Genomic DNA, 105,485 nt, shown 5'->3' with positions numbered 1-105,485 from the left:
CTCAGGACTCTGAATTAGATGTTTTCAAACTGCTCCAAGGGGCCTTAGATGTACCATGGATTGGGAGAGAAAACCTAATCAAATGACCCACCACCCACTTCTTCCTTTAGTCTCTATGACTAAAGGAAGACATCCACATCATTATGTCTCCTCTCTGGCTGGGTCACAGCCTGGTCAACTCCTCCATCAGCCTCACCCCTCTGTCCCTGCCACTGCCGCTCCCTATTCCAGTCCTGCCAGCACTGCTGACTTCCTTCTGGCTCCTCTGGACTCAAGACTGTTACCAGCTCTCATGGCCAGTGATGAACTCCCAGCTTCTCATTTCAGCATCTAAGGCCTTCTCAAATCTGCCAGCCTACCCTAGTGATCCCCACACCCCGAACCCCAATTATTTCTTGACTTCTGACTCCAAGTCTTTGCTTTTGCCATATCCTCTAGTTTGGAAAGTGCCCCCTACCCAATGCCTTGTTTCTCCTCTAACCATCTTCCAATACTCCACTTCTCCAGGCAATGCCTCTTACCTGTATTAGTGTCCACACTGCCCTCTCAGCACACTGAAGACACCCTGAATTTGGTCACTCACTCAAGTTGTATCTCCCTAGCTAAACAGAGAGAGAGAGAGAGAGAGAGAGAGAGAGAGAGAGAGAGAGAGAGAGAGAAAGTCCCCTTTATACCTCTCTGCTCCCACAGGGTCTTTGGCTCAAACAATATTTGCTGCTGGCCCTTAAGAGCTTAAGATAAAAAGCCAACCAGTTCAGCTCCAGGTTTGTGTCACTGAAGCTTAGAGGCAGGCCTGAGAGCATGGCTTGCTGGAAAGGCCCATGCAGGACCAGAGGAACTTACCTCTGGTTCCAAACCCAGCAGCTTGCTCAGCTTCTGTCTCTCTTTACTATTTTTTTTTTTTTTTTTTTTTTTTTACTGATTTGAGAGAGAGAAGAAGGGAGGGAGAAAGGGAGAGAGGGAAAGAGAGAGAAAAGTGATTATATTAACTAGATAAAATTCTCTTTCCTACATATACATTTGTACACATGCCCTTATTGATGTAAATTGTTTTATTTTTATTAAAAAAGCAAACTTTTTTCTTTACTGATTTTTTTAGAGAGAGAGGAAGGGAGAGGGAGTGAGAGATAGAAACATCAATGAGAGAGAACATCCACCGGCTGCCTCTTGCATGCCCCACACTGGGGATTTGGCCCACAACCTGGGCATGTGCCCTGACCGGATATGGAACTGGCGACCTCTTGGTGCATGGGTTGATGCTCAACCACTGAGCCACACTGGCCAGGCAATGTGAATTGTTTTAAATGTCTGTGTAACCAACCCTTAGTGGATTTAAAATATTTATTTTTTCCATATAAATACTCAGAAAAATTGGAAAATCCAAGAAATTAGAAGATCAAAAACTTGCTCATAGTGTTAACTTCAAAAGATAATAATAACATTTTGATAAACTTTCTTCCATTCTTTTCTTGTATGTGTATTTTTGAAATAGTTTTGTGATCATGTTGTATATACAATTTTGTATTTTTTCATTTAAAATTTTAACAATGTTTTTTATCTATGTAATTATAAACTCCGATGAGAGACTGTAACCATAGTGTATGTTTGCTTACTATTTCACACTGATCATAATTTCTTCACCTAGATCCCCACTGGGGGACATTTAGGCTGTTTAACATTTTTTTTCTATTATAAATAAGACGGCATCAACAGTTGATTATTTTTTCTACCATTGGTTGGTGACCACCTACAGAAAACTTTACTGTCTTTGGCTTACAGACTGGGCCCCGATACAACCCCACGTTGCTCTTGAGGAAGCTTGGGTTTCGGTGTATATGTGACTTGGTGGGGAGAGGCTCTTTCTACAGAAGCGTTATTAGCAGATTGTAGGTGTTCAAGAAATACTAAATGATGGCAAGGTGTATATACCTTATATATTTGTGTTCATGTACATTTCTCCGTGTCCCGGTTTTTGCACTTGTGTATTTAAAGTGGGTGTTGTCTTTGTTCAAAACTCTGAATAATTCCATATCCCTGCAAGTCTGTATATCTATATATGTAAATGTGGGTGTCTATCTTTATACAAGATGGGTATAGTTCTGTGTGTGTGTGTGTGTGTGTATATCAGATTTCTGCCCCTAGGAGTATGTATTTTACATAATTCTATGTGTGTGTCTGGGTGTGTGTTAGTCTCTGTGTGTGCACATCTAGGCTGAGCCTAGTTTCTTGGGGGCTGTGTGGCTCGTCTGTGTCTGCCTAGGCTCAGTTCTTTGCGGATGTCTTTCTTTATGTGAGTGTTCTGCTGGGTGTGTGTGCGGGGCCTGGGCTGGTGTGTGAGTGTGCTTACCTGAAGGAGCTGTGCCTTGCTTGCTTTCCCCCGGGAGCAGAACGGTGCCCAGGGCAGAGGTGACACACCCTCCCTGAGTTCCCCATTCTCCTGGGAACCAGCTTGGGAGAGTGAGTGAGACCAAGAGCTGACTGCGTCAGGAGCACCAGCCCCTTTTGCAACCAGCCCAGGCCCCAGGCAGTAACTGTGGCTCTCACAGGTCAGACCTGCCCACTGTACCTGGCTGCCAGGAATCCCAGCTCCCAGCAGGGCTATGCTGTCAGCGCCCTCCTTGGGCCTGGGCCAGAACCTCATGAGCAGAACTCAGCCAGCTGAAGGGCCACATTAGTCACCCTGTGGCAACAGCAGGGAGTGACTTCCTGGGCCTGGGCAGTGCTGGCTGTCCCAGGGAATCATTGCTTTCTGTCCCTGTATGCAGCAATGCTTAGGTAGCCTTATCTCCTCCATTATCATCTTCCATTCTGACAACTGAACTTCAAGATGGGCCAGATGGCTGGCTTGCTTATTTATTTATTTATTTATTTGATGAGAGAGAGAGAAACATTGATTTGTTGTTCCACTTATTTATGTATTCATGGGTTTATTCTTTTTTAAATCCTCACCCAAGGATATTTTGACATTTATCTTCAGACAGAGTGGGAGGGAGAGAGAGAGAAACATCAATGTGAAAGAGACACATCAATTGGTTGCCACCCACACGACCCCAACCAGGGCCAGGACTAACGGAGGTATGTACCCTTGGCCGGAATCAAACCTGGGACTCTGGTCCACAGGCTGAAGCTCTAACTGCTGAGCCAAACTGGCCAGGGCTGGGTTGATGCTTATATGTATCCTGACCAGCGACTGAACCCACAACCTTGGCATATCGCCACAACAGTTTAATCAAGTGAGTTGCCCAGCCAGGGCTCAGATGGCTCTTATTAGCTCCAATTTTTAGATGAGGAGACCGAAGCACAGAGCTGCACCACCAAAGTAAAGGCAGAACTGGGCCTCGGACCTGAGTTTCCTGACCCTAGGTTCAGGCCTCTTTCTGGTGTGCCAACTGGGGGAGGGGGGTCTGCCCCCCTGGAAATGGTTCTCTTAAAGGGCAGGGCTGGGAAGCATGGTTTATGAGACAGACCAGGTTGCTGTAGGCCGGGGAGTGAGGCCGAGGGAGACAGTACTGGAGGTGAGATGTGAGGAGAGATGTCAGCACTGAATCAGACCTGCCTGCCTGGTGGAATGTTCTCCAGCCTTTCTCCACTGAACACAGGATTTGTCCCATAACTGAGATGACCATAGAATTCATTGTTAGGCTCAGGATCTTTTGAAATTGAATGGGAGCCCTGGCCAGTTTGGCTCAGTGGTAGAACATTGGCCCATAGACCAATGAATCCTGGGTTCGATTCCAGCCAAGGGCACATACCTCAGTTACCGTTCGTCCCTGGCCCTGGTCATGGTGCGGGAGGCAGCCAGTCGGTGTGTCCCTCTCACATCGATTCTCTCTCTCTCTTTCTCCCCCCCCCTCCCATTCCATCTGAAGATAGATGGAAAAATATCCTCCGGTAAAGATTTTTAAAAAAATGAAATTGAATGGGAGCTCTATTAATAACTTGGGCTTATGGTCACCTTTGGAAGGCAGAGCCAGTTATTATCACCAGTTAATGGTCTCCTTGACCGTCACCTGAGCCAATCTGCTACTGTTCCCAGGTGTCCAGGTGACTCCCTAGCCCCTTGGTAATGAGGGGCAGCAGGGCACCGTTGGGTCTAGTTTGGGCCTAGGGGTTCCTGGGGCCACTTGAAGCTGGAAGAAAAGCAGGCAGCACAGAGCTCACTCAAGGATGCCTGACCTATGACGGCTTCCTCCCTCAGACCTGTACTCTGTGGCCACGTTCTGCAGCCACTGCCCGTCTTCTCTCCCTGCCTAGTACCCTGCACCAGTTGGGAAGCAAGCAAACCTGTCCCCAGAGGTCCCCTCCAGGGATAGCAAGATCACTCTCCTGGTGAAGACAAGGGACCCTTGATTCCTGGGGCTGTGTGCATTTTTCTACCTATGGCATCTCCCCACCCCTACCCAATAGGCCATGTGCTCTGCTGACCACTCCATCTCCCCCGGGCCTCCTGGTCCAGCCCCATCTCTGACTTGCTGGGAAACTTTGGGTAAATTACTGCCTTCCTCCTTGTCTGAGTTTCTCCCAGTTATGAAGTGGGGTTAATACTCTCTGCCCCTCCCTGGCTCCCAGGGGACCTACAGGAATAAGCAAGATAATAGCGAGGAACTGATTTAGAGGGAACTATCAAGAGCCAAATAAGAAGTATCAGTGCTGGCCTGTGTTTACATGGGTGTGGACCTTGGGTTCCCAGCCTCCTAGGGCTTAGGACCAGCCCTGACAGCTTCTTGGCCTGGCTTCTGGCTCCTTTGTCCCATTTCCAGAGAAAGGACAGAAACCAAAGCCAGCAGTCTGGTTGTCTGGAGATGAGACATCAGAGCAAAATGTTTGGGGCTCAGAAACTCTGGCCTCTTGGCCAGGCTCAGTTCCCAACCACTGGCCGTGTGACCTTGTGCCAGTCACTGCCCCTCTCTGGGCCTCAATGACTCAGCTCTGATAACCTCCCCCAGCTATACACTCAAAGGGGATCATGCAAGAAAGGGTCAGTGGGTCAGGAAAAACCATTGGGAAGACAACTCCAAGTGAGTTAGTGGGTCAACAAGAAGAGGCTCTGTCCTCACTCTCTGTTCTCCTCTCTAGCTCTGCTCTGCTTCTCTCTCACAGCAATCTCGCCCCCTCAGGCTCACCTTTATATGGCTTATACTCAAACCCAGGAGCTTGATCCTCTCTGCCAAGCCCAGATCCTCTCGCCTTTAGTGTCCGAGCCTCACCAGGATGCACCACAACTGAAACACTCAGAGCTAACTGTGTGGCCCAAAGACTACAAGATTTGTGTTTCGGCTTTGTTCCTAGCCCTATTTTATGTTCCTTTTTGCTCTTTTTACTCTTGGTCCTACTTTATACTCATGTCATAATTTATAGCCCCCTTTAAGCTTCCCTTAAATCCCTCCTCCGTAAGGCAAGGCATACAAACAAAAAATAAGATACCAACAATAAAATCAATATAACGAGTCTTTTTTGTGTTGTTGTTAATCCTCATCTGAGGATATTTTTTTTCATTAATTTTGAGAGAGAGAGTGAGAGAGAGAGAGAGAGAGAGAGAGGTGTGTGAGAGAAACACATCAATCGGTGTGCACCCCAGCTGGGACTGGGGATCAAACCTGCCGCACAGGCCACCACTCTAACCATGGAACCATACCAGCCAGGGCAATATAACCAGTCTTCATCTGGTACCTGGTGGCCCCTCACCTTCTGCCTGTTCTCTGGAATCTGCCCCTCTTTTTATTTATTTATTTATTTATTTATTTATTTATTTAAATTCTCACCCAAGAACATTATCTTCAGATAGAGCAGGAAGGAGAGAGGGAGGAAGAGAGAGAGAAAAACGTCGATCTGAGAGAGATACATCGAGTGGCTGCCACCCACACAACCCCACTGGGGCCGGGGACAAACTGCAACTGAAGTACAAGCCCTTAGCGGGAACCAAACCTGGGTCTCTCTGCTCCGCGGGTAGACTCTCTAACCGCTGAGCCAAACTGGCCAGGGCTGGAAGCTGCCCTCTTTCTCTTGGCCCTATTACTGTTGGTGTCACTGCCACCCACCCAGACTCCAGGACCAAAAACCTGGAGGCTCCACTGACCCAGGCTCTCCCTCTTCACAATCCAGTTACCAAGTCTTGAAGTTTCTCCCTTCCCCAGATCTCTCTCGTCTTTTCCAGCCCCACTGTTTCTATCCTGTCTCAGAGTTTCATGGACTGATGATTTATTTATTTCTAAAATATATCTGAATACTTGTTTAAAAAACAACTTTTTATTACAAAAGTAATAGATATTCATTGTAGAAAATTTAGAAAATGCAGGTTGACAAAAAGAAGGAAATGAAAACCACCTGTCATTTTATTATGAGAGATAACACTGTGGACATTTGGGTAAATATTTCTCAAGTTTTGTGTGTTTTTTTTGTCTTTTTTAAACATATGGCCTTTTTCTTTTTTCTTTTTTTGTAGCTCCATAACAAGAGGCTTCTAGTTTATTTTTTGCTCTTTCTAGTTTGGGCTCCGCCGATAGAATCCCCAGGAACCACGAGTGGGAGGACAGGCAGGCTCTCTCAGAGAGCCTGTAGGAGAGTTTGGGCCACCCCCTGGGCTGAAGCTGAGCTTCCGGGTTTGGGGCTTCCAGGTGGCACTATTGATGACAGCCCCGCCCAGAGGGACCGAACAGTGCTTTCCCAGGCTTTAGTGTAGCTGTGGTTGGGTGGGGAAGGGAGTGGTCTTGTGCAAGAGGGCAAACCAGTCCTCATTCAGGGCTGTTTGTTTAAGTGAGCAGGGATAGGTTTGGGAGAAACAATTCGGTTTTGTTAGTGTTTATTTGAACTGTTGGGACAAATACGTTTTGGTGAAAACTCTCCCATATGGGGAAGGCAGGATGGGTTAAAAGGAATAAGATGATGGGAATCCCAAGGTTGAATGCCTGGGAGCAGCAGGCTGGGTTGGGGCTGTGGACAGGTTAGCGCCTGCCCAGCTCAAGAGGACCTGAATTTGGCACCTGTATTACTGCAGAAATGTGGGTTCTGGATTGCCAGTCCCCCAAGTTTTCATAAGATGCTAGAAATACATTAGTTATCTATTTTTAATATTTTTTTCTTTATTGATTTTAGAGAGAGGGAGAAAAGGAGAGAAAGAGAGAGATAGAAACATCGATGAGAGAGAACATCGACCGGCTGCCTCCTGCATGTCCCCGACTGAGGATCGGGCCCACAACCTGGGCATGTGCCCTGACCGGGAATCAAACCAGCAACTTCTTGGTGCATGGGTCCACGTTCAACCAGTGAGCCACACCAGATGGGCTAAAAATACATTTTTTATTTATTTTTATCCTCACCCGAGGACATTTTTTCTTTTCTTTTCTTTTTTTCTTTTTTTCGTTCAGATAGAGTGGGAAGGAGAGAGAGAGAGAGAAACATCAACGTGCAAGGAACACATCAAGTAGTTGCCACCCGCACGACCCAACCAGGGCCGGGAACAAACTGCAACCAAGGTACATGCCTTTAGTGGTAACCAAACCTGGGTCTCTCTGGACCACAGACCGATGCTCTAACCACTGAGAAAACCGGCCAGAGCTAGAAATACATTTTCTAAAATGAAGTTTCCTAACTCTTTAAATGTTGGTAACTAACTAAAGAAAGCACTGTTTGGGTCAAAGTGTGATTACAGGCTGCCAGATGCAACCTTTCAGCTAGTCTTTACTGTATATCCACTATGTACTTCACAAAGGTTACCCTGCCTTCTTTACTGGGTGTGGTTACCTCCCTCTCCCTGTGGATCGACCTCTAGTGATATGACCTGCTTACCTGTCCATTTCTTTTTCTTTTTATTTATTGTTAAACTTTAAAAAAATATTTATTTATTTTAGAGACAAGGAAGAGAGAAACATCAATTTGTTCCATTTATTTATGCATTAATTGGTTGCTTCTTATATGTGTCCTGACCAGGGATTGAACCTGCAACCTTGGTATATCAGGACAATGCTCTTACCAACTGAGCTACCTGGCCAGGGCCTGTCCATTTCTTAAAGCTGAGTTTCGATCATCACTTCACCTGCTCAAATCCCCAAGTGCCCATCAATGTGGCCTCCACCCACCAACCTCCCAGCTTTCCCTCTCAGTGCTTGAGCCAAGTTGAGCAGCTTGCTGGTTCCCAAACAAAACAAGATTCATAATCACCACTGCCTAGCTTTTGCTCACTGTGATTTTGTTACGCCTGGCACACCCATACCCACCTGCTTATTTTGATTATTTTCAGAGAGAGGAAGGAGGAGAGAGAGATGGAGGGAGGGATAGAGAGAGAGAAAGAAGCATCAATGTGAGAGAGAAACACTGATCAGTTGCCTCCCACATGCTCCCCGACAGATGATCGAACCCAAAACCTGGGACGATGCTCCAACCAACTAAGCCACATCAGCCAGCCTGATTTTATATCTCCTCCATGAAGCCCCAACCTCCTTCTTTTTATTTATTTATTTATTGAATTTATTGTGGTGATATTGGTTAATAAAACTTATAGGTTTTAAGTATATAATTCTACAATACATTATCTGTATATCATATTGTGTGTTTACCACCCCAAGTCAAGTTAACCTCCTTCTCCTCTTCCTCTTCCTCCTCCTCCTCCTCCTCTTTTTTCTTCTTCTTCTTCTTCTTCTTCTTCTTCTTCTTCTTCTTCTTCTTCTTCTTCTTCTTCTTCTTCTTCTTCTTCTTCGTTAATCTTTACCCTAGTCTATTTTCCCATTGATTTTATTTTAGATAGAGTGGAAGGGAAGGAGGGAGAGAGCGAAACATTGATTTCAGAGAGAAACACGGATTGGTTGCCTCTCGCACGACCCTGACTGGGAGCTGAGCATCCAAGGGCCAATGTTCTAACCGCTCAGGCAAACCGGCCAGGGAAAGTCAACCTTCTTCATTTTTATGTTTTAATTTTAGAGAGAGAAAGGGAGAGGGAGAGAGAGAGACATTGATGAGAGAGAACATTGATGGGCCGCCTCCTGCATGCCCCCCACTGGGGACTGGGCCCATAACTTGAGCATGTTCCCTAATTGGAAATTGAACTGGCAATCTCTTGGTGCATGGGTTGACGCTCAACCACTGAGCCACACAAGCTGGGCTCAACCTTCTTCTTAATCTCCATGGCTTAACCAGCTTCTGCTCTCTTCCACAGCTATTTGCCAGATAGCTCATATCCATAAGCATGGGGGATACTGAGATAAATACGACCCCATTCCTGCCCTGAGAAGTCTGGCCCACATAAGGCAGACATACACTAGATGGTGGGGTGTACTCAGCAGAGCATGACAGAATGGAGGGCAGGGGTGAATTCTGCCTGGGGAAACAGGGAAGGCTTTTTGAGTTGGATAACAGGGTAAGTAGGAGCTTTCCAGAGACAAAGAGGCATTTGCAAAGAAATGGAGGCATGAAATTCTGCGCAAAGAAATGGAGGAATGAGATTCTGAGACAGGCCCTGGCCAGTATGGCTCAGCAGTTTGAGCATTGGCCTGCGGACTGGAGAGTCCCGGGTTCGGTTCCCACTGGGGGCATGTGCCTCGATTGGAGTTTGTCCCCTGCATGTGGGTGGCAACCACCCACTGTGTCTCTCTCATGTCGATGTTTCTCTCTCTCTCTCTCTCTCCCTCCCGCTCTGTCTGAAGGTAAATGCAAAAAAAAAAAAAATGTCCTCAGGTGAGGATTAAAAAAAAAAAAGATTCTGAGAAAGGAGTCATTTGGGTGGGGATGGACAAAGGACAGCTGGAAAAGTCACAGAGTCAAGGAACAATTTGGGAACCAAATTGTTGCATTACAGTGTTTGCATCTCTTCTGCCTGTACTCCAGAGTGTAACTCCAGGAGAGCAAGGAGGGCATCCCAGTTTTCATAGCTTCACACCTGACCCCTGCCTGGGACTGTGTTCTCTGCACAAATCCTTGCAGCAAAAAGTGCCCAGCAGCGGCAAGCGCGCCCCCTAGTGGCCCCTGCGTGATCTCACCTCCTGCCGCCTGGCTGACCCAGGCGTGCCCTCCCTCCATCCCAGTGGTTCTTACTAGGATGGTGCTTTGCCTGGCATGGCCTCACTTCATCTCTACCCTTCCCTGAGAGGAGGATGTTCCCTTCGGTCCAACAAACTTATTAAACATATATTCTGTATTGATCACTGTTCTAGGCATTGGGATACAGACTTTAATAAGTCATTAATCACCTCAGCACAGAGAACCAATGGATGATGGGAGTTGACTAATGCTGGGGGCACCAGAAAAGGGAGCAAGCCCATTTTAAGCCTTAAAGGATGGATGAGTGGCTGGCAAATTAGGAAGCAAAAATTCGGTGCCCCATGAATGGGAAGAGCCAAAGCAGGGTAATGAGCCCAACTCCCTGCCATCTATTGAACACTTAGGGGAACCACTACATTTACTAAGGTCTTGGAGTATGGGGAAACTCAGAGATGAATAAGATGCCATCTGTCTCCAGTTCAACCCTGCAGGAAGAGAGGTAAGTAACCGAAAGGAAAAGAGGGTGCTCTGTGCTCAGGGTCCTGTTAGCAAACACAGGGGTGTGAAGTAGGGAGTACCACCCACTTGGGTGTGTGTAGGAGGATTTCAGGAATAAGAACTTGAGTTTAGGCTGAAAGTTGAGAAGTGGGGAGGTGGTCCAGGCTGAGAACAATAGGCACAAAAACATAGAGGTATGAAAGTTACCCATCAAAAGGCCCATCCTGGGGTGCTAGGACCCTCTGCTTCTTTTTTTAAAAAAATTTCTTTTTCTTTATTGATTTTAGAGAGAGAGGCAGGGAGGAGAGATGGAAACATCAATGAGAGAGAACATCAATTGGTCGCCTCCAGCATGCCCCCATTGGGGATTTGGCTCACAACTTGGGCGTGTGTCCTGACCGGGAATCTAACCAGTGACCTCTTGGTACATGGGTCAACACTCAACCACTGAGCCACACCAGCCAGGCAACCCTCTGCTTCTTGATCTGGGTGTTTGTCTTCTGGGTGTGTGCAGTTTTGGAAATTCATTGAGCTGTACACTTATGACTTATGCATATTCACCTGAGTTACACTCCAGTTGTTTAAAATTAGCCCCTAACCTCTCACATTGACATTTTTTTCCTGTACAGCACTTATCACAATCCAAGTCTCTCTTTTGTAAGACTAGACTCTGGAGTTGTAGTTAGGGTTAAGTCCAGTCTCCCTGTACCAGCTCTAAGACTTTGAGAAATTTGTTGTCAGTTTCCTCATCTGTAAAATGGGGATTATAGGACCTTCATCACAGGGTTGTGTGCCAAGACAATAACTTGAGATATGTAAAGCATTTACATAGCTTTGTATGTGCTTTTATCTTTTTTTTTTTTAATCCTCACCCGAGGACATTTTTCCATATTTTGTTCAGATGGAGTGCAAGGGAGAGAGAGAATGAAACATCGACGTGAAAGGGACACATCGAGTGGTTGCCACCCGCACCACCCAACCAGGACCGGGGACAAACTGTGACCAAGGCACATGCCCTTAGCAGGAACTGAACCCGGGTCTCTCTGGACCGCAGGCCGACGCTCTAACCGCTGAGCAAAACCGGCCAGGGCTGTGCTTTTATCTTGACAAGACTGAATTCCTTTTTTTGTTTTTAAAATTTTTTTTCTTTATTGATTTTAGAGAGAGAGTAGGGAGAGAGAGCTAGAAACATTGATGAGAGAGAACATCGATTGGCCGCCTCCTGCATGCCCCCCACTGGGGATCGGGCCCACAACCTGGGCATGTGCCCTAATCAGGAATTGAACTGGTGACCTCTTGGTGCATGGGCTGATGCTCAACCAGAGCCACAGCGGCCGGGCAAGACTGAATTTCTACTGATTGGCAGTATCCAGCACATAGCTCAATAATTTGTTGAATAAATGAAGAAATAAAAGCATGATTTTTTTTTTTTTTTTCACCAAGATGTGGCTCAAACAAAGGGATGGGTGTGGGTGGGAATGGAGTACCTCAACTAAAGGCTCCTGTAGGAGTTCAGAGTCTGGGGATTCGCTACACTCCTGTGAAACCGGGGCTTCTGTGGGAGGGGAGGGAGACAGTGGTGATCTGGGTGGGCCAGAAGGGACCCCTGTGCCTAGTCCCCACACCAAAGGGAGTGAAGATAAGAACCAGGGCTCAAATCTGTGTGCCCCCCTCCCTGTCTTCAACTACATGCTGCAGTGAAGACTTGCCCCAACTATGAAACAGGCTTGTTGCCAGGATCAAACCAGGAAGAAATACTACACAGCCGCATTGCAGCTTCCCTGGGCCCCCTACTCCCATGCTTTCCCACCCCTCCCTTCTGGTGGTCAAACTTGGCACTTCTCTCCACCCTCAGGGGCTGGGGCAGTTTCGGGAAGGGTGGGAAAACCTGCTAAACAGGGTGGCCAGAGCCTGAACCGGTTGGACTGGGCGGTCACCTCTCCCCCCAGCAGCCCTTTCCCTCTCCTGGCCCACAGAGCAGAGGCAGAACCCTCAGAACAAACCATTTTATTACACTGTGGGTGGACTGGGGCCTGTGGGAAGTGGGGGAGCAGAGGGGAGAGGGTGGTGCTGGAGGGCCCTGGGGGGTGCAGAGAGGATGGAAGCTCTGGCTCCATGTGTGAGGTCAGGCCAAGTTGGGGCTCACTCTTGGGGGAAAAGACAGCAGAGGCCAGATAGCCACTTTCCACTCCTCTCATCCACATCCATGGCATTAAATAAACAAAAAGCAACTCTGTACAGCACAACATACATAGAGAGGTCCGTATCCCCGCTCTGGACTGTGCAGAGTGGGAGGGGAGCTCTGGAGGACAGGGCTGGGGCCTCCAGCTTCGGACACTGCCCAGGCCCCTTCCCAACACCATGGTATGGGGCAGGCAGCTTTGAATAGGACACAAACCTCCGGCTTCCTCTGAAATCCAAGGCAAGCAGGCTCGTCTCTGTGTGGGACTCCTGGCCCAAAAGCTTTCTTTCCCCCAGACACTGGAGGTTTCTCAGGAACAAGTGGCCTGAGCTGAGCTAAGACATCTCTGACGGGGGCTGGAGCCCTGGCCTCTGGGGCAGAGGGGCCTGAGAACCAGGCAGGAAGGGTCTGGTCCCAAAGTCTTTCCCCGCCCAGGCCTCCTTCTTGGCAAGGAGGAAGCAGGACCTGGCGAAAGTTGGAGGAGAGCTGGAGAGAGCCTGTGAGAGGCCCAGGCCAAAAGGCCAAGGCAGCCCCAGGCTCAGAGGGGTTGGGTGGTGTGGTTATAGACCAGGTGCTCTGTGTCGTCGGTGGTGGAGACGGTGGAGCTGGCGGGGGTAGGAGGTGGAGGGTGCTCGTGGCTGTGGTGGTATCTGTGGAAGCCCTTTCTCTGGTTCTTGAAGAAGCAGTACCCCAGGATGCTTACCACCACCACGATACAGGCGACCAGGAACACTGCAATGGTCACCTCTGCGGAGCCTGGGGGAAGAAAGGGTAGAATGAAGAGCTGCTGGGGCCTTCTCGGTTCTGCTGTCCACACCCCACTCTGTGTCAAAGGGAAGGTCAAATGGATGCCAGATGTGGAAGGACCTCCTGCACATGAGCAACTGAATGGCTCTGTTGGGAGCTCAGCGGGACAGATCCCAGTGGGCCTTGGGTCTCAGCTCCAGGTGGCTCTACTTGCAGGTAGCTTGGACAAAGGCCTGAGACTGACAGCAAACATCAAGCATGCACTTTACTGTGCTTCCCTCCCCTGCTGTGGTAGGTATCACTGCTGCTTGTGACACTGTCCCTCCAGCCAACCTCAGGATCCTTCTCAACACAAGTTTAAGCAGTCACAACCAATCGTGTGGAGTTGGTCCTTGAGTTGATACTCCTCATTGGTAACAGGGCAGACCGGGGCTTACCTACGTTGGAAATGGGGCTTTCCCGCCGCAGACCAAACACATCCTTCTCTACAAAATGAAGGGAGAGAGACAAGACAATATTAAGGGTTGACACTCAGTTGCTCCCCAGTGCCCTGGACTCCCCACTGCCATCCTCTCCCACCCCCATTTCAGGTGAGGACTCGGTGTGACCAGCCCAGGCTTTGAGACAGAGCAGAATGCTCCAGCTAAGCCTTTCCCCTCCCCATCTTCCATCCCCCCATGGCCCTGCTCACTGGAGATGCCACGACAGGACTCAAGACACTGCTGCTCCTCCTCAAAGTTGTTCTTGTTGCCATAACAACCACCATAGGTAAAGCGGGCGCAGTGTTCGCTGAAGGGGTTATAGTACCAGCGTGGGATGTTCTCCTTGCAGAGGCCCGTGTCTGGCAGGTCCACGCAGTGCCCTGGGGGGTGAGGAGCAGTCAAAGGGGTGAGCAAATCCACGGGGCCTCCCTGCTACCATCTATCAGGCTCCACGTGACTGCTGTCTGCCACCTCTCAACCTACAGCACACTGAGGAAGGCTGTGGTTCAGTGAAGACCTCAAGGGCCCCAGAAACATGTGGCCCATTCTCAGTACTGCCAGAAGCAAGAAAGACAAATACTGGACAATAATCTTAGGCACAGAAGTAAACTACCCTGACTCACACAACTATTTCTTTTTTAAATCCTCACCCCAGCCCTGGCTGGTTTGGTTCAGTGGTTAGAGCGTCGGCCTGCGGTCCAGAGAGACCCAGGTTCGGCTCCCGCTAAGGGCACGTACCTTGGTTGCGGTTTGTCCCCGGCCCTGGTTGGGTTGTGTGGGTGGCAGCCACTCGACGTGTACCTTTCACGTCGATGTTTCTCTCTCTCTCTCCCTCTCTATCTGAACAAAAAATGGGAAAATGTCCTTGGGTGAGGATAAAAGAAAAATCCTCACCCCAGGATATTTTTTCATTTTATCTCAGATAGAGTGGGAGGGAGGGAGAGAGAAACATCGACCTGAGAGAGACACATCAACTGGTTGCCTTCCACAGGACCTGACCAGGGCTGGGGACGAACCGCAACTGAGGTACGTGCCCTTGACTGGAGTCAAACCCGAGACTCTGGTCTGCGAGCCGACACTCTAATCACTTAGCCAAACCGGCCAGGACGCAACTATTTATTTTTCTATATTCTTTCAGCTTTTCTGATTGTGTCACGGTCCTGGTTTTCTTTTTGTTTTTTTTTGTTTTGTTTTTTTGTTTTTATCTTCACCCGAGGATATTTTTCCATTTTTTTTTGTACAGATAGAGTGGGAGGGAGAGAGAGGAAGGGAGAGAGAGAGAAACATCGATGTGAAGGGACACATCGAGTGGCTGCCACCCGCACGACCAACCAGGGCCAGGGACAAACTGCAACCGAAGTACGTGCGCTTAGCGGGAACCGAACCCGGGTCTCTCCGGACCGCAGGCCGACGCTCTAACCGCTGAGCCAAACTGGCCAGGGCAAGGTCCTGGTTTTCTTTCTAGCACTGATGGTCCACCTTTTAACAACAGCGGTCAGGGTCTAAGCCTTGGCAGGCACCCCTGTCCAGCGAAAATTTATTAACGTTGTTTTATATAGCTCAAGTTGTGGCGTGCAATAGTGAATTTCCATTTATGGTAGTGAGGTGAAATTTCCTTTTGAATATATTAAATTAAAAGAGTAATCGATTAATAAAAAAAATATTAAGTAAATACCATCTCAGTACTTCGTGGGCATGGCTACATTTCTGAAGGTGGTAAGAGGCTGACTGTGCGGGACACAGAGCCGGAGAAGAGGCTGGGAGCGCGGCCTTTCCAGCCGCAGCTGGGCGCACACAGCAGACCCTGCAGCACGGTGGCAGGATGAGTGAGGCTGGCAGTGCCAGCACCCGCCCTCACCCAGAGGTGGGGATCTCACCTTTGTCACTGGGGAAGTGGAAGTTCTGGAGCTCCTCGAAGCCTCTGGTGTCTGCAAAGATGCAAGATCAGAGGCCCAGGCCCACAGCGGTTCCCTAGGGGTGCAGGGTGAATGGGCAGGCCCTCCCCCTCTGCTGCCCACCACCCCTCCACCTCCCAGGCCTCACATTTGTCACAGATGGCCTCATCGGAGGCATCGGGGCAGTCAGGGGTGCCGTCACACTCCAAAAAGCTGTCGATGCAGCAGCCGTCACTGCACTGGAACTCGGTGGAGTGACAGGTGCCAGAGCACACTGAGTGGGGGTGAAATGGGGGGAGGGGGGAGGTCATGCTCCAGCGGAGGCCAGCAAGTACCAGGGTCCATCATCTACCTGGCCCTGTCTACCCCAGCTCATCTTGACACGTCCCCTACTTCCCCATCTGTCCCCCATGAACCCTTCTACACACAAACTGGGCAGATCCTGACAGGAGGATGCTAGGCTGCACGGGGTGGGGTGCTTGTGGTCTGTCCACATACTATGAGGGCAGGAATGGGTTGGGCAAAGGCAACTTGGTCCAGGGCATGGGCATGATATGGCTGGAGATACGGCAGGGATGAGGGGAACAGGGAAAGGAACAAAGCCCACCTGGATCATGCCTTTCCTTGGAGGGACCTGGGAAAAAGAAAACAGAAAAATCAGAGGAGACAGGGCCAGGCCCCAGCAGGGATGAGCTAATGAGGGGCCTGGGGATGCAGGGCTCTCATGCCCACCTCCCTGACTGGTGAAGAAAGACTACCCACCTTGAGGGAAAATCACCTGATTCCCAAAGCTGCTGTGCAAAGGCCCACCTTGTACATCGCGGCAGGCTAGCTTGCACTCTTCCTCCCGAAGGTAATTGTTCTTGTTGCCCAAGCAACCTCCATAAACGAAGCTCTTGCAGATCTGTTCTTTGGGGTCGTAGTACCAGCGGGGGAAGGAACCACGGCAGCGACCCACCTTTTTGGTCACAAGGCAATATTCTGGGGGGAGAAAAGCTTGTGAGGGGAGCCTGCAGGGCCAATCCACAGAGGGGGGTGTCTCCATGCTGTCTCTCCACCCCCTCCCTCACCTTCTGTCTGCTTGGAGGAGAGAACGGTGACTGTGATGTTGGCCATGCTCTCTGGCTGGTCTGAGCTGTCCAATGTCAGCTGGAACGGGTAGGTTCCTTCCTTGAGTCCCCATAGCTCCACCTGGTCCGGACCATTCCTCTATACGGAGGAGTGGTCATTAGGCTGGGACCCCCTGATGCCCTTGGGCTAATTCAGGCCCTCCCAGCCACACAACCCCCCAGAGAGAACAGAGGGACTTGCCATTAAATGTGTCCTCAGCTTCTATCCACCTTGGCCTATGGCCCCAGAAAGAAAGGGGGCCCTGGAGAGCTGAGATGGAATCAGGGAACCAGATACCAGTGTCTCACCTCTACCCTGACATCCGGGTCATCCCGCAGTAGGTGCCAATTTGTGTTCTCCACACCCGTCAGTACCAGGGGTTCCTGAGGCTGTATCTTCAAGTCTATGCCTGCCCAGATCTTGGGAATCCGGGACCCTGGGGGAAAGGTGAGGCAAGGTCAGCTCTCACTGAAAGGACCAGATCTCTCCTGGGGGTGGGGAGCTAAATGGGCTGCACTAGACCAACCTGGAACTCAGCAGCCAGCATGGGGCGTAGGTAGGAACACACAGCTAAACGATTTTCTTGCTCTCTATTTATATATATGTTATATCTTGATATTAAAGACATTTTTATGTTGTGAGACTCACTTTCTGAAACAAATTACTATATAGCATGTGCCATCTGATCCCATTTAGAAAAAATATATATTTTAGGGCAGGCTTATTCCTCTCTTCTACAGTAAGTAAGCCTTGTGCTAATTGCTTAAAAAAAGGTAAACATATTTCTGAAAAGCCACATAAGTAAATATGAAATTAACACCCATCACCCCTCTCTGCTCTCTGCTGCTGACAGAAACGTGGTAAGTCTTGGTGTCCCAGGGAGAGGGACCACAGGAAGAGGGTGCCTTTGCCACCCCTGACAGACCCTGCTTCCAGTTGTGAGAGGGCCGAAGGGAACCACGCCCCCCCTCAACCTGACAGTGTCTGCCTGAGGCTTCTCCAGTCTCTGGTTAGAGGGGCTGGAGAGAGAAACAAGCACAAAGCAGGATCCTGCCAGTGGTTTGAATGTTGGTCTCCCAAATTATACGTTCATGTCTAACCTCCAGAACTCATGAATGTGAACTTATTTGGAAAAAGGGTCTTTGCAGAAGTAATCAAGTTAAGATCAAGTTAAGCATTTCCACGTGAGATCATCCTGGATTAGCTGGGTAGGTGCTAAAGCCAATGATGAGTGTCTTTTTAAAATTATTATTATTAAATATGTTTTAATTGATTTTAGAGAGAGAGGAAGGGAGAGAAAGATAGAAACATCAATGTTAAAAACATGGATTGGCTGCTTTCTGCACGCCCCCTACTGGCCATGTGCAACGGGGCATGTGCCCTGACCAGGAATCAAACCAGGACCCCCCAGTCCACAGGAGGACTGAGCCACACCAGCTAGGCGACAGATATCTTTATAAAAGATAGGATAGTCTGGCCAGTCTGGCCCAGTGGTTGAGTGTCAACCCATGCACCAAAAGGTCGCCGGTTCGATTCCTGGTCAGGGCACATGCCCAGGTTGTGGGCCCGATCCCCAGTGGGGGGCATGCAGGAGGCGGCCAATCGATGTTCTCTCTCATCAATGTTTCTAGCTCTCTCTCCCTTTCACTTCCTCTCTCTCTAAAATCAATAAAGAAAAATAATAATAATAAAAATAGAAGGATAGACTAAAGGAAGAAAAGACTGAAGACAGGAGCAGAGATTAGAGTTATCCAGCCACAAGCCAAGGAAGCCCTGGAGCCACCAGGAACTGGAAGAGGCAAAGATGGATTCTCTTCTAGGGTTGTCAGAGAGCGCAGAGCCCTGCCAACACCTTGATCTCGCATTTCCAGCCTCCAGAACTGAGAGACAAGAATTTTCTGTGTTTTAAGTCACCCAGTTTGTAATATTTTGTTACAGCGGTCACAGAAAATTAGTACTGTCCTTGAGGGGATTATAGCCCAGTTAGGCAGATGTGTCCCAACAACATGCAGCAATGTGGGAGAAAAGACCCAACAAGATGAAGCGATAGGCGGTGCGTGTTCAGGACAAGAAAGTGGATGGGCGTTTACAAGGCTGGTATGGAGACATTAAGAAGACCAACTGCCTGGACAGAACTGAAAGGGCAATGAATGCTGGGCCAGGGCACGTGGACACATGAGGAGTGACATTCGAATGTTTAACAACCGGTGGTACAGGAAGGGGACACTGGCCGTGATAAGTGGTGCAAAGTTCTAGAAAGCTTGGCTGCAGGAGACAATGACCTTCTAGATGCATGATGGAGGTTCAGGAGCACTAAGGCAGGGACTGAGGGGCTGGGGAGCAGGGGCTCTGTATACCACCGGTCTGTAATTATTTCTATGGAACCAAGGAGGCTGGAGAGCGGATCTGTGCAGTGGGTCAGGGCAGATGCAATGAGAGGGGTCTGAATTAAAGGACAGCTGAGGGAATGGAAAAGAGGATATCAGTCACGACGCTGGGCAGATGCTTCAGGCTTGCGTGTCTGACAAATGCTGGGAACTGGGGAGGAAGAGGCAGGGCACAGGCAGAAGGGAAACCAGATCTAAAGGAAATGTGTGAGTTCAGTCACAGAATTTAAATTCGAGAAAGGTAAGAACATCCAGAGGGGAGGTACACATTGGGAGCTCCAGAGAGGCCAGGGTTGGAAACATCTGGAGTCATTATTGTTTACAAAGCTGCCATTTGTTGGATGTGTACTTGGCACAACACTGGGTACTTTACCTGCATCATCTGCAACAGGGGGCAAATGAGGTCTGCAGACCAAATCCAGCCCATCACCTAGTATATTTTCAAATGGTTGAAAAAAATCAAAAGAACCCTGGCAGGTGTGGCTCCGCAGTTAGAGCATCAGTCCACGGACTGAAGAGTCAAGGGTTCGATGTACTTCAGTTGCAGGTTCAATCCCCAGCCTGTTGGGGTCATGCGGGAGGCAACCAATCAATGTGTCTGTCTCTCTCACACAGGTGCTTCCCTTTCTCTCTCTCTCTTTCTCCCTCCCACTCTATCTAAAAATCAATGGAAAAATACCCTCTGGTGAGGATTTTTTTAAAAATCAAAAGGATAACATTTTGTGACATGTGAAAAGTACATCAAATTCAAATTTGTGTCAGAACCCACCTCACCTATTCAGTTACAGAGTGTGGATGGCTGCTTTTGCCTCAAACAGCAGAACTGAGTGGTTGCCACAGAGCCTATGGTCCACAAAGCCTAAAATATTTACGATTTGAAGCGTTATAGAAAGTTTGTTCACCCCGGATCTGTATCCCCTGCCTTCCTAAATACCTGCCACAACTGCATTCTCATCTCTCCTTCCAAAGGAGAAAATTTGCACCAGAGAGGTCACATGAGTTGTCCAGGGTCACTCAGTTTCTAGATGGCAGAGCTGGGATTTGAACCCTGCTCTGTCTGACACCATAGCCCATTCTCTCTCCAAAATACCATGCTGCAGGCCTCCACTTGCTTAGAGGTATATTTTTGATGGCTTTTATAATCTTGGGGGTTTTTGTTTGTTTGTTTAGATAACACATGTACATGATATAAAATTCAAAAAGTACAAAAGGGTAGTGAGAATTAAGTTCCCTCTTCTCCTTAACCCCCAAGTTCCTCTTTCCAGAGTCATCTACTCTTTGTTTATGTGTGTGTGACTACCAACAGAGATAGTATTGAACTCATAAGCATGCAACATAGAGTGTCTTTTCTTTTTCTTTCTTTGTTTTTTTGTTGCACAGTACTTGTTGTATAAATACACCATAATTTACAACTTATTTAACCAGTCTACCAATCTCCTCTTGATTTAGTTTTCTCTCCCTCCCTCATTCCCTTCCTTTGTTCTTTACTAACAATGAAACCATGCTTCCTCGGGGTTTATTATTATGTTAAAATATCACCACATCAGACATCAGACATCAGTGATCTTTCCCATTCCTTGCTAAGTGATACTCCGGTGAAGAACTGCCTGGTAAGTGGTGCTACACATGCATAAGTATAGCTACAAAATGAATTCCTACCAGTGGAATTGTGTTGCAGGTAATATGCATTTACAGCTTTGATGGATATTGCCACACTACCCCCCACAGAGGCTCTAAAGAGGGCATGTCCAATGTAAGAGGGAGTTCAAAGGAAGAAAAGAAGGTTAAGAAATGAGAACAGGTGGTGGCTGGAGGCTGAGTCACAGGGATTCCTCTTTGATGAGGCAGAGAAAGCAGAGGCAATGGGGGACTCACAGAGGGTGGTTACAGACAGAGGTGAGAAGACCAGGACACCGGGGACAGCAAAGAGATGGGAGGGGAGAGCTTCCATAGAGAAACATGTCAAATGGTGCTGAGGCCTATAAGAATGAGAAAAGGCAATGTGGGTTCCAGGAGTTGGGAAATAAAACCAGGAGAGCAGGAAAGGAAAGTATTTGTCTGGAACCACCCCCCTCCTCCCCACTGCCTCTCCAGCCCAGTAGCTTGGCTGGAAATCAGAAGCCCGACCAACAGGGGCCAGCCCTGAGGTAACAACATCTGAGAGACAAAGTGAAGCGGGCAATGACTGGGAGGAGCCTGGTCTTCCCTCCTTGCATTTTTCTGAAAGTAATCAGCTATCTGAAAGGGGAAAAAGACAGACTACTTGGCAGTCTACCTAGCAGACAGACAGGCTAGCCCCATCGGCACCCAAGGTGGAAGTGGCAGGCAGAGTGTGATGTGTCAGACTTTGGGCCGAATCAGCAGTGTCCACCCCCACACAGCTGGTTGTCTCCAAGCCCCAGTGCCCAGGAGCAAGGGACAGGTGACCTGCCCTACCACTCCCTTCTTCTCATCCCCAAGAGAGCAAAGGGCCAGAGTGGTAATAAAGCCAACCCCTCCTCCAGCTGTCAGCCCCAGGACACCTCCAGGCAGACACTGACTCCACCTCCTGAGCCACTCCTCCAGCGGAAAGGGGGAGAGGGCAGAAGAAGAAGAAGGAACAGGGTGCTCAGGAGGCCACAGGAATCTGGACTGGACTAGCCTGGCCACAGGCAGGGAAAGAGGAACAAACAAACCCACCCTGGGGAGGATTTCTCTACCTAATATAAAAATCAAAGGATTAGAAGTCCTAAGCACCTGCCCTGCCCACTTTGCCTGACATAATGGCTTTATCCTGCTCTTATCCACCTCCAAACTCTCTAGCTGAACTCAGCTGAGAATGGGTTCCTTGACTTCATACAGCTTCCCCCACTCCTCACAGCGCTACAGCACTCTGAAAATGGCCTGGAGCTCACACTCAGTCCAAGCCCTACCCAGTTCCCTAAGTGCCCAGGAAATCCCCACTCCATCCTGTCTTGTGCTAAACAGGCCAGTCTGGGGGTGGGCAGGTTTCCAGATGAGGAAGGCTGGTTCCAAGATCATGTCATCCCATCCAGTTCAGCTCCTTGACCAGACCCCAGAGTTTCAGGCACTGGCCTGGGAGTGGGAATCCCAAGGGGCCACTGTCAGTGCAGGAAGGGCACAGGCAATTAGAGTCATCACCACCTACACTCTCTGCTACTTCCTTGTGGAACAGGCTCAGGCCCTGGCCCAGTGGGATTCGGTAGCCCAGCCTGGCCCAGAGATGGTGCTCACTCCTGGAATCCTCATCCCAGAGACCAGGAGAGCTCCTTGAAGGATAGGGAGAAGAGTGGGCCCTTAACCTGGGAGAGAGAGTAGCCAGAAAAGGGCTGAAGAGGACTGTCCCTCTCTACTTTCCAGAATTGAGACCACCCCCAGACTCAGCCCCAGCCCAGTCCTGGTCATTGGGTTCTGGCTCTGTTACTGGCTGGGCTGTCTTGGATCAGAGACAAGCTTCTTCCAGCAAGGTGGTCTTATGTGAAAAACAGCACAGGACTTTTGGAGGTCCTGTCTAGGGTTAAGTTCCAGGTCTACCATTTATGGACAAATTCTTTACATGGGAGTCAGTTTCCCAATCTGAAAAGTGGAATGACTACTAATAGCACCCTTTTTAAAGGTGGTTGTCATGAGGCCTCAGTGAGAGGTTGAATGGTACAGCAATCAGAAAACTGTAATATGCTAACAGAGGTTATCAGCTGTGACCCATCCCAGCCCTGGAGCCCCACCTGGCCAGAACAGCAGGTAGAGAGAATGGGGAACGAAGGTCTCTGGAGGAGCCCTGATCCTAGCTAATTGCTCAGTCCCAGGAGGAAAGAGGAGGAGCCCTGGCCCCCACTTTGCCCTCATCCCTGGAAGTAAACAAAGTGAGCAGACAGGTTGGCTACCAGATTCTAAGGCAGGGAGAGAGAGCCCTGCCTGGCTCACGCACACACACACACCTGCCTGAACAGCTGACATCCCTCCCTAACCAAGTATACATACTGGTGAACTGACTCACCCACAACCCTTCTCACCCCCACCCCAGAGCCTCTGACTACTGTGCCCACAACACGACCCCCTCCCCTTTAGGGTCAACCCCAGACTAGACTTGTTCTTTAGTGTCTGAGGTCTGGCAGTTTTCCCCAGGCCACCAAAGGCCAATAGGTGGGGGGAGGGGTGCAGAGGTGCTAATCAACCCCAATCCCTTAAGTGGAGGAAGCTCCTTCACCAGGCTCACTTGACAGAGAGCCTCAAAGTGCCTTGGACTGTGCTTGGCCAGGGGGTGTCTGGCCCAGGGAGTGCCAGTCACCAGTCGACCTCCAGACAGCTCACTCCCTTGACTCAGCAGCATATCAGGGCCGGAAGTCCAGAATCCTGAGGAGCTGCCTCCTCCACCACAGACACACATCCCAGGGCACCAGCCCACTGAACAACACCCTGAGTTCAGGAGTGAGTGTGGGCTTTAGGATGTCACCCCTCCTCACTCACCTGGCCTGTCCTTTGTTTACTGTTTATACTGACTACTTCTAAAGGAGGAGTTGGGGTAGAATGGGACTCTTCTCATTAACCCCTTTCTGAAACATGACTCTTCCGGGCCTCCATAACCTACCCCTTTTCTGAGTCCCCCAAATCCATCTATCCCCGCACCCCCGTCTTACCTCCAAAGCCCTGGGTCCGCAGCTCGCGGTAGGAGCGGTAAACCTCCCTTGTGAGGTAGTTGACGAAGCCCTCCCTGGGCGCGAACTTGCACACAAAGTTCTGCTCATAGAGGCAGTTGATGAGAAAACAGGCGGCGACGGCATCCTCCCCGCCGTCGGGCTGCAGCTCCACCAGCGCCAGGTTGCAGTTCTGGGTGGTGCAGCAGGCGCGCACGCAGTCCCGGCCGCGGCGCACGGCGGGGGAGCCCAGGAAGGTGGCCCCGTTGCTGACCGAGGCGTCGGTGTCCAGCACGAAAGCGGGCACCCCCGAGGTGAAGCGGTCCAGGCAGGCGGCTCCAGCCGGCAGCGCGGGGGGCGTGGGCGGCAGCCCGGCGTAGGTGCCCCGGAGGCCGAGCGCATACAGGAGCCACAGGGCGACCGCTGGGATGCGAGTCTGGGAGAGGGGGCTGCCAGCCATCGTCCTCCCAGGGGCCGTCGCCCTCCTGCCCGCGGGGGTCACCTTCACAGTGCTGGCCTCTGGGCTCCAAGGGTGCCGGCGACCTGAGAGAGGGGAGGAGACGGAGGTGAGGGCCCCCTGGATCAGCGGGGAACCGGATCCGCCGGGGAGACCCGAAGGGAGGCGGTCTGGCCGGAGGAAGTGAAAGGGAGGGCTGGGAAGCACGGAGCACCCCGGGACACCCGGCCGCCAGACCCACGGCCGGATGACGGCTCAGGAGGTCACGTACCCGGACACACGCACGAGCGCGGAACAAAGGGCCAAACATGCTCCGAACCCGCTCCACCTCCGGGGCCCCGGTTACCTGCGCAGGTGAGTGGGGTGGGGCTGGGGCTGCAGAGGTTCCGGTCCCGGCTTCCGGCGCGGCTCCGGCCGCCGCTTCCGCCCAGCTGCGGGGTGCTCTGGAGTTCGGCCATCTCCTCCCCCTAGTTTCTGGTGAAACTGAGTCAGCGCTGCTGGGGCGGGGTGGACATTAACCCCAGCGCCGCCGGCCCAGCCCACGCCCAAGCGCCTTAGACGGCGCTTCCCAGCCCAGCTTCCGGGGCACCTGTCCTGCGGCCCTTCCTCCGCAGCCTGGTCCCCAGAGAGGATGAGGCCCAAGAGCACCCTGCCCCCAGCCACACCCCTGGAGGCTGCTCTACGCCGTCTCCACCGAGTCCAGCTCGCGGGGGCGCCCGCGCTCCAGAACAGCACCCCGATCCCCGAAGGTCCAGACACTCCAGGACTCTCCTGTGAAGTCGGGCACGCAAGGGTCGGGCGCTCTGGGTCGGGCGGCTGCCTCCGGCTTCCCTTTCGGGTCCGGACCAGCATTCCCAGCCGCAGGCCTGAGCGGCTTGTAAAGGGGCCAGAGGTGGAGAAAGCCCGATGCAAATAACTTTACTGTAGTCGTCAGCCCTCGAGAAATCATTTCCATCTCCTGGCGGTAAGAGATCCCAGAAGATGGGTGACTGCGCTTTTGATGAATGGAATCCAGGTGCCTGCACCTTCGTCACTACCCTTGCCAGTCCCGGGAAGCCCTCCTTTCTGCCAGAGTGAGAAACAGGCCATTTCCTGCTGCCAGGTTTCCCTGCTTGACCGCAGTGGTACCCATTTGTTTGAGGCCCTTTCTCGTCGTGTAGTCAGGTTTACACATATGTTTACTTTGGAGCCTCTGTCAGAGCTGAGTCCCTGTTAGCGCTCATAGGTCTGCTGCTCCCTCCGCTGGAGCGCAGATTCTTTCTCCTCTACCACTAAGGGAGTGCTCCTGGTCTAGAGTTGGCCAGTCTCTTCCAGTGAAGTGCCATCCTTGGAAGCTATAGGTTCCAGCTCACCAAAGTAGTTGAGTTAATCATCTTCACAGAACCGTGGATTCCTTGAATCTCTGCTCATTGTTTTTTCTGAGTGAAGAACTCCTCTTAAAGACCATCTTAAAATTTTATGTCTTTTATTGATTTTAGAGAGAGAGATAGAAACGTCAATGAGAGAGAACATCGATTGGCCACCTCCTGCATAGGCCAACAACCTGGGCATGTAGCCTGACCGGGAATCGAACTGTGATCTCTTGGTGCATGGGTTGATGCTCAACCACTGAACCACACCAGTCGGGCTTAAAGACTATTCTTCTTTTTTTTTTTTTTATCCTCACTCCAGGACACTTTTGCATTTATCTTCAGATAGAGCAGGAGGGAGAGAGGGAAGAGAGAGAGAGAAACATCTACTGGATGCCACCCACACGACCCCAACTGGGGCCGAGGACAAACTACATCCGAGGTACATGCCCTTAGCGGGAACCGAACCCAGGACTCTCCGGTCCTCAGGCCAATGCTCCAATCGCTGAGCCAAACGGGCCAGGGCAACCATTCTTTCTTTCTTTCTTTTTTTTTTATCCTCACCTGAGGACATTTTCCCATTTTGTTCAGATAGAGTGGAAGGGAAAGAGAGGAAAAGAGAGAGAAACATCGAGTGGCTGCCACCCGCACAACCAACCAGGGCAACGGGGACAAACTGCACCCTTAGTGGGAACCAAACCCGGGTCTCTCTGGACCGCAGACCGGTGCTCTAACCACTGAGCCAAACTAGCCAGGGCTCAATGTGTCCCATTCACATCAATGTCTCTCTCTCTCTCTCTCTTCCTCTCCTTCCCTTCCACTCTGTCTGAACAAAAAATGGAAAAATGTCCTAGGGTGAGAATTAAAAAAAAAAAAATCCTCACACAGGAGACTATTACCTTATGGTAAAATTATATTACCACAGATTTATCATTACATCCATTATATACATTATTACAAAAACCTGCTTATATCAATCACTGATAGTGCCCAAACCCTGTTCCTCAACACTTCCCACATATTGTCCCATATACTCACACCAAGAAAATAGGTACTATTTTTATCCCCATTTTACAGATGAGCAAACAGGCTCAGACAGGTTAACTAACTTGTCAAGTCATGTGGCAGAGTGGGGATTGGAATCCTTGCAAGCCAATTCCTTTGCTTCAGTGGGTTCAAGATGGACTTCCAGCCACCCTGAACATTGCAGAAGATTCACTCCTACAGCCCTGCCTTCATCTGCCCTTCACTTGTTCAGGACCTCAGTGACCCCCAAAAGCCTCTCTGGCAGTGTGTATAGAGCCAACTTTTACTTGGATGGATTCATGAAGTACCATTTGGAGAGGCAGAGAGTGTCAGCTGTTGGGGGCCTTAGTTAAAGGCCTCCCCCTTACACATAGGAAACTGAGGCCCAGAGATTTGTCCGTGATTTTTTCATAATACAGCTATTATGTGGCAGAGGCCAGCCCAGACTTAAGGTCTCTTGATTCACCAGTCGGGCCCTTTCCATGATTATAACCTGCCTTTCTACAAAGCATTTCAAGGTGATATTGTTTTCTAATTCCATATTGCAGGCCCAGGGGCAGGTGTCTGGATGAATTCATTCTTTTTTGTTGTTGTTGTTAATCCTTACCTGAGGATATATTTTCCATTGCTGTTTTAGAGAGAGTAGAAGGGAAGGAGAGGGAGAGGGAAAGAGAGAGAGAGAAAGAAACATCACACATTAGTTGGTTGCCTCCCCCATGACCCTCAGGAGCTGGGGATCAAACCTGCAACCCAGGTATGTGCCCTTAACTGTGAATGAACCTGCGACCATTCAGTGAATGGGCCGATGCTCTAACCACTGAACAACACAGGCCAGTGCTGAATTAGCTTTATTAGACCATGTGGTTCACTCTCCCTCTGTGAACTTGGAAAAGAGAAGGAAGGCCTGGGTTTATGCTATACCTTTCGTTCCCTTTGAGATCAAACAAGTATGCCCTGGCAGGTGTGGCTCAGTTCATTGGAGCAGCGACCTCTACACTAAAATGTTGTGGGTTTGATTCCTGGTCAGGGAGCATACTCGATGTTTTTCTCTGTCCCCATTCCCCTCTCTCTAAAATCAATAAAAACATATCCTTGGGTGAGGATTTTAAAAAAAGGTAGACCAGACCTCACCTGCAGGCTGCTGCTTCCACCAAGAGGGAACATCTCTCTTTTCCTTGCCCTTGAATCTGTAATTTGCTTTGACCAGAAGTGGTATCACATGACTTTTAGGCGTCAGCCTTGTGACTTCCATTTTTCCCTCTTAGAACCATTTGTGATGTAAAGAAGTTTGACTACCTTGTAGGAGAGACTATGGGGGGTACCTATCTCACAGCCAACCCCAGCTGAGGAGCCGCAGTAAGCATTCTTAGCCCCAATCTAGTCACCCCAGTAGAGATTAGCTGAACATGCCAAGCTCTGCCCAAGTTGCTGATTCGTGAGCAAATAAATGGCTGTTTGTTTTAGCTTTTAAATTTTGGGGTGGTTTGTTATGTGGCAGTAATTACTGAAACAGAGGGATAATATATTTACAGAATAAAGTTTAGTTTTAATAATCTAAGTAAAAGCCCACTAATTGCCTTAATAATGCAGAACCAAGAATATTTTATAAGGAATAAGGGGAAAGTATGCAATAGTTTTCTTTATGTTTTTCCATTATGCATGCAAGTTTTTTCTTTCTTTCTTTCTTTCTTTTGGTATGTGCCCCTAGCGGGAACCGAACCCAGGACTCTCTGGTACGCAGGCCAATGCTCCAACCGCTGAGCCAAACTGGCCAGAGCTATGCAAGTTTTTTCAAGGTGAGTTCACTCTCATGGGTTTAATCTTTATTTAAAGGAGACAGGTCCTGCTGCAACTCTAAAAGGGGGATTTTTGAAGAATTATTATTTTTTTTAAATTAATTTTTAGAGAGAGAGGAAGGGAGAAAGAGAGAGACATCGATGTGAGAGTGCAACATCAATTGACTGCCTCTTACACACCCGTCACTGGGGCTCAAGCCCGAAACCCTGACCAGGAATTGAGCTGGCAACCTTTTGGTGCTTGGGATGACATTCAACCAACTGAGCCACACCAGCCAGGGCAAGAATTTTTTTTTTAATCATATAAAATGATTAATTTAGCAGCAATTTTATTTGCAGAATCTTCAAAGATAATTACAAACACAAAGCACCCTTTTAAAAGTGTCCCAAATTAGCCCTGGCCAGTTTGGCTCAGCGGTTAGAGCGTCGGCCTGCGGTCCGGAGAGACCCGGGTTCGGTTCCCGCTAAGGGCAGGTACCTCGGTTGCAGTTTGTCCCTGGCCCTGGTTGGGTTGTGCCAGTGGCAGCCACTCTCTGTGTCCCTCTCACATCGATGTTTCCCTCTCTCCCTCCCTTGGATATCCTCGGATGATGGACAAAAAAATGGAAAAATGTCCTTGGATGAGGATTAAAAAAAAAAAAGAAGGCCCAGTCATTTACTATGCAGCTACTCAACTTTTAAAACTGCATGGAAGCCCTGGCTGGTTTGGCTGAGTGGTTAGAGTGTTGGTCCGTGGACCAGAGAGTCCTGGGTTTGGTTCCTGCTAGGGGCATGTACCTCAGTTGTGGTTTGTCCCCAGCCCCGGTTGGGGTCGTGTGGGTGGCAACCACTTGATGTGTCTCTCTCACATTGATGTTTCGCTCTCTCTTTCTCTCTTCCTCCCTCTCTACCTCTATCTGAAGATAAATGCAAAAGGTCCTCTGGTGAAGATTTAAAAAGAAAAAACAACTGCATGGAAGCCCAGCCGTGTGGCTCAGTGGCTCAGTGGTTGAGCGTTGACCCATGCACCAAGAGGTCCCTGGTTGGATTCTCAGTCAGGGGGGCATGCAGGAGGTGGCCAATTGATGTTCTCTGTCATTGATGTTTCTATCTCTCTCTCCCTGTCCCTTCCTCTCGCTCTAAAAATCAATAAAGAAAAAATTTAAATACTATGCTCATCATTAAAAAAAAAAAACTTCATGGAATCTGCTACAAATTTGAGTCCTTCAATATTTTGTGTGGAACAATGCTAAATCTATGTTCAAGGTTGGCTTAATCAACCTCTCCAGTGGTGGGCCCAGAGGAAGCACCACCGGAGGGAGGGGCTCTACCAGCACAGGAGCCCCAGGCATTCCTCCGGGCATGCCTCCTGCACTGTGGTGCAGCCTGGTAATGATGGGGTTGCACTTTTTCCAATTTTTTCTGCTGACATTCAAATTTTTCCTTTTCTGCCATCTGAGAAGAGGATAACAAAATATTGACTATCAGAATTCAAGCAAAGGAAGCTTCATGCCTGATGCAATCTGATAAGACCTAGACACAGAAGTTCACTGTCAATATTATTTTGTATTAGTTTCAGGTGTACAGCGTAGTAGTTAGATAATCATATACTTTACAAAGTGGCCACCCCCCCCCCGCCCCGGTATTTCCAGTACCCACTTGGCACCATCCATAGTTATTACAATATTATTGACTATATCCCCTATTCTGTGCTTTACAGCTTCATGATTATTTTGTAACTACCAATTCAAACTTCTTAATTCCTTCACCTTTTTTACCCAGACTTCTAACCCCTCTCTCCTCTGGCAACCCTCAGTCTGTTCTCTGTAGTTATGAGTCTATTTCTATTGTTTGTTTGTTTTTATTCTCACTGGAGGACACCCTTGCATCCATCCTCAGATAGAGTGGGAGGAAGAGAGGGATGAAGAGAGAGAAAGAAACATCAATGCGAGAGATACACACTGAGTGGTTGCCAACCACATGACCCCAACTGGGGCTGGGGACAAACTGCAACCAAGGTACGTGCCTCCAGTGGGAACCAAACCCGGGACTTTCTGGTTTGTGGACCGATGCTCTAACAGCTGAGCCAAACAGGCCAGGGCTATTAGTTTATTTTTAATAATATATTTTTATTAACTTTTTAGAGAGAGACAAAGGGGGAGAGAGAGAGAGAGAGAGAGAGAGAGAGAGAGAGAGAGAAACACTGATGTGAGAGAGATACATCAATCAGCTGCCTCCTGTACACCCCTTACTGGAGATCAAGCCCAAAACCTGGGCATATGCCCTGACTGGGAATTGAACTGGGACCTCTCAATCCATGGAACAATGCTCAATCCACCGAGCCATACCAGCTGGGCTATTTGTTTATTTTGTTCTTTGGATTCCACATATGTATAAGTGAAATCATGTGGTATTTGTCTTTCTCTGTCTGACTTATTTCACTTAGCATAATATCCTCTAGGTCCATTCATGCTGTCACAAATGGTAAGATTTCATTCTTTTTTATGGCCGAGTAATATTCCATTGTATACATGTACCACCCCTTTTTTTATCCACTCATTTATTGTTGGGCACTTGGGTTGCTTCCATGTCTTGACTATTGCAAATAATGCTGCAATGAACACAGGAGTGCATATATTCTTTCAAATTAGTGTTTTGGGTTTCTTCAGATATATACCCAGAAGTGGAATCACTGGGTCAAAAGGCAGTCCCATTTTTAATTTTTTGAGGAACCTCCATACTGTTTTCCATAGTGGTTGCACCAATTTGCATTCCCACTAATAGTGCACTAGGATTCTCTTTTCTCCACATCCTTGCCAACACTTGTTGTTTGTTTGTTTGTTTGTTTACTTATTCTTTATTGATTTTAGAGAGAGAGGAAGGGAGAGGAAGAGAGAGATAGAAACATCAATGAGAGAGAACATCGATTGGAAGACTCCTGCATGCCCCACACTGGGGATTTGGCCCACAACCTGGGCATGTGCCCTGACCAGGAATCGAACAGGCGACCTCTTGGTGTATGAGTCGATGCTCAACCACTGAGCCACACTGGCCGGGCTTGTTTGTTGATGTATTGATGATGGCCATTCTGAAAGGTGTGAGGTGACCTCTCATTGTGGTTTTAATTTGCCTTTCTCCGATGATTAGTGATGTGGAGCATCTTTTCATATGTCTGTTGGGTGGAGAAGTGTCTATTCAGGTCCTCTGCCCACTTTTTCATTGGATTGTTTTTTTAGTGTTGAGTTGTATGAGTTCTATAGTAACCCCTTATCAGATGTATCATTGGTGAGTACCTTAAGGAGACTCACATTATAAATAACGGGCATAACTCATTTATATGCCCTTGCATTTCACCAGGTCCATACTGCATGCTGATGCAGAATCCCAGCAACCTCCAGTTTACAGATGAGGAAACAGGCTCAGACAGGCTTCATGACCTGACCGGTGTGGCTCAGTGGTTGGGCATTGACCCATGCACCAAGTGGTCGCCAGTTTGATTCCTGATCAGGGCACATGCCCAGGTTGTGGGGGGCATGCAGGAGGCAGCCAATTGATGTTCTCTCTCATCAATGTTTCTCTCTCTCTCAGATCAATAAAGAAAAAATTTTTTTTAATTAAAAAAAGTCTCCATGCATGAACCTATATCCCAATGTAGGCATCCATGAAGTTTGCATATTTATGTGTTCTCAATTCATCACCAAGTTCTGTCAAATATTACCCCTTAAGTATCTCTCCAATCTGTTCCCTTCTGACTATCAACGACACTACCTCTCCTAGGCAAGTCCTATAGTGATGGCCTCTTAATTGGTCTTCTCTGGCCCTCTGCATCCTCTGATCCTCTCTCTATTCAACTACCAGGGTGATCTTTAAATCTGAACAAGTCAGCCTGCCCAACAACCATTGCTTAAGATTTTGTAGTGATTCCCAGTGCTCTTAGGATACTGACGCAAAACTCCTTAATATGATTCACTGGGCCCTATTAAGACGAGTCCACACCTTCTGCTCTTGGCTCCCCTCCTCTCTGTTCCAAGCCCTTAGACTCTCTTAGTCTTTGTACTCATCATCTCCTTCCTGCCACAGGGGCTTTGCATATGCTCTGCCTTCTGCCAGATCCACTCCTGCTGGCCCCTGTGCCTGGTTAACTCCTACTCATCCTACAGATTTAAGTTCAAATGTTATTACTCACTAGGTCATATCCTTACTAAACATTCTTATAGCACTTCTGACTTTTTCATTAGGTCACTAAATATAGTTGCAGTTTTACATTTATTTGATTAACTGATTAATGTTTGTTTATTTTCACACTAGATGGTAAGTTCTATGAAGTTAGGGACTGTGTCTCTTTTGGATCAGCAGTCCCTGGTTCTGAGCATAATATTTGGCCTACTAGAGGAACTCATAAAATTTTTGTTAAATGAATGAGTTAATGAGTGACAAAAACTACTGACTCTTCTGACCTGGTTTCTTTTCCTGAAAGGGCTCTCAAATCCTTCAGCAGACAAGAAACAGAAGAGGGAAGGGACTATCATAATAATGTCTGCCCATCACAGAGTGTCAAAGTAACAGGAGAGTTTACAGGATCCATTTTGCAAACCTCCCTACCCCTGCTAATTTTCACCCTCTTCCAAAGAGGGCCAGGAAGAAGTCACGGCGAGGTCCCAGGGCCAGCCTTTCCCGGACAGAGCCTCACCAGGAAGGCAGGGAGAATGGAAAGTGAAGGAAGGAAGGGAATGGATGTCTACTAAGAAAGGACTCTGTTTTGGACACCATGCTAAATGTTTACATCCATCATCTCATTTAATCCTCCCCAATCCCACTTTGCAGATGAGAAAACAGACTTAAAAAGCTTGTGAAACCAATGCAGGGCAAAGCTGAGTTTGAACTCAGATCTGTCAGTCTTTCTCCAGAGCCTTGGCTTTTCCAGGCTACCAACCTGGCTTCCAGCCCTCGAACACCTGCCACCCTGTTAACTTAAGGCCCTGTTGGCCTTTGTCTAAAGCTGTGGGTTTTTTTTGGTACGTGCCCCTGGCGGGAACCGAACCCGGGACTCTCTGGTCCGCAGGCCGACGCTCAACCGCTGAGCCAAATGGGCCAGGGCTAAAGCTGTTTTTTAGGAGTCAGTGTGTATGATGGTTGAAGTCAATACATTGGAAACAGAAATTCAACATAAAGGCAACTGATACCAGACCTACAAGGAAATATATAAACAAAAATTGAAATGTGGAAAGTAAAGGAGATGGAGTTAGTGTGAGAGAGTTCATTTCTCATCCTTCATATTGAGGCGATAAGAGATACTGTCTAAAATACATTTATGAGCCCTGGGCGGTTTGGCTCAGCGATTAGAGTGTCAGCCTGCGGTCCGTAGAGACCGGGGTTTGGTTCCCGCTAAGGGCATGTACCTTGGCTGCAGTTTGTCCCTGGCCCTGGTTGGGTCGTGCGGGTGGTGGCCACTCGATGTGTCCCTTTCATGTTGATGTTTCTCTCTCTTCCTCTCTCTCTCTCCCGTTCTATCTGAATAAAATATGGAAAAATGTCCTCAGGTGAGGATAAAAAAAATATAATAAAATACATTAATACATTTATGATATTACATACAAGGATATTGGTGATCACAGGAGAACTAAAAACAAGCTGTTGGTGGGGGTTGCCTCTGGGGAATGGAGCTGGGGAAAGAAGAGAAACTTTCATTTTCATTTGTTTGTCCTTTTTTAAAATATATATTTTTTCTTTATTGATACAGAGAGAGAGGAAGGGAGATGAAGAGAGAGATAGAAACATTGATAAGAGGGAACATCGATTGGCCGCCTCCTGCATGCTCCCCACTGGGGATTTGGCCCACAACCTGGGCATGTGCCCTGACTGGGAATCAAACCAGCAACCTCTTGGTGCATGGGTCAATGCTCAACCAGTGAGCCAAACCAGCTGGGCCATTTGTTTGTCATTCTGAGCTATTCACTTAAAAAAAAAAAATAGCCCTTACCGGGTAGCTCAGTTGGTTAGAACACTGACTCTATATGCTAAGGTTGTGAGTTCGATCCCCAGTCAGGGCACATATAAGAATCAACCAATGAATACATAAATAAGCAGAACAACAAATCAATGTTTTTCTCTCCCTTCCTCTCTCTAAAAAGCAATTTAAAAAAATTAGAGGTCTGTAACTTTTCTAAAAAGTTTAGAAATGTTTGTTACAAAGGACTAAACAAACAAAAATACCATTCCTTAAGAATGTAAGCATGTCTTGCCCTGGCCGGTTTGGCTCAGCAGTTAGAGTGTCAGCCTGTGGTCCACAGAGACCAGAGTTCGGTTCCCGCTAAGGGCATGTACCTTGGCTGAGGTTTGTCCCCGGCCCTGGTTGGGTCGTGTGGGTGGCAGCCACTCGATGTGTCGATATTTCTCTCTCTCTCTTCCTCTCTCTCCCTCCTGCTCTGTCTGAATAAAAAATAAAAAATGTCCTAGGATGAGGATAAAAAAATAATAATAAAATAAAATAAAAAAGAATGTAAGCATGTCTAGAAGTAATAGTCCTTGGCACCTGGGTAAAAATTAGTCTGCAGGTTTCCTTTGTGTCAGCAAGAACCTGAGTGGGGAGAGTCATGTGATGAAAAACATGGCTTCCTAAGCAGTTGCTTCTGGGGAAAGGAAATTGGAGACGAGTTTGATAAACTTGCCTTTCCAAGCACATAGGGCCAGGCTAATGCAGGAGCACCCTTTCCCTCACGTATTCCTAAAGGGAGCTCACATTCAGACACAACCAGATACAAGAGGGCACTGACACCATGAGGACCACAGATAACTACCCCTCTAACTATCCCTGGCCAGACTGCTCCCAGCACTGCCACACTCTGAGCAGCCAGGGACACTGCTCCTGCAGGATCCGTCTGACTTCAGGTAGATCTAGTCACAGGGAGGTGGAATGCAGAGGACTCTCTGACGACTGTTACTCTGGTCCTGTTCAGAGCTGGTCATAGAACCCAGATCATAGCCCTGCACCCTCAGCACCCAAGGGCCCCTTCCTCCTCCCGAGGCATGGCACCCTCTTGACCTTTGCTCATTTGCAGTTTATGTCACTTTGGCCCTCAAGAGCTGCCAAAAGGCAGGCTGGGGCACCATTCAGCTCAGGAGTGCCACTCACTGGCAGCCGGGAACCAAGAGCCTGACATTTCTAGTACCAGACAAAGGACTGTTGATCTTTGACCCCTGCCCCTCCCAGAGCCTTGGCCCTCCCTCCCTCTCACCTTTCTTCCCTGCTGGCCTCTCCTGTTTTCTCTCTGCTCACTTCCCTGGTACCTTTGCTCTGAGTAGCAGTTTATCCCAGCTCCTTGGCCAGGCCAATTCTTCCATGCTGTCTTCAAGCCCTGCTTCCTGCACCTCTCCCAAGCCTGACAGGGAGAGCCCAAGTAAGAGGGTCCAATGGGCTTCTGGGAGAAGAAGGACGTCATCCACAGATTCAGAGTCCAAGTCCCACCCTGACCCCTCCAAAGTGTCCAGGTCCCGGAGACCAAGCCGGCTGACAGTGAAGTATGACCGGGGGCAGCTCCAGCGCTGGCTGGAGATGGAGCAGTGGGTGGATGCGAAGCTTCAGGAGCTCTTCCAGGTGGGTATCACGGGGGAGGGTGGGGAGACGTGGGGGCCTGAGGCCTGGCCAGGGGGCTAAGAGCCTGCTCTGAAACCTCAGGAGGAGCTGGAGGGCGGATGTGAGATGCTCTCATGAAGAGGAAGCATTTCCCAACAGGTGAAGCATGGGTTTGTAGCCCAGAAATCTGACCCCTCCGGTCTGGGCTCTGCCTCTAACTCCCTTCATAATTTGGGGCATCTGTTTTACCATCTCTGAGACTTGGTTTCCTAATCTAAAAACAGGGCTATACTGGCCGGTTTGGCTCAGCGGTTAGAGCGTCGGCCTGCGGTCCGGAGAGACCCGGGTTCGGTTCCCGCTAAGGGCACGTGCTTCGGTTGCAGTTTATCCCCGGCCCTGGTTGGTCGTGCGGGTGGCAGCCGCTCGATGTGTCCCTTCACGTCGATGTTTCTCTCTCTCTCTCCCTTCCTCTCTCTCCCTCCCTCTCTATCTGAACAAAAAAAAAAAATAAATAAATAAAATAAAAATAAATAAAAACAGGGCTATAAATGCCTATCAATAGCTCCTTTTGAGATTTTTTGATTCTCAAACGATATACTAGAATGGCTATTTTTCTTTCTTTTTTGTCTTTCTTTATCTTATCCTCAACACATACACATCTAAAGCTACACTGTCCAATGTAGATATCAGCCATGTGTATCTATTTAACAAATGAATGAAAATTAAATAAAATTTAAAGTTGAGTTTCTCAGTTACACTAGCCACATCTCAACTACCTAATAGCCCCATGTGGCCAGGAGCTACCATATTATCAACAGAGATATAGAACATTTTCATTGTTTCAGAATGGACAGAACGGGACCAAAACATCAGAGCAACCAGCACTAACAGCAGCAGCTGATCTAGCCTTGGCCCTGGCTCTAACTGATTACCCTCAATTTCACCCCGGGAAAAGGAGGGGTCTTGGCCCCTTTGTCATGGGAAATACTCAGATATCTCCAAACTGGGATCTTAGAGTGGTAGCAACCGCTGCTTTAACAAGAATAACATTTTGAGCACTTAAGCATGTGCTAGGCACAGTGCCAGCCTTTGACATGCATTATTTTATTCGGCCTCCCCACAACTCCGTAAGGTGGGTCCTGTTTCGCCATGGAGAAAATGGAGGCTTAGAGATGTTGAGTAACTAGCCCAAGGTCACACAACTAGGAAGCTGCGGTACCTGAGTGGTTCTCCACACACCTGAAGTGCTTCAGGAAAAAACCAATGCCCTGGCTGCTCATCAACAGACTTTAATGTAAATCTACTAGGGTGGGGCCCAGGGACTGTCTTTTTTATAAGCTCCACAGTTGACTCTAGTGTGAGGCCAGCAGAGAACCACTGCACAAGGAACTAGAAGTCCTCCTTGTCCACATACCATGGTCCTTGTTTCTCCTTTCTCTCAGGTCCTTTTTTTTTCTTCTCTTGAGGGCAGTAAGGGCCTGTGATTCTTTCAGGAAAGGGCTGTGCCAGCAGCCCCGTGGTTGGGGTGGGGATGAGTCATCCATGCGATCCAGGCTGTCTTATGAGGCTCATGTATCCGTTCGGTCCAGGTGTTAACTATGTCCCCTGCTGCGTCCTGGGGTCGGTGGGAGGTGTCCTGAAGCTGGGAGTGGGAGAGGCAGACTTTTTTGGCCTGTGTCTGCTCTGACCTTGCAGGACACCTCTACTGCCTGTCAGCACTGCCAGCACCTTCCCTCTCTGGGTCAGTTTTGATTTCAGATTGTTGTGCACTTACATGAAAAGTCTCATATTTCGGACACCGCAGGGGCAGTCCTTCCAGGCATTAAAGAAAGACACTAGCCAAATCTTGTGCAAGATTAAGGGAAGGGGGAAAGCTGTACAATAATGAGCTCGTAACATTTCAAACAGGACATGTTCGAGGACTGCTCCCAGGCAATGACCAAAATAAAACACCTGGCCTGCAGTTGCCATGGCAATTGTCCAAAGGTGCCAGGTGGCAGTTCCTCTCCCAATCCCTACTATTTTCAGCAGGAAGCTGCCAAGTGACTGGGGAAGCCCCAAGTGACTGATTACCTTGGGCAGAGACTGAAGCAACAGAGGCTCCAGGCTTACCCTACCCCAGTTCTAACTTCACGGAGCCCCTCACCCCCACGAGGGCTCTCCCCTGCATGTCCTTAAATGGCACGACTGGAAATCGTTCCAGGGATGCATCACTACTTGTTTAGTTTTTTTAATAGGACCCAAACTTTCTTTGTTGGAGGTCCCACCTCTTCCCACTGGGTGTACAGCCTGCTTTGGGGTCTTCAGAGGAAGCAGATTTTGGTCCCTAGAGTTTCTGTTGTCCAGAGGGGCAATGTGGATTTGGCTACTAAGCAGGGACTTAAACATTCATAAATTTCTCCTATTTTAAAAAGACTCTTGCTGCTCGGCCAGTGTGGCTCAGTGGTTGAGCATCAAGTCATGCACCAAGAGGTCGCTGGTTCAATTCCGAGTCAGGGCACATGCCCAGGTTGTGGGCCTGATCCCAGTGGGGAACATGCAGGAGGTGGCCAATTGATGTTCTCTCTAATCGATGTTTCTCTCCCTCTCCCTTCCTCTCTCTCTAAAATCAATAAAGAAAAAAATTAAAAATAAATAAAAATAAAAAGACTCTTGCTTGTTCTGGCCAGTCTGGCTCAGTGATAGAGCATTGGCCCAATGAGTCGTGGATTTGATTCTGGTCAAGAGCACATACCTTGGTTGTGGTTCGTCCCCAGCCCTGGTTGGGTCATGTGGGAGGCAACCAGTCCATGTGGTTCTATCACATCAATGTTTCTCTCTGTCTCTCTCTCTCCTTCCCTCCCACTCTGTCTGATGATAAATAGAAAAATATCCTCCCGTGAGGAATAAAAAAGATAAAATAAAATAAAGACTCTCGCTCAACAATGTGCCTCCCTCTAAATACCATCCCATATTTCATGTCTCCTTTACAATAAGACTACTTAAAGGATTTCTCCACACTCACATCTTTTATTTATCTTTCTGCTTCCTATCACCATTCAAACCGTCAAATTCTGGCTTCTGTTCCTAACGCTCGATTGAGAGCTCTTGCCAAGGTCACCAATCACTGCCTTGGACTAAATCTAATGTACACAGCAGGGGTCACTGTTGACCACCCCAGATTTTCGAAACATTCTTTTCCCGTGGATTTCATGACACTATCTTTTCCTGGTTTCAGCTAGTATTTTGATGCAGCCCTTTTAACGTCGTGAGATTTGAAAAAACAATCTATTTACCTTTCAACTTAAAAAAAGTATTGTCAATGAATTTGTGAAACAAACATTGTTAGCTCATCTCTGAGCCTTACTCCATTGCTGGTCCCATGGGCGAGAGATCAGGAGTAAGGGGGACTGAGCGGAGATGGAGGTGAGAAATGGGTCAAATACGGCAGCATCTGGCAGGATACCACTACACATAATATAAAGTCACAAGAGTACCACATTTGTTCATCTCAGCAGGAATTGTTTGATATATCTGCTCATTTTCTGAGAATTCAAAACACACACATACACACAAAAAACAGAAAGAATGTCTGCATTTTGATAGCAGCCCATTTCTCAACTCCAGACTGCAGTGGCAGTCTGACCCTAGGTAATGTACGTACCTTATATTCAATATGTATATAGCTAACATCACAAGTTATATAAAAATGTTTTGCGGGGGGGGGGGGGGGGCTAGCCAGGAGGCTGTTTGTTGGAGCATCATCCCCTACACCAAAGAGCTGTAGGTTCGATTCCCAGTCAGGGCACATACCTAGGATGCAGGTTCTATCCCTGATCAGGGCAGTTACATGTGTTTCTCTCTCACACAGATGTTCCTCTCTTTCTCTCCCTTCCTCCCTCTCTAAAATAATAAACATATCCTCAGGTGAGGATTTTTTTAAAATGGTGTCTTTTGGCTGCACTAATACTTTTTAGAGGCAGAATTCTAATCAGTAGAATATATCTTTTTTTTTATCCTCATTCGAGGACATTTTTACATTTTTTGTACAGACAGAGTGGGAGGGAGAGAGAGGAAGAGAGAGAGAGGGAAACATCGATGTGAAAGGGACACATCAAGTGGCTGCCACCCGCACGACTAACCAGGACCGGGGACAAACTGCAACCAGGGTACGTGCCCTTAGCGGGAACCGAACCCGGGTCTCTCCGGACCGCAGGTGGACACTCTAACCGCAGTGCCAAACCGGCCAGGGCTAATCAGTAGAATATATCTTTATTCTATATAATAATATCACCCTCCAACTTCTGGGATTTCAATTACATGTATGTACACCACTTAATATCATTCCACAGGTCACCAAAGCTCTGTTCTGTACCCTTTCCCCTCCATCCAGGTTTCTTTCTTTCTGTGCTTCATTTTGACTAGTTTCTTTTGCTATATTTTCCAGTTCAATTGATCCTTTTTTTTCTGCAAGTATGCTGTTAATTCCATCCAGTGAAATTTTCATCTAAAATATTGTAATTTTCTTCTCTAGAAGTTTGGTTCTTTCTCTTATCTTCCATTTTCATCATTACTATGTTTATGTTTCCCTTGTCTGCTTGTTCCATCACCTCTGTCATTTCTGGGTCTGATTATATTAATTGATTTTTCTCCTAGTTTTATAGGTTATCCTTTCTTTCTTTCTTCCTTTCTTTCTTTCTCCTCACTTGAGGATATTTTTTATTTATTTATTTATTTATTTATCTTTTCTTTTCTTTTCTTTTTTTTTTTATCCTCAACCTGAGGACATTTTTTTATTTTTTGTTCAGATAGAGTGGGAAGGCGGGGGGGGGAGAGAGAGAGAGATTGACGTGAAAGGGACACATGGAGTAGCTGCCTCCTGCATGACCCAACCAGGGCCAGGGACAAACTGCAACCGAGGTACGTGCCCTCAACAGGAACCGAACCCGGGTCTCTCTGGACCGCAGGCCGAGGCTCTAACCGCTGAGCCAAACCGGCCGGGGCTTGAGGATATTTTTCCATTGATTTTTAGATAGAGTGGAAGGGAGGGAAGGAGGGAAGAAGGGAGGAAGGGAGGGAGGAAGGGAGAGAGACAGAGACAGAGACAGAGACATTGATGTGAGGTGAGAGAGACACATTGATTGGTTGCCTCCTGTACAACTCTAACTGGGGCCAGGGATCAAACCTGCAATCCAGGTATATGCCCTTGACCAGGAATCGAACCTGAGACCCTTTGGTCTGCAGGCTGACACTCTAACCGTTGAGCCAAACTGGCCAGGGCTAGAGTTTACTTCTTTTATTTCCCTTGTCTCAGGTATTTCTGAGCTACCTCTTGTCCAGTATTTAAAAATATTGTTCATATATTTTTGTCTAGTTTTCTAGTTACTTATGTTGGGAGAATAAATCTCATCCCTGTTACTCCATCATGAACAGAAGATAAATACCTGGCTAACTCGTACTCAGACTTCTGGTCTCAGATTAGAGGTCACTTCCTTCCAGGAAGCCTTCCTGACCCACAGGCCTGGTTAGGTTCCCCTTCCATACTCTCCCAGAGTATCTCATAAGAGTGCCTATCACTCTGTATTGCAACTGCCTTTTCACTTGTCTGTGTCCCCCAAAGGACTAGAAGTTTTTTAAGGACAGAATCATGTCTGTCTGTCTTGCTTTTATGGCCCCAATACTCATCACAATGCTTAGTGCATAGCATTCTCTCAATAAATATGCATTAAATGAATAAATGGTGAATCAGAAAAGCTAGAAGCCAAGGAAGCAAAGGGGAAAGTCTAGAGCTCAAGGTGAAAGAGCTAACTTAGAACCCTGTTTATTTTGAAAAAGGTATAGAAGAAACAAAACTGTTAATAGGGGTTACCCATTGGTAGTGGGAAGAGTGAGAGGGTAGATGAGACTTCTTTTTCTTTCCTTTTAAAAAAAATCAATTTATGCCCTGGCTGTTTTGCTCAGTGGTTAGAGCGTTGGCCTGCGGACTGGAGACTCCGGGGTTCAGTTCCTGCTAAGGGCACATACCTCGGTTGCAGTTTATCCCCGCCCCAGTTGGGGTCAAGTGGGTGTCTCTGTCACGTAGATGTTTCTCTCCCCCCCTTCCTCCCTCTCTATCTGAAGATAAATACAAAAAAAAAAATGTCTTTGGGTGAGGATAAAAATAAAAAAATAAAAATAAATTTATAGAAGTGTAACTGACAAAAATTAAATTTTCCCTAATGAAGTCTACATTTAAATGCACTTTTTATATTTTTCCACTACCCCAATCAAGATATGGGACATTTTCATCATCCAAAAAGTTCCTCCACTAGCCCTTACCTTTAATCAAATAACACAATTTAATTACTTAGTATATCTCTCTCTCTCTCTTTTTTTTTTTTATCCTCACCCGAGGACATTTTTTCATTTTTTGTTCAGACAGAGCAGGAGGGAGAGAGAGAAACATCGATGTGAAAGGGACACATCGAATGGCTGTCACCCGCATGACCCAACCAGGGCTGGGGACAAACTGCCACTGAGGTACGCGCCCTTAGCGGGGACCGAATTCGGGCCTCTGGACCGCAGGCCAATGCTCTAACCGCTGAGCCAAACCGGCCAGGGTAAATATATCTTTTTATTATGTCTACTCAACTGTCCCTGACATATAAGCTCTTTGGGGGCAGGTTCTTTGTTTTGTCCACTGAAGTTCCCAAGTTCACAGCGCCAGGTTAATAGTAGCCACTTGACAAGTATTTGTTGAATAGATTCCAAAGGATTAAATAATCACGTGAAAATGATGAAGTTATTAGATCTCTAGAAAAATGTAAAGGTGAATATCAAGTATTTATCCAAGTCAGTGTGGAAAGAACTTGTTAAGCATTTTTTTAAAAAAGGAAGCAAAACCTAAACTGGAAAAGACCATTAGATTTAACTATATAAACACATATACCTATTTCCCGAACTCCTCACCCAAACAAATATTTCTATCATCTGTGGAATGCTAGGGCTAATCCAAAATTTTTTTTTTTATCAGTAAGAAAAACTGAACAAATCAATAGAAAAATGGATAAGGCAGTAGTTCTTGAAGTGTGTTATGGTGACTCCAGGGGTTCCCAAGACCATTTCAGGGGGCCTGTGATTATTTTCACAATATTAGTAAGATGTTGCTTGCCTTGTACTGATGATGCAACAGCAATGATAGTTATAGCATTCGCCCTTGGACTGAAGGGTCAAAGTTTTGATTCTGGGCAAAAGCATGTACTTGGGTTGTGGGTTCGATTCCTGACCATGGTTGGGGTCATATGGTAGGCAACAAGTCGATGTGTCTCTCTCACATCAATGTTTCTCTCTTTCTCTCTCTTTCCCTCCCTCCCTTCCACTCTGTCTAAACATCAGTGGACAAATATCCTCAGGTGAGGATTAACAACAAAAAAAAGTGACACCATGCACCCCTATGTTCATTGCAGCACTGTTTACAATAGCCAAGATCTGGAAGCACCCCAAGTGTCCATTAGTAGGTGAGTGTATCAAAAAGCTGAGGTACATTTACACAATGGAGTACTACTTGGTTGTAAAAAGAAGGAAATCTCGCCTGACTAGTGTGGCTCAGTGGATTGAGCATCGTCCCATGGACTGATGGGTCCTAGTTCAATTCCCGGTCCAGGGCACATCCCCGGGTTGTGGGCTCCATCCCCGATGGAGGGTGTGCAGGAGGAAGCTGGTTGATGTATCTCTCTCTTATCGATGTTTCTATCTCTCTCTAAAAAAAATAATAATAAAAACATATTTAAAAAAATAAGGAAATCTTACCTTTTGTGACAGCATGGATGGACTTAGAGAGTATTATGCTCATGAAATAAGCCAGTTAGAGAAAGATAAGTACCACATGATTTCATTCATATATGGAATCTAGTGAACAAAATAAACTAACGGACAAAATAGAAATAGACTCATAGATACAGAGAACAGACTGGCAGCTGTCAGAGGGGAGGGAGTTGGGGGTCTGGGTGAAAAAGGTGAAGGGATTAAGGCAAAAAAGCAAAAAAAGAAAAAGAAAAAAGACTCATAGACACAGACAACAGTATGGTAATTACCAGAGGGAAAAGGGTTTGGGAGGAGGTAGAAGAGGGTACAGAGGAGATAAATGGTGATAGAAGGAGATTTGACTTGGGGTGGGGAACACACAATACAATACACAGATGATGTATTATAGAACTGTACACCTGAAATTTATATAATTTTATTAACCAATGTCACCTCAGTAAAGTTTTAAAAAATAGTGACACCAATCTGTACTAGTAATCATGTTCTTTACTACCATGCCACTTTCACTTAAGAAAGTCCTTGATGAAGCAGTAAAAAATTATTTAGTTTATTAAATCTTGGCCTTTGGGAGGGAAGAGATAAACCACAGAACTTATATGCATGTATGCATAACCAATGGACATGGACAACAAAGCCGGGGACGGGATGGGGGGGATAGGGAGGAGGGTGTCAGTGGGGTAAAAAAGGAGAAATATCTGTAACAAAAATAAAATTAAAAATAAAATAAATAAATAAAATAAATCTTGGCCCTTAAGTTCTTATTTATTTATTTATTTATTTATTTATTTATTTATTATTAATACTCATCTGAGGATATTTTTCTATTGATTTTTTAGAGTGAAAGGGAGGGAGAAAGAGAGAGAGAGAGAAACATCGATGTGAGAGAGACACATCAATTGGTTGCCTCCTGCATGACCCCCCACCAGAGCTGGGGATCAAACCTGCAACTGAGGTATGTGCCCCTAACTGGGAATCAAACCTGTAACCCTTTGGTCCATGGGCCGATGCTCTAACCGCTGAGCCAAACTGGCCAGGATGAGTTCACTTTTTTTTTTTTTTTTTTTAATGGATTGTAATTTTTAGATTTACAGGAGAAGTGAGCAGAATGTACAGAGAGTTTCATTATTTTCCCTGTTCCCACACATCATTGTCTCCTTTACTATCAATGTCCCTCACTAGAGCAGTGCATTTGTTACAGCTGATGAACTTACATCAATACATCCCAATCACCCCAAGTCCATATTTTATATTCAGACTCACTCTTGGTATTATGGATTCTATGGGTTTTGACAAATGTATATTGACATGTATCCACCATTATAATATTACACAGAGTAGTTTGACTGCCCTAAAAATTCTGTGTACTACCTATTCATCCCAGCCTCCCCCCGACCCCTGGTAACCACTGATCTTTTCACTGTCTCTATAGTTTTGCCTTTTCCAGAATGTCATATATTTAGAATTATACAACTTGTAGGCTTTTTAGATTGGCTGCTTTCACTTAGTAATATGCATTTAAGGTTCTGCCACATCTTTTCATGGCTTGACAGCTCATTTTGTTTGGTGCTGAATAATATTCCACTGTCTGGTGGTACCACAGTTTACTATCCATTTACCTAATGAAGGACATCTTTGTTGCATCCAAGTTTTGGCAATTATGAATAAAGCTTCTATAAACATCTGTGTGCAGGTTTTTGTGTGGAAATGTTTTCAAGTCATTTGGGTAAATACCAAGGAACACAATTGCTGGATTGTATGATAAGACTGTGTTTAGTTTTTTTGTTTTGTTTTGTTTTTTAATTTTCTTTTTCCTTAATTGATTTTAGAGAGAGAGGAAGTGAGAGGGAGAGAGAGACAGAAACATTGATGAGAGAGAACATCGATTGGCTGCCTCCTGCATGCCCCCTCCTGGGCATATGTCCTGACTGGGAATTGAACCAGCAACCTCTTAGTGAATGGGTCAATGCTCAACCACTGAGCCACACCAGCCAGACCTGTGTTTAGTTTTGTAAGAAACTGTTAGGCTGTCTTCCAAAGTGACTGTACCACTTTGCATTCCCACCAGCAATGAATGAAAGTTCCTATTGCCCTGTGTCCTCACCAGCATTTGGTGTTGTCAGTGTTTTAGATTCTTGCCATATTAATAGGTGTGTAGAGGTATCTAATTGTTAGTTTAATTTGCTATTCCTTAATGACATATGATATTGAATATCTTCTCAGATGCTATGTGCCATCGGCATATCTTCTTTGGTGAGGCATCTATACAGATCTTTTGCCCATTTTTTAATTGTTCTTTCCTTATTTAGGAGTTTCAAGAGTTCTTTGTATATTTTGTTTGTTGTTTTTTTTTTTTTATCCTCACCCGAGGATATTTTTCCATTTTTTGTACAGATAGAGTGGGAGGGAGAGAGAGGAAGGGAGAGAGAGAGAAACATCGACGTGAAGGGACACATCGAGTGGCTGCCACCCGCACGACCAACCAGGGCCGGGGACAAACTGCAACCGAGGTACGTGCCCTTAGCGGGAACCGAACCCGGGTCTCTCCGGACCGCAGGCCGACGCTCTAACCGCTGAGCCAAACTGGCCAGGGCAGTTCTTTGTATATTTTGGATAACAGTCCTTAATCAGATATATCTCTTGCAAATATTTTCTCCCACTCTGTGGCTTGTCTTATTCTCTTGAGCTTCTTTCATTTTTAATTTTATAACTTTTATAGTTAAAATTTTTTTCAATGACTGTAATAACTTTTAAAGATAGATTTATTTCACATACCAAATGATTCACCCACTCAAAGTGGGAAATTCCATAGTTTTAAGTATGTCCACATGGTTGTACAACCATCACAATCTAGTTTTAGGCCTTTTTATCACTCCTAAAAGAAACCTCTACTCATTAGCAGTCATACCTCATTCCCTACCACCACCATTCCCAGCCAGATTTACCTATTCGGACATTTCATACAAATTGAATCATATAATATGTAGCCTTTTTTTTAAACTGGTTTATTTCACTAACATTGTTTCCAATCTATGTTGTAACATGAATTAGTGTTTTATTCCTTTGATGAATAACATACGGCTACATCATATTTTATTCATCTATTCATCAATTGATGGACACTTGGGTTGTTTTCAACTTTTTGGTTAGTATGAATGATGCTACTATGAACATTCATGTGCAAATTTTTGTGTGGACCTATGTTTTCATTTATCTTGGGAATAGACCTAGGAGTGAAATTGCTGGGTTAGATGATAACTGCGTATTTAACATTTCAAGGAACGGCCAAACTGTTTTCCAAAGCAGCTGCACCATTTTACAACAATGTATATAACTTTTGAAATTAAGCAGATCCTGTTTTTAAAGAATTGTAGTGCTGTTCGGGTAGAACATAGTAGGTATTCAGTAACTGGTATGGAAGAATGAACGCATGTTTTGAATAAGATGAGGAAAGAGACTGAACATGGAAAGTATAGTAGAGGATGGGTGAGCCCTGGCAGTAACTTTCACTCCAGCACCAGCTGGCCAGGCCTCTCTGAGCCCCCTGTGATTCCCAAACAGGATCAACCAACCCCTTCTGAGCTTGAGATTGACCTGGAGGCTCTCATGGAACTATCCACAGAGGAGCAGAAAACGCAGCTGGAGGTAGAATGGAGGGGGGGAGGGGTTGAGCCCTAGGCCCAGGCGTTGGGGTTGGAAGCTGGGCTTGGATTAAGGGAAACCCAGGAACCCAGGCTTTGCCTCCTTGGGTGAAATGGGGAGAACCACATCAGAGGGAATAATTCCTGGAATGAGTGGGGCTTGTGGGAAAGTACTGTGGCTCAGGGACTCACTGTTTGCTCTTTTCTACCCAGACTCTTCTCCAAGACTGTCCCCACCCCACAGAGGTAAGGATGCCTTGCTGTTCTGGGGGTAAGAGGAGGCCCACTGGGGAGGCAGCTAATGAAAGGAAAGCTTAGTACTGCATCTTTTCCCCCTTCCCTGGCTCTAGGGAGATGGGGTCAGGGAGAGATCAGGGGACAGTATGGTGGATGGGTGTGACTCCATGCCTTAATCTTACCCATTCTTCCTCAGCCTTTTATCTCTGAACTACTCAGTCAACTCAAGAAACTCCGGAGACTCAGTCGGCCTCAGAAATAAGACTTGTGAGACTACGCTCAGCAACCTCAGCACTGTCAGGCCTGCCCTGAGCCTCTGGATCCTGGGCTGAGAGGGAACTGGCTCCCTGGGACACGGACAAGGAATATTGGAAGGAGGGACATTTCAACACCTCTATTGTATGTGCAGTCACAGCTAGTTCTTGTCAGCTGGGCTTTCTGGGAGCCAGTCATGGCTATTGCCTGGTGCTTTCCTTGGCAGCCAAGTGGATAAAACCTGTAGGAGTCCCAGCTGAATGGAGTGCGGAGCATATCTGTGCTGAGGGTTGGGGTGGGGTGAAGTGATATACCAGAAGGTTAGCAGCCTAAGTCACTACACTCTATCCACACACCTCATCCATCCATCCATCCATCCATCCATCCATCCCTTCCTTCCTTCTTCCCTCCCTCCCAACAGTCCTTAAGAATTTAAAGATGAAGGTCACAGTTCCGCTTCAGAAATCAGTCAAACAAGGCCCAGAGGCTAAGACACAAAGCATCTTGCCATCAACAACAGAAACCCAGTGGCAAAGACTAGTTTTTAGTTTTTTTTAATCCTCACCCGAGGACATTTTTCCATTTTTTTTTCAGGTAGAGTGGGAGGGAGAGAGAGGAACAGAGAGAGAGAGAGAAACATTGATGTGAAGGGACACATCGAGCGGCTGCCACCTGCACAACCGACCAGGGCCGGGGACAAACTGCAACCAAAGTACGCGCCCTTAGCGGGAACCGAACCCGGGTCTCTCAGGACCACAGGCTGAGCCAAACCGGCCAGGGCGGCAAAGACTAGTTTTAAATCTCGGAGAGGGAACAGGAAAAAGCTAGCTGGGTCAGGGGCATGAGGGAAGGCTAAACCCTGCTCCCCGCTAAATGGTGCAGGAGGCCTCAGGCTGAGGATTCTTTCTTGAGCTGGTTCCAGCCAGAGGAAGAGAAAAAGCAAGGGCTAAGCAGAGAGGTGCAAAGGGTACAGGGTACGAGGCCAGGGGTCAGGTCAGGAGGGAGTTGCCAGAAACAGACACTGAGTCAGAAAGGCAGGCAGGTTGGGACAGGAGCCCTGGAAGGTGGTGTCCTTTGGGAGTAAGGTAGGAAGCAGGGCATACACCCAGTTTATGCGCAGTGTCTGAGTACTAGAGAGACAGAACCCATGATGGCGGGGCCTGGGGCTAAGTTGGGCTGCCCAGAGCAGGACACATAGTTCAGTTCCGTTGAACAAATATTCATGCCTACTGCCTTTGAGGCCTCCAAGATGAGTGGTACTGTTCCTGACTGAAGAATCTTACATGAGGGCTCGATCCTTTCCCTCACTCCATTGGACTGGACTCCTACTCTGCCTTTGCTACCTCTCCAAGGGCCCAGGCTCAGTACCCACAGTGTTCTAGAGGTAAAAGATGCTGGGCCCAAGGAATCAACATACTTTATTTGATACACTAAGTGCTAGGGCCCTTGAGCAGGTTTCAAGGCTCATCCTTAGATTCAATCTTGGTCTTGCCAGTCCAGGCTGTGCTGACGGAGGGCTCCCAACTTCTGTCTTCCTTCTGGCTCTTCCATTCATCATCTTCAAAAGAGAATCTTTCCTTCTTCCAGGGACACCGAGGCTTAGGAAAGGGTACACCCACGAGCAGTCTAGCTTGACATGCTCGCCCATCAGATGCCTGGAGGCTGGGCCCAGAGGTAGGTGCCCCAGCCTATGTGACTGCCTGTAGGGCTGCATTCCCGGGAGGACCAGGTTTTCCTCAGTGCTCTTGGTCTGCATGTGGGGGGCAGTAAGCAGATGTCTGATGCTCTTTAAGTTCAAAGGCATCATGGCCTTCCCTGTGGAACAAAGAGACACAGGTCAGGAATCACAAGTAGCCTTTGGACACTCCCAGTTTCATAGCACATTCTACCTGCACCCACCGGAAGCAGCGGACACAGTAGAGGTCTCCATCACAGCCAGCGCAGCGCAGGGCGGCATCCTCATTGCAGATGCAGCACCAGGGGAGCTCCTTTTCTTCAGCTTCTGGCCTGGGGGCCATAGCCTGGGCCTTCAGGGAGCAGAGAACAATGGGGGAAGCAAGGTACCTCCTGGGGTATGGGTGAGAAGGCTGCTGCTGGAGCAGGGGGCCAGTCAGGAGGGAGGCTGTGGAGGCTGCCCAGGGGTCTGCGTCTGGGGCTTTTCTCACCTTAGGCTCTGCCCTGCAGGATTTGGCCCGGGGCTGGAGCATTGGCTCTGCAGGGATGTTAAAGCCACTTGCCTCATCCAGGGCAGCTTCTTCAGTGAGCTGTGGACAGGGCAAAAAGGTACAGCACCCTGCTTATGGCCCAGGTCCTCTCCTAAAAGCTCTGTGACTTTAGTTTCTCAACCCATATTCCTTTATCTGTTGCCTATGGTTGCTGACACCCCACTCAAGGGGCAGGGGCAGGGGCAGGGGCAGGGGCAGGGGCAGGGGCAGGGGCAGGGGCAGGGGCAGGTCTGGGTCATAGTGACAGAGGGGCCCCAGCTAGAGTAGCTGCAGAGTGACTGGCCATATAGTCCCAGAGTGGAAGTAGGGTGATTGGGGCCAGGTGGGGTGGGACAGTGAGGTAGGAACAGGACAAAGGGTGGTCAGGTGGGTAAGGTGGCTCACCTGTTGCAGGACTCTCTGGATGGCTGTCTCCTCATCCTCCTCATCATCACTGTTTGGAAGGTGATAGTCCTGAAGGGTCACTTGAAGAGGAGAGAGGTAGGAGCAGGGGGGGAGTGAGGTTGAGAGCGCTCACCTGAGTAGCTGTACTCTTGCCCTCAGTAGCTGGTTTGGTTTCTAGTGGCACTTGGTCCAGAGCTCTGCCGTCTCTGCAGCCATTCTGATCAGGCCCACCCCCTCCCTGCTCCACCCTGCAGGGCTGGGGGGAAGGAACAGAAGGCTCTGTGTCTGAAGGGACCGAGGGTCCCTTGCCCCTCGTCTCCCTTATTCCTCATCCACTGCTTTGCTCCAGCACTTTCCTTGTGGCTCTGGGCAGAGCTTGACAGACTCCTGGGCATAGAGACCCCCAGCACCTGACTGAGCCTGGCAGCCATTTTGCAGAGCTTGGTCTGGGGATGGGGGGCTTACCCAATGGACATGAGTAAGTGGCTGCTGCCCAGCCTCTACCTCTGTCAGGGTCCTGTCCCCGAAGCACGGCCAGGCGCTTGGCAAGGGCCAGGATCCGCTCCTGCCTTGTGTTCTCCTCCCGCAGCTCGACTGCTGCTTCAGCCAGCAGCCTGCTCTTCTCTCCATCCAGGGACCAGGTGGTCCGCCCCTTGGAATTAGCACTCTGGCCCCCTGGTCCACCCTGGTTCAGGTCATTCTGGATAGAGGCAGCTGGAAGGAGCGATGCAGTCAGGGAGGCAGAGACATTCCAGATCTCTCACTAGAAGCTACTGAGCCCATTTCTCGACTTTTTATAAAAGCCCACATATCATCAGCTTTTTGTTCAGCACTAGCTCCTGGGGTTTTATTACAAATGAGTATTTCCCCCATTTTTTCCCATGTAAAATCTGGTAATCTCTTTTTTTTTATCCTCACCGAAAGACTCTTTTCCATTTTTGTTCGGTGAGAGAGAGAGAGAGAGAGAGAGAGAGAGAGAGAGAAAGAGAAACATCGATGTTAAAGGGTCACATCAAGTGGCCGCCTCCCGTACGACCTCAACCAGGGCTGGTAACAAACCGCAACCAAGTTACATGCCCCTGGCGGGAACTGAACCCAGGTCTCCCTGAACCACAGGCCAATGCTCTCACCACTGAGCCAAACTGGCCAGGGCTGGTAATCTTTTTATTTTTTATTAATTTAGTTTTGTTACAGATGTTCTCCGTTTTCCCCCATTGACAACCTCTTCTTGACTCCCCGCCATGGCATAGTTGTCTATGTCCACTGGTTACGCACACATGCATATAAGTTCTTTGGTTTATCTCTTCCCTCCCCCCCAGTCCCCCTCTTCTGAAGTTTGTCAGTCTGTACCCTACTTCTATGTCTCTGGGTCTATTTTGTTCATCAGTTTATTTTGTTCATTATATTCCACAAATAAGTGAGATCATGTGATATATGTCATTCTCTGACTGGCTTATTTTGCTTAGCATAATACTCTCCAGGTCCCTCCATGTCATCTCAAAGGATCAGAGATCTTTCTTTCTTCCAGCCACATAGTATTCCATTGTGTATTATATACCACAGCTTTTTTATCCACTCATCTATTGATGGACATATTGATGGGACAAAACACTGGAAATCTTAGAAGTTTTTTTCAACCACTTCCATCTTCACTCACCTGATATTTTAACATGCTGTCCTTAGGGTGGGCGTCTCATGGTATGAGAATCACTGCCCAAAAGGATTAGGCTATGGGAAGGCCAAGGCTCAGCCAGTGTCTCTGCCTTACAGGCTGAATTAGCATTTCCAGGGAGCAGCACAGTAAGGACATGACAGAATCTGAGGTCTTACATGTTACTAGGCTGGAAGAATTTTGCCAGAGTGGGTGTGGCTTTGACATGTTCCCTTTAGCTCAGTTTCAGACCAAGAAGTTTGAAAGTAGAGAGCTTTGAGTTCAAGTCCTAGCTTTGTTACTTAATAGCTGTGTGATCTTGATCAAGTTCCTTAAGCTCACTAGGCCTTAGTTTCCTCATTTATAAAATACAGATACTAATAGTATGTATCTCATAAAATTACTGAGGATATTCAATGAGGTTGTGTCTCTAAAGCAGGGTTTCTCAGTGTTGGTCAGTTGACATTTTGGGCAGAATATTTCTTTGTTGTGGGGCTGTCCTTTATATGATGTTTTAGCAGCATCCCTGGCTTCTGCTCACTATGTTCTGGTTGTGACAACCAAAAAGTCTCCAGACACTGTCAAATGGGCCTTGGAGGGGAAATCATCCTTGGTTGAGAACCACTACTCTGAAGCCTTTGAATAGCATAGTTCAATAGAATTTTTTAAAATCCTCACCCGAGGATATTTTTCCATTTATCTTCAGATAGAGTGAGAGGAGGAGAAGGAGAGAGAGGGAGGGAGGAAAGGAGAGACAGACACAGAGACAGAGAAACATCAATGTGAGAGAGACACATCGACTAGTTGCCTCCCGACCTCGACTATGGCCAAGGACCAAACCACAACCAAGGTACATGCCCTTGACCAGAATTGAACCTGCGACTGGTCCATGGGTCAACACTCTAGACACTGAGCCAAGCTGGCCAGAGCTTCAATATACTTTTTTATGATGACGGAAACATTCCATAATATGGTTCATATCTGTGCCATCTAAGATGGTAGCCATGAGCCACATGTGGCTATTGAGCACTTGAAATGTGGCTAGTACCACTGAGGGAACTGAATTTTAAATTTTATTTAATTTTAATTAAATTTAAACAGCTTCTAACTCCTCCTTATCATCATTATTGCAAAGAACATTTACTGAGGACTTACTATGAGCCAGGCATGGTCCTAAGAGCTTAATGGATTATCTCATTTACTCCTCACAACTTCCTCACAAGGCAGGTTTTACTCCACACTCCTCCATTTTACAGACGAGGAAAGTGAGACTTTCCCAGGGTCACACAGCTAGTAAGTGGTAGGAGAGAATCACTAACTGATTCTAAAGTCCTTGCACTATCTACTAGGCTCACACTGGCTCCTATTGAAGTAAACACTCAATAAGTGGTAGTTCTTATTATGTTGTTTGTTCTCTGATTTACATATATTCACCTCCCACCTGGGGACAAAGGAAGGCAGGTCCCTAGGGGCCCAAATGGAGAAGTTACCTGGGCTTCCTTGTTCCAGGTTCTCATCTATAGCTGCTTCCGCTGTGAGCTGTGCCAGCAGATCCTGTACCTGCTGGGTCTGGGTCTTGGTACCTGATGGCTGATGCACCTGTTTGGAGGGAACCTCAGTGGGGTCAGGATGGGGGAGCCACACCATAAAGTCCAGAGCAGTCTATGGCAGGGCTGAATGCTGAGGAGTTCCTAGAGTTCAGGGAAGGTGGACTAATCCAGGGCCTACATAATCAAGTAGGTCTGACAGTCCCCAACAAGACAGAGGGGCCACTTTTTCCTGCCCCATCCAATCCTGCTTGTCCCTGGTTCCTTGCTTGGCCTGGCAGCAGACCTGAGGATTAGGAGGTGGGAGTCAGGGGCTTGCCAACTCCAACAGAGTACATAAGCATATACATACTAGGACCCCTCTCCCTCTCAAGCCATAGCACTCACCAGCTGGGGGGTCTGAGAAGGCAGAACTCTGCCCTGCAGTGCAGCAAGCCGTGCCTCTATCTCCTGGGTGGAAGGGATGGAACCCTGGGGTTCAGCCCTCAGTGCGGCTAGCCTGGCTTCTATCTCTGCCTGTGAGGGCACTGCCTCTGCAATTAGCATGGGGAAACCTTGTAAGATCCAGAGGAATCCCAGTCCCAGGAGTCCCATATAGTGTCCTTCAGGCCACCCTGCCTGCCCCTACTCACTGGGCTTGTTCTCCTGGCGGAGCCGTGCTAGGCGCTCAGCGATGACTTGGTCTTGTTGGGTCAGTCCCTGGTTCTGGGGGGCACTGGGCTTCTTCTTGGCTTCCAAGGCTGCCACACGCCTGGCAGGATATGAGATAGATGCTCTTGAAGAAGGCAGAAGAGAGGGGTGAAGGCACCCACCCACTCTCTTTTTCCCATTCGAATCATTTCTAGGCATCTAGGGAGGCCTCCAGTGGACACTTGTCTGTGGCCCTCATGCATGTTGTCCTGCAGCTCAACCCAGCTGCCCAGCTGGAGAGTCCAACTGAAAGGGCAATGTCCATCAAGAACTTTTTTTGGGGAGATGGCTAATCAGTTGCTTTCTGATCCCAAGAGGGCAGTCAGGTGCCTGAGAGGTTGATATTCTCTTGACCCTATGTTCATCTGATCTAGAGGCTGGGAAGAAAGTACTGCCCTAGGGCTCCCTTGTCCTTTTCCCCATCCACATTTGTCTCTCTTCCTTCAGTACTTACTTTTTTTTTTTTTTATCCTCACCCGAGGAAATTTTTCCATTTTTGTTTAGATAGAGTGGGGGGGGGGGAGGAGAGAGAGAGAGAGGAACATTGACATGAAAGGGACACATCGAGTGGCTGCCTCCCGCATGACCCCAACCAGGGCTGGGGATAAATTGCAACCCAGGTACGTTCCCTTGACCAGAATCGAATCCGCGACTCATTGGTCTGAGGGCCGATGCTCTAACTGCTGAGCCAAACCGGCCAGGGCAAGTACTTACTTTTTATAGTTCTGAGGTGGTGACCACTTGGAGGCGTTGGCAGGAGCAGGCCCTCTGTAGAAAGGAAATCTGGTTTCAGAAAACCTGCCAACTGTTAGTCAGTGCCCCCTGAGCCCAAACGCTTCCTGGGCTGGCCTCTGGCTACAGAGCACAGGCTGCAAGGGTTAGCCAGCTGCCTGCTGCCATGGTTGGCTGAATCCTCACCCATGTCGGCTTCTCACCTGGTCAGGACCTCGTGGCACTGCTTGCAGACTTTCTGTTGGGTGTTCCCAGCCCGAGGCACTGCTGCACTGAAGTTAAGGCAGCTGGAACAGAAGGCCCGGCCACAATTCTTACAGCCATTCTACAAGAAACATGAAGCAGGGTTATCTACCTCTCAGCTGCACCCTTGCAGACTCCCGCCTGGGACTCTCTGGGCACACACACAGAGAAGACATTGAACTTGTGGCCGGATGCTGAAAACAGGATGAGGAGTGGGGCCCCTAAGGCCTGGGGAGACACAGGGTGGAGTAAAGTGATTCTTCAGTCTCCAGTCTTTTATTCAAATTAAGTAAAGCTTCATGCAAAATTTCCAGGCTTTCTTTCTACCTTGTCTTTAATTCCCTGACACGGGGGTGTAGAAGACAAATAGGCAAAGCCCTTGGTTACTGACTCTTTAACTAAGGAGAATCGGAGAGTGCAGAGCTCATGCCTTCTTTGATCTAGCAGAGATGGAGGGAGGCTTAGCTCAGGATGGGATAACAATAGCCTCCATTTATTAAGTACTTATGGTGTATCAGGCACTAAGCTCAGTATTTAACATTCATCAACTGATATAATCCTCACAATTTCTACACATTATTTTACTTAATCCTGATGCCCACCAGTATCGTTCCTATTTTAGGTGGGGTCAGAGAAGTTACATGACTTGCCCAAACAAAGATCACCCTGTGACTAAGACAACAGAGCTTAACTTTGAATCCTGACCACTCTGTCTTCCAAACCCAGGTTTCTAAGCGCTACATGGATCTGTCTCCCTACTGCTCTTTACCCTATGTGGTTCCTATCTCCTGGTCGCAGCTGCAAAGAAAGCCTGCAGTTTACCAGGGAAAATTGGCAGGTCTGTGCTGAAGACAAGAGAGGCTCCGCAATGGTGCCCTGCGGGCAGGAGAAACGGCTAACCTTACTCAAGGGAAGGGCAGACGGCGTGATGGTGAAGGTTTCAGAGCTGAGAGAGTAATGGGACATGAGGTGAAGCTGAGTGGTCGGTCACAGGGCTGAGGAGAGGCTGGATTGAGGCGGGGGGAAACAGCCGGACCCCACAGTTTTCAGACAGAAAAGTCTAGCTTTCCAAAAAGGACATGAGCACGCTTTACAGTTTATAGAGGACTTTTCTCTCCAGCACTTCACTGGACCCACACACCAACCCCGCAAGAAAGGGAATGCTAGCCCCATTTTACAGAAATGGAAACTAAGGCTCAGTGACTTAATCAAAACCATACTGCTGGAAAGGGGCCGTAAATCCAGTCTACCGGCTACAAGACCAATGTTTTTCCCTCCAGCCTTTGGCCCTCTAGCCCACGGGGAAAGATTCACCTCCTTCTTGAAGAGGGTGAACTTGACAGCGCAGCCGTAGCACCTACTCTCCATCCCGGTTCCCCGCCTAGCGCCGCACGGTCTGCAGAGCTGAGGTCACGCCCACCAGGTCAGGGGTTCCTTGGACCTTCACCCAGCTCCACCTCGGTCCCCCACGCCCACTCGCGCGGGCCAGCTACGGTCTCCCGCAGGAAAATCGCGACGGACCATCTTCCTAGGAGAACAACAGCGGCGAGCGCTGGGGCTGCTGGGAGTCGTAGTTCATTCACGACGGCCCGCTTCCCGCAGAGGCACTTAAGTTTGACCCAGAACACGACATTTCCCAGGGGGCTAAGCGCCATTTAGCCGGCTCCGACCGACAGTCCCGGGAATCCCCGCGCACGCTTAGACTCTCGGGAGTTGTAGTAGGAATCCAGTCAGAGTTGGAATCATGTCGGTGACCAAGGAGCTCTTACAGATGGACCTGTACAAGCTACTAGGTATTGAGGAGAAAGCGGCAGACAAAGAGGTGAGAATGGGGGTGAGAAGGGCCCGAGAAGTCCGGCGGCCTTTTCCGTCTTGGCGCCTAGGCTGGCACCGGCTTTCCAGGTTCGGCCGGGCCATGGGCCGTAGCGAGGGGCGGCCTGACGGCCTCGGAAGGTGGGCTCTCAGACCTTCTGTCGCTTCATGAGGAAGAGGGGATCCCAGAAGGGAGGCTCCTGCTGCGGGGTACTCTGCTCTCCCTCCGGCCCTTGTCTAGGAGAGGCGGCGGGGTGAGCCTGGGAGGGAACTCTCGCCTCCTCCGTGCGCCTGCGCAGGGTCAGCCTGTAATTTCGCTTGTGTCCTGACTGTGGCTGGAGGTATTTCAGTGTCTCCTGAAGGCTGATTTAACTCCACTTAGAGCCTAGGATGAAAGAAAGACCAGGTCTCAAGGCTCCTCCACTCCCACTGCACCCCCTCCTTGACATTGAGGCCCATGGCTGCCGTCTCTGTTTTCTTTTCTACCCCAGCCCACTGACTCTTTTCAAGTAGCAGACGCTCAGGTGTCCTTTCAACATGTGCTAGTGGGCCAAAAGCAGGAGGATCACAAGGGTAAGGCAGATGGCTTGAAGTTCCACAGGAAAGTGTTGATAAAGGTGCCAGGGAGTGGGACACTGTGCTGTAGTTAAGATTTTTGTTATCTAAACTTGGATTGTGAGCGGTCGGCCTGTTGGCTCAACCAGCTGGGGCGTAGCATTAATAAACTTGGATTGTGGTTGGTAGTTGCAGCAATGTAGGAAGGGGAGGCAGATAATTCATCATAAGAAAATTAATGCTTGCCCTGGCTGGGTAGCTCAGTTGGTTAGAGTGTTACCCCAATATGCCAAGGTTGTGGGTTGATCCCTGATCAGAGCACATACAAGAATCAACAAATCAGTGCTTCTCTCTCCCTCCCTCCCCCCGCTCTTTCTAAAAACCAATAAATTTAAAAAATGAATAAAAAGAAGAATATTAATGCTTGTGCATGTCCCTGTACTTCCAGACTGCCCTGCTCATTAACTGAGTGAGTTTATAAGAGGAAGCTCTGGGGCAGAAAAGCAGGGAGACCCATAGGTACTTTGAGGAGAGATGCTGTCAATCTGCACAGAACTGTCCCCTGCAATCAGAAGTGGGCTATGGGGATGTGTAACATCTGCTACACCTGTTTGATAAGTCTTAAAATGTCTGTATTAGTAATGCCTAATACCTATATTACTGTGTACTGGGCACTATTCTAAGTGCTCTGCATTTGTAAATTGTTTAACTTGTACTTTGTTAATAGTGAGAAACTACTTTGGACATTTCACACCAGATCTAGCCAGTGTGTTGGAACTCTGAAGTTGAGAACTTTTGAAGAAGACAATTGAGAACTCTTGATGTATATATTACTCAGAGAAGTGACATAATCAGATTTTAAAATATCAAACATTAGTGTGTAGAATGGACACAAGTCAGGGATAGGGGCTGTTGTCTAGCCAAAAACCAAGGTCTAAGCAGACCAGTGTGGTTGGGATCCAGTTTTCACTCAGATGAGATAAAGAATATATGAGAATGCTCTTTTAAAGGGTAACAGGTGCTGCTCCTGCCTTTTAGTAGGGGAGGCACAACAGTAATACAAGGGAGAACACAGTCAGTTACTTAAGGGGGACACAGACAAAATACTGAGTAGGCTGAGGTTGCTTTTAGTTTGGGAGAAGGGGTGGGGGGAAATAGAGAAGGTATTTGAATCCTTGAAGAACAGGCAGAGTTTGGGTGTGTGGAGATATGGAGGAAAGATATTCCATGAAAGGGGAGAATGTGTGTAGTCCAATTTGTCTGGAGCATAGGCTAAGAAGAAAAGAAGGGTAGCCCTGGCCGGTTTGGCACAGTGGTTAGAGTGTCGGCCTGCAGACCAGAGAGTCCCGGGTTTGGTTCCTAATAAGGGCACGTACCTCAGTTGCAGTTTGTCCCTGGCCTGGTTGGGGTCGTGTGGGTGGCAACCAGTCTATGTGTCTTTCTCACATCGATGTTTCTCTCTCTCTCTCTTCCTCCCTCTCTCCCTCCCGCTGTATCTAAGAAAAGTGCAAAAATGTTCTCAGGTGAGGATAAGAAGAAAAAAAAAATCCAACTCTTGGTTTCATTGATCTTTTACATTATTTTTTAGACTCTGTTTTGTTTATTTCTGCTCTGATCTTTATTATTTTCTTTCTTCTCACTTTGGGCTTTGTTTGCTGTTCTTTTCCAAGTTTTTTTATTTATTTATTTATTAAATTTTTTATTTATTAATCTGTTTTTATTACAGATGTTTCTCATTTTTCCCCCATTGACATCCTCCTCCCCTTCCCCCCTGCCCCATCCCCAGCTTTGTTGTCTATGCTCATTGGTCATGCATACATGCATTTAAGTTCTGTGGTTTATTCCCCCCCCCCCCCGCACCCCGCCTGAGGTTTGTCAGTCTGTACCCCACCTCCATGTCTCTGGGTTAATTTTGTTCAGCAGTTTGTTTAGTTCATTATATTCCACAAATAAGTGAGATCATGTGATATTTGTCTTTCTCTGCTTGGCTTGTTTTGCTTAGCATAATACTCTCCAGGTCCTTCCATGCCATCTCAAAGGATAAGCGATCTTTCTTTCTTACAGCTGCATAGTATTCCACTGTGTACATGTACCACAGTTTTTTAATCCACTCATCTACTGATCGACACTTGGGTTGTTTCCAGATCTTAGCTATTGTATATAGTGCTGCTATGAACATAGGGGTACATATATTCTTTCTGATTGGTGTTTCAGGCTTCTTTTTTTTTTAATCCTCACCCGAGGACATTTTTCGATATTTTGTTTAGCTAGAATGGGAGGGGGAGAGAGAGAGAGAAACATCGATGTAAAAGGGACACATTGACTGGTTGCCACCTGCACAACCCAATCAGGGCCGGGGACAAACTGCAACTGAGATACGTACCCTTAGTGGGAACCGAACCCAGGTCTCTCTGGACCACAGGCCAACACTAACCGCTGAGCCAGACTGGCCAGAGCACCTCCAAAATTTTTGAAGCCACTGCAGTCACCACCACTGGATCTTGTCATAGGACCTCTTTCATCAGGACCTCTTTCATCCTTGTCATATCTCCCACACCCTCTGCCTCCTCCCAGTGACCCACTATATATTCTATTATTTTCTCCATACATACTCACATCACAACAGTCATCTTGTGTGTGGTGGCTGTAATTTTTCCTTTGTGAATAGTAAGACTGCTAGTTTTGATGATAGGAATCATGCTGCTGATCGTAATTAGACTGTTGAGCAAATATTTAATCTCTGTGTGCCTTGGCTTCCCCATCTGCAATATAGGAATGATGGCTGTTCCTCCTTGCCCCCATTGTTGTGAAACTTGTTCCAGGTAAAGCACTTAGCACAGGGCCTGCTACAGCGTATGTGCCTGCTAGCTCTTGCTGTTATCATTGTTTTTCTACCTTCCTTACACTGTGAGTCCTAAAGTCAAATACGTGTCACCTACAACTTGAGTCTGAGTCTATCCCTCACCCCTCTCACTCATTCCAGTCCTGACAGACCAGTGCTGAATCACCCAACACTACATCAGTAATTCTCTACTGAGGCAGCGGTCAGGGTAGAAAGGAGGTGGGGAATCAGATAGAACAAAGCTGAGGATCAGCAGAGTTCATCGTTCAGTTCGAATCTACAAATAAATGGAGTGTGTCACCATGGACAAGTGTGGTTCTTGTAGAGTTGAATAAGACATCACTTCTGCTTTCAGACTGTTCACACAGTATAGTAGACAGGAGGTTCAAAGTATATAAGGAAAATGTTGTAGGAATAAAGAAGACACGATTCATATGATTGGCAGGATCAGGGAAGACATTCCTCAAGGAAGTTTTTGAGCAAGGCCTTGAGGGGAGAAAAGAATATATCGCAGCAGTGTTAAAAGGAATCTTCGTGGTCCTCTACTCTTCATTTTATAGACATGAGGAGTGAAGTCCAGAGAGGTTATGGAACTTGCCAGAGATCACCCAGTGAGTGAGCATCAAGCCAGACTGAAGCCCCAGTTGAATACTCTCTCCACTCCTCTGCAGCTGACATGTGAATTTCTCTTGTCTATAGCAGCCTTGCCTTTCATTTAAAGCCCTTTGAAGGCCCTTGCTGATTTGGCTCAGCGGCCCTTGCTGGTTTGGCTCAGTGGTTACAGCATCGGCCTGCAGTCCAGAGAGACCCCGTTCGGTTCCCACTAAGGGCATGTACTTCTGTTGCAGTTTTTCTCCAGCCCTGGTTGGGTTGTGCGGGTGTAGCCACTCAATGTGTCCCTTTCACGTCAATGTTACTCTCTCTCTCTCTTCCTCTCTCTCTCCCTCCCGCTCTATCTGAATAAAAAAAATGGAAAATGTCTTCGGGTGAGGATAAAAGATAAATAAATAAATAAATAAATAAATAAATAAAGCCCTTTGAAGGCTTCAAACTCACTTTATCTTGGCAGGTATTACTTGATGAAGCCAGGTGCTTGAAATGCATTTTGATCAACTTTTTGAAGATGCATATTTTAAGTGGATTTACCAGGAAAACGACCAGAAAAACTTAATATTGACATTTTTTGGGGTGGTTATATATTATTATTGCTTTAAGTAAAAGGCTATTGCTCTGGCCAATTTGACTCAGCAGTTGAGCATCAGCCTGCGGACCAGAGTCCCGGGTTTGGTTCCCGTTAGGGGCACGTACCACAAAAAACAAAACAAAGAAAAGAAAAGAAAAAGTCCGTTTCACCTGTATGCTATCTAATACCTTTCATAAAACCATTTCTTTTTGTTGTATCCTAGAATATGAGGCACTGACATTGTTTCTTACAGATTTAAGAAGAGTTAAATTTTTTAGGACAGATGGGTTTGAAGGAACAGAATGAACATGAAGATGTAAAGTAAAAGTGCTAGCATGGGGCATTGCTTAGGGTTTATTGAGGATGTGGCAGGAGATGAGTCTGAAAAATGTGGTGTCTCTGGACCTGTAGGCCCTAGGTTCGTTGGACTTGATTCTATGTGCAGCTGGGGGCCATTTCTGGATTTGAGGTGTACCTGACTTGGTTCACTATCTCCAATTGGAGCCTTTCCAGAGTCTCTTACCAGACCAGGCGCTAAGTCCTCGAGTTTGGGCACTGAGCCTGGTTTCATCTGATGACGGTCGTTTGTTCACCAAGGGCCTGACCAGCACTGGGCAGGACTGGGAGCCAGGCCTCCAAGTCTTGGTATCTCTGATGGTTAACTCACTCCTGGGTTTTGTTTTCTGGCTGCAGTTCTGGATTTTTTAAAGTTCCTTTTAAGTTAAGTCAAATGGAATGATTCATTTGTGTTTGTAAACTATTCATTAGCAGTCAAGATAATACCTCACATTTATATGACACCAAAATGCTTTCACATAAATTATCTCATTTGATGTGATCTTCAAAACAAGCCTGTGAGGTAGGCAAGGACCATTTGCTCCAATTTATAGATGAGAAGATGAAGAATTTAATTGATTTGCCCAGCGTAGGGTGGCTAGTAAATGCAGAGGACCTGCCCAAACCCGAATTTTCTCCTCCTCTCTCAGAGCTTTTTTCCATGACCCATACTTCAGAAGCAGTTAGGGCAATAAGAGACAGGTCTTGGGGCCCCAGAGAAACTCAGGACTCCCAACTGTGACACAGAGAGAGATTTGACTGAGTAAAGCTGCCCAAACTGGCTGAACCCAGTAGGTATTGAGCTGATCTGGTAAGTCTGAGGCATTGTGTGTCAAAATTTTCATTAAAGCCCTGGCTGGTTTGGCTCAGCATTGGCCTGCGGTCCAAAGAGACCCGGGTTCCTTCCCGCTAAGGTCACATACCTCAGTTGCAGTTTGTCTCTGGCCCTGGTTGGGGTCGTGCAGGAGGCAACCAGTCAATGTGTCTTTCTCACATCGTTGTTTCTCTCTCTCTCTCCCCCTCCCACTCTATTTGAAGATGAATGGAAAAATATCAAGTGAGGATTAAAAAAATTTTTTTGTTTTCATTAAGCCCTGGCCAGTTTGGTTCAGAGGTTACACTAAGCATCAGCCCATTGACCAAAGGGTCTTGGGGTTTGATTCCCAGTCAAGAGCACGTATCTGGGTTGCAGGTTCGATCCCTAGCCATTGTCAGGGTCGTGTGGGAGGCAATCAATTGATGTGTCTCTCTCACATGGATGTTTCTCTCTCTCTTTCCCTCCCTCCCTTCCATTCTAAGAATCAGTGGAAAAATATCCTTGGGTGAGGATTAACCAAAAAAGAAAAAAAAATTGCATTAAAACTACTGCAGCAGTCCTGGTTGCTTTGGCTCAGTGGTTGGAGCGTCGGCCCATGGACCAGAGAGTCCTGGGTTCGGTTCCCATTAAGGGCACATACCTCGGTTGCAGTTCGTCCCCTCCCCGGTTGGGGTCGTGTGAGTGGCAACCACTTGATGTGTCTCTCTCACATTGATGTCTCTCTCTCTCTCTCTCTCTTTCTCCCTCTCTCCCTCACGCTCTATCTGAAGAAAAATACAAAAATGTCCTCGGTGAGGATAAAAAAAACAATACAAAATAAAACTACTGCAGCAGACCTTGGACAGTTGCTCAGTGGTTAGAGCATCAGCCTCTGCAGACCAAAGAGTGTCAGGTTCCATTTGGGTCCAGGACACATACCTCTCTCTCTCTCTCCCCCCTCCTACTCTATCTGAATATAAATGGAAAAATATCCTCAGATGAGGATTAAAACAAAAAACTACCATTTCTAATTCAACTGACGCAGTATTCAAAATATTCTTTTTGCCCTGGCCGGTTTGGCTCAGCAGTTAGAGCATCCACCTGCAGTCCAGAGAGACCCAGGTTCGGTTCCCACTAAGGGCACGTACCTCGGTTGCCATTTGTCCCCGACCCTGGTTGGGTTGTGCGGGTGGCAACCACTCAATGTGTCCCTTTCACGTCGATATTTCTCTCTCTCTCTCCCTCCCACTCTATCTGAACAATATATGGAAAAATGTCCTTGGGTGAGGATTGGAAACAAACAAACAAAAATATTCTTTTCTTTTTTTTTTTTTTTTTTTGTGGTACGTGCCCCTAGCGGGACCCAAACCCGGGACTCTCTGGTCCGCCGGTTGACGCTCAACCGCTGAATCAAATTGGCCAGGGCGCAAAATATTCTTCATCTACCTAGCTGCTTCCCTGTTTTTGCTGTACTATTACTTAGTTAATATTATTTTTCTTTAAATTGGCTCACTTCTTTTTACTAATATAAATTTGTTTATTAAAGGAAACTAGTGCATTAAGGGAAAAAAGAAATGAATAAGATATAGGAAGTACCAGGGCTCAGAGAGGGCAGAGAGAGTGGCTCTGAGGTTGGAGAATCAGGTTTCCAGGAGTTGAGGGTGACAGCAAGCAAGGGGAGAGGCAAGGGACAGCCAGACCCAGGGTCTCTGACAGACCTTGGCGGGGGGGGGGGGGGGGGAGGGCTGAAATAAGAAAGTGGACAAGGAATTTGGAGTCTGAGCCTGATTTAGGGGTACTTAGGGTAAGGGTGGGAGGGTAGAGGCAGGGCCTGAGAGAAGGGGGCATCCGAGGAGGAAGAGGGGGAAGAGGAAGAGGAAGGCAGTAGACTGGGCTCCAGGTGAGTTGCTGATTTGGGGAAGTGGCCTGAGAAGGAGTGCAGGGTAGAGGTTGAGTCCAGAAGGAGTGCTGGGAGGGCTAATGAAAGGGGAAACCCAGAAGTGAGAGCCTGAGGGCTGGGAGGAGCTGAAGAGTGACCTTAGAGATGGGCTGAGGATCCAGAACCCAAAGGGTGCATAGGGGTGATATGTGGGGAGAAGCAAGCCAGGCCTTCTACATGGTCCAAGTTGGTCCAGGTTGCACAGGTTACTACCCTGAGTCTGGACCATGGGCATGGTTAACAGCGTGAGAGAGATACTGGTGTGAGGTCCAGGTCCCCCTCAGAATCATCTTGATACCGCCAGTAGGCCCACATTTTGGGAGCGCTAAGCTGAGGGTGCTGGTCTGGGGGATCGCTGGCACCCTGCTTGTACTGAGGCTTAGGAGCAGTCCATAGTTTCTGTAGTGACCACGCATTTAGGAATTTCTCTATAGTGTTGTCGCATTATGGGTCACAAGCTGTCAGGAGTGAAAGTGATCAATCTTTTAAGCAGAGCAGACTTCTAGAAAAGTGCCCAGAGCTCTGTGGTTCACTTCTTGCCTGTGACATCAGGTAGTCACATCTTAAGGTGTTCCTGGGGGAAATGTCTGCCTCCCCGAAGCGTAGAGAGAAATTACTGCTGGGTGGTGATTACTGGGTCCCATTCCTGGAACCCAGCCTTTCTAGCTGATTCACTGGGGTGGTTTGTTCATTCAGTACCTGTGGTCAGACTGAGCGGCCTCCCTGTGTGTCGTTCACATCTGAGTCCTATCTATGAGTCTCCATATCTGAATCCCATTTATAAGTCTGGCCTTTGAGAACTGGGCCTAATTACTTCTACCACTTACTTACCTGGCTCCAAGTTTTATTATAAGAAAGGACTGTAGCCTTTTAAAAAATAATGATCTCTTCTTTGTAGGGCACCTTTCTTTTAAGTTAATTATGGCTATTTTATGTTTATTGGACTCCTCAGTGTCTTGATTTTTTTGGGTAAATCAGAAGTTCATTCCCCTCAAGAGGTGAAATCGGAGTCAGGCGGATTGTCAGAGGCCCTGCTCTGTGCCTGGTGCAAAGCCCATTGGAGATGCAGGAGACCCAACTCCCTGTCCCCTCTCCTGCTCTGGGCTCAGGTTGCTGCAAGTGGTGGAACCAGTTATGAAGACTCCAGGAAGGGCTGGGTGGCTGTTAATTCATGACTCATTCTTCTCTTCTATGATGTGAGCTCTGGGGAGATGACATTTAGTTCCCACAGTGGTTCTCCTGGCAGTCTGATATAGTGATTTCTTTCCTTTTCCAGACTTAATTTCCCAAGAGGAGGTATTAGGTAGAAGGGGAAATTGTGAAATAGTGGTAAGGTCTCCTGGAGTCCAGACAGCACCTACTTCCTTCTACTCCTCAGTGGGCCTGAACTAATTGACATAGTTGAGGCTTTCTAATTGTGTTTTGGTTGAGAACAAATGAACCTTTGCCCCTTTCATTCAATAGGTATTTATTGTGTGCCTACTAAGTGCCAGGTGCTCTTTAGTGCACTGTTCTGGGCCCTGGGGATAAGCAAAACTCCCTGATCCCTAAAGTGCATTCTCTTTATTTATAAGGGGAACCCTCATAATTTCTTATACCTGTATGCTCTCATTTGAGGTACAGTTATAACCAAGTTATATGTTTTTCCCAACCATACCAGAAAAGAAACGGCAGATTCCAGGGAAGTGCTGGCATCTGTCACAGTCTAGTAGATGAAGAGATAGAAAAACTATGAAAAAAGTAGAATTTAAGATCATCACCACCTAAGCATAGGAAAAGCCTGACTCTGCCCTCAGTAGCATCTGAACGTGCTGTACTGTTCAGTAGTTTATGTTCTGGATGATGATCCTGAGACATGGAAGACAGATTAAACTCAATTATGTCCTAGGATGGATAAGGGGAGGGATAGGCAGTAACATTTTAGAAAGACATAAGGGAAAAGACCACACTTCTGCAACTGGAAGTTAAAGTCCTCATAGAACTTAGGCTCATCTGAGATCTTTGTTGTTCTGGGGCTGGGCCTTAGAGACAGCCTGATTCTCTGAAAAACCTTGGTCTGGGCTGGGGGCTTTGGGTGGGAAGTCTTTCAACTGTCACCTAGATTCTCTCTGTGAAGTCTTAGGAAATGCAAATAAATGTTTCAAAGTGTTAAGGAAACCAGAGGACTTAGGGGAAACCTAGAGGTAAAGAAGGAAACTGCAAATGTTAAGACAATGTAGTAGCCTTTGGCAACTTCCTGTGGCTACTTGAACCTTGGTGGAGCGATCCCAGCACCTGCATACCCCGTTTCATAGAGAAGCTGCTAAACCCTGATGCCTGGAGAAGGTAGTCCTATCTTTATCCCACATCGGGTCCCTCTATTTCTTTGTTCTTCTGAAATTTCCTCTTCCCAACTTTATCAGAGTTAAGAAAAATATTGTTGCATCCTTTTGCCCTGAATCTAGCTAGCTTCTTGAGCTGCTCATAAGGTAGGCTTATTTCATAATAAACAATATTGACACTGGAAGCTTTTTCAAAGGCCTGCTTTAGGAGAGTTGTGTTTACATGATGAGAAATTCTTCAAGCAGCAGTCACTCCAGGAGGGCTGGACAAAGCTGGGAATCCAGTTTGTAACACAAAACACCAAACTCCAGGCCAAACTGGTTCAGAGTCAAAACTGGCCTTCCAGGCTAAACCCCAGGAATGGGCCCCACCTAGAGCAGGCTTCACAGCTAAAGATAGTAATAACTAGTTAATGAGGACAGACACACTTAGCCAGCATGCTTAGGCCAGCTGGGTTTTGGTTCACGATCTCTCTGGAAGATCTCTGCCCTTTGAGGATATTTCAGAGCTCCTGGGGGCTAACCAAAGATTGAATTTTAGAAGTTCCCTCCAGCAGACTTGAAACCAGCCCTGTTCACCTCAAGAATACAAATTGGGCTGACCTGAGCCCACCCACTGTGGATCCACATCCATCTTCAGAGTTACTGTCAAATTGGCATCTTACTGGGCTGGTGTTACAATTTATCTCCCAGGAATGGATAAGTGAGAGTTTTAGAATTTATATTGAGTGCCTAGTTTTTGTCAGATACTTCACGTGGATTATTTAATCCTCACAACAGTCCTATGAGTAGGGGACATTTTCCTCACTTTGTAGTTGAAGAACCTAAGGATAAGTGAGATTTAGTAATTTGCCCAAGGTCATATTAGTTGTATGTGGAAGATTCAAAATTTGAAAATACATCTGTTAGACTCCAGAACCGTCTTTCTTTCAGTGAAACATGCTGCCTCCTAACTTGGAACAGTAGAAAGAAGATAAGCATTCCCAATTTGTTTTTTTATTAAGTCATAATTGACATATGCTATTATATTAGTTTCAGGTGTACAACATGACTTAATATATGTATTACTACAGAATGATCATCACAATAAGTATAGTTAATGTCCATCACTAACATAGTTACAAATATTTTTTTCTTATGATGAGAACTTTTTTTTTTTTTAATCCTCACCCAAGGACATTTTTTTTGTTCAGATAGAGAGGGAGGGAGAGAGAGAAACATCGACATGAAAGGGACACATCGAGTGGCTGCCACCTGCACGACCAACCAGGGCCGGGGACAAACTGCAACCGAGGTACATGTCCTTAGCGGGAACTGAACCCGGGTCTCTCTGGACCACAGGCCAACGCTCTAACCGCTGAGCAAAACCAGCCAGGGCTTGTGATGAGAACTTTTGTAAAGATCTACTTTCTTAGCAACTTTCAAATATACAGTATAGTATTTTTTGAAAATATGTTTTTATTGATTTTTAGAGAGGAAGCGAGAGAGAGAGATAGAAACATTGATGTGAGAGAGACACATTTGACTGGTTGCCTCACGCAAGACCCCAACTGGGGCTGGAGATGAACCGTAAGTGAGGTATGTGCCCTTGACCGGAATTGAACCTGTGACCCTTTGGTCTGCGGGCCAACACTCCAACCACTGAGACAAACTGGCCAGGGCTATACCACATTTTCTTTATCCGTTCATCCATCAGTGGGCACTTAGGTTATTTCTGTGTCTTGGCTGCAGTGAACATGGGGGTGTATATATTTTTTGAGTTAGTGTTTTTATTTTTTTCAGATGAACACCCAGAAGTGGAATTGCTGGATTGTATGGTAGCTCTATTTCTAATTTTTTAAGAAACCTCCATACTGTTTTCTATCATGGATACACCAATTCGCATTTCTACCAACAGTATACAAGGATTCCCTTTTCTCTGTATCCTTGCCAACACTTGTTATTATTTGTCTTTTTTTGTAACAGCCATTCCAATGTGGTGATATTTTATTGTGGTTTTAATTGACATTTCCCTGTTGATTAGTGATATTGAACACTTTTTTTTTTTTTTTATAATTTCTCTTTTTTTATCCTCATTCGAGGACTTTTTTTTTTATCCTCACCCGAGGACATTTTTCCAGTTTTTGTTCAGATAGAGTGGGAGGGGGAGAGAGAGAGAGAAACATCGACGTGAAAGGGACACATCAAGTGGTTGCCACCCACACGACCCAAACAGAGCCAGGGACAAACTGCAACCGAGGTACATGCCCTTAGCGGGAACCGAACCCGGGTCTCTCTGGGCTGCAGGCTGACACTCTAACTGCTGAGCCAAACCAGCCAGGGCTGAACACTTTTTCATGTACCTGTTGGCCATCTGTTTGTCTTCTTTAGATTCTCTGCCCATTTTTTAATCAGGTTGTTTGTTTAGCTATTGAATTGTATGAGTTCTTTATGTATTTTGAATATTAACCTTTATCAGATATATATGATTTGCAAATATTTTCTCTCATTCTGTAGACTGATTTCATTTTTATGGTTTCCTTTGCTGTGCAGAAGCTTTTTAGTTCTTTTTAGTCCCACTTGTTTATTTTTTTAATGTTTTTATTGATTTTTTTTTTTTAAGAAAGAGGAAGGGAGAGGGAGAGAGAGATAGAAACATCAATGAGAGAGAAACATCAATAGTCTGCCTTCTGTAGGCACCCTACCTGGGATCGAGCCTGCAACCCAGGCATGTGCCCTGACCGGGAATTGATCCAGTTACCTTTTGGTGCATGGATGATGCTCAACCAACTGAGCTCCACCAGCCAGGCCCATTTGTTTATTTTTGCTTTTGTCCTTTGCTTTTGGTGTTAAATCCAAAAAACTATTGCCAAGACTGATGACAAGAAGCTTACCACCTGTTTTCCTCTAGGAATTTATGTTTTTTTTTTTTTTTTAATGACAAATGAGCTTTTAGTGAAGTTCTAACCTTGTCAATTACACTATTATTTTGTTTGGATCCTGGTGTGCAAGTAATTTGGGCCCCAGCAAGTTAATAATTAGAGCTCCATTTGGAGCTATGATCAAGATGGCTAAAAATGCTATAGTCATCACATCCTTCGAATATGGTTCCAAGCTGGGTGCACTGGTTCTTGCTGTTTCTAGAGCTAGAGGACCTAATACAGCCTGGACTGTAGCTTTGGGTATCCATGACAGAGCAATAAATATTTTCTCCTTAAAATTAAAACCAGCACAAGATGTCAAAATAAAAGTAAAACAAATTCGAATCAATAATGCCGAAATGGTAGCAACAGAAATGCCTATAGCATTTGATTTAAGGGATGCAACAGATACTTCCAATCCAACCAAACCAAAAAGAAGGGGCTGAAAAATATCCTATGCAATTGAAATAACTTTTTGGACTCCAATCTTATCTTTGGACCAACTCAGTCCTCCAATGAAAGTCAGCATTAGTGTGCATAATCCTCCAGCTCCATGTATACCAAAATGACTGCTGACTAAGACAGTAGAAACACACATACTCAAAACAAGGAATGCTCTCTTCAGTGAAAGATTTGTCTGATCTTCACTTGGAAAATAGTGAACAAAAATTCCCAAAACCAATCCTAGCAGGATACCAGCACGTATATTCCGAAAAGAGTGTAGGAGATTAGAAAATACATTACCTGTGGAGAAGGCTATGCCCATGCGTGTACTGAATCCAGTGATAGCTATGATGTCATCCAAACTGCTAGCAGCTATCAGTAAGGTTGGAATGATTTTCTCAGTACCATATCCATGTTCTTGCAAAAGTAGCATGGAAAGGACAACAATGGCAGGAGATACAGCACCTACTACAAAACTACAGGTCACTTGACAGATGGAGTCTTATTGGCTTGAACACAGAATCTCCCTCAAATCATTAGGTGACAAATGGGAAACAGTTAGGAAGACAGGCTGAGAAGTTATAGATGATTGGATGTTTTTATCCTCCAGATGTTCAATATTTGGTCCTGTGGTGTACATGCTGTACAATTCAGAAGTAATCATGGTAATCCAGGAATTTAAGGGTTACAGTGACTGTATCTTGTTAGGAGTCCTCTTATTAGATATCTGGATAGCTAGAATTCCTTTAGCATCTCTCGCTGCCTGGGGAGCCACTCTGGCGCCCAACAACCGCCGAATCGGAATTGATGGTTTTTGATCAAGTTTTGAACATTTTGAGTTCATTTTTGTGTTTGGTGTAAGAGTTCATTCTTTTGCATATGGCTGCCCAGTTTTCCCAACACTATCAAAGATAACTGTCCTTCCCTATGTATATTCTTGGCTCCTTTGTTGTAAATTAGTAGACCATGAATTTCTGGGTTTATTTCTGGGCTCTCTATTCTGTTCCATTGATCTATGTGCCTGTAAACCATACTGTTTTGATTATTATATCTTTGTAATATAGTTAGAAATCAGGAAGTGTGGTACCTCCACCTTTGTTCTTTCTCAAGATTGCTTTGGCTGTTTGGGGTCTTTTGTGGTTTTATACAAATTTTAGAATTGCTTGTTGTGTTTCTGTGAAAAATGCCATTGACATTTTGACAGAGGTTGCATTGAATCTGTAGATTGCTTTTGGTAGATGGACATTTTAAAATGTTAATTCTTCCAATCTATGAGAGTGGATTGTCTTTCCATTTATCTGTGTTTTATTCAATTTCTTTCAATAGTTTTCAGTGTACAGGTTTTTCACCTCCTTGGTTAAATTTATTCTTGAGTATTTTATTCTTGTTGATGCAGTTATAAATGGGATTGTTTTCTTAATTTCTCTTTTTGATAATTTATTATTAGTGTATAGAAGTGCAACTGATTTTTTTTTTAATCCTCAGCCAAGGATATTTTTCCATTTATTTTCAGACAGAGTGTGAGAAAGGGAGGGAGGGAGGGAGGGAGGGAGACAGAGAGAGAGAGAGAGAGAGAGAGAGAGAGAGAGAGAGAGAGAAACATTGATGTGAGAGAGACACCTCAACTGGTTGCCTCCTGTATGATCCCAACCAGGGCTGGGGACCGAACCTTGACTGGAATCGAATCTGCGACTCTTTGGTCCGTGGGCTGACGCTCTAACTGCTGAGCCAAACCGGCCAGGGCACAACTGATTTAAAAAAATTTTTTTTTCTTTATTGATTTTAGAGAGAGAGGAAGGGGGAGAGAGAGAGAGAAACATCAATGAGAGAGAACATTGGTCGCCTCCTGCATGCCCCCTACTGGGGACTTGGCCCACAACATGGGCATGTGACCTGACCTGGAATTGAACCAGTGACTTCTTGGTGCGTGGGTGATGCTCAGCTGCTAAGCCACACCAGCTGGGCATGATTTTTTTTTTCTTTTAATCCTTACCCGAGGACATTTTTGCATTTATCTTGAGATAGAGTGGGAAGAAAAGAGGGAGGAAGAGAGAGAGAGAAACATTGATGTGAGAGAAACACATCGAGTGGTCGCCACCCACATGACCCCAACTGGGTCCAGGGACAAATCCTAACCAAGGTATGTGCCCCTAGTGGGAACTGAACCCGGGATTCTCTGGTCTGCGGGCCAACACTCTAACCACTGAGCAAAACTGGCCAGGGTGGGCATGATTTTCTTATAGTGATTTTGTACCTTTTACTTTACCAAGTTCATTTATTAGTTCTGATAGTGTTTTGGTGGAGTCTTTAGGGTTTTTTATGTATAATATGTCATCTGCAAATAGTGACAAATTTACTTCTTTCTTTCTGGTTTGGATGACTTTTCTTTCTTTCTTTCTTTCTTTCTTTCTTTCTTTCTTTCTTTCTTTGCCTAATTGCTCTGGCTAGAACTTCTAATAACTATGTTGAGTAAAAGTGGTGAGAGTGAGGGAGTCAGGAGAGGGTAAAGGGGGGATAAATGGTGATGGAAAGAGACATAAGTTGGGTGGTTAACACACAATACAATATACAGATGATGTATTATAGAATTGTATACCTTAAACCTATATAATTTCATTAACCAATGTCACCCCAATAAATTTAATAAATAAATAGTAAAGCCTAAAAAAATAAGTGGTGAGAGTAAGTATCCTTTTCTTGTTCATGGTATTAGAACTTATGTTACGTATGTTAGCTGTGGACTTGTTATATGCGGCCTTTATTATGTTGAGGTACATTCTGCCTATACCCACCTTATTGAGTTTTTATCAGAAATGGATGTTAAATTTTTTCAAATGCTTTTCTGCATCTATTGAGATGATCATATGATTTTTATCCTTTATTTTATTTTTCTTTTTTTAAATTCTCACCCAAGGATATATTTTCCATTGATTTTAGAAAGAGTGGAAGGGAGGAAGGGAAGGGGAGAAAGAGAGAAACAAGAGAAATATCTATGAGAGAGAGACATATTGATTGGTTGCCTTCAGCACATGCCCTCACTGGGTGGAGGATCAAACCTACAACCCAGGTACTTGCCATTAACTGGGAATCAAACCCTCAGTCCAAGGGCCAATGCTCTAACCACTGAGACAGACCAGCCAGGGATATCCTTTATTTTCTTAGTGTGATGTGTCATAAAGATTGATTTGCAGATGTTCAACCACGCTTGCATCCCTGGAATAAATCCCATTTGATTGTGGTATTTGATCCTTCTTTTTAAAATATTTTTTTATTTTATTGATTTTAGAGAGGATGGGAGATGGAGAGAGAGGTAGAAACATCAGTGAGAGAAAACATCGATTAGCTGCCTCTTGCATGCCTCCCACTGAGATTGCACCCACAACCTGGGCATGTGCCTTGACCGGGTATAGAACTGGGACCTCTCAGTCCATGGGACAGCCCTCAATCCACTGAACCACACCAGCTGGGCTGTTTTGTCTGTTAAGAGTATAGCTACCCCAACTTTCTTTTTGTTTCCATTTGCATGGAATATCTTTTTCCATCCTTTCTCTTTCAGACTGTGTGTACTTACATCTGAAGTGAGTTTCTTGTAGGCAGCACATAGATGGGTCTTGTTTTGTTTGTTTTTTAATATTTTTTCTTTATTGATTTTTGAGAGAGAGAAAAGGAGAAGGAGAGAGAGATAGAAACATTGATAAGAAAAAACATTGATTGGCTGCCTCCTGCATGTCACCCTCCCCCCCCTTCCCCAGGGAATCGAGTCCAAAACCTGGGCCTGTGCCCTGACTGGGAATCAAACCAGTGACTTCTTGGTGCATGGGTCAATGCGCAACCCCTGAGCCACACCAGCTGGGCGGGTCTTGTTTTTTTGTTTTTTTTTCCTTACCCAAGGACATTTTTCCATTTTTTGTTCAGATAGAGTGGGAGGGAGAGAGAGGAAGAGAGAGAGAGGAAGAGAGAGAGAGAGAGAGAGAGAGAGAGAGAAACATCGACATGAAAGGGACACATCAAGTGGCTGCCACCTGCACAACCAACCAGGGCTGGGGACAGACTGCAGTCGAGATACACGCCCTAAGTGGGAACCGAACCCAGGTCTCTTTGGACTGCAGGCCGATGTTCTAATCCCTGAGCCAAACCGGCCAGGGCTGGGTCTTGTTTTTTAATCTATTCAGCTACTCTATGTCTTTTGATTGGGGAATTTAGTCCTGTTTTGTTATTTTAAAATATTTTTTTCTTGATGTGAAATGTAATACAAGCTCATTGTAGAAAGTAAATATCAACTATAACCCTCTTTCAGGGATATTTTTATATTTTCATCTGTTTTGGATGAGCTCCCATCTTAGTGTTCTCTGACTCACCCTGGTGAAGTTTGGATGCTTTGTTACATCTGGCAAGGGTGGAAGTTTAGACTTCCCATTCAGCCCATGATGGCCTGGGTGGGGTATAGCCACATTTTTTCTATGGTGTTTGGCTAGAGTAGAACATTTATTGTCTAAAATAGATTGCATGGTTTTCATTGAATGGATTTTCATTATCATAATTAATCCTCATTAGGTCACAGTTTCTTCATTTGTAAAATGAGCCTAACAGTTTCCACCTCATAGGGATGCTTTAAGAGTTAGATAAGTTATTATATGTAAATAACTTCAAACAGAGCTTGCCACACAGTAGGCATTATATAAGTGTCAGCTGTTGTTTTTGTTGTTTTTGGGGAAAGTAAGTTACTTTGGAATTTTCTCTCTTATAAATAATGCTGTAAATGAACATCGGTGTTTATAAATATTGTATGAATTTCTAAATATTTCTTTAGAAGAGACCTTGCTGGATCAAAGCTTCTACACTTTTCAAAGCTTTCCGATATGTACAGACTGCTTTCCAGAATCGTGTGTCATTTTACACATTCATCACAAAGCTGCCAACATTAAATACCATCTTTTTTTTACTTGTTGTCAATTGATAGGTGAAAATGACTTAATTTTTGTGTGTGGGTCTGAACATTTTTAATGCTATTTGTTATTCTCTTCATGTTCTTTATCTGTTTTCTTGTGGTTTGTTTTTTCCTTAACATTTGTTTTTTTTTCTGTATGAGTTCTTTATATAGGAAGGATTTGGTGTCTGTCATATTTCATTGAGATAGTTCCCTTAGGTTTTTTGTTCCTTGGGGGTTTTTTTGGTGGAATTTAATCTTAATTCCAAGATTTGAAATTCCACATAGAAATAAAAAATGCAGCCCTGGCCGGTTTGGCTCAGCTGTTAGAGCATCGGCCTGCGGACCAGAGAGTCCTGGGTTCCGTTCCCGCTAAGGGCACATACCTTGGTTGCAGTTTGTCCCCGGCCCTGGTTGGGGTCAAGTGGATGGCAACCATTTGATGTGTCTCTCTCATGTCAGTGTTTCTCTCTTCCTCCTTTTCTCCCTCCCGCTCTATCTGAAGATAAATGCAAAAATGTCCTCAGGTGAGGATTAAAAAATAATAATGATAATAAGAAACACAGCCCGGCCAGTGTGGCTCAGTGGTTGAGCATTCACACATGCACCAAGAGGTCACCAGTTTGATTCCCAGTCAGGGCACATGCCCAGGTTATGGGCCAAATCCCCAGTGGGGGGCATGCAGGAGGTGGCCAATTGATGTTCTCTCTCATCGAAGTTTCTGTCTCTCTCTCCCTCTTTCTTTCTATCTCTCTTCAATCCATAAAGGAAAAAAAAAATTTTTTTTAAAGAGTTCTTAGTAGAGAAACAGGAAGAGAAACTTATACCAAACAAAGTACACAACAAACAATTTTATGCCTCCACTCCTCCACTGTACAATCTAAAAGTTAAAGGTCTCAGGAGTGCCATCCTGAACTTGGAACGTATAGCGTTCAGAGACAGTTTCAGGTACAACAGTTTGATCTTCCTCAACAATGAAATACTTTTTGATCAAGCTTAATGAAGCTTTGTGCACACTCATTTTCCATGTTTTGAAGAGCTTCAATTTTATGCAAACCTCTATATTCTTAAATCATTATACTAAGTCTCTCAGTTTCACCTTGTTTCTCAGCAGCCTGAAAGATATTAGAAATGACGTTTTGAATAATCAGAATAATTTTTGTATCTTTTACAGTTAAGAGGTTTATTAGTGGTTCTATTATGCCACAATGAACGAGGTAAACAATCTATTCAACTCTTCCACCACTTGTATAGTTGGTCACAGCCCATACAGCTTCCTTTTGTGTCTTTTTTTTTTTTTTTTTAATTTTTCTTTATTGATTTTAGAGAGAAGAAGGGAGAGGGAGAGAGAGATAGAAACATCAATGAGACAGAACATTGATTGGCTGCCTCCTGCATGCCCCCAACTGGGAATCAGGCCCACAACCTGGGCATGTGCCCTGACTGGGAATCAAATTGGAGACCTCTTGGTACAGGGGTCCACGCGCAACCACTGAGCCACACCAGCCGGGCCCTTTTGTGTTTTAAAGTCTGCCTTAGAACAACAAGGAATGGGACTAATCCATGATTCACAAATTGCTGTAATATGGTCCTGGTAGCCAGCTGTGATGTTTGACATTGTCCATAAAACTCCCTTATGAATACTAGTTTTGGGGTTCATTAGCAGGTTGAGAAAGACAGTAAGTGCTCCCACATCTATTACAACCTGAGTCTGTTCATCTGTCCCAGTGATAGTATATCCTATGGCTCTTAGCACAAGAGTCCCAATTGGAGTTCAGTAGCTTTAGGAGCTTCACAAGGTGGGGCTCAACTCCTGTTTTCACAACCATTTCAATTTGTTCATTTGGACCATCCGTAAGGTAGGAAATGGCTTAGCAGGTATCTGCTAATACTTCTGGATCATGATACAGGAGATGAACTAAAGTAGGAAGAATCTGCTCAACAGCATCTAATGGGGATTCTTTTTTTTTTTAATTTATTTTTTTATCCTCACCCGAGGACATTTTTTTATATTTTGCTCAGATAGAGTGGGAGGGAAAGAGAGAGAGAGAGAAACATCGATGTGAAAGGGACACATCGAGTGGTCGCCACCCACACGACCCAATCAGGGCCGGGAACAAACTGCAACCGAGGTACGTTCCCTTAGCGGGAACCGAACCCGGGTCTCTCCAGACCGCAGGCCAACGCTCCAACCACTGAGCCAAACCGGCCAGGACTAATGGGGATTCTTGTTGCGACAACGATTTGAAAGTTTCCAGGTAAAATAATGCAAGTAACCACATGCCAAAGATGACATATTAGAAAATGCAAAAAGAGGCAACAACAGATCAGCTGTACCATACTTGATAACCAAGTCTTAGAAAACTGAACCATCACTTTTGATGTTTCTTAGAGCCTATACGGCTTGTTCACTGATGTGAGCATGAGGAGATGCCAACAGAGAAATGAATGCTTGAATAGCACCCCCATCTACTACAGCATTGGCCTGTTCTGATGTCCTGGAGGCAATGTTAGTGAGGGCCCAAGCTGATTCAAACTGAACGGGGCTACAATTAGTTCTGCCCAAGAAGGACACAAATTTTAGAATCAAACTAGCCCAGATTATGTTGTCTATGGGTATCTGTTTTTCCCTAGAAATCAGTTTCCTTGTAGTCTGAGTAACTTGTAGCTGGCTTTCCAAATTGTTGCATTGATGCCTTTGACAGTGTCCTCAACAGACCAATTTACAGTGCCCTGGTTGTTGGGGTTTTCCTGCAGTGGAGAAGTAGCATCATCAGGAAATGAGGTTACATTTCTCCTTTTCAGCATTAAGTCTTCCTTCTTAGCTTTCTTCATCTCCACATTAACTTTTATTCAGCAACACCTTTCTGTACTCTCTTTCCCCTTGTTCTCGAATCTGTTAAGGCGGGCAGCTGGTGAATGAGCATTCTCATTGGTGGACATGGTTATGAGACAAAGGGAGAAAGCTGCACAGCCGGCTCAGGCTTTTGCAGGAGATGGTGCAGGCCGGACAGGCTATGATTCCGCTGCACTGAAAACATCCATCATGGATCAGCCCTAAGATGGTGTCCTTCCCTTTGTCTTTATTTCCCCTGCCTTTTGTCTGTGATTTTTGATTTAGATACATTTATTTTATTTTTTGTAAATCCATTCATTTTCTGTATGTGTGCATGTGTTTGTGATTTTTTTCCATGTTAATGCTTAGGAATTTCTTTCCCATCTTAAGAGCAGATTAATGGTTCCATCATTTTCTTCTTTTTTAAGTTCTTTAGTTGTTGTTTTTTTTAATATGTTTTTATTATTTAGAGAGAGGAAGGGAGAAAGAGAGAGAGAGAAACATCGATGTGAGAGAGAAACATGATTGGCTGTCTCCTGCACGCCCCTACTAGGGATCGAGCCCACAACCTGGGCCTGTGCCCTGACTGGGAATCTAACCTGGACCTCTCAGTCCATGGGACAACACTCCATCCACTGAGCCATATGAGGCAGGCAGTTTTGTTTTTTTAACAATTAGTTTTATTAATCTATCTGGAATTATTTTTACATATAATTTGAGATGAAGATCTAACTTTTTTCACTCAATGTAATACATTTTAATAATACCTTTTATTGTACCTTGAATTTTTACACTTACCATGGTTTGTTTTTTTGTGTTCCTTAATCTTGCCTGATTTTTTGTTGTTTTTTGTAGGGTTTTTTTGAATTACAAAGCTACTTTTTTTTTTTTATCCTCACCCGAGGACATTTTTCCATTTTTTTGTTCAGATAGAGTGGGAGGGAGAGAATGGAAGAGAGAGAGAGAAACATCGACGTGAAAGGGACACATCGAGTGGCTGCCACCCACACGACCAACCAGGGCCGGGGACAAACTGTAACCGAGGTACGTGCCCTTAGCGGGAACCAAACCCGGATCTCTCAGGACCACAGGCCGACGCTCTAACCGCTGAGCCAAACCCGCCAGGGCTACAAAGCTACTTTTAATACTTCAGGGTGAGCCCCACAGGAATAAAAAAACACTGGGAAGGGGTAACCCCCTCACCCCCAGGAGTGGCTCCGGGGAGAGAGGCTACCTGAAGGGAAGGAAGCACAAAAGGGACCCGCTGCAGACTCAGGGCAAAGGGAATGCCATCGGTGCTGGGACGTGTGAGCACTACAGGAGGAAACGGGAGCGTGGTGGGGCTGGCTCCAGGCACACAGGCGAAGGGCAAGAGGGTTGCACGTGAAAGAGTGCCTGATGTTTTTGTACTTTGTGATACACTTTTATAGCAGACAATGTTGAGGTTCAAGTTTTTGGGCTTGAAGACCTCATGAGCTTCCTCAGTTGTTCATCCTAATCCGTTACTCTTGAACTCAGAAGGCTCTTCACATCTGGCCCTGCTCATAAGCACCATGGGGCTTTCCCTTCTAATTGTTCTCTCTGTTTTATGAATCACACAAATCCTATGAGTTACATTAACTTCTGTTTATTTTCAGTATCATACCTGAGTTAACTTTATCTTTCTTTAATCCTTTTTTTGTTTTTGCCTATATATATATTCTCATTTACTAGCATTCCTTCTTCCCAAGTCTGTGCATGGAAACCTGGTTTGTTTGTATGAAATTTGTTCTTTCCCTAGTTTTCTTCCATTACTTTCTTGGTTGAAGTTTTTTAATTAACCAAAATCTCTTTTGACAAAAACATTACTTTTATTTCCATGTTTTATTGCAACCATCTCTCTCTTTTCATTTCCTTTTCTGTTCTCAGTACCCTTTCCTTATTACGGCAAAACTTTTATGTCTCTTCTCTAAGCTGGTCTGGGGCTTGAAGAGAAGTCGGCTCTTTCATATCCTCTGTCTTGGATGCCTTTTTGGCTCTCGACTTGGAGAACTACTCACCTTTCAGAATCAGCTCAGATATTGCCTCCTCTGGGAAGCTTTCAGGACAAAAATTAGTCACTCCCTTCTCTGTGTTTCCATTCTTACTGACCATTCTTATGACATCTCGTACACGGAGATGTAATTAATTGTTTTCAGTCATCTTTCTTGTTTTTGCTTCAGTGTCAGAGAAATGACTGGTTTTTCTCTGTGTCCCCAGCTCCAGCTCAGTCCTTGTATATCCTAGATGTTCCATCACAGACCCAGGAAGGGGGTAGATTCGGTACTGTTCTGAAGGGCTGTCAGAGAGCTCTCCTTCTGCCCTTAGATGTCCTTCCTGGGATTGAATACCAGCCTGACCTTGACTTTCTGGCCTCACCTCTCTCTGTGCTACTATCTAGTCAGTGTGGGGGACTGGTAATATATTTCCTATAGAATCTTGAAACACAGAATGTTCAGTCCCTTACACCTTTAAGAGGTGGTTTGGAAATTGAGACCCAGGCCAGGCCTTGAGGGAATGAGGGTCCAGGATACATCAAGTTGATTGGGGCAGTTGTGTTTGGTTGTAAATGTTGGGAGTATGGGAAACTGGAAGGGTTGGGTAAGATGGGGGTCCACCCAGAAGGGGAGTGAGATAACCTAAGTCTAATTATAGTAGTTGCTTCAAGTAAAATCTGATGAGACTTACAGACATTTTTGTCAAAGAAACACATTCTGGAAAGAGAATTTATAAGGAAGCAAATTAATATATGTAGATTAATTTCCCATTATATAATTAATATTTTTCAATTTGAACAATCTTGTTTCCTTATTTAAGTAAAAAACTAATTTTCTGATTTAATGAATTATAAAACACAAAACAATATAATATTTCTTTATTATTGATTTTAAAGAGAGAGGAAGGAAGAGGGAGAGAGAGAGAGAAGTATCAATTAGAGAGAACATTGATAGACCACTCCTGCAGGCCCCCCACTGGGGATTTGGCCCACAACCTGGGCATGTGCCCTGACCAGGAATCAAACCCGCAGCCTCTTGGTGCATGGGTCAACACTCAACCACTGAGCCACACCTGCTGGGCAATATTTAATATTTCTTTAGAAAAATATCCATAAAGCATTCTGTCTAAAAAAAAGGAAGAAACAAAAAAATAATGTACTACCACCCTGTCCGGTGTGGCTCTGGATAGAGCATCAGCCTGTGTACCAAAGGGTTGGGAGTTTGATTCCCGGTCAAGGGCACGCACCTGGGTTTCTTTGGACCACAGGCCAACCCTCTTACCGCTGAACCAAACCGGCCAGGGCTCCTTATCTTTTTTAGAAAATTGATTTGAGAGAGAAAAAGAAACATCTATTTGTTGTGTCACTGGCTTATGCATTCATTGGTTGATTCTTATGTGCCCTGACTGGGATTGAATCCACAACCTTTGCGTATATGGATGACGCTCTAACCAACTGAGCTACCCAGCCAGGACCCATTCCCTTAGAATTACTTTTTTTTTCTTTTTTGGTAGTGAAAACAGCTAGATTTTGTTGTTGATGGTGAAGACCTCTGTTGTGGTAGGGAGGTAAACGGGTGATCCAGGTGAGCATAGGTGGGTGATTGGGAAGGTGGGAGGACAAGGAGGCATATCTACACCTTTGCTACTCAAGACCTGTCCTGGGAATGGTTTCCTGCTGCCTCCTGCTCAGACAAGAGAGCCAGATGGGCTCCGTTACCCTGGCAGATGTAGGTGTAGCACTGGCGGTGGCCCAGCAGGTGGCAGCACAGCCCAGAGGTCTAGGCAGCTGCCAGCCTTTCTTGGCAGTAGATGTGGGAGTGGAATGAGGCACCTGCTAACAGGCTCTTCCCTGGGGCCTCTGGCAACTTGCCTCTAAATGTCCTTAATTAGCACACTTTGGATAGAAGTATTTATTGGTTCTCTCTGAGATGTGGAAGTTCTAAGTCCAAAACTCCTCCTCCTGGGAGGTTTGAGCAGCAGGTAAGGTATGCAGGCAGAAGTGAGGGCAAGCCCTCAGGAAGCAGAGGGCAGATTCAGGGATTCTGTGCTCTGCCTTCCCTTAAAACAGCCTAGTGGGTAATATATGAAAGAAAATGGTAGCTGTTATTTTTACTAATATAAGAAATACTACTTTTATTTTTTTTCAAGTCAGAGATATGGAAAGATAAAAACTAAAAATGGACTATATCCTCCCCACAAAGATAACCTCTGTTGACAATAAAAAATGATAGTAAAATAAGATTTAAGATTTGAACATTTGAACTACAGAGTGGCATAAAATGAGATGTAAATATTTCCTTCCCCTCCAACTTTAGCTTCTCTCCAAAGGAAACCACTCTTATGGTTCTTATGATTGCTTTGAGGAAAAAAGAAAACAGAAGCTATGCACATGCCAGAGTATCTCTAACTATTTTTATTTCATTTATTTGTTTATTTTAAACCCCAAAGTGGTCATATTATATAATTGTTCTAAACCGTTTTTTTCCACACACTGTATCTTAAAGATCTTTTTCATTTTCTTTTCTTCTTCTTTTTAATCCTGACCCGAGGATATTTTTCCAATGATTCTTAGATAGAGTGGGAGAAAGGGAGGCAGACAAAGAGAGAGAAACATCAATGTGAAAGAGACACATCAATTGGTTGCCTCCCGCACGACCCTGACCGGGGCCAGGGATCGAACCTGCAACTGAGGTATGTGCCCTTGACTGGGAATCGAATCCGAGACTCTTTGTCTGAGGGCCGACACTCTAACTGCTGAGCTAAACTGGCCAGGGTTTTTTTTTTCTTCTTTGTTTTAAATTAAGGTATAATTGATATATAACATCATATTAGTTTTAGGTATACAACACAATGATTCAGTACTTGTATATATCATGAAATGTTCACCACAGTAAGTCCAGTTAACATTTGTCACCACATATCATTACAGAATTCTTATTTTATTTTATTTATTTTTTAATCCTCACCCAAGGACATTTTTGCATCTATCCTCAGATAGAGCAGGAGGAAGAGAGAGAGAGAAACATCAATGTGAGAGAGACACATTGACTGGTTGTCACCCACACGACTCCAACAGGGGCCAGGATGAACCGCAGCCCAGGAACGTACCCTTAATGGGAACTGAACCTGGAACTCTTGTCTGCAGGCCGACACTCTAACCGCTGAGCCAAACAGGCCAGGGCCAGAATTCTTTTTTTTTTATCCTCACCCGAGGACATTTTCCCATTTTTTGTTCAGATAGAGTGAGAGGGAGAGAGAGGAGGGCAGAGAGAGAGAGAGAGAGAGAGAGAGAAGAGAAAATCGACGTGAGAGAGACACATCTAGTGGTTGCCACCCACACGACCTCAACTGGGGCCAGGGACAAACTGCAGCTGAGGTACGTGCCCTTAGCGGGAACTGAACACGGGTCTCTCTGGACTGCAGGCTAATGCTCTAACCGCTGAACCAAACTGGCCAGGGCCAGAATTCTTTTTTTAAAAATTATGTTTCTAGCCCGACCGGTGTGGCTCAGTGATTGAGATTGTTGGTTCCATTCCTGGTCAGGGCACATGCCCAGGTTGTGGGCCAAATCCCCAGTGGGGGGCATGCAGGAGGTGGCCAATTGATATTCTCTCTCATCAATGTTTCTATCTTTCTCCCTCTCCCTTCCCCTCTCTCTAAAAATATCAATTAAGAAAAATAAAATTTATTTTAAAATGTTTCTATTGATTTTTTTAGAGAGAGAGAAACATTGATCAGCTGCCTTCTGGACGCCCTCTACTGGGGTTCAGGCCTGCAACCCAGGCATGTGCCCTGACCTGGACTGAACCAGGACCTCTCAGTCCATGGGATGACGCTCAATCCACTGCGCCACACTGGCCGGGCTTTTCTTTTCTTTTTTAATCCTTGCCTGAGGATATGTTCTCATTGATTTCCAGAGGGAGAGGAAGGGAGAGAGTGAGAGAGAAAGAAACATCAATGTGAGAGAGAAACATTGATTGGTTGTTTCCCTCATACACCCTGACCAGGGATGGAACCTGCAGCCCAGGTATGTGCCCTGACTGGGAATCAAACCTGTAACCTTTTGGTGTATGGAATAACGCTCCAATCAACTGGGCCACCCGACCAGGGCTTTTTTTCCCCCTTAGGATGAGGACTTGGAGATCTCTCTAGTCAGCACACACAGGCTTCCATATATCATAATTTTTAAAATGGATCTCTCTGTTGATGGAAATTTTGGTTGGTTCCAGTGGGGGGGCTAATATAAATAGTGGTGCAGTGGGCATCCTTGTATGTTTATTTTGGCATATTTCTACATGTCTGAATTCCAAGGAGTGGGTCAAAGGGAGAGTATATTTTACATTTTGATGGCAAAATTTTCCTCCAGAAAGGCTGCCGCAGTTCTCATGCTTATGAGGGGGTGGGAATGCCTGTCTCCAGGTGGCTGTGGAGAACCTCCCTGCCAGGAGCCCTTCGACATTCATGGTGATGAGACTGGTGCTGGGCAGGAAGTAGGCCCAACCCCTCTGCTTCGGGCAGTCCTGGGCTCCCTCCATGGCCTTTGCCTCCTCTGCTGCAAGTCTCCTCCGTGACTCTGAGGTGACTGTCTCAGTGTGGGAGCCAGCAGCCTCTCTTTTAGGGATGGAGAGCACATTCTGGATTTCCCTTATTGCTTTAGCGAGGTTTTCCTGTTTGTCCTGAGTTAGAAAGAGTGAATGATCACGTCTTCTGACTCTTCAGGTGAAGAAGGCATATAGGCAGAAGGCCCTCTCCTGCCACCCAGACAAAAATCCGGATAATCCCAGAGCAGGTAAGACAGGGCATGGTGTGTTTCCCACCTGTCCCCCGTGGGAATGCTGTGGAATGTGGGTGCACACAGCCCGGCTTCTCATGCGAGGGGTGTCTGGTCGGTTGCTGATGCACTCACCCTTCCTTGCTGGTCTGTCATATGCTGATGTCAGCTTTTCTGCCAGCCTGTGGCCTCTTCAAGGTGCTTTTTGAGGGAGTATACCATCACCAAGTCTAATTTAATTTTTCTTCTCTGTTTTCTCATCTTTGTGTTTAGCTGAACTCTTCCACCAGCTTTCTCAGGCCTTGGAGGTACTGACTGACGCTGCAGCCAGGGTAAGCACATCCTCCTCTCTCTGAATTGTCCCCATGGTTAGAGACCACCGTGGTGCTTTGGTCTCAGTCCTCTGTACTCTGCCATGCAGCACAGTCCTTGCTGTTCCGGCCTAGAGACCCTCCCAAGGCTCTGGGGCTAGGCAGCGGGGCCAGGAAGGTGGCTGGACCCTCTGCTTGTTCTCTGGCTGACTCCTTGGTGTTGCTTTCTCCTGCCAGGCCGCGTACGACAAGGTCAGGAAAGCCAGGAAGCAGGCAGCAGAGAGGACTCAGAAGCTAGATGAGAGGAGGAAGAAAGTGAAGCTTGGTAGGTGACATCGTGGTGCTGGGTGGCCTGCAGCTTCCTGGGCTGTTTTCATGCAGTAGCCTCACCTTTCTTCCTGGAGCTTCTCAGTTCCAGCAACTCAAGGCTTCTTGGCCCAGCTCTGGGAAGAACCCTGTTCTCAGGGGTGGATCCTAAAGGACACTCTCAGGAATAATAACAATGACTAGATTTACTGTTAGCTAAGCACTGTGACGTGTGTTTTATTGTCTCTTTTAATTATCACAGTGCTCAAAGGAAGTGGGTATTACTAAACCCATTTTTTGTAGACAAAGAAGTTAAGGCACGACAGGAGGAAAACTTGCTGGAGCTGTGACTTAAACCCACGCAGTACGAGTAGATCCGTGTTCTTGTTCACCATGCCACCCTGGGCCTTTTTATTCATCCCAGCCTCTTTCTCACAGCGCTTTCAGTCTGTGAAGTCCCCGCAGAAGGACCCAAAGAGGTCCAGGCATTCTTTTTTTTTTTTTAAACAGCCTTATTAAGGTATATTTTTATATTCTAATATCCACCCATTTCAAGTGTACAATTCAATGATTTTTAGAAAATTTACCAAATGGTGTAAATATGACTGTAAATCAATTTCATCACCCCAAAAGGCTGGTCCAGACATTCTTCACTCAATTTTCTCTCCATCTTCTTGCCTTTTTGGTGTCCATATGTTTAATATGTACATATACCATCTCAGTGCATCCGTCTCTCTATCAAAAACAAACAAAAAACCCTGGCAATTATAGGTAAATAAAGTGCACAGAAAAGAAAACGTTGAGTCTCAGGCCTGAGAAAAGGGTTTGTCACAGCAGCTGGTCTGGAACAGGGCCACAAGCAAGTTGGAAGGACATCTCTTGATGTCCTCGCACAGAATCTGCCAACCCTGTAGGATTCACAGTGAGGCTTGGTAAATGTGAGTTGAGGGGGAGGTGAAGGAGACAGTGACAACCTGAACTCGGGAAACGCATCAAAGCCAAGGCAAGATCACAGGTCAGGCTGTGCTGCCAAACCAAGGAACAGAAGCCAACAGCTCCACCCACTGGCATCCCTGACACATAGCCCTGGGTTGCTGACATAAGCACCCGCCCACACCCTGTTCACTGATCAGACAACCAGCTTGGTCAGTGTGAGCTGATTTAACTCTTCCAGACCACGGCCACTCAACTGGAGCCTATACTTCTGTGCTACGACTTTTTCTCAATGAAAGTTAATTTGGGAGCCCATGGGCATGGAGGGAGGGGCCAGAGTCACTGTATGGGTTCATCCTGTGTGGGACTGGGGAAGCAGCCAGAGCTGGGGGTGATGAGGCCATGTAGAAGCTGCTTAGACCAGCCACTGGGTCATTAACCCTTGTGCCTAGACCTAGAGGCCCGGGAACGGCAGGCTCAGGCCCAGGGCAGTGAGGAGGAAGAGGAGAGCCGGAGTACCAGGACACTAGAGCAGGAGGTGAGCGTCTGGGCATGTGGGCCTGAGGCCATCTGCAGGAGGTGGGGGAGGGTGGACTGTGGAGGCTGTGGTGGCTGGGGAGGTCATGCCTTCCCACCTTCTTCTGTGGGATCTGGGAAATCTGTCCCACCCGCAGGTTGCTGAGCCCTAGCTTACAGGTGGAACCTCCCAGGGACCTTTACAAGGGGAACCAACCTGGAATTGGACCTGCACAGAATTGTCACCTCCCAACCTCCCGCTCTGCAGATCGAACGCCTGCGAGAAGAGGGTTCCCGGCAGCTGGAGAAACAGCAGAGGCTGATCCAGGAGCAGATACGCCAGGAACGGGAACAGAGGTTGAGAGGTGAGAGTCCATCACCTCCATCCCCCACCCCCACCCCCCCGCACTCTGAGGAAGCTCTCTGTGGAGTCACTGTGGAGACTTCCACCTGCTGGAATCCTCTTCCACCTGCTAGAATCCTGGGGGCACCCCACACGTTCTGTCCTCCTACCAGTTCTTAGGGACCTATTTACTTTTCACTCTGACCTGGTCTCCTGGTCCGGTATGTCTTAGTCCCAAGTAGTGCTGGCTTCGTTTTGGAACAGGTCACCAGGAGAAAGGCTCTGGGATACTTTGTTTTAGTAGAACCGTGTGGTCTGTATTTCTGCGTCCTGCCCCCAGGAAGTGTTTAAAGCCTTGCGTTGGCAGAACACTAACCGTGCCCTTCAGCAGGCAGCTGGGCAGATTGCCCCTGGGGTAGCAGCTCCTGGGGATAGGGATGCAATTGCCTCTCCTACCCCCACCCCCCCCAGGCTCCTGAGCAGGGGCATCTATTGCCCTTGGTCAGAAGTGACCTTTTCTAGGTCCTTCTGGCCTTGAGCTGTGTCTCCTTTGGGAGAAATTCTCTCTCCCTCATTCTCTTGCTAATTTCCCCAAATTTTCTAGGAAAGGCAGAAAATCCTGAAGGCAAAGGAACTCCCAAGCTAAAGGTAAGCCCCGTAGGGACACATGAGTCACCTCATGCTACCTCCTCTCAGCAAAATAGATACTTTCTGTGGCTCAAGGGGTCCGGGGGGGGGGGGGGCACTGGATCTCTGGGAGCCAGCACCACTACGCACATCCTTCCATCCTCACACTGCCGGGGATCAGGGCCGCCCTCAGAGCCCAGCATGGAAGGCTGCTCTTAGCCCTGACTGTCGCAGGCAGCACTCCCAGAGGCCTGCAAAGAGAGCATCTCACAGGTCTGGAAACATGGCTGTAGTGAGCAGGCCACCCTGCTTGTCCATTTTCAGGGGGACACATTTTGGAGGGGTTCTCCATAGATTACTGTTCAGCCTGTAAAGCTCAGGTGTGGGGTCTGGTGCGTTCAGGCGAAGGTTGGTGTTCAGTGGGGACAACGGCTGCTGTTTTTCCAGCTCAAATGGAAGTGCAAGGAGGACGGGTCGAAAGGTGGCTACTCCAGAGATGTCCTCCTGCGGCTTTTTCAGAAGGTCTGCCCTGCTGACTTCCCTCTTTCCCATCGCCTCAGTCCAGGCCCCAGCATCTCCATGCCTAAACGTCCCTCACCACCTCTCCCTGCCCTTGTCCCTGTTCAGAAACCATAGGATAGCTCACGGTCTTTGACCCTCCACTCCCTTGTGTTGCGTGTGCCCCATCCAGCCTGTCTCACCTTCACTGCCCAGGTCTGCCCTTGCCACCCAAGAAGCAGAGGGCTTGGCTGAGTTTGGGGATAGAAGAGGTGGGCATCTGGCACAAAGCTTGTCCCCTTCACCCTTGTCAGTCATTAGGCAGCTTTGCAACACTGCCAGTCCAAGTCCCAGTCCTTTGTCCAACTCTCCTTGCTTTCCTTCTGCATTCCTGGAAAAAAATCTTTTCCTTCCACTCAGCTGGTGTGGCTCAGTGGATTGAGCATTGTCCCATGGACTGAGAGGTCCCGGTTTGATTTCTGCGTCCTGCCCCCAGGACACATGCCCAGGTTGCAGGCTGGATCCCCAGTGGGGGGCATGCAGGAGGCAGCCAATTGATGTATCTCTCTCACATCAATGTTTCTCTCTCTCCCTTCCTCTCTCTCTAAAATATAAAAAATAAAATTTTAAAAGTCCTTTCCTTCCTATCTCTGATCTTCCCTCTCTGGGAACCTGGCAATGAGAGGTTATCCCCCCACTGAACATGCCCTGGTGGGCCTCAGGACAGCCCAGGCTTGTCTCTGGCATGAGCTGGGCCTGCCTTGTCCCCACAGTATGGAGAGGTGCTCAACCTGGTACTTTCCAGTAAGAAGGCAGGCACCGCCGTGGTGGAGTTTGCAACCGTCAAGGCTGCGGTGAGTGCTGCGTGAGGGTTGGGGGAACCACTGCCAGGATAGGAACTCAGTTCTGTGGGTACCCTGAGGCTAGGTATCCACATACCCAGGGAATCTTCGGGCCATCTCAGAGCCAAGGTCCCCCAGAGGGTCTGACTCCTGGGAGTACAGGCATGGTGAAGAGGGGATGGGTAGGAGAATGCTCTGGGATATAGGGGAGCCCACTTCATTTCCTGCTGCCTGGCTCCACACCTCCATTCTGCCATGAGAGCTGGCATGCCTCCAGGTTGGAGCCCACCCTGTCAACCCCTTCTCCAACCACCCAGTCAGAGGGCTGGTACTTGACTCGCCCATGAGGAGGGTCAGAGCTTTAGCACAGCGTCATGGGAAAGAGCCCAGCTTTGCAGTGGTTCTCAGCCTTCCTAGTGTCGCGGCCCTTTAATGCAGTTCCTCATGTTGTGGTGACGCCCAACCATAAAATTATTTTCGTTGCTACTTCATAATTGTAATTTTGCTACTGTTATGTCTTAGGCAACCCCTGTGAAAGGGTCATTTGACCCCCATAGGGGTCACAACCCACAGGTTGAGAACGCTGGCTTAGAGGATGAGCTTGCTGGTGCTGGTACTGCTGTGGGGGTAGAGCCACTCTGTCACTGATTCTCACTGATGGGACTAACTGGATGCTGTGTTTGGCAGGAGCTGGCTGTCCAGAATGAAGTGGGCCTGGTTGATAACCCTCTGAAGATTTCCTGGTTGGAAGGACGGCCCCAGGGCAAGGATGGCCCCAGCCACCTAGGACTGTCACAGGTAAAGAGCCAGGCCTCACACAGGTGGGCCTGCTCAGGGTTTGGGGAACCTTTTCCTGTTTGCGCTCTTCTCAGAGATCTTTTCTCGCAAATCCAGGTCATCTCGATGGAGTGAGATTTGCAGGTCCCCAACCAGAGCAGGGGGACTGATTTTGTGATGACCCCCTTTCCTCTCTGAGTGCCAGTGGGCTGTACCCTGCACAGAATCCTTAGACATTTTTTTCCTCCACATCCCAGTCTCCTGTTGGAGACCATCATCGTCACCCAGAGGGGCTTTCCTGGCCCACAGGCTGCTTGGTTTGGTGTGAAGCATTCGGGGAAGGGGTGGAGGACAGGGCAGCTGCGTCCACTTCCATCCCCAACTCATTTTTCAGGTGTGTCTGTGGCCGCCCAAGACAGGACCTGCTGTCAAAAGGTGATAGCTGCTCCTGGAAATAACACTAAAAACCACACTGACACTGGGGCGCTCGCTGCCCGCGTGCCCACCTCACAGTGAAGCACAGACTTCAGCTCATGTGTCCTCAACAGCAGAAGTTTGTCCTCACAGCTCCATGAAGGCTTTGGTTTAGCAACACACGCACACACACAAACATGCGCGCGCGTGCCCTAGTCATACCTGCTCTCACTTTGGTGGGACAAAGAGCTTTTAGACCAAGAGTTCTCCCTTCTCTGAAATGGCCCGAGGGTGTGTGGGGGAGCCTCAGATTGGTATGTTCACCAGCCCCTGTGGGGAGAGAATGCCCAGGAAGGTCGGCAAGGCCTTTCTTCTCAGTCACTCCACCCCCTGCTTTCCTGCTTGCCCCTCACCTGGCCGTGAGAAGGGGAAGCTCTCTGGGAGTGTGTCCCAGACCTGGACAGAGGAAGACAGGAGCTGGTCTGAGCCCAACTCGAGACCTTTTAGGGAGCTCATTCCCTTACCATTAAATCCCAGCATTTCACAGCCCCAGACAACATTCCATAGGCTGCTACATAGAACTTTATTTATTATCTCCCGCAGCCAGAGGGGAGCCTCTCCTCGGGCACATCCACGCAGGTGGAGGGAGACGGAGGCCACAAGTTAGGGCTGTGGACGCAGTGTGTGTCGAAGCTTCCCTCTCTCACTGCCAGCCTGGAATCTCAGAACCACGTGGCTCAGCCAACTTGAGCTCTGCTTTCAAGTCTTCTGGCCAAGCCACAGTGTGGGGCAGTAGTAGCACAGTGTGTGGCCGTGACCCAGTGGCCCTGGGTGGTAGGCCCCCGTTGGCGAGGGTTTAGGCAAAGCAGAGCTCCCCAGTCCTGGCGGAGGGTTCTGGAGACCAGCTGTGCTCTTCCCGGGAATAGCCATGAGTTCTGTGTCCATCCCCTGGTTCAGTCCTCCTGTGTTCTCAGGGGCAGGGTGGAGGGAAAGCTGCCATTGTTCTTGCTGCATTTCCCAAGGGCTCCCGTTGGTAATAACCTGGGCACTCCCCAGGCAGCCTTCGGCTGGCATTTCCTTGGAACCACCTTCCTCAGGCACCAGCGTCTGCTCCAGGCAGCTGTGCTGGCAGCTTGACTCGTGTGCCCCTTCCTGCTGACGGTTTGTGTGGCCTTCTCCTTATACTGGTTATCTCTACATGCCTCTCTCTTCCTCCTCTGCCAGCCCTCCCCTCTGTTGCAGGCCCCGCACTTCCACCCCCGACTGGGGCTCCCAGCCACGGCCTGGGCCAGCAAGTCTGACAGACTTGCCCACGAGGTTGGTGTTCACCTCCACCATCCAATGCGGCAGCCATTAGTCGTGTGTGGCTATTGAGCATTTGAAATGCAGTAGTGCTGCTGAGGAACTAAATGTTTAATCTTACTTAGTTTCAATTATTTAAATGTAAACAGCCACATATAGCTGGTGGCTACCATACTGGACAAAGTCAAGCCTGTCTCATCCTCTCCCCTCAGGTCTCCCCACTTCCCCTAGACCCGTCTTGTCACCTCTCTCTGTTGTCAGTAGCTTCAGAGGGGGCTGGGGCAGATCATCTGATCTGTCCACTCCCTGACTCGCCCCTTGTGCCCCCCACTCCTCTACTGGCCTCTGCCTGGTCCCCTTCCCAGCTCAGCCGCTGCCTTTAGGGCTCTTGTCAGCAAGTGTCCCGCACGTTTCCAGCCTCTACGCCTCTCCCTCTACTTGGGGTGGCCCGGAGGACTGTTGAGGACCCAGAGGGCAGGCAGGGCCCTGGATTTCTATCTGCACCTTTTTCTTTTTTTTTTCTTTTTTTGTACGTGCCCCTAGCGGGAACCGAACCTGGGACTCTCTGGTCCACAGGCCGACACTCCAGCCGCTGAGCCAAACTGGCCAGGGTTGCACCTTTTTCTTAATCCACAACTATGCCTTCCTTCCCTGGGTCCCCAGGCTTTCGGCTCTTCCAGTCACCGCACCTCTGCCCACCCTCCCCCTATTCAGAAGCTGGGCTCACTGGGAAATTGCTCCCTCAGCATCTGTAAAACTTCCTCAAGAAGTGACATCCCCAAGTCCACTTTGAAGGAGAAGAAGGGGTCATTAAGGTCTGGAGCAGGTGTCCTCTGGAAGGGGGGGGGAGTGTCCACAAGGTCCCCCTTGGAGTATTCGTGGAGGGGGCCTGCCAGGGAACGCGCCGAGGACAGGGTAGCCGAGTAGGCAGCAGTGTAGGCAGGTGAGGGCTCCAGGATGTTGGGGCAGCTGGAGCTCTCTCGGTAGAGGCGTGGGGGCTTGGGTGGGGCCAGAAGGGTGGCCCGAGGCTGCTCATCCCCCCACAGTGGCAGGCGCCGGCCATCCGGCCTCCCTTGAAGCTCCCGGATGACCTCTCTGTTGCTGTACTCCTCATGGTCCCCGCCAGCCAGGCTGGCCTGGCTCAGCACACTGCCCTGCCGTCGGAGTCCCCGAGGCCGCCCCAGGCTCAGCCGCTTGAAGAAGGAGGCATTGCGAAAGGAGCCTTTCCGCCAGGTGTCCATGGGACCTAGGGAGCCAGCAGACCTTAGGAGTCCAGTTCAAGAGTGGCTGGGGACCATTTGGTCCCTGCTGGAGCAGTGAGTGACAAGAAATGGGAGACAGTCCATACAGGCTTCCAGCAGAGGCCTCCAGCTTTCTGCCCAGCACAGACCTCAGGCCAGCATCACGGACAGTGAGACGAGGTCCCAGGAAGAGGGGAGCAGAGTGCTGCGAGTTCTTGGCGGCAGGAGTTTCCCAGAGGGCCAGGAGTGACCTGGTTACTTGATAGGGCAGTGGAAAAACCCCGAGAGGAAGAAGCAGCACTTACTGGAGCCGGAGTGAGAGCAGCTTCCGGGGGTCAGAGATAGTTCTTCTCAGGTGGGCAGGAATGGCCTCTGCTGCTTCCCCTGTACCATCTCGTCCCAGCCCCAGCCCCAGCTCGCCTCTGTGCCTCTGTCCGCCGTGGCTCCCTGCCTCCGAGCAGTGCCCGGCTGGCCGTGCGGGTGTGTGGCGAGGAGGTGTGTTGTTGTTCTCAGTTGACTCAGTCAGGTGGGAAGCTGGGTTTCATGCTCTGAGGTAATTGCAGCATCCGCATGAGGAGTTGGGGCAGCCGTGGCCAACACCCCAGGGCCACTGGGGAGCTGAAGATTCCTCTGGGGACTCTTCTAGGGGCAGCCCTGCTCAGTGCGTCACCACACTGTCTCTTTTTACCCCACCACCCCAGGCCCTAGCCGGCAGAGTGGCTTCCCAGCACCCCACCCCCCCTCCACCCCCGTGTGTCTGGGAGAGAGGAGCTCGGGGAGGGTGGCAGTTAACTGAATGGCAGGCGTGTGGAACAATTGTTGGGGAAGGAAGAGACCTGTAGCTAGTGTGGGTGACTCAGCCCTGGGGCCTGGTGACAGGCCCTCATTAGCAGAGCCCACAGGTATGGGGGTAAGGAGGCAGAGGGTGTGTCAGTAGGAAGCAGCCCCATGCCAATAAAGGGTTGGCTCCTTCCAGGGCTGGGCTCAGCGCATGCCAGGGTGACTCGAGTTTGCTCAGCAGAGCACTATTACCTCGGCCTGACACCCAGTCTATCTGCTGTTTCCTCATCTTTCAGATTTACCAGAGGGCCTCAGGGCAGGAGAGAGCAGCTAAGGGGCAGGGCCCTGCTGCCTCCCACCCTGTGCTCCAGTCCTTCCCCATGGGCTGCCTGGGCCTCACTTGAGGTCTCTCTGTGGAGGGGGCTAGGTCACTAAATTTTCAGCAGTGCTCTGGGCCAAGCGGAGATAGTGGGCCTGGCTGGGAGGGCAACTCTCCCCAGAGCTCTGCAGCCCTTAAGAGAGGAAAGAGGGGCAGGGCTATTGGGAGGAGCAAGGGGATTTGGCTGAATAACACTTCCTGGTTCTGTACACCCCTCACTACAAACCAGTTGGCCAGGGCCTGGCATCTTAACTCCAGCCACACCCTTCTTAGTCCCTGGGGCACTGACCACCAGACTTTCCTCCTGCCTTATTCCATGAGAGTCACCAGTTTGGCATACACAGATCAGGCTCCACACCTTTGCCTGCTCTGGAACCCCCAGCCTGCTTGCTTCTGTGCCGACTCAGGTGGGCTTCAGACGTCACACAGCTCCAGCTGCCCTGAGGGAGGAAGTGGTTTCATTCCCACTGCAGACCTTATCAGGGCGTGGGGTTGGCAGCTCAGGGCTCGTGGCACCGTGGAGCCTCCTCTCCACCCCATGGCCTTGGCCCACTGAGGTGGTGGGGTTTTTTTGAGGTGGTTGTTTATTATTCTTTTGGTTATTAAAATACAGCAGTCTTTAATCCCCGTGCTCTGCTGGCAAGGTCATGAAAGAAAAGCTGCAGGCCCTACCCTCCAGAAACCCTGGTGTGCATTTTTAGGAGGCAAGCCAGTCAGTCCCATGCTTGTTTCTCTTTTTTAGGGTGGGGCTGATTGAGGCTGTGTCTAGGGTAGGGCTTCCTTCTCCTGTGACCTCAGCAGGAGCCAGTCCGCAGGGAAGATGGGCAGCTGGGAGGCAGCAGTGCCGCCCCCTCTGCCTGGCAGAGCAGAGTGGGTTCCCTTCACTGGACAGCGGTGAGAGGCAGTGGGGGGTGGGGGGGGCGGGAAGGGCCTGCCTAGAGCATGAGGAAGTGAATCTCCTGGGAAAGGTGAGCAGAGCTGACTGTAGAGGTGAAGGACCTGAGAGGGAGGGAGGGGAAGGTGGTAAGTGGTTGAGACTGGCTGAGAAGCTGGCCTGGAGGCCACAGGCCTGCTTGCTCCAAGGGAACATGGATGAACTGGGATTGCAGGCTGCTCCAGGGTCCTTCCTTCCTGGGCATCCTTCTTCCTTGAGTCTTTGACTGTAGCTCTGCCTAGGCCTGTCCTCCGAGTATGGAGTTTATGGGGTTGTGCCTGATGCTCTGACCACTCTGGGTCCCTCCTTTGTCCCCCAGGGCTCTGTGGTGTCCGAGAGGGACTACGAAAGCCTCGTCATGATGCGCATGCGCCAAGCAGCTGAGCGGCAACAGCTGATCGCCCAGATGCAGCAGGAGGACAACGTGGGGCAGCCCACATAGCCTCCAGCCCTACTACTCCACAGCCCTTTTCTTAAACCTCACCAATAAATTGTTTTTTTAAAGTCTACTTCTGTTGCATACATAGGTGTAGGGTGCTGGCCTAAGTATGGCCCTGGGTCTGGGCTCTGCCTCCAAGCCCTGCCCAGGCTAGCTCTCCCTCCCTGGCAGAGGAAAGACCCCCAGAGAGGTGCTCCACTTGCTGAGAGTCCCTGCACACGCAGAGCTTAGGATCAGCCAAGCATCACAGCCCTTTATTGACTTGGATTAGCTACGTAGCACCCACCCGCCCAGTGCTGGGGCCATGCTCCTGGCCAAAGGCAGTCGGCTCTTGCCAGCCCCTCAGCCTGCTCATGAACGTGGACTCCTCCAGAACCCTCAGCCAGGCCAGAAGGTGGAGGGGCAGCTGGGAGCACCACGGCAAGGGGCCTGCCCTCCCTGCCTCTGCCGAGACAGGTTTCAAGAAGGCTGTTAACTGCCCAGTGGTGCTGGGCCGGGGATAATGACGATTTGGGAAAAGGGGCAGGGCAGTGAGTGAGGCAGGGGCTTGGGATCAGGGCTCATTGGCAACCACTCAAAGAAGGGGTGTCCTGTCTGTTCCTCGGTGTGAGGGTCACTCCTTGTGCAGGCACCACACCAGTGTCTGGCCCACCCCTGTCATGCTCAGCACACGGAAGCCCCTGCGTTCCAGCTTGTCCAGGACTATTCGAGGAGGGTCATTGACGTAGTACTCATAACTGTAACAGAGGAGAGGAGGCAGCGTGAGGGGGTACACAGTGCAAACGCCTCCGACAAAGCTAGTAGCTGCTGAAGACCATGCCTGTCGGGACTGGTATTAGCTGGTGTCTTCCAGGTCCTAAGTGCGTATATCCATCCCCACCCCCAACCCTTTCCATGCATCATCTCACTCATTTCAACAACCCGAGGAAGGCACCATTATTGTTCTCATTTTATAAATGAGAATACTTGGAGGGCTTAAGTCGTTTTCCCAATATCATAAGACAGTAGAATCTGTGTTAGTCTGATGACAGCCCCATGTGCCCTAAGCTGCTGCTCTCCAGGAAGAACCGGCTGCTCTTTCCAGGGTCCTCACGTGGACTGGGAAGGGCAGCCCAGTCTTGGGGCAACAGTTTGACCCCTAATAGTCCTGACTCTGGATGCCTCTCCCCAGCACACAGTTGGAACCAACTCGCCTCCCTTTTGCTCCCCTCTCTGACTACAGCTCATTCTGGGGACACTTCCAAGGAGTTCTAGCCTGTGGAGCAGAGTTCTTCCTGCCTACGGGGTATGAAGGGGAAGGGGCAGAAAAGGAAACAGCACTCACTGTTTAAACTCCGAACTGATGTGAAGAATGCCAGAGTGGCTGAGTGCCCAGGCAGCTGGTTGAGCTGGAAGTAGGACCCAGGCTGCCTGCTCCCTGTTTCTAGGTCTTAGCTTTGTTAATCAGCCAGCTCCTCAAGGCAGAAACCTCTTCCTCTGTGCCTGTCTTTGCCTTGATAAGGTCTATCTTGGAGACAGAGGGCAGAGCAAGGAAAAATCCACTTACATAGTCCTGTTTCTAGGGAACTGGACTCTGTCCTGGGGCTGTACTTTGTCCTTGGGCTCTCTTAGGAAGGGATGGCCAGTGAGAAAGCCTTCAGAACAAGTCGGGGTGGGGGGATGGGGGCTGTGAGGCCCCAGAGGGGACTGACCCTACAAGAAGGCAAAGCCCCAGGAAGCAGGCAGAGGGATTCTGAGGTTGGGCAGTGGCTTTGCCCCTGGTCTTAGTGGTGTGTGAAGGGAACAGGGACAAGTCTAGGGCTAGTGAGAAGATACTTAAGAATGCCATTACTTACAAGTTGTTTCCCAGGACACCTCTTTTTGAGGCCCCCAAATGCCGCATCAGCTCTGGATCCGAGTACTCATCGCCCACCATGGTGGGGCCCACCTCCTGCAAGGTAAGCCACAGTGCATGCTTGGCTGGCCGCGGGACAGAAGTAGAAGGTCTTGCCTCTCCTCCTTTCCCTGCCTGCTGGCCCTGAGTCAGCTTCAGGCAAAGGTTGGAGGGGTTGGTGAGAGACCCTGAGGGCCAAGAACAAGCTGGAAAAGGGTAAGGTCAGTCAGTGACCCAACCTAAGGCTTCTCTAGCTCCTCCAGGCTGAGCTGGGAAGTACCTGAACCGGCACCTACATGCGCCACCTACCACCGGTGTTTGGTGTGTATCAGAGTCAGCTGGAGAGCAGAGAAATGGGAGCCTGTCCACACAAAATCTTTTTATTTTTTATTTTTTATCCTCACCCGAGGACATTTTTCCATTTTTTGCACAGACAGAGTGGGAAGGAGAGAGAGGAAGAGAGAGAGAGGGAAACATCGATGTGAAAGGGACACATCGAGTGGCTGCCACCCGCACGACCAACCAGGGCCGGGGACAAACTGCAACCGAGGTACATGCCCTTAGCGGGAACCGAACCCGGGTCTCTCCGGACAGCAGGCGGATGCTCTAACCGCTGAGCCAAACCGGCCAGGGCCACACAAAATCTTGTACAGTAATGTTTGTGGCAGCATTATTCATAATAACCCAAAAAGTGGAAACAACCTAAGTGTTTTTCAGCGGCCGAATAGATAAATAAAATATGGTATAGTCATATGATGGAATCTTATTTGCAATAAAAAGGAATGAGTACTGATACGTTCCTTGAAACCTTATCTAAGTGAAAGGCGATAGATACAAGCCCACATAGTGTGACAGGAACTATATTAGTGGTTACCTAGGTCTGGGGACCTGGTGGAGGTGATGAGAAGTGACTGCTAAGATGACTGAAATGTTCTAAAATTGATTAGGATGATGGTTGTGCGACTCTAAATATGCTTAAAAAAACCATGGAGCCCTGGCCAGTTTGGCTCAGCTGTTAGAGCGTGGGCCAACAGACCAATGAGTCACAGGTTCAAATCTAGCCAAGGGCACGTACCTCGGTTTCGATTAGTCCCCGGCCCTGCTTGGGGTCCTGCAGGAGGCAACCACTCGATATGTCCCTTTCACGTGGCTGTTTCTCTCTCTCTCTCTCTCTCTCTCTCTCTCTCTCTCTCTTCCTCTCTCTCCCTCCCACTCTATCTGAACAAAAAACGAAAAAATGTCCTTGGGTGAGGATAAAAACAAAAAACAAAAAAACCATTGAATTGCACACTTTATATTGGTGAATTTTATGGTTTGTGTATTATATAGCAATAAAAGAGTCACAGAGGAGCACTGGATTCCCATGCTCCAGGCTTAAGAGTGTTTTGGGAGGTCTGGGAAGGGGCCAGGAGTACACATTTTAACAATTGCTCAAGAGACTGGTTCTCAAACCACTGCCCCAGGACACTGCCAAGAGGGCACCTGTCAAGTGGCGAGCCACCTCCGGGGACTTGCTTACCCTCTGATGGATCCCTCACGCACTGGGGAGTGAAAGGGGCGGAGGAGCATCCTGCTGCCCAGCTGGGAGACCCAGTCACAACATTCTGAAGTTAAAAAGGGATGCCTGGGCAACCAGCACCTTCTTAGATAAGGAAACTGCTCCCAGAGAAAGGGGAGTGACTTCCGACTCCGGAATGGTGTTCTCCCCACCTCTAGTCCCAGGGGCGGTGCTCTTCCCTTAGGGACAACTCTTCCTGGAAGTTCTTAAGGGTGCAGCTAGCGGCTGTGAGTGCGCCAGGCACTCGGCATAGTGTTTAAGCGTCTTAGCTAAAAGGCTTAGCGCCTTTTCTTCTCCAAACCTCTTTCCTTCAGGTTATCACCCTCCCCGCCTTTCCCCCGGCGGAGCGGCTCTGTGTAGGGCCGCGGGTGCTGCGTGTGTGAGACCAGTTTCCCGCGGACAGGCAGGGCAGGACCCGAGCTCGCTGGGTCGAGGGGACGCAAGCACTTGGCCTCCTTCGCGGCCTGGAGGCGCCGGGCCGGCCAGAGCTCTGAGTCCCGGGATCCCAGCAGAGTCGGCTCCCGGCTTCCCTCCCCGTGGCCCGAGGGGGCGTGTCCCCGACGGCTTCCGGGCCGGCACCCGGAGACGCTGCCCACGAGGGAGGCGCCAAGGTGCGTCCGCAGTCCCCGGAGGCCAGGGCCCCGCTTCAACTCCCCGGGCCAGGCGGGGCTACTCACCATGCGGATCTGAGTGCTGATGAGCAGGTAAGGCATGGTGCTCGCGTCCTGCTCAGGGTACGACGTGGGCTTTGCACTTGGTGGCAACGTCAGACGCTCGGGCTCGGGGACTGCGACCCGCCGCCCGAATCCCGTTACTCCGGCTCTGGCCTTTGGTGGTGCCAATCCCGGTGCACCCGGCCGTGACCGCAGCGGTGGCCAATCAGGAGCGGGTGCCCGTGACGTGCACCGGCCCCGGCGACTCAGGGCCCGCCCCTGCCCCAGGGCATCGCGCTGGGAGGGTGCGTGTCGGGGGTCGGTCTGGCACCCGCTGCACGGGGCCGCCAGGCGCGCCTGTTGCCCTTACACCCCTTACTGCAACACCTCCAGGAACAGGCTCCCGAGCCCTGCTGGTCTCCCCCGTCACAGGGAGCAAACGGGACCCCGCTGAAGCCTCCCAATCTCTAGCCCCCTACACCCAGTGACGCCTCCAAAGCGTTGAGCGGATCCCACCTCTCATCCCAACACACGTTCTCTGGACACTCCTTCGGCGGAGGAAAGACAAGGCAAGGGTAGGAGGCTTTTGGCTACAGCTAAAATACCACCTTGGGTGCGCTCGCTGCGCATTTCCACCTCCCTGGTTGTATTTTCTAGCACAGTGGCTGGATCTTGTATTTCTGAGGCGCTATACGTAAATCTGTAAAGAAAATGAGCGTTTGGCTATGTGCCAAGCCTGGAGGAACTTGAACCAAAAGAATTTGGCCCTCAGTTCAGAGAGCCTTCCTCGAAGCCGAGGCCGGAGAGTGGCCCAGGCAGAGATCAGGAGGCCACGCCCGGGGCAAGAGAAACAACTTCCCCCGCACAAGGCAGCGAGTTCACCTCCGTGCGTCCACGCCCTCATCTGGATGTAGCTAAATCTGACAACTCAACATTCTTTGTCTTGTGACTGGTTCTTTAAAAAATAAAGTGAACCGAAAACAGCCTGTAAACTTCCAGCCCAGGGACTGAAAAATCTTGACTTCACCGAAGAGCTCTTATGCATGCTCTGTGCCCCAGCACTTTGGCAGATGTGAAGAGAACTGTAAGGGAAATGGGAAGTTGTAAAGCTTCAGGATTTGTATTGGCCTAATTTGTGTACTGTACTCTCTACCACCCCACAGGGTTAACAGTTTAGCAAAAAACTGGAAACAGTTCTGTGTCCATCAAAAGTGGAATAAACGCCCTGGTCAGTGTGGTTCCGTGGTTAGAGCAATGGCCCTCGCAGCCACAGGGTCTCGGATTCCATTCCAGGTCAGGGTGCAGGCTGGATCCTCAAGTGCCTGCAGGAATCAACCAATGTTTCTCTCTCTCCTTCCTTCCCTTCCATTCTCAAAAAATCAATGGAAAAAATATATCCTTGGTGAGGATGAACAACAACAAAAAGGTGGAATAAGTTTTTGGTTGATGCTGTTAAAAAGTTCCAGAAGAAATTAAAAGAGTTTAATTCATATGTGATTTTCAAATCAGACAACATAGTCCTCGATATGAACTGAAAACATGCTCTGAGGTGGGAGGGGGGAACAGAGTTTTTATATTTTTATTATGTTTTTAGTTTGTTTTTTTTAAACTCATCTTTATTATTGAATGTATTACAGAAGTCCCCCCTTTTTTTCCCCATTGCCCCCCTCCTCCTCAATCCTGCCCCCCTCCTGCCTTCCCCACACTACTGTCTGTGTCCATTGGTTATGCATATATGCATAGAAGTTCTTTGGTTTATCTCATCCCACCCTCCCTCCCCCCTTTCCTTTGAGGTTCATCAGTCTAACAACCAATTTATACTTCTTAATTCCTTCATCTTTTTCACCCATTCCCCCAGCCCCCACCCATCTGGCAAGCAACAAAAAGTTCTCTGTATCTATGACTCTGTTCTGCTTGCTCATTTTGTTTGTAGATTCAATTGTTGATAGATATGTATTAATTGCCATTTTATTGTTCATATTTTTGTTCTTCTTCAAGAAGACCCTTCAACATTTCATATAATACTGGTTTGGTGGTGATTAACTCCTTTAGCTTTTTCTTGTCTGGGAAACTCTTGATATGTCCATCAGTTCTAAATGACAGCTTTGCAGGATAGAGTAATCTTGATTGTAGGTCGTTGCTTTTCATCACCTTAAATATCTCTTGCCAGTTCTTTCTGGCCTGCAAAATTTCTTTTGAGAAATCAGCTGACAATCTTATGGGAGCCTCTTTGTAGGTAACGAACTGCTTTTCTCTTGCTGCTTTTAAGATTCTCTCTTTGTATGTATGTATTTATTTATTTTTATTATTATTATTTTTTAATCCTCACCCAGGGATATTTTTCTATTTATCTTCAGGTAGAGAGAGAGGGAGAGGGAGAGAAACATCAACATGAGAGGGACACATTGACTGGCTGCCTCCTGCAGGACCAGGGATGAACTGCAACTGAGGTACGTGCCCTTGGCTGGAATCAAACCCGGGACTCATTGGTCCGCAGGCTGATGCTCTACCACTGACTCAAACCGGCCAGGGCTCTCTCTTTGTATTTAACCTTTGGCATTTTGATGATGATGTGTCTTGGTGTGGACCTCTTTGGGTTCACCTTGTTTGGGATTCTCTATGCTTCCTGGATTTGTATGTCTGTTTCCTTCACCAAGTTGGGGAAGTTTTCTGTCATTATTGTTTCAAATAGGTTTTCAATTTCTTGTTCTCGCTCTTCTCCTTCTGGCACCCCTATGGTGTGAATGTTGGCACACTTGAAATTGTCTCAGAGGCTCCTTAGACTATCCTCATTTTTTTGGATTCTTTTTGCTTTTTGCTGTTCTGATTGGGTGTTTTTTCCTTCCTTATATTCCAAATCAATGGTTTGCTTCTTGGCTTTACCTACTCTACTATTGATTCCCTGTAAATTATTCTTTATTTCAGTTAGTACATGCTTCATTTCTGACTGTTTTTTTTTTATCTTCTTGAGGTCCTAATTCCTTGGAGGTCTCCTTAAGTTCCTTGAATTTCTCACTAAGTTCCTTGAATATCTCACCAAGTTCCTTGAGCAAACTTATAACCAGTGTTTTGAACTCTGCATCTGATTGATTGTTTATCTCCATTTGAGAACAGAGTTTTTAAAAGATATAAATTGCTAACAGCTGATCATCAAAGAGATGGCTTGTTAGGGGAAATGAGACCACACACTTACATCATTTATTTGTCATTTGGTGAGGGCAACTGCACTTTCAACAGTGGCCAACTCAGTGTTCAGCAAGTAGGGCTGTTATAGGAGAATAATGGGTAGCTGAAGTTTAGGCATTTGTCAATGTTCTAGTTCGAGCTTATAGAACAAAAGTTTTTGAGTTACTTATCAACAGAAATCAGCACAGAGAGATCTGTTCATTCTGCAGGCAGTTTTCAAGTCCAAGGATTAGAGTTACACTCTGCAAACAACCTGAGTTCAAACTGCAAAAATCCAATTGGGCACGGCCGGTGTGGCTTACTGGTTGAACGTTGACCCATGCATCAAGAGGTTGCAGTTTCGATTCCTGATCAGGGCACATGCCCAGGTTGTGGGCCCAATCCCCAGTGAGGAGCATGCAGGAGGTGGTCAGTCAGTGTTCTCTCTCATCAATGTTTTTATCTCTCTCTCTAAAATAAATTTTAAAAAAATTTTTTAAAAAGGACAAAAAAATTCAACAAGTTAGATATTAAAGTTCTTATAAGTCCTCAATTCATAAGATGGAAACTGTATAGCAATGAAAACGCTCAGTAAAAAAGCAAATCTTGGAAAAAATATACAATTCTATTTTCATAAAGCTCACAAACTTGCAAAACTAAGCAATATATTGTTTGGCAATAAAAACAGAACTGGTCAAATTATAAAGAAAAGTAAGGGAATGACTGATAAGTAAATTCGGGGGAGGTTATCTTGGAGACCAGGGAAAGGGATGGGTGGGGAAAGACATGCAAGCATTTTAAAAAGGCAAAAGTGGAGAGTCCCAGCCATGGCTGAGCTAGCGCATCCTGTGGAGCCATACAGCCCTGAGACCTCTCGGGGCTCCTGGCTGGCTGAGGTACCAGAGCCCTGCAGGGTATGAGCCAGGCCAGCTGGAGGGGAAGAGGACAAACGCACTCCTGGAGATCGCTGCCCCCCCCCCCCCCCCCCCGGAACGAACGCTTCCTCTCCAGCTTCCTGAGGACCGGGGCTGCTCGAGCTAGCAGACTGAAGGTGTTCAGCGGGGCTCGCCAGGAGGCACTAACAACACTACAAACACCACTGTTTTCCAAGAAGCTATCCAAGGGCTCTGGCTACCGCTGCATCCACGTCAAACCCAAAATGGATGGACCCCCATCATCAGCAGGGTGGCCAGCCAGGTCGGACTCAGCCAGCCCCAGCCGCACAGACTACTGCCCCCAGAGCTCACACTGTGGGTGGACCCCCAGGATGGCTTCATCTGCGTCCTGTATGAGGACTTGCAAGAACCAAGTGTCGCTGGGCAGGAGCAGCCCCTCCAGAGCTAGCCGGCTCCAGCTAGCTCCCCTGCCAGCCCCACCTGGCACTCAGCTGTACTCATCCTGCGGTGACATCAGGCCACAGCACACCTCAACCTGGGGAACTGTATTTTAAATATATTTTTAAGAAAAGAGAAAGGGCAAAAAACCTAAAGATATTTTTAAAGAAAAAAATTCTTAAAGGGTGCTGCTTGGAAGTGACCTCCCAGCTGCCTTTGGAGGGATCTGTCATACACTTCAGTCTGGCAGCCAGTGTCTGCCTTTGGGAGGGGGAGCTGTTAGGGGTGGGCCCCACCAAAGGGAGGTGGGACAAGCTTGGTCAGCACTTCAAGAAGATGTGAGAGGGAGCAAGCATGGTTAGCAGCTGTGAATCAGAGAGCAGGATCTGCCTGGGGGAGGGGGAGGGGAGGGGAGGGGGAGGGGGAGGGGAGGCTGATCCAAACCTCTCACTCTCCCAACCCACACACCTGCATCCCTGACCTCAGGAGCACTCTAGTCTGGACTTAATTCATGATGCTTGATCTTCACTTTTATTTTTCTGGTGAGATCCTGGGCAGAGAATGATTCCTTCTGTCGTAAGCAGCTTTTCTTCAAACCATCACCTGTTTCTAATTCTATCCTCAAGGGCCTGTGGGTGTTGCTGCCCAGACAGCAAAGAAAGTGTTTTGTTTTGTGGGGCCAGGGGAGTACGCAGGCTTTGGAGGGTTGGGGTTGGGATGGGAGGGTCCTCTGCGCAAAACCTTTTCTTTGCGATGTGCTGCGGTGTGTGTAAGTGTGGGGAATGACTTGGGGGTGATTTGCAATAGAATTTTAGGACCCAAAGAGTATCCACTGGGTATTTTTTTTAGGCCCAAACCCTTCTTTTTGGAACGACAGGAAAGTCCTAATGCTGCTGCTGTTATCCCTTTGAGAGGTGGCTCAAAAGCTACAGGGAACTCCAGGTCCTCTATTACTGCCTTCTTTTTATTTTTTATTTTTTATTATTATTATTTTTTTGGACTAAAATCTACTATTTATTGGGCAAATTTGCAAAGCACCGTGCAGCACATACATTATCACAAGTGTTTCTCTTGGAAGCCCTGTGAGGTAGGTATTGTGTCCAGATCTTACAGA

General features: G+C 47.6%; 6 protein-coding genes and 2 pseudogenes across 9 annotated transcripts; 2 read left to right on the top strand and 6 right to left on the bottom strand.

The window, feature by feature from the left end:
- Positions 1-11,946: 11,946 nt before the first annotated feature.
- On the bottom strand, positions 11,947-24,876 carry SPINT1 (serine peptidase inhibitor, Kunitz type 1). Of its 2 annotated transcripts, none has more exons than XM_036244760.1 (11): positions 24,708-24,876; positions 23,908-24,447; positions 17,192-17,319; positions 16,844-16,982; positions 16,584-16,754; positions 16,381-16,407; positions 15,922-16,047; positions 15,756-15,806; positions 14,088-14,258; positions 13,834-13,881; positions 11,947-13,405 (listed from the first exon to the last, which is right to left on the bottom strand). In XM_036244760.1, exons 1-11 carry the CDS (start codon positions 24,817-24,819, stop codon positions 13,188-13,190), a joined length of 1,731 nt encoding a protein of 576 aa, XP_036100653.1. In that variant the 5' UTR covers positions 24,820-24,876; the 3' UTR covers positions 11,947-13,187. The 2 variants fall into 2 exon arrangements, with proteins under 2 accessions (XP_036100653.1, XP_036100663.1); XM_036244770.1 differs by lacking the exon at positions 24,708-24,876 and adding an exon at positions 24,633-24,694.
- Positions 24,877-35,850: 10,974 nt separating this feature from the next.
- PPP1R14D (protein phosphatase 1 regulatory inhibitor subunit 14D) lies at positions 35,851-48,003 on the top strand. Its single transcript, XM_036246806.1, has 4 exons — positions 35,851-36,105; positions 47,425-47,508; positions 47,718-47,750; positions 47,938-48,003. Exons 1-4 carry the CDS (start codon positions 35,851-35,853, stop codon positions 48,001-48,003), a joined length of 438 nt encoding a protein of 145 aa, XP_036102699.1.
- Positions 48,004-48,804: 801 nt separating this feature from the next.
- Positions 48,805-57,551, bottom strand: ZFYVE19 (zinc finger FYVE-type containing 19). Its single transcript, XM_036247440.1, has 12 exons — positions 57,436-57,551; positions 56,783-56,996; positions 55,429-55,550; positions 55,208-55,261; positions 54,436-54,554; positions 54,191-54,336; positions 53,747-53,855; positions 51,110-51,319; positions 50,606-50,685; positions 50,162-50,260; positions 49,896-50,023; positions 48,805-49,811 (listed from the first exon to the last, which is right to left on the bottom strand). Exons 2-12 carry the CDS (start codon positions 56,834-56,836, stop codon positions 49,733-49,735), a joined length of 1,200 nt encoding a protein of 399 aa, XP_036103333.1. The 5' UTR covers positions 56,837-56,996; positions 57,436-57,551; the 3' UTR covers positions 48,805-49,732.
- On the top strand, positions 57,161-95,850 carry DNAJC17 (DnaJ heat shock protein family (Hsp40) member C17). 3 transcript variants are annotated; one of them, XM_036247469.1, is made up of 11 exons: positions 57,161-57,290; positions 85,095-85,164; positions 85,420-85,478; positions 85,695-85,782; positions 87,149-87,234; positions 87,481-87,577; positions 88,160-88,203; positions 88,630-88,704; positions 89,454-89,534; positions 90,210-90,320; positions 95,669-95,850. In XM_036247469.1, the coding sequence occupies exons 1-11, from the start codon at positions 57,213-57,215 to the stop codon at positions 95,789-95,791; spliced, it is 912 nt and encodes a 303-aa protein (XP_036103362.1). In that variant the 5' UTR covers positions 57,161-57,212; the 3' UTR covers positions 95,792-95,850. The 3 variants fall into 3 exon arrangements, with proteins under 3 accessions (XP_036103362.1, XP_036103378.1, XP_036103370.1); XM_036247477.1 differs by lacking the exon at positions 57,161-57,290 and adding an exon at positions 84,872-84,953 and having other exon boundaries at positions 95,669-95,827; XM_036247485.1 differs by lacking the exons at positions 88,630-88,704; positions 89,454-89,534 and having other exon boundaries at positions 95,669-95,827.
- LOC118640062 lies at positions 70,184-71,260 on the bottom strand (annotated as a pseudogene).
- LOC118620347 lies at positions 76,404-78,466 on the bottom strand (annotated as a pseudogene).
- On the bottom strand, positions 91,664-93,959 carry CUNH15orf62 (chromosome unknown C15orf62 homolog). Its single transcript, XM_036247497.1, has one exon. The coding sequence runs from the start codon at positions 93,254-93,256 to the stop codon at positions 92,726-92,728; it is 531 nt and encodes a 176-aa protein (XP_036103390.1). The 5' UTR covers positions 93,257-93,959; the 3' UTR covers positions 91,664-92,725.
- Positions 95,815-100,064, bottom strand: GCHFR (GTP cyclohydrolase I feedback regulator). Its single transcript, XM_036247509.1, has 3 exons — positions 99,897-100,064; positions 97,624-97,718; positions 95,815-96,525 (listed from the first exon to the last, which is right to left on the bottom strand). Exons 1-3 carry the CDS (start codon positions 99,930-99,932, stop codon positions 96,402-96,404), a joined length of 255 nt encoding a protein of 84 aa, XP_036103402.1. The 5' UTR covers positions 99,933-100,064; the 3' UTR covers positions 95,815-96,401.
- Between the last annotated feature and the right edge of the window lie 5,421 nt (positions 100,065-105,485).

The sequence above is a fragment of the Molossus molossus genome, unplaced genomic scaffold, assembly GCF_014108415.1.
Source record: "Molossus molossus isolate mMolMol1 unplaced genomic scaffold, mMolMol1.p scaffold_m16_p_1, whole genome shotgun sequence".
Classification (NCBI taxonomy): Eukaryota; Metazoa; Chordata; class Mammalia; order Chiroptera; family Molossidae; genus Molossus; species Molossus molossus.
The sequence above is the reverse complement of the archived record's forward strand: the minus strand, read 5'-3'. Positions and strand labels throughout refer to the sequence as shown.

Bases quoted from the DNA above. Each gene is read 5' to 3' on its own strand.
- SPINT1 (XM_036244760.1), bottom strand. From the start codon at position 24,819: ATGGCCGAACTCCAGAGCACCCCGCAGCTGGGCGGAAGCGGCGGCCGG. The intron at 16,408-16,583 runs GTGGGCCTTTGC...TCTTTTTCCCAG, and splicing joins AGCCTGCCGCGATGTACAAG to GTCCCTCCAAGGAAAGGCAT. The intron at 13,406-13,833 runs GTAAGCCCCGGT...TTCTTCCCCCAG, and splicing joins AAGCCCCATTTCCAACGTAG to GCTCCGCAGAGGTGACCATT.
- PPP1R14D (XM_036246806.1), top strand. From the start codon at position 35,851: ATGCTGTCTTCAAGCCCTGCTTCCTGCACCTCTCCCAAGCCTGACAGG. The intron at 36,106-47,424 runs GTGGGTATCACG...ATTCCCAAACAG, and splicing joins AGCTTCAGGAGCTCTTCCAG to GATCAACCAACCCCTTCTGA. The intron at 47,509-47,717 runs GTAGAATGGAGG...TTTTCTACCCAG, and splicing joins AGCAGAAAACGCAGCTGGAG to ACTCTTCTCCAAGACTGTCC.
- ZFYVE19 (XM_036247440.1), bottom strand. From the start codon at position 56,836: ATGGAGAGTAGGTGCTACGGCTGCGCTGTCAAGTTCACCCTCTTCAAG. The intron at 54,337-54,435 runs GTGAGTAGGGGC...TGCTAATTGCAG, and splicing joins CCGCCAGGAGAACAAGCCCA to AGGCAGTGCCCTCACAGGCA. The intron at 51,320-53,746 runs GTAACTTCTCCA...CGCTCCTTCCAG, and splicing joins CCTGGAACAAGGAAGCCCAG to CTGCCTCTATCCAGAATGAC.
- DNAJC17 (XM_036247469.1), top strand. From the start codon at position 57,213: ATGTCGGTGACCAAGGAGCTCTTACAGATGGACCTGTACAAGCTACTA. The intron at 57,291-85,094 runs GTGAGAATGGGG...CTGACTCTTCAG, and splicing joins AGAAAGCGGCAGACAAAGAG to GTGAAGAAGGCATATAGGCA. The intron at 85,783-87,148 runs GTAGGTGACATC...CCTTGTGCCTAG, and splicing joins GAGGAAGAAAGTGAAGCTTG to ACCTAGAGGCCCGGGAACGG.
- CUNH15orf62 (XM_036247497.1), bottom strand. From the start codon at position 93,256: ATGGACACCTGGCGGAAAGGCTCCTTTCGCAATGCCTCCTTCTTCAAG.
- GCHFR (XM_036247509.1), bottom strand. From the start codon at position 99,932: ATGCCTTACCTGCTCATCAGCACTCAGATCCGCATG. The intron at 97,719-99,896 runs GTGAGTAGCCCC...CTTACCTTGCAG, and splicing joins TCAGCACTCAGATCCGCATG to GAGGTGGGCCCCACCATGGT. The intron at 96,526-97,623 runs GTAAGTAATGGC...CCTCTGTTACAG, and splicing joins GGTGTCCTGGGAAACAACTT to TTATGAGTACTACGTCAATG.